The sequence below is a fragment of the Pseudophryne corroboree genome, chromosome 2 (assembly GCF_028390025.1).
Source record: "Pseudophryne corroboree isolate aPseCor3 chromosome 2, aPseCor3.hap2, whole genome shotgun sequence".
Taxonomy (NCBI): Eukaryota; Metazoa; Chordata; class Amphibia; order Anura; family Myobatrachidae; genus Pseudophryne; species Pseudophryne corroboree.
The window spans coordinates 927,251,890-927,396,068 of NC_086445.1; the positions used below are offsets into that span (position 1 = coordinate 927,251,890).

At 48.2% G+C, this 144,179-nt stretch overlaps 1 protein-coding gene across 3 annotated transcripts; it reads left to right on the forward strand.

Annotated features, from left to right (window-relative positions):
* The first annotated feature begins 290 nt into the window (after positions 1–290).
* On the forward strand, positions 291–97,195 carry HSF5 (heat shock transcription factor 5). Of its 3 annotated transcripts, XR_010241539.1 has the most exons (7): positions 291–1,470; positions 13,455–13,817; positions 30,553–30,650; positions 32,172–32,543; positions 38,440–38,593; positions 39,458–39,546; positions 96,980–97,067. XR_010241539.1 is itself a non-coding variant. In XM_063956197.1 (6 exons), the coding sequence occupies exons 1-6, from the start codon at positions 963–965 to the stop codon at positions 97,057–97,059; spliced, it is 1,575 nt and encodes a 524-aa protein (XP_063812267.1). In that variant the 5' UTR covers positions 297–962; the 3' UTR covers positions 97,060–97,195. The 3 variants fall into 3 exon arrangements, 2 of the variants coding, with proteins under 2 accessions (XP_063812268.1, XP_063812267.1); XM_063956197.1 differs by lacking the exon at positions 39,458–39,546 and having other exon boundaries at positions 297–1,470; positions 96,980–97,195; XM_063956198.1 differs by lacking the exons at positions 32,172–32,543; positions 39,458–39,546 and having other exon boundaries at positions 292–1,470; positions 96,980–97,195.
* The last annotated feature ends 46,984 nt before the right edge of the window (positions 97,196–144,179 follow it).

Below are 144,179 nucleotides of genomic sequence, written 5' to 3' on the forward strand. Positions count from 1 at the left end.
GATGTATATTATGAAGAGAACAGTAGGTACTGTACTGACAGCATTCACAAATAGGGCCACTTAGAACTTTAGTGTAAAAATCATCTAATAATACTGATATGACTGACATGCTGCAGTGCTGTGACCCCACCATGAGGATCTATCTGTGTGCTTCCCGCCGGCTGTCACGTGACGGGGCTCTTCCACAGCATACTGGCCTGTCCTGTTATACTTTATAACCGTGTCAGACCCCCTGTATACTACTAGCTCGGTGTCATTGTGTAACGCGGGATTGTGCGGCTCCCCAGCTGTATTGGTACTACAAATCCCAGCATGTATTGCCAGCCCATAAATCTACAGAAGCTGGAGAGCCAGAGGTTCCGCGTAATCCCGGCGTGGATTGCCTTCCTGTGGTTGCCGGGGTGGGTGGCGGTTACCGGCGGGACTAGCGCCCCTTCCCCTGCACGTGCGGCGCCTGCTGCCGGCTCGAGGCCCGCGGCAGGATCCGGGGAGTGTGTGGGGGGATGTGTGTGTGTGTGTGTGTAACGGTTCCATTGATCGGTAGGAACGGGGCGTAGCGCAGGGCAGAGAACCCGGGGAGATGAGAGTGGTGGTCGGCTGTAATAAGGCCTGCAGCGGCGGACAGCCTCATTGCTACAGTACATCGCATCACCGTGAGCGATCGCTATACGCACGCTGCGAGGTGCCAGCGATTTGGTTGCGTAGCCTATAAGCAGCACATCATCTAATTAGCATTGGGCACTCTAGATCCATCTGAATTGTATTTTCTCATCACAGGAGGCGATACATATGATATAGTACAGTCAGATCCATTGGGAGGCATGGTACAGTGCATATTGCAAAAATTAAATAATACTTTAGAGATCTAGCAGGTTCCAAACATTATCTGTGTGCAGACAGCAGGAGTCAGAGCCTGTTCCCTCTCATTGTAACTATCCTGCAGCTTATCTATCTCTCATCTCATGGATGTAGCAGAGTCTCTTATGTCTACACCCATCAACCCCAATAATTTCCCGGCCAAGCTGTGGCACTTAGTGAATAGCCCTCACTACCAGTCCATCTGCTGGGACTCCAGCGGAGAAGGGGTCATCGTTGATAAACCTTTATTCGAGTCTGAGCTGCTGCGCCCTTCAGACCCAACAAACGAGGCCAGTGACTGGTTTAAGACTACCAACTTCAGCAGCTTTATCCGCCAGCTCAATCTCTACGGCTTCAGGAAAGTGGTGCCGGTATCCGCGGAGAGCCCCAACTCCCGTCATCCGGGAGGGGACATTGGAGCCGGAGATGGCCACCTCCATCATTTCTACAGCGCTTACTTCCGCAAGGAACACCCAGAACTACTGGTCAATTTGAAGAGAATGACCAGCTCTAACAAAGCCAAAATGGCTGCTGGCCTCAAAGTCAACTCAAGACTGCCAAACCGCTTCCAACGACTGCTTACCGACTCATTGGTAGACCAGAGTAATATTGGTAAGTTTGGATAAGGGTGTCACTTGCTTAACATGAGACAGTGAAATTACTGATGTAAAAAATAATAAACATTTGCCAGTCATCAAGACTTTCGACAAAAAATTGATCTCTGAATTTATTTCTCTGACGTCCTAGTGGATGCTGGGAACTCCGTAAGGACCATGGGGAATAGCGGCTCCGCAGGAGACTGGGCACATCTAAAGAAAGCTTTAGGACTATCTGGTGTGCACTGGCTCCTCCCCCTATGACCCTCCTCCAAGCCTCAGTTAGATTTTTGTGCCCGACCGAGCAGGGTGCAATCTAGGAGCTCTCCTGAGCTTCTTAGAAAAAGTTAGTTTTAGGTTTTTTATTTTCAGTGAGACCTGCTGGCAACAGGCTCACTGCATCGAGGGACTAAGGGGAGAAGAAGCGAACCTGCCTGCTTGCAGCCAGCTTGGGCTTCTTAGGCTACTGGACACCATTAGCTCCAGAGGGACCGAACACAGGCCCAGCCTCGGAGTCCGGTCCCAGAGCCGCGCCGCCGGCCCCCTTACAGAGCCAGAAGCAAGAAGAGGTCCGGAAAATCGGCGGCAGAAGACATCAGTCTTCACCAAGGTAGCGCACAGCACTGCAGCTGTGCGCCATTGCTCCTCATGCACACCACACACTCCGGTCACTGAGGGTGCAGGGCGCTGGGGGGGGGGGGCGCCCTGAGCAGCAATATAAACACCTTGGCTGGCAAAAATACATCACATATAACCCCCAGGGCTATATGGATGTATATTAACCCCTGCCAGATTCCATAAAAATGCGGGAGAAAAGTCTGCGAAAAAGGGGCGGAGCCTATCTCCTCAGCACACTGGCGCCATTTTTCCCTCACAGCTCCGTTGGAGGGAAGCTCCCTGGCTCTCCCCTGCAGTTAATACACTACAGAAAGGGTTAAAAAGAGAGGGGGGGGGGGCACAATTTAGGCGCAGTATACAACATATATGCAGCTATAAGGGAAAACACTTTTTTATAGGTGCTATCCCTGTGATATATAGCGCCCTGGTGTGCGCTGGCATACTCTCCCTCTGTCTCCCCAAAGGGCTTTGTGGGGTCCTGTCCTCTATCAGAGCATTCCCTGTGTGTGTGCTGTGTGTCGGTACGGCTGTGTCGACAGGTATGTGGAGGATAATGAGGTGGAGGCGGAGCGAATGCCTGTAAATATGTTGTCACCCCCTGCGGGGTCGACACCGGTGTGGTTGAACTTATGGAAGGATTACGTGAAAGTGTCAACTCCTTACATAAAAGGCCGACGACACGGAACAGCCGGCTACTCAGCTTGTGCCTGTTCCAGCGTCTCAAATGTCATGGGGGGCTCTAAAATCGCCCGCTACCTCAGATAACAGACACAGATGTCGACACGGATACTGACTCCAGTGTCGACATCGATGAGACTGGTGTACCCTCCAAATAGGTCCACCCGTTACAGGATTGAGACAATGAAAAATGTATTACACATGTATGATTATACCCCAGGTACCACATAAAAGGGTATTGTGTTTGGTGAGAGAAAACTATTAGTAGTTTTTCCTGCATCTGAGAAATTAAATGAGGTGTGTGAGGAAGAGTGGTCTTCCCCCGGTAAGAAATTGATAATTTCTACAACGGTTATTGGCAGCGTACCCTTTCCCGCAGAGGATAGGTCACGCGGGGAAACACCCCATAGGGTAGATACAGCGCTTACACGCTTATCAGAAAAGGTGGCACTACCGTCTTCGGGTACGGCCGCCCTGAAGGAACCTGCTGATAGAAAGCAGGAGGTTACCCTATAAGATATGGTCACACACTAGGGCATTATATTGCGACCAGCCGTTGCTTCGGCATGGATGGGCAGTGCTCCCGCTGCGTGGTCAGATTCCCTGTCGGAAAATAACTATGGATAGGGACAATATTTTGCTGAAAATAGAGCATATAAAAGACGTGGTCTTATACATGCGTGATGCACAGAGGGATATTTGCCGGCTGGCATCAAAAATAAGCGCTAGGTCCATTGCCGCCAGACGGGGGTTATGGACTTGACAATGGTCAGGCGATGCCGACTCAAATCGGCACATGGAAGTTGCCCTATAAGGGGGTAAAACTGTTTGGGGATAGTTTTCAGACCTCGTTTCCACAGCTACTGCTGGGAAATTAATTTTTTTGCCACAGGCTACCCCACAACAAAAGAAAGCACCGTATCATCAAGTACAGTCCTTTCGGCCTCAGAAAAACAAGTGGGCTAGAGGCTCATCCTTTCTGCCGAGAGGCAAAGGTAGAGGAAAAAAGCTGCAACACACAGCTAGTTCCCAAGAGCAGAAGTCCTCCCTGCGTCCGGTAGGTCCACAGCATGGTGCTGGGGCTGCTCAGGCGGACCCGGGTACGGTGGGGGCCCGTCTCAGATATTTCAGCGGACAGTGGGCTCTCTCACATGGATCCCTGGGTCCTTCAAGTAGTATCTCAGGGGTACAGGCTGGAGTTCGAGACGTTCTTCCCCCCGCCGTTTCCTAAAATCTGCCTTACCGGCACCTCCCTCTGCCAGGGAGACGGTGTTGGTGGATATTCAACACTATAATCACAACAAGTGATTGTCAAGGTGCCTCTCCTTCAGCAAGGAAGGGGTTACTATTCCACAGTGGTTGTGGTACCGCAACGGTTCGGTGAGACCCATCTTGAAATTAAAATACTTGAACTTTTATATCAGAAGATTCAAGTTCAAGATGGAATCACTCAGGGCGCTTATTACAAGCCTGGACGAGGGGGATTACAGGGTCTCCCTGGACATCAAGGATGCGTACCTGCATGTCCCCATTCCCCCCCCCCTCACCAGGAGTACCTCAGATATGTGGTACAGGACTGTCACTATCAGTTCCAGACGCGGCCGTTGGAGTTGTCCACGGCACCGAAGGTCTTTACCTAGGTAATGGCCGAAGTGATGATACTCCTTCGCAAGAAGGAAGTTTTTATTATCCCGTACTTGGACGATCTCCTGATAAAGGCGAGGTCCAAAGAACAGTTGGTAGTGGAGGTAGCACTCTCTCGGGAAGTGCTACAACAGCACGACTGGATTCTCAATATTCCAAAGACACAGCTGGTCCCGACGACACGTCTTCTGTTCCTGGGAATGTTTCTGAACGCAGACCAGAAAAGAGTGTTTCTTCCAGTGGAAAAAGCCGAGGAGTTGTCATCTCTAGTCAGAGACATCCTAAAACCAGGACAGGTGTCGGTACATCAATGCACACGAGTCCTGGGAAAAATGGTAGCTTCGTACGAAGCATAATTCCATTCGGAAGACTCCACGCAAGGACGTTCCAGTGGGACCTGTGGGACTAATGGTCCGGGTCCCATGTACAGATACAACAGCGGATAACCCTGTCAGCAAGAAACAGGGTGTAGCTGCTGTGGTGGCTGCAGAGGGCTCATCTACTAGTGGGCCGCAGATTCGGAATACAGGACTGGGTCCTGGTGACCACGGATGCCAGCCTTCGGGGCTGGGGTGCAGTCACACAGGGAAGAAATTTCCAAGGTGATTTCGCTTCACATAAATATTCTGCAGCTAAGGGCCATTTACAATGCCCTAAGACAAGCAAGGCCCCTGCTTCAGAACCAGCCGATACTGATCCAATCAGACGACATCACGGCGGTCGCCCATGTACACAGACAGGGCGGCACAAGAAGCAGGATGGCGATGGCAGAAGCCACAAGGATTCTCCGATGGGCGACCTACACCCAGGAGAATGGGGACGTCATCCAGAAGTTTTCCAAATGCGGGTAAACCGTTGGGAATGACCACGGGTGGACATGATGGCGTCCCGCCTCAACAAGAAGTTGAAAAGATATTGCGCCAGGTCAAGGGACCCTCAGGCGATCGCTGGGGACGCTCTAGTGACACCGTGGGTGTACCAGTCGGTTTATGTGTCTCCTCCTCTACCTCTCATACCCAAGGTACTGAGAATAATAAGAAGGCGAGGAGTGAAAACCATACTCGGGGTTCCGGATTGGCCATGAAGAGCTTGGTACCCGGAACTTCAAGAGATGCTGGCAGAGGACCCTTGGCCTCTGCCGCTCAGACAAGACCTGCTGCAGCAGGGACCCTGTCTGTTCCAAGACTTACCGCGGCTGCGTTTGACGGCATGGCGGTAGAACACCGGATCCTAAAGGAAAAGGGTATTCCGAAGGAAGTCATCCCTACCCTGATCATAGCCAGGAAGGATGTCACCGCAAGACATTATCGCCGCGTTTGGCGAAAATTTATTGCTTGGTGGGAGGCCATGAAGGCCCCGACGGAGGAATTTCAACTATGTCGATTCCTGCACTTCCTGCAAGCAGGTGTGACGTTTGGGCCTCAAATTGGGGTCCATCAAGGTCCAGATTTCGGCTCTGTCGATTTTCTTCCAGAAAGAACTGGCTTCACTGCCTGAAGTTCAGACTTTGGTTAAAGGAGTACTACATATTCAGCCTCCTTTTGCGCCTCCTGTGGCACTTTTTGGATCTCAACGTGGTGTTGGATTTCCTAATGTCGCATTGGTTGAGCCACTTAAAACCATGGAGCTAAAGTATCTCGCGTGGAAAGTGGTCATGCTGTTGGCCTTGGCCTTGGCCAGGCGTGTGTCAGAATTGGCGGCTTTGTCATGTAAAAGGCCTTATCTGATTTTCTGTATGGATAGGGCAGAGTTGAGGACTCGTCCTCAGTTTCTCCCGAAGGTGGTCTCAGGTTTTCACTTGAACCAACCTATTGTGGTGCCTGCGGCTGCTGGGGACTTGGAGGATTCCAAGTTGCTGGACGTAGTCAGAGCCCTGTAAATTTTATTTTTCCAGGACGGCTGGAGTCAGGAAAACTGACTCGCTGTTTATCCTGATGGCACCCAACAAGCTGGGTGCTCCTGCTTCTAAGCAGTCTATTGCGCGCTGGATTTGTAGCACTATTCAGCTGGCGCATTCTGCGGTAGGATTACCGCAGCCTAAATCAATAAAAGCCCATTCCACAAGGACGGTGGGCTCATCTTGGGCGGCTGCCCGAGGGGTCTCTGCTTTACAACTTTGCCGAGAAGCAACTTGGTCAGGGGCAAACACGTTTGCAAAATTCTACGAATTTGATACCCTGGCTGAGGAGGACCTGGAGTTCTCTCATTCGGTGCTGCAGAGTTATCCGCACTCTCCCGCCCGTTTGGGAGCTTTGGTATAATCCCCATGGTCCTTACGGAGTTCCCAGCATCCACTAGGACGTCAGAGAAAATAAGAATTTACTTACCGATAATTCTATTTCTCGTAGTCCGTAGTGGATGCTGGGCGCCCGTCCCAAGTGCGGATTGTCTGCAATACTTGTACATAGTTATTGTTAACAAATCGGGTTCTTGTTGTGAGCCATCTATTCAGAGGCTCCTCTGTTATCATGCTGTTAACTGGGTTTCATATCACAAGTTGTACGGTGTGATTGGTGTGGCTGGTATGAGTCTTACCCGGGATTCAAAATCTTTCCTTATTGTGTACGCTCGTCCGGGCACAGTATCCTAACTGAGGCTTGGAGGAGGGTCATAGGGGGAGGAGCCAGTGCACACCAGATAGTCCTAAAGCTTTCTTTAGATGTGCCCAGTCTCCTGCGGAGCCGCTATTCCCCATGGTCCTTACGGAGTTCCCAGCATCCACTACGGACTACGAGAAATAGAATTATCGGTAAGTAAATTCTTATTTTTTGTAACATTTGCACAATGCGATTACATTGAATATAATCAGACTAATGGCCAGATATATCTACCTGGATTTAAAGAAAGCACAATAGTTCAATAGAATCAAGAGCAGTTATGATGCCAGGTCAGCGGTGCCATATACAAAGCTGACAAATGGGTCAATCCTAGGAGCAAAGAAGTGCACATATCAGCTGCATATACAGTATGTCATATATTGCGCATTATAATACATATCAATATGGGGCGGTAAACTAAAGTGCATGATTTAGGGCCAATTTGGGGTTCTGTTGTCAGTGTTCCAATGTTGGTACATCATGGGCATCGCCTGTAATTCACCCCTAATTGAACTGACCCCAAAGAGTGCGTGTGTCTGCCCATCCCGTGTTTCTAGGGTTAAAATAACATCCTTCATTGTACTGTGCGATAATGTTGGTTCTTATAAACTAGCTACAAATGCATACTTTCTAAGAAGGTTTCTCCTGACTGACTCCTCTAGTCACATAAACCTACTTTCTCTTACGTCCTAGAGGATGCTGGGGTCCATATTAGTACCATTGGGTATAGACGGGTCCACCAGGAGCCATTGGCACTTTAAGAGTTTAATAGTGTGGGCTGGCTTCTCCCTCTATGCCCCTCCTACCAGACTCAGTTTAGAAAATCTGCCCGGAGAAGCCGGTGACAGCTAGGGGAGCTCTACAGAGTTCTCTTGGTAAAGAGTATTTTTCTTCCTTTTCAGGTTTTTTTTTTTATTTTACAGGGAGGCTGTTGGCGACAGCCTCCCTGCAGCGTGGGACTGGGGGGAAGGAGCAGGGTCCGCCCCGCGGGGTCTTGAGCCACAGCTCCCGCTGACTGGACGCTGGCTCCAGAGGGGTCTGATCGCGCTCCGCCGCAGGGGAACGCTCGCCCCAGAAGCCAGCCGCCACCCCCTCAGGAGCTGAAGAGTGGCGAGTTAGTCACTGTCCCCCCTTGCAAGCGGGGGGACAGTGTGACGAGGGCGGCTTCAGGGTCAGGAGCGCGGTCTTACCCGCGCTTCTGGAAGGCTCAGCGGTACCTTGGTGCGGCGCCAGGAGGGAGTGCCCTGGGCCAGCTGGTCGTTTCAGGCATGTCGGGGTCTGCGGATCCAGGTCAGCACAATCCTCCGGGCCAGTATAATCCTCATGTGAGCGGGAAGACAGCGCCATTGAAGGGGGCGGAGCTTCTCCTCAGAGCGGACCCAGCAGCGTTCAGCGCCATTTTTCCTGCCAGCAGTCACGGTTCACTGGATCCAGGTCCCTCCATAGCTTTCTCCAGCAGTCTGTACGGTACCAGGTGGCTGTAGAAGGGAGGGGAGGCTGCTTAAAGGCTGTGTCACCTATAAAGGGACACAGTCAGCGCTGGGAAGGGACTCCCTTTACCTGAAAAGCGCTGTGTGTGGGTTGGCTCCAATCTCTGTGTCTCTCTGCCATTTTTGGGGGGGAAACTCTGTCTACATAATACCCTGTGTGTTTGTGGGGTGTTTGAGTGTGTGGGACAACATGTCTAGGGACACTGTTTCATATGCTGCAGATGATTTGTCTTCCCAGGAAGACTCCACTCCATGTAATCAGGATTGCACTGTTTTAGCGCAGATCCCTGCTAGAGAGCCAGAATGGTTAGTCTTTCTGAGGGGGACTATTGCTCAGATATCTGATAGAGTTGCTAGGACTGAGCATGCCACTCAGGTCCTTCAGTCCTCTATGGTGGTATGGTCTGATTCTGCCTCCTCGGGGTCCCCTGCGGTACATTCTCATAAACGTGCGCTTGCAATTTTGCAGGATGACACGGACTCCGACTCTGATGCTGCAGACGGTGATGGGAATGTGTTGAGGGGGACGGCATCACTTGCCAAGGGGGTGCAGTTGATGATTGAGGCTGTTAGGGATGTTTTAAACATTTCGGACACAGCTCCGGAACAGGTGGAGGAGGCCTTCTTTGCGAAGCCCCCCTCACCTTCCCGGCATCCAAAGAATTGAATGCTATCTTTGAAAAGGCATGGGAAACTCCGTAAAAGAAATTCCAGATTCCCAAGAGGGTCTTGGTGGCTTTTCCCTTTCCAGAGGAAGATAGGAAGAGATGGGAGTCCCCGCCGATAGTCGACGCCTCTGTATCCAGGCTGTCCAAGCAGGTGGTATTACCGGTCCCGGGATCTACCGCGTTAAAGGACCCGGCAGATCGCAAGGTGGATGCTACGCTAAAATCCATTTACACGGCTTCAGGGGCTATATTGCGGCCTACTATAGCCTGTGCTTGGTTTGCTAAAGCTATTGCCAGGTGGTCAATCACTCTGCAGGAGGAATCGACTACGCTGGACAAAGGTGACTTTGATTTATTTTTACGTAATATTCAGGATTCTGCAGGGTTCCTGGTGGATTCCATGAAGGACCTGGGTTCCATGGCTGCAGGGATCTCCTCCATGTCCGTCTCGGCTCGCAGAGGTCTCTAGCTGCGCAACTGGTCTGCGGACGTGGAATCCAGGAATGGTGTGGAGGGCCTACCATACAAAGGTCAGGCTCTTTTTGGGGAGGCGCTGGATGCGTGGATTGCCAAGGCTACCACGGGTAAGTCTCCTTTTCTCCCCTCAGCTGCACCGGCTACGAAGAAGCCACTTACACCAGCCACGTCACAGTCCTTTCGGGCCGCGAGGTCTAGAAAGAACAAGCCTTCGAACACCTTCTTCAGAGGTGGTCGTGCCAAGGGAAAGAAACCTGCTCCCGCAGGCTCCCAAGCCCATAAGCCCGCTTCTGATACCCCTAAGTCCTCCGCATGATGGTGAACAGCTATACCTGGAAGAAGGTCAGGTGGGGGCAAGACTCCGGCAGTTCAGCCATGTCTGGGTGTCATCTGGCCTGGACCCCTGGGTCCTGGATATAGTGTCCAGGGGGTACAGACTGGAGTTTCAAGATCCCCCACCTCACCGTTTCTTCAAGTCAGGCTTGCCAGCTCTGCTGGCGGACAGAACAATTCTTCTGGAGGCCATCAGAAAATTGATGGTGTCAGAGGTCATTGTTCCAGTTCCACCTCAGCAGTGGAACAAGGGTTATTATTTGAACCTTTTTGTGGTACCAAAACCGGATGTTTCGGTACGGCCTATTCTAAACTTAAAGTCTTTGAACCCTTATCTCAGGGAGTTCAAATTCAAGATGGAATCTCTGAGAGCTGTCATCTCAGGACTCATGGAGGGGGAGTTCCTGGTGTCGCTGGACATCAAGGATGCTTACCTCCACATTCCCATTTGGTCGCCACATCAGGCATATCTCCGGTTTGCACTGTTGGACGATCACTATCAGTTTCAGGCGCTGCCGTTTGGCCTCTCCACAGCACGAAGGATCTTCACCAAGGTGATGGCGGGGATGATGGTTCTCCTCCGCAAGCAAGGGGTAAACATAATTCCATATCTGGACGACCTCCTGATCAAGGCGTCATCCAGGGAGAGGTTGTTGCGATCCATCGCGCTCACGACACAGCTGCTCAGGAAGCACGGTTGGATCCTGAACCTTCCAAAGTCTCATCTGGAGCCGACAAGAAGGCTGTCTTTCCTGGGAATGATCCTCGACACGGAAGTGCAGAGGGTTTTTCTCCCGGTGGAGAAGGCATTGGTGATTCAAGCAATGGTCCGGGATGTCTTAAAACCTACCCGGGTATCGGTTCATCAATGCATTCATCTTCTAGGGAAGATGGTTGCCGTCTACGAGGCTCTGCAGTACGGCAGGTTTCATGCTCGACATTTTCAGCTGGACCTATTGGACCAGTGGTCGGGCTCTCACCTACACATGCACAAGAGGATACGCCTGTCTCCGAAAGCCAGGATTTCACTCCTCTGGTGGCTACAGCTTCCGCACCTTATGGAAGGCCGAAGGTTCGGAATTCAAGACTGGATCCTTTTAACCACAGATGCAAGTCTAAGAGGTTGGGGAGCAGTCGCTCTGGGGGAAACCTTTCAAGGAAGGTGGTTGAATCAAGAATCCCTTCTCCCAATAAACATCCCGGAGCTAAGGGCTGTGTACAACACCCTTCTGCAAGCAGCACACCTTCTACAGGATCAGGCTGTTCAGGTGCAGTCGGACAACGTGACCACGGTGGCCTACATAAACCGACAAGGCGGAACGAAGAGCAGGGCTGCCATGTCAGAGGTGTCAAGAATCCTCCTCTGGGCAGAAAGACACGCGGTGGCGATGTCGGCAGTCTTCATTCCGGGAGTAGACGACTGGGAAGCAGACTTCCTCAGCCGCCACGATCTCCATCCGGAAGTAACCGGTTGGTGGGGGGTTCCTCACATAGACATGATGGCCTCCCGCCTCAACAAGAAGCTGGGGAGGTACTGTTCCAGGTCAAGAGACCCACAGGCAGTGGCGGAGGACGCACTGGTAACACCGTGGGTGTTCAAGTCAGTGTATGTGTTCCCTCCAGTTCCTCTGATACCAAAGGTTCTTCAGCTGGTGAGAAGAACAAAGGTTCTGGCAATCCTCATTGCTCCGGACTGGCCAAGGTGGGCTTGGTATGCGGATCTGCTGGATCTTCTGTTAGAGGATCCAAGGCCCTTACCCCTTCTGGATGATCTGCTACTGCAGGGGCCTTTCGCTTATCAAGACTTACCACGGCTACGTTTGACGGCATGGCGTTTGAACACCAGATCTTAGCTCGGAAAGGTATCCCGAGTGAGGTTATTCCTACCCTAATACAGGATACAAAGGGGGTAACGTCTAAACATTACCATCGTATTTGGAAAAAATATGTTTCTTGCTGTGAATCCAAGAAATTTCCTGCGGTGGAGTTTCAACTTGGACGTTTGCTCCCTTTCCTGCAAGCAGGTGTGGATATGGGCCTGAGATTGGACTCCATCAAGGTCCAAATCTCTGCTTTGTCCATCTTCTTCCAAAACAATTGGCTGTCCTCCCTGAGGTTCAGACCTTTTTGAAAGGGGTTCTGCACATCCAGCCTCCCTTTGTGGCGCCGACGGCTCCCTGGGATCTGGACGTGGTGCTGCAGTTCCTGCAATCTGCTTGGTTTGAGCCTCTGCTGGAGGCTGACATCAAGTTTCTCACGTGGAAGGCGGTCACTTTGTTGGCCTTAGCTTCTGCTCGACGCGTGTCGGAATTGGGGGCTTTATCCTGGAAGAGTCCCTATCTGCTCTTCCATGAAGATAGGGCGGAACTTAGGACTCGTCCACAGTTCCTGCCTAAGGTTGTATTGGCTTTCCATGTCAACCAGCCTATTGTGGTGCCAGTGGCTACTGATTCCTCAATTGCTTCAAAGGCCTTGGATGTTGTGAGGGCGTTGAAGATTTATGTGAAGAGGACAGCTCGTCATCAAAAGACTGACTCCTTGTTTGTCCTCTATGATCCCAAGAAAATTGGGTGCCCTTCTTCTAAGCAGTCGATTTCACGCTGGATCAGGTTCACCATCCAGCATGCATATTCTACGGCAGGATTGCCGTGTCCAAAATCTGTAAAGGCCCATTCTCGTAAAGTGGGCTCTTCCTGGGCGGCTGCCCGGGGTGTCTCGGCTGTACAACTTTGCCGAGCTGCTACTTTGTCTGGGTCGAACATGTTTGACAAGTTTTACAAGTTCGATACTTTGGCCTCTGATGACCTCAAGTTTGGTCAAGCAGTGTTGCAGGAGCCTCCGCGCTCTCCCTCCCGTACTGGGAGCTCTGGTACATCCCCATGGTACTAATATGGACCCCAGCATCCTCTAGGACGTAAGAGAAAATAGGATTTTAATTACCTGAACGGTAAATCCTTTTCTCGTAGTCCGTAGAGGATGCTGGGCGCCCACCCAGTGCTTCGTTTTCCTGCATTGGTTTTTATAGTTCAGTACTGCCTGGTTCCTAGGTAAGTTCTGCGTTATTTACTGTTTCAGCTGTTGCTGAGTTGTTCTGGCATGTTGGCCGGATTTGCCTGTTGTGTGAGCTGGTATGAATCTCGCCACTATCTGTAATTCCTTCTCTCGAAGTATGTCGTTTCCTTGGGCACAGTTTCTAGACTGAGTCTAGTAGGAGGGGCATAGAGGGAGGAGCCAGCCCACACTATTAAACTCTTAAAGTGCCAATGGCTCCTGGTGGACCCGTCTATACCCCATGGTACTAATATGGACCCCAGCATCCTCTACGGACTACGAGAAAAGGATTTACCGTTCAGGTAATTAAAATCCTATTTTCATAGATAGCATGTGACAATTTTTATTCTACTCTACATTCTGAGCTGGTATGGAAAGCAAGTGATTTATTGTAGGATAAGACAACGGAATGATTTCAGATTTGTCTTTTTTTCTCACGTATAGGTCCAATGAGCATTGAACAGGATCACCGTATTTTTAGACGTGACAGTCATTCACCATACTTTTATGGTAGTCCAGCATCATGCAGTCATATTGGATTTCCTTTAAAAGAGCTAGATCGTACTCCAACCCCTCCAAGGCAATGGCCAAGCTCTATTGGTATGCTCCAAGGACAGTTAGACTCGCAGTCATCTTTCCCGGGAAATAACATCATATTCCCTGTCCTGCAACGTTTCCCAACAGATGTCAAGTACACACTGTCAGCCGTTCCTACTTCAAGTCACTCTGCCATGTCAGGTGCATTGCAGCAATATGGTAGCTATGTCCCACCCACAGCACAGTACTCACACCCATACTATCCAACAGGTGAGTTCTTACTAGACAAACTAAAATAGGATTGGGCTCTGTTGTTCTATGGTTGTTGGCAAGAATATATACAACACACACACAACAAACTGCTTTTCTCAAGATATAGGTTAGGAGAACATGTGATCTGAACCTGTGTTAGTAGTAAGTGATAAATCAGCAGTGTCTCTTCCCTAAAGTTAAACTGTTCTGTAATGTTTTGTGTGAGAGAACTTACTGGTAGATTTTTTTTTTCTTTTTGTTTTAATGAATCTGAAGGTGCAGCATGAAAGTATGAAATCAGGGATCAGTATGAAATCCCGACTGACTGGATCCCTGGTGGTTGAAATACCGACGCCGGAATCTCGAGCACAGCATGTCCCCTCGTGGGCTCGCTGCGCTCGCCACGCTTCGGGCCTGGGGGCGCTTTTTGGTCGCCACAAGGTTCTATTCCCCCTTGGATGGTGGTGTGGACCACCACCCATGAGGGGTTTTTCGACATCTCAATGGCTGTCGGGATTTCGACCACCGGGATCCTGACAGTCGGGACTATAACTTCATACCCCTTAATCGCCTAATGCAGTGCTAGACTGTGCTGTGGGATTTCATCCAAAAGGAGATGGACCCCGTTTTATCCCATTCCTTCCCCAAACTAGGGTCAACTCTTTGACATCCCCAACCCCTGGAGCCAAAAACATCCCTTAGGTGGTTTTCCTCAGGCTTCCCTCTGCCACAAGGCTCGATATTACTCCTTTCTCTCAGAGGACAGACAAAGCTTCTCCCAGGGAACAAATTCTTCCACTTCCAACAGAAGAAGGGTAGAATCTGATAGCTTGGGGAGAGGGCAGCCCATGCTGGTCAGCACCAAACCCCATCACAACATGTGATACAATACAAAGAAAACACTATAAAACTGAATACGTAAGGTGTAGTGCAAAAATGTGCAATAAATAAGTAGTGCAGTAAGCTCCAGCCTTTCAGCCAAAAATATAAAAATTGTCCTTTCCCTGGACAGGAGGCAAGAACAACGGAAAAATAGTCCAGTCTAAAATATGAAAGTGCAAGAGAGAGCATAAAGGAAGTTTGCATGTCAAAAAAATCATAGTAGTCATAATAACGACATTCAGAATGGACATGGACAAAAATATTGACTAGAAAAATGTTAGTTTTACACTGAAAATGCTATGTCGACACCCCTAACATATTTATCTAACCACCAGTGAAAGCCCTAAAATAATGCATGCTGTCCCTGAGTATGCTTATACATTTAATGTTGTTTATATTTTAAAATTGCTCTTAAGTTACAAATGATATAATGTAACTGCACACCTTTTTATAACATAGCTCTGTTCACATAGAAAGATCCAAACGTTACAGGAAAGGGATACAATTCCAAAACATTTCTAGGTGTGTAAGTAGAATAGTCAGTGATTTAAATCAGATTCTATTTGTGTTCCACAGAGGAAATATGAAAAGTACAGTAAAGGCTCGTACACAAGATGAGACTCGGGCTATGCCCGATTCTCACTATGCGATAGGGACTGTGGTCGGTATCACAAGCCTAGATGACTGTGCTTGCAATACTGGCTCTGTGCGATTTTGGCTGTCAATTTTGACTATACTTTTATACTAGAAAATTGACTTGCCTGCACAGTCTATCTAGGCTTGCGATACCGACCTCACGGGACCGCGCATCGGGATCGCATCGGGATCGCAAGGTGACGTTCACCTTGCGATCTGTACAAACTTTCCTTGCGATTTTGACAATATAGTCAAAATCGCAAGCAAATATCTCACCATGTGCCCACACCTTCACAAGCAGTATTTCCCTTTGTAAAGCTGAATTGTAAATAAATGACTGTAAAACAAAAGCATAGACACCAATCACTGTAAATATGAAAGACGTGAGATTTTTATTATGTGCATCAAGAAGGTTGCTTTATTCAGGTGCAGGATATCAACAGACGGGATTTTATCAAAATATACATTTATTATTTATATATATTTCTGCTGCGGGGTACTTACTGTTGTTAAATCTCTTTCTGCGAGGTACACTGGGCTCCACAAGGATTGACGTTGATGGTGTAGAGTAGGATCTTGATCCGAGACACCAACAGGCTCAAGGCTTTTGACTGTTCCCAAGATGCACGTCGCCGCCTCCTCTATAACCCCGCCTCCATGCCAGTGAGCTCAGTTATAAGTTGGTGCCTTGCAGTATGCATGCACTTTACAGGTGGCTGCCTTAAGCAGCATTTTTCAAAGTTATTTTAAAGACTGAACAGGAGAATCTGTTTGAAGACTTCAAGGGCTGCTGCTAGTAAAGTCTTAGAGACTTTCCAGCGTGCAGCTCCATCACCCCCAGCGGCGCTGTATACTCTCGCGCCGGGGTTGCCGGGTCACTGCAGCGGAGATGAAGGCTTCTTCCTAACTGTGAGTCACACACACGCCGCCGTCTCCAGGTTCGCGGGGCCGCAGACAAGGGGGAGGTAAGGGGCTCCTGTGCCGCACTTTACCGTGATCCAGCGTGGTCGTAGGAGGTGGGCTGCGTGCGCGCTGGCGTGGGCACTGATTACTGGGCAGCTTGCTCCACTAGCCACCAGGGTATTAATGTGGGCACAGGTCGGGGATTTAGTACAATTCCCCCGTTTTGTGTTCTGCCCGCACACCCGGTGGGGATGCCAGCAGGGGGAGCAGACCGAACCTGAGGCCCCTACCCCCAGCCCCAGGGCGCCATTTCTACAATGTTCCCGCCCTGGAGCTGTTTCCTTCTCCTTCACTCCTGGTCAGCGGTCATTACAGATTGAGCATTGCTGTTCCTGGGATTGCTGGGGCAAATCCTCCTAGTGGAACCGCCTGACTGCCAGTGCTGTGCTTCCTACAGGACACTTGAGTATTCTACCTGTCACTGGGACTGTGTTAGTTAAGAAAGAGTGGGTTGTGTGGTACAAACACCCTGTGATAAACATCCAGTGCTTACTGTGTTTGTTATATCTATAGTTATCACATACAGCCATAATGAGTATTACTTTGTATTGCTAGTCCAGTGCAGTTTATGGTACATAATTTCTGCATGGTACACTTGTGACTATATATGTGTGTGCATGTAGCCGCTGTGTGGTTGCCTTATTGCAGGGTATTTTACTCAGCGTGCTATTCCTATATTGCTATACCTGTGGGGGCCAAGTGTTTCAGGTTTTTTTTCTATTTTCAATGTAGGATTATATCGCAAGATATACTGTTGGGGTATTTTTGCTTGTGATTTATAGTCGCCATATATTCTATATCTATTGAACCTCTGGTCTGTGCCGTCTGAGAGTTCTTGCTAGATATAGTGCTGCTACACCTTGTACCGGGTTGCCCATTATTGTGCACATAGTTATGTCTGCTACACGTGGTAATGATGTTGGGGCCTCTCCCACACTGTGTGGTAGCAAGGCCACTGACGCAATGGAGGATAATTTAGCAGCTGAGAGTTCAGGTTCAGGGGGTTCATTACCCCCCAGTGGGTTAGTAGCACTTGGCGCATCACAGGATCCGCCTTTGGCTACATGCTCAACATTGCTAAGTACGCTTGTGACTAAAGGGCGGATCAGCTTTTCACTCAGCTGCAACATTTGAACTGATCTATGACTAAATCTAAGTCTCACTCCCACCCGCCTAAGACTAAGTCGTCTTCTAAAAGGGCCATTACCTCCTCCCAATCCACGGCTTTAACCGACGCGTCCTCTGAGGAGGACGGTGCATATACTGACCCCGCTGACACTGACGCTGATGTTTCAGATGGGTAAGGGAAGTCATCCGTGGATGTCGCGGATTTGATTGAGGCGATTCGGCTCATTCTTCAAGTGTTTGATGATTCTGAGCCTGAAACTGTCTCCAAGAAACCGGATCGGTTTAAGCGTAAGAAGGTGGTTAAACAGGTTTTCTCTGACGTCCTAAGTGGATGCTGGGGACTCCGTCAGGACCATGGGGAATAGCGGCTCCGCAGGAGACAGGGCACAAAAGTAAAAGCTTTAGGATCAGGTGGTGTGCACTGGCTCCTCCCCCTATGACCCTCCTCCAAGCCCCAGTTAGGTTTTTGTGCCCGGCCGAGAAGGGTGCAATCTAGGTGGCTCTCCTAAAGAGCTGCTTAGAGTAAAAGTTTTGTTAGGTTTTTTATTTTCAGTGAGTCCTGCTGGCAACAGGCTCACTGCAACGAGGGACTTAGGGGAGAAGAAGTGAACTCACCTGCGTGCAGGATGGATTGGCTTCTTAGGCTACTGGACACTAGCTCCAGAGGGACGATCACAGGTACAGCCTGGATGGGTCACCGGAGCCTCAGTCTTCATGAGGTAGCGCACAGCACTGCAGCTGTGCGCCATTGCTCTCAGCACACTTCACACCAACGGTCACTGAGGGTGCAGGGCGCTTGGGGGGGCGCCCTGGGCAGCAATGAAAGTACCTATGCTGGCTAAAAATACATCACATATAGCCCCTGGGGCTATATGGATGTATTTAACCCCTGCCAGGTTGTCAGAAAAACGGGAGAAGAAGCCCGCCGAAAAGGGGGCGGGGCCTATTCTCCTCAGCACACAGCGCCATTTTCCTACACAGCTCCGCTGCTAGGAAGGCTCCCAGGCTCTCCCCTGCACTGCACTACAGAAACAGGGTTAAAACAGAGAGGGGGGGCACTTATTTGGCGATATTATTATATATTAAGATGCTATAAGGGAAAACACTTATATAAGGTTGTCCCTGTATAATATAGCGTTTTGGTGTGTGCTGGCAAACTCTCCCTCTGTCTCCCCAAAGGGCTAGTGGGGTCCTGTCCTCTATCAGAGCATTCCCTGTGTGTGTGCTGTGTGTCGGTACGTGTGTGTCGACATGTATGAGGACGATGTTGGTGAGGAGGCGGAGCAATTGCCTGTAATGGTGATGTCACTCTCTAGGGAGTCGACACCGGAATGGATGGCTTATTTAGGGAATTACGTGATAATGTCAACACGCTGCAAGGTCGGTTGACGACATGAGACGGCCGGCAAACCAATTAGTACCTGTCCAGGCGTCTCAAACACCGTCAGGGGCTTTAAAACGCCCATTTACCTCAGTCGGTCGACACAGACACAGACACGGACACTGACTCCAGTGTCGACGGTGAAGAAACAAACGTATTTTCCATTTGGGCCACACGTTACATGTTAAGGGCAATGAAGGAGGTGTTACATATTTCTGATACTACAAGTACCACAAAAGAGGGTATTATGTGGGGTGTGAAAAAAGTACCTGTAGTTTTTCCTGAATCAGATAAATTAAATGAAGTGTGTGATGATGCGTGGGTTTCCCCCGATAGAAAATTATTGGCGTTATACCCTTTCCCGCCAGAAGTTAGGGCGCGTTGGGAAACACCCCTTAGGGTGGATAAGGCGCTCACACGCTTATCAAAACAAGTGGCGTTACCGTCTCCAGATACGGCCGCCCTCAAGGAGCCAGCTGATAGGAGGCTGGAAAATATCCTAAAAAGTATATACACACATACTGGTGTTATACTGCAACCAGCGATCGCCTCAGCCTGGATGTGCAGCGCTGGGGTGGCTTGGTCGGATTCCCTGACTGAAAATATTGATACCCTTGACAGGGACAGTATTTTATTGACTATAGAGCATTTAAAGGATGCATTTCTATATATGCGAGATGCACAGAGGGATATTTGCACTCTGGCATCAAGAGTAAGTGCGATGTCCATATCTGCCAGAAGATGTTTATGGACACGACAGTGGTCAGGTGATGCAGATTCCAAACGGCACATGGAAGTATTGCCGTATAAAGGGGAGGAGTTATTTGGGGTCGGTCCATCGGACCTGGTGTCCACGGCAACAGCTGGAAAATCCACCTTTTTTACCCCAAGTCACATCTCAGCAGAAAAAGACACCGTCTTTTCAGCCTCAGTCCTTTCGTCCCCATAAGGGCAAGCAGGCAAAAGGCCAGTCATATCTGCCCAGGGATAGAGGAAAGGGAAGAAGACTGCAGCAGGCAGCCCATTCCCAGGAACAGAAGCCCTCCACCGCTTTTGCCAAGTCCTCAGCATGACGCTGGGGCCGTACAAGCGGACTCAGGTGCGGTGGGGGGTCGTCTCAAGAGTTTCAGCGCGCAGTGGGCTCACTCGCAAGTGGACCCCTGGATCCTACAAGTAGTATCCCAGGGGTACAGATTGGAAATTCGAGACGTCTCCCCCTCGCAGGTTCCTGAAGTCTGCTTTACCAACGTCTCCCTCCGACAGGGAGGCAGTATTGGAAACAATTCACAAGCTGTATTCCCAGCAGGTGATAATCAAAGTACCCCTCCTACAACAAGGAAAGGGGTATTATTCCACACTATATTGTGGTACTGAAGCCAGACGGCTCGGTGAGACCTATTCTAAATCTGAAATATTTGAACACTTACATACAAAGGTTCAAATCAAGATGGAGTCACTCAGAGCAGTGATAGCGAACCAGGAAGAAGGGGACTATATGGTGTCCCTGGACATCAAGGATGCTTACCTCCATGTCCCAATTTGCCCTTCTCACCAAGGGTACCTCAGGTTCGTGGTACAAAACTGTCACTATCAGTTTCAGACGCTGCCGTTTGGATTGTCCACGGCACCCCGGGTCTTTACCAAGGTAATGGCCGAAATGATGATTCTTCTTTAAAGAAAAGGCGTCTTAATTATCCCTTACTTGGACGATCTCCTAAATAAGGGCAAGGTCCAGAGAACAGTTGGAGGTCGGAGTAGCACTATCTCAAGTAGTTCTACGACAGCACGGGTGGATTCTAAATATTCCAAAATCGCAGCTGTCTCCGACGACACGTCTGCTGTTCCTAGGGATGATTCTGGACACAGTCCAGAAAAAGGTGTTTCTCCCGGAGGAGAAAGCCAGGGAGTTATCCGAGCTAGTCAGGAACCTCCTAAAACCAGGAAAAGTGTCAGTGCATCATTGCACAAGGGTCCTGGGAAAAATGGTGGCTTCTTACGAAGCGATTCCATTCGGCAGATTTCACGCAAGAACTTTTCAGTGGGATCTGCTGGAAAAATGGTCCGGATCGCATCTTCAGATGCATCAGCGGATAACCCTGTCTCCAAGGACAAGGGTGTCTCTTCTGTGGTGGCTGCAGAGTGCTCATCTACTAAAGGGCCACAGATTCGGCATTCAGGACTGGGTCCTGGTGACCACGGATGCCAGCCTGAAAGGCTGGGGAGCAGTCACACAAGGAAAAAATTTCCAGGGAGTGTGATCAAGTCTGGAGACTTCTCTCCACATAAATATACTGGAGCTAAGAGCAATTTACAATGCTCTAAGCTTAGCAAGACCTCTGCTTCAAGGTCAGCCGGTATTGATCCAGTGGGACAACATCACGGCAGTCGCCCACGTAAACAGACAGGGCGGCACAAGAAGCAGGAGGGCAATGGCAGAAACTGCAAGGATTCTTCGCTGGGCGGAAAATCATGTGATAGCACTGTCAGCAGTGTTCATTCCGGGAGTGGACAACTGGGAAGCAGACTTCCTCAGCACGACCTCCACCCGGGAGAGTGGGGACTTCATCGGGAAGTCTTCCACATGATTGTGAACCGTTGGGAAAGACCAAAGGTGGACATGATGGCGTCCCGCCTGAACAAAAAACTGGACAGGTATTGCGCCAGGTCAAGAGACCCTCAGGCAATAGCTGTGGACGTTCTGGTAACACCGTGGGTGTACCAGTCGGTGTATGTGTTCCCTCCTCTGCTTCTCATACCTAAGGTACTGAGAATTATAAGACGTAGAGGAGTAAGAACTATACTCGTGGCTCCGGATTGGCTAAGAAGGACTTGGTACCCGGAACTTCAAGAGATGCTCACAGAGGACTCATGGCCTCTGGCGCTAAGAAGGGACTTGCTTCAGCAAGTACCATGTCTGTTCCAAGACTTACCGCGGCTGCGTTTGACGGCATGGCGGTTGAACGCCGGATCCTAAGGGAAAAAGGCATTCCGGAAGAGGTCATTCCTACCCTGGTCAAAGCCAGGAAGGAGGTGACCGCACAACATTATCACCACATGTGGCGAAAATATGTTGCGTGGTGTGAGGCCAGGAAGGCCCCACGAAGAAACTTCAACTCGGTCGATTCCTGCATTTCCTGCAAACAGGAGTGTCTATGGGCCTCAAATTGGGGTCCATTAAGGTTCAAATTTCGGCCCTGTCGATTTCCTTCCAGAAAGAATTGGCTTCAGTTCCTGAAGTCCAGAAGTTTGTCAAGGGAGTACTGCATATACAACCCCCTTTTGTGCCTCCAGTGGCACTGTGGGATCTCAACGTAGTTCTGGGATTCCTCAAATCACATTGGTTTAAACCGCTCAAATCTGTGGATTTGAAATATCTCACATGGAAAGTGACCATGATGTTGGCCCTGGCCTCGGCCAGGCGAGTGTCAGAATTGGCGGCTTTGTCTCACAAAAGCCCATATCTGATTGTCCATTCGGACAGGGCAGAGCTGCGGACTCGTCCCCAGTTTCTCCCTAAGGTGGTGTCAGCGTTTCACCTGAACCAGCTTATTGTGGTACCTGCGGCTACTAGGGACTTGGAGGACTCCAAGTTGCTAGATGTTGTCAGGGCCCTGAAAATATAGGTTTCCAGGACGGCTGGAGTCAGGAAAACTGACTTGCTGTTATCCTGTATGCACCCAACAAACTGGGTGCTCTTGCTTCTAAGCAGACGATTGCTAGTTGGATGTGTAGTACAATTCAGCTTGCACATTCTGTGGCAGGCCTGCCACAGCCAAAATATGTAAATGCCCATTCCACAAGGAAGGTGGGCTCATCTTGGGCGGCTGCCCGAGGGGTCTCGGCTTTACAACTTTGCCGAGCTGCTACTTGGTCAGGGGCACACCCTGGCTAAGGAGGACCTGGAGTTCTCTCACTCGGTGCTGCAGAGTCATCCGCACTCTCCCGCCCGTTTGGGAGCTTTGGTATAATCCCCATGGTCCTGACGGAGTCCCCAGCATCCACTTAGGACGTCAGAGAAAATAAGAATTTACTTACCGATAATTCTATTTCTCGTAGTCCGTAGTGGATGCTGGGCGCCCATCCCAAGTGCGGATTGTCTGCAATACTTGTACATAGTTATTGTTACAAAAATCGGGTTATTATTGTTGTGAGCCATCTTTTCAGAGGCTCCGCTGTTATCATGCTGTTAACTGGGTTCAGATCACAGGTTGTACAGTGTGATTGGTGTGGCTGGTATGAGTCTTACCCGGGATTCAAAATCCTTCCTTATTGTGTACGCTCGTCCGGGCACAGTATCCTAACTGAGGCTTGGAGGAGGGTCATAGGGGGAGGAGCCAGTGCACACCACCTGATCCTAAAGCTTTTACTTTTGTGCCCTGTCTCCTGCGGAGCCGCTATTCCCCATGGTCCTGACGGAGTCCCCAGCATCCACTACGGACTACGAGAAATAGAATTATCGGTAAGTAAATTCTTATTTTACCCTACTCTAAACACCTGGTTGACATACGTCAGGAATCCTGGGAAAACCTGGGGATAAAGTTTACACCGAATAAGAGACTGTTGGCTCGCTATCCTCTCTCTGCGGAAGTATGTAAAAATTGGGTTAACCCCACCGCCTGTAGATTCTAATGTGGCGCTTATGGTTGTTTCCTCTGCTCTGCCAGTAACTACCGTCACCTCTCTGAAGGAACCGACAGATAGACGTGTAGAGGGCTGTTTAAAAGCGATTTATACCCTAATGGGGCTGTGCATAGGCCAACAATTGCAGCGACTTGGGCTGCTGAAGCTGTTGAAGCGTGGGCTCAGGAACTCGAAGCGGAACTGTCTTCCGACGGTCTGAGCATGCTCGACAATGTCTCTCGTATATTGCCACGGCTTCTCTGTACCTTAAGGAGGCGGACTCCGATGCCGGGGTGCTCGCGGCCAAGGCTGCTACTGCGTCTGTCTTGGTCAGACGAATCCTTTGGTTGAGATCCTGGTCGGTGGATTTGGATTCCAAGAAAACCCTGGAGGTGCTTCCTTTCAAAGGAGACATTCTCTTTGGAGAAGACCTAAATAAGATTGTGGCTGATCTGGCTACGGCTAAAACAGCTTGCCTACCTAGTACGGCTCCTTCCACACAGAAGGGTAAAAAGTACTTTCCCTCGGCCCTTTCGTCCTTCAGGTAAAGCAAAAGGTCAGGCATACCCAAAGCAAGCTCGTGCTTCCAGACCAAACAAGCCCAGACCAAAGTGTGCCTGGGCTGCCCGTCAGCCAGCTTCCAAAACTGACAAGCCTGCCGCATGACGGGGCGGGCCTCCCTCTGGGGGATCCCAAGGTGGGGGTCCAACTTCTAGGTTTTGCCCAGGAATGGTTGAAGACCACTTCAGATGCCTGGGCGAGGGAAGTCGTCGCTCGAGGTTACGCCATACCCTTCAAGAATCGTCCCCTGCAGCGGTTTTGCCTGACAGATGTGCCTCTGGATCCGGCAAAAGCAAACACGTTGCACTCAGCGGTACATTTCCTCCTGGTCACAGGAGTGGGGGTACAGGTGCCTCTGGCTCAGAGAGGCAAGGGGTACTGTTCAACGCTGTTTCTAGTCCCGAAACCGAACGGGTCCTCACGGCTCATTCTCAATCTGAAGTCCTTGAACAAGCATGTGCGGGTCTCCAAGTTTCGTATGGAAACTCTGCGCTCTATTGTTCTGGCCATGGAGCCTGGGGACTATATGGTCTCCCTGGACATACAGAATGCCTACCTGCATATTCCTATTGCAGTTTCTCATCAACAGTACTTGCGGTTTGCGGTGGGCAACCTTCATTACCAATTTCGGGCGTTACCCTTTGGTTTGACAATGGCTCCCTGAGTTTTCACCAAAGTAATGGCGGTCATGATGGCTACACTCCTCCGTCAAGGGGTCAGGATCCTACCGCACTTGGACGATTTGTTGATCCTGGCAAATTCCCCAGAACTTCTCCTGTGTCATCTCAATCTGAAGGTCCAGTGCATGACAGCCCACTGGTGGCTGATCAACTGGAAGAAATCCTCCTTGGTTCCTGCTCGGAGCATGCTACACCTGGAAGCGTTATTGTACACTCACAGCCAACAGTTGTTCCTGTCTCAGGAGAAAGTCCTGAAGCTTCAGGACAGGATTCGATGCTTCCTATCTTGTCCGCGAGTGTCGATACATTTGGCAATGCAAGTGCTGGGTCTCATGGTGGCGGCTTTCAACATGGTGGAGTCTGCTCAGTTCCACTCTCGCCCTCTGCAGAAGTTAATTCTGACCAAGTAGGACGGCCTGCCTCACCGGATAAGCTCTCACATGATCTCATTATCTCCGGAGGTCCGCCTGTTACTGAGCTGGTGGCTACAGGACCTTCAATTGAGCAGGGGCCGTCCGTTCTGGATATCCGACTGAGTCCTCCTGACAATGGATGCCAGTCTGAGGGGTTGGGGCGCGGTGTTGGAACAACACTCTTTTCAGGCTTGGTGGACCAAGGAGAAGGCTCTACTCCCGATAAATATTCTGGAACTGCGGGCAGTGTTCAATGCGTTGACACTGGCCCAGCATCTCATACAGAACAGACCTGTTCAGGTGCAATCGGACAACGCCACCACGGTGGCGTACATAACTCATCAGGGCGGCACTCGAAGCCGCATGGCAATGAGGGAAGTATCAAGGATTCTTTAGTGGGCAGAATATCAGCAGTGTTCATTCCGGGCGTTCTGAACTGGGAGGCGGACTATCTCAGTCATCAGGACGTGCACGCCAGAGAATGGAGCCTACATCCAGAGGTGTTTCAACTTCTCGTGGACAAGTGTGGCCTCCCAGATGTGGACCTGATGGCGCCTCGACACAATCACAAGGTTCCGGTCTTCGGAGCAAGGACAAGGGATCCTCAAGCAGCGTTCGTGGATGCTCTGTCAATCCCATGGAACTTTTGGCTGCCGTACGTGTTTGCTCCGGTGTCACTCCTGCCTCGAGTAATTCGGAAGTTCAAGCAAGAAGGAGGAAACCCAAGCCGGCTTCTGCTCGGATTTACCATAGGGTCTGGCATGCTTATTTTACTTGGTGTGCGTCTTACAATCATGACGTTTTCAAGTTTAGTACAGCCAAACTATTGGCCTTTCTACAACAGGGCCTAGACTTAGGCTTGCGTCTGGCCTCCGTCAAGGTTCACATCTCTGCCTTGTCGGTTTGGTTTCAGAGAAAAATTGCTACCCTACTTGATGTCCATACATTCACTCAGGGTGTGTTGCAGATTCAGCCTCCTTATGTGCCGCCTGTGGCCCCTTGGGACTTGTCGGTGGTTTTGGAGGCCTTGCATGTGTCTCTGTTTGAGCCTCTTGCCTCTGCTGACCTTAAGTGGCTTTCCATTAAGGTTCTCTTCTTGCTGGCTATTGCTTCAGCTAGAAGGGTCTCGGACTTGGGTGCATTATCCTATAAGTCTCCCTATTTGATTATTCACCGTGAGCGGGCGGTTCTTAGAACATGGCCAGGTTATTTACCTAAGGTGGTATCTTCCTTCCACCTTAACCAGGAGATTGTGGTTCCGGCCTTTAATTCTCCTGAGTTGTCTCCCAAAGAGCAGTCTTTGGATGTGGTACGGGCTCTCTGTATATATGTAAAGAGAACTTCCTCAGTTAGGAAATCTGATTCTCTTTTTGTGTTGTTTGGTTTTCACAAACGTGGCTGGCCTACTTCCAATCAGACTCTGGCCAGATGGATTAGAATGGTGATTGCACATGCTTATGTACAGGCTGGTCGTCCAGCTCCTGCTACCATTAAGGCCCATTCTACCCGGTCGGTTGGACCTTCTTGGGCGGCCCACCGTGGTGCGACCCTTGAACAATTGTGCAAGGCGGCTACGTGGTCCTCAGGGAACACGTTTATTAGGTTCTATGCCTTCGATACCGCCGCTTCCCAGGATGCTTCCTTTGGATGCCGGGTTCTTGTGCCCGCTACAGTGTGTCCCCTGCCGTAAGGAACTGCTTTAGGACATCCCCAATGTGGAGACCAGTGTACCCCGCAGCAGAAAACGAGATTTATGGTAAGAACTTACCATTGTTAAATCTCTTTCTGCGAGGTACACTGGGCACCACAACGCGCCCACCCTGACGCACTTAGCTTCTTTGGGTTGGTATTGGCATAGCCGCTGACACCCTCTCCTGCAGTGAGTGTGTGGTGTGTTTGGCTACGAGCGGTTGTTGTCTCTGGTACCTGCTACTGCATTGGGCTGGTTAACAAAACTGAGCTCACTGGCATGGAGGCGGAGTTATAGAGGAGGCGGCGCTGTGCATCTTGGAAACAGTCAAAAGCTTTGAGCCTGTTGGTGCCTCGGATCAAGATCCTACTCTACACCCTCAATGTGAAACCTTGTGGAGCCCAGTGTACCTCACAGAAAGAGATTTAACAACAGTAAGTTCTTACCATAAATCTTGTGTTTTATATATATATATATATACAATATATATATATATATATATATATATATATATTATGTACATGTATTGTCTTGAAGTACTATATACACAGTATATTTTTGTGTTTTAATCAGTACTATATGCCTAACCTATAGGACATTTGAGGCACCTTGTGCTATGTCACCACCCATAGAAATGCTAGGTTATCAAAGTGCACTGACCTGTACAATAATGGCCCTCATTCCGAGTTGATCGGTCGCAAGGCGAATTTAGCAGAGTTACACACGCTAAGCCGCCGCCTACTGGGAGTGTATCTTAGCATCTTAAAATTGCGACCGATGTATTCGCAATATTGCGAGCACAAACTACTTAGCAGTTTTAGAGTAGCTCCAGACTTACTCTGCCTGTGCGATCAGTTCAGTGCTTGTCGTTCCTGGTTTGACGTCACAAACACACCCAGCGTTCGCCCAACCACTCCCCCGTTTCTCCGGCCACTCCTGCGTTTTTTCCGGAAACGGTAGCGTTTTCAGCCACACGCCCATAAAACGCAGTGTTTCCGCCCAGTAACACCCATTTCCTGTCAATCACATTACGTTCGCCGGAGCGATGAGAAAGCCGTGAGTAAAAATACTTTCTTCATAGCAAAGATACTTGGCGCAGTCGCAGTGCGAATATTGCGCATGCGCACTAAGCGGAATTTCACTGCGATGCGATGAAAAATACAGAGCGAACGACTCGGAATGAGGGCCAATATTCTTTAAGATTTTTTAGATTAGATTGTATGGTTTTAGATCTTGTGTATACCGTATTACTAATAACTTTAAGGTTTTCTTTGACTATAGCAGTATTGCTTGTACATATCATTGCCCAGAATATGGTTTCCTTCACAGAGGTTTTGCTTGTTTGATTACCTTCTTTAACCTTTCTGCTATTACAGTACTAATATGGTCAAACCACAGGTAACTGGGAGGAGAAGGTGTTTCCCATTGCAATCCGTAAGATCCTTGCTTTCAGTTTCTTAAGTGTGTTATGGGCCCTACTCACTTGGCGATGTGCCGCCGAGGTGCCCGGCGGCCGATGCGGCCGACGAGCGACCCGGCGGCGGGGAGGCAGTGACGGGGGGAGTGAAGTTTCTTCACTCCCCCCGTCACCCGGCTGCATTGAAGTGCAGGCAAATATGGACGAGATCGTCCATATTGGCCTGCATGCACAGCCGACGGGAGACCAGCGATGAACGAGCGCGGGGACGCGCATCGTTCATCGCTTAAGTCTCCACACTGAAAGATATGAACGAGTTCTCGTTCATTTATGAACGAGATCGTTCATATCTTTCAGAATATCGCCAAGTGTGTAGGGCCTATTAGTAATGTGAGTGATGATTGGTGACTGGGTAAAGCCTCCTTTGTTTCCTGTTACCTGTAAAACAGTTCTTATAAGTATAATGCATAAATGGAACAGTATCATAAGACACATTATTTCATTTTATATTTATGTTAACCAGCCTTAAAAGCCAATTTAAATATTATCAGTGCAGCAAACGTTAATGCATTTTCATACATATCTATGGCCATTCAGCATATTATAAACATTCAAAGGTTTAGACCAACCTATAGCAAATCTGCATTAGAATATTCTCAGTGCTTGGCCATCCTATAGCTAATAAGATTGTTAAAATGTTCTCAGGTCAGCTCGCACTTCACAGATAAATTTAAATACATTTGCAATAGAAAAAGCAGTCGCAAAATTTGTCTAAATTACTGTAATATTATATGGTTTGGGTAAGGAATCCCGGCAGTCAGAATACCGACAGCGGGATCCCGACGGTCAAAATTCCGATGAGTGGCGGTAAGTATTTTCCAGCCTATTCTTAATTCTACCCTAACCATAACCAACCCCTCCCTCAACCTAACCCTAACCTCCTCCTTCCTCAACCTAACCCTAACCTCCTCCCGTATCTTAACCCTAACCTCCCCCTTCCACAGCCTAACACTACCCACGTCCTCCCATAGCCCAACCCTAATCCCCCCACCAGCACCACACCCTAACCCTTCTAGTACTTACCTTCAGGTTCCTTCAGGATTGCGACCATCAAAATCCCTCTGTCTGTATTCTGACTGGTGGGATCCTGACCATATTCTGTATTATATGTGTTTGTGGTTTACCAGTGAATATTGTCAGTCTTAGAGGAAGATGTTTCAAACCTTCTAAATAACAGGTTTAGGTGTTGCCCATAATAACCAATGAGCTTCTACCTATTGTTTTATAGAATTTACTTGATAAATAATAGCTAGAAGCTGCTTATTGGTTGGTATGTACAATTTTGCCACTTTAGAAGGTTTGATATATGTCCCCCTTAGAATGTTGACGAGATAAGTCTTCATGAATATTTTATACTTTCCCAGCAAGAATGCTGTCACTTGGGGATACTGGACGAATTAGGAGTTTTTCCGTAGTAGGTCACTGTTTTACACACATTTATTTGTAGATAGAGCATCTTGCTCTTTGTAAATGTTAAAACAGATATATATGGGCCCCCTTCTATTACTTAGGATCCAACCCATCAGTTGCCTGGCATGTGCTCAAGATAAAATGAGCGGCGTAATGTATACGGATAAAATGAGCGGCGTAATGTATACATGTAGGATGTGCTTGATTCAGCTTGAGAGTTACTCAGAATATAGCATCATTCTCTGATTCCAATGGCTAGCTCCCTACATCGTAGCTTCCTTGCATAGTGAGCATGACAAAGTATGCCGCATGGGACCAGCGTAAAGCTGTATGCTGCTAACTCTAAAACCAAGTCAAGGCACTTGTTTACAGTGCAAAAACTTTGTTCTGTGATCTCTCCTGATTGGAGGGAAAATAGCAACAGTAAAAAAAAATGACTTGCAAAAGAATGTATCCAGAAAGTAAGAGGTCCTATAATGAGTTCTAAGTGGCTGCCATTTGTTCACCAAATCTCATTACATGAATCTCAGACTAATGCTGTGTACACACTACCCGATAAGTGGCGCAGATCCGATAAAGGCATCTATCCGACAGAGCGATTATCGGATCAGTGTGCAGCCATACACAGTGAGCAATTTCTTGCTTAGTATGTACTATCTTCAGCAGGGTCAGGAAGGAAAAAGCTTGTGCATAACACGCTATCGTGACCTAACTATCTGACCATTGCAAGAGCATCTGAAGCTGTAATTGGCTGACACTCCCGCTTAGATACTGCCCACTTATCGGACAGTGTGTACCCAGCTTTGCTTTCAAATGTTTTTTTCACAAAAACGTATATATTTAGAGGTCCCCGAATTTAATATATTAGATTGGGTCAGTTGTCTACAGCTCATTTATGTTATTTTTACCTAGCTGTCCTCCCGTGCTGCACATCACAAGCTCACATGGAATGTTTGGTCAGCTGCTCCGGTTCTGCTTTGCCCTCATACCAGCATTGTAGCTATTTTCAGGTTAGTACAATTTAAGGGGGGTACACACAGGGAGGTGTGTGCTGAGTGATCTATCACAGACCGCTTAGCACACATCTCTCCCCCCGCTCAGCACACAGCGAGATCGAACACAAGTGAGCAATGTACTAGATTGTGCCGGCATGTAGACCAGTGTAGTACCGGCGATAGCGCCGCGCGGGGCCGCACATAGCTATCGCTATGGGGCATACAATTGCATACACATTAACAGCATATATGCAAAAACGAAGAACATCGAGGTTAAGGGTAGGCCTATGGCTATGGAGACTGGACACAACAGTAGCGATGCAGGCACCATGTTTTTGCACATACAAGCTTGAGGCTGATGGCAAATACCCTCAAAAATGGCAAGCCTGCGTTTTTGCAACCAATACCCATTAACACCTTAAAATGGTCACTTCCTGTCAATCACTTTGCCATGAAATCCTCATTGCGAGCAGAGTCGCAGCGGCACCTTGACTCATGCGCAGTGCGATCGCAGCACATGCGTGGTCTGTTGATAATCACTCACTTTCGTAAACATCAGCCATAGTGTCCAAAATCTATTAGACCACAGGTTCTCAAACTCGGTCCTCGGGGGCCCACACAGTGCATGTTTTGCAGGTCTCCTCACAAAATCACAAGTGAAATAATTAGCTTCACCTGTGGACCTTTTAAAATGGGGCAGTGAGTAATTAATACACCTGTGCACTTGCTGGGTTACCTGCAAAACATGCACTGTGTGGGGTCCTGAGGACCGAGTTTGAGAACCCCTGTATTAGACCTTTGGTTCAGAACCCCTGGGATATGCCCTTAATGATTAATTAGGGACTAAGACGTTTTTAATTAGCTTCATTTTGCTAACAATGCCATTTTTGGGGTGATATTCTGCAAAGTGCTGAATAGTGGGTTTATTGATATGGGTCAGGTATATGGGGGTGTTGTATTGATGGTACAGCTGTTTTTAGGCTTGCATGCGGGAGTTAAAGGTGTTTTTTTAACATTTTTTTTTTAAAAAGTGGCTTAAATGACACAAACATTATTTGTGTTTATATGATACACACCTGCTTACTATCATTTTTTATGTGTTATTTAGGCAAAAATCAGCCATTTGACACCTTTTAAGAGCCCCCATTACTTGCTTTTTGCCACTGATATACTGTTTATCCAATGTTAGTTTGCACTTTTTGCGGTAAAGACTTCTCCATTTTACCACACACTTAGCGCAGCTAATATGGAAAATTACAATGCAACATCGGTCTTACAATTGAATTGTGCAGTAATTTATAGCACACATAGCTGTGCTAAGTAGAATTACAGCGGGTTAGGGACGTTAATTCAAGCCGGGGTCAACATAGATTTTATTGAGGCTATATATGAGAATTAACGATACTGCCAAGTCATTTACATGTAGACAACTGCAATATGGAATGGAAGGGTTTATTATCCACTTCATTTTTACATTTTATCATAGTTTTATGGTGTAATACAGGTAAGCAGTATTCTCTTTATTATTTTGTGTAGAGCCCTCCTCCAATGCAGTCTTCCTTCCCTATGGAGGTGTTCCTTCGAAACTGGCCATCTAGTGATTCCGATGAGTCCAAAAAAGAAGAGATGAATTTGGAGTCTGTTTTTCAGTTTGTGGATGAGCTGCAATCTTCCCCCCTACTGGAAATGGTGAAGCTAGATGCTGAAGAAGATCAAATACAGTCATCGCCTTTACAAAATCAGAGTGCAACAGTGACACTTTTCCCAGAGAACGATGACAGTTCTAGTGGTCAGACTAATCACTTGGAATCCTTGGAGCCTGTAAATACGGGTCTTACCCCCTATGACTTGGGGTCCAACCAGTCCATTGCTTGCCATGTGCCCCAAGCTTCAAACAATCCCACTGCAGTAAGTAACATGTTTCCTCCTGTCATCTATACTGGCCTGAAAAATAAATACATTATGTGAACTTTAGAAAAAAAATATTTCTCATACGTCCTAGAGGATGCTGGGGTCACATCAAGAACCATGGGGTATAGACGGGATCCGCAGTAGACATGGGCACTTTAAGACTTTCAAAGGGTGTGAACTGGCTCCTCCCTCTGCGCCCCTCCTCCAGACTCCAGTTTAGAATCTGTGCCCAGGCAGATTGGATGCACTCTGAGGAGCTCAACTCAGTTTCTCTGAAAAGACTTTATGTTAGGTTTTTTATTTTCAGGGAGCACTGCTGGCAACAGTCTCTCTGCTTCGTGGGACTTAGGTGAGAGAAGTCAGACCTACTTCTGTGAGTTTCAAGGCACTGCTTCTTTGGCTACAGGACACCACTAGCTCCTGAGGGTTTGATCACCAGGTACGCCTAGGGTCTCATTCCCAGAGCCGGCTGTCACCCCCATTGCAGAGCCAGATGTCAGAAGACAGGTGAGTAGAAGAAGAAAAGAAGACTTCAGTGACGGCTTTGAGGTACTGCACAGCGATCGCACTGCGCGCCATGCTCCCACACACAGCGGCATTACAGGGTGCGGGGGGGGGCGCCCTGGGCAGCATATTAAACCTCTAGAACTAACTGGCAAGAGTGGACATAGTGCCAAGGCATTGTCTGGACCCCCGCCAGTATAAAAAATTTATTTAAAAAGAGCGGGTCTGAAGCGCGCCATTATGGGGGCGGAGCTTAGCCCTCACAGCACACAGCCCGGCGCCATTTTCTCTACACAAGGCTGCAGAGACGCTGGTCCTTCCCCACGCTGCTGCATAAGTATCAAGGTGAAAAACGTGTGGGGAGGGGGGGGGGCATAGTTATTTTGGTGCATTATATGTACATTATATAAGCGCTGCAGGTCTGGGGCATTTTCTGTGGTGTTTCAGACCGGGATTGAGCGCTGGGGTGTGAGATGGCAATAACTCCCTCTGTGTCTCTCTGACAGGCTTTACTGTGGGTCTGTCCCCTATAGGCCCAGTGTGTCTGCGTATGTTGGGTGCACGTGTGTCGGCATGTCTGAGGCGGAGTGCTCTTCCCAGGAGGAGACTGTATTAGGGACACAAACAGCTGTGGGAGTGACCCTGTCGGCACCGCCGACACCTGATTGGGTGAATGTTTTGAGTTCTTTGAATGCTAATGTGGCTTTGATAAATAAGAGATTGGATAAATCTGAGTCTCAGAACCAGGCATGGAAGAAATCCGTAGAGGATGTATTGTTTCAAGTCCAGACCCCCTCGGGGTCACAAAAGCGTTCATTTGCCCAACTGGCAGACACGGATACCGACACGGACACTGACTCAAGTGTCGACTATAGTGAGGCCAGATTAGATCCAAAACTGGCAAAGAGCATTCAGTACATGATTGTGGCAATAAAAGACGTATTACATATCACTAAGGACCCTACTGTTCCTGATACTAGGGTCTGTATGTATAAAGGAAAGAAACCTGAGGTAACGTTTCCTCCCTCTCATGAACTGAACACACTTTGTGAAAAGGTTTGGGAAAATCCTGACAAAAAGTTTCAGATTCCCAAAAGTGGTGTATCCGTTTCCCTCTGGGGATAGGGAAAAATGGGAGTCACCCCCCATTGTGGGCAAAGCTTTATTACGGCTGTCCAAAAAGGTGGCTCTTCCGTCCCCTGACATGGCAGCCCTAAAGGATCCTGCGGATCGTAGGCAGGAAAATACAGTGAAATCCATCTATGTCACCACGGGTACGCTACTCAGACCAGCCATTGCATCTGCGTGGGTGAGTAGTGCTATCGAAAAATGGGCAGATAACTTGTCATCTGAAATAGATACCCTGGATAGGGATAGCATTCTTTTGACACTGGGTTATATGAGGGACGCTGCAGTCTACCTAAAGGAAACTGCGAGGGATATTGGCCTCTTGGGATCAAGGGCCAATGCCATGGCAGTCTCAGCTAGGAGAGCATTATAGATTCATCAATGGAATGCTGATGCTGACTCTAAGAAAGCTATGGAGTCTCTACCGTATAAAGGTGGTGTATTGTTTGGTGACGGCCTCGCTGACTTGGTATCGACGGCTACCGCGGGTAAGTCATCATTTTTACCTTATGTGCCTGTACCACAAAAGAAAGCACACCATTATCAGATGCAGTCCTTTCGGCGCAGTAAATACAGAAAGGGCCGAGGGTCTTCCTTCCTTGCTACTAGAGGAAAGGGAAGGGGTTAACGATCACCGGCCGTGGCCGGTTTACAGGAGCAGAAGACCTCTCTGGCTTCTGCCAAATCCACCGCATGACGCTGGGGCTCCTCTGGGAGTCCGCACCGGTGGGGGCACGTCTCAAGCTCTTCAGTCAGTTCTGGGCTCGTTTGGCCCTGGACCCATGGGTTTTAGAAATAGTGTCCCAGGGGTACAGACTGTAGTTTCAAGACGTTCCCCCTCACCGGTTTTTCAAATCGGCCTTACTAGCATCTCTTCCGGACAGGGAGGTGGTATGCACAGCAATACAAAAATTGTGTCACAATCAAGTCATTGTCAAGGTTCCCCCGTCACAACAGGGAGAAGGCTTTTATTCCAGCCTGTTCGTGGTCCCGAAGCCTGACTGCTCAGTCAGACCAATCCTGAACCTCAAATCCCTCAATTTCTACCTAAAAAAATTCAAATTCAAGATGGAAATTCTCCGGGGAGTGATCTCCAGTCTGGAGGAGGGGGATTTTATTGTGTCGGTAGACATAAAGGATGCCTACTTACATGTTCCCATTTATCCTCCACATCAGGCTTACCTGAGGTTTGCGGTTCAGGATTGTCATTACCAATTTCAGACGTTGCCGTTTGGTCTGTCCACAGCTCCGAGGGTTTTCACCAAAGTAATGGCCGAAATGATGGTTCTCCTGTGCAAGCAAGGAGTCACAATTATCCCGTACTTGGACGATCTCCTGATAAAGGCGAGATCTAGGGACCAATTACTGCAGAACATTACGCTCTCCCTGACAATTCTGCAGCAACATGGTTGGCTCCTAAACTGGCCAAAATCACAGTTGGTTCCGACGAGACGGCTGTCGTTTTTGGGAATGATTCTGGACACAGAATTACAGAGAGTTTTTCTTCCAGGGGAAAAGGCTCTGGAAATTCAGAACCTAGTCAAACAAATTCTGAAACCAGCAAGAGTATCGATCCATCAATGCACTCGGTTGCTAGGGAAGATAGTGGCGGCCTACGAGGCCATTCAGTTTGGCAGGTTCCATGCCAGAGTGTTTCAGTGGGACCTGTTGGACAAGTGGTCCGGGTCCCATCTGCACATGCACCGAAAGATAATCCTTTCTTCCAAGACCAGAATCTCACTCCTGTGGTGGCTGCACAGCTCTCACCTCCTAGAGAGACGCAGGTTCGGGATCCAGGACTGGATCCTAGTGACCACGGATGCGAGTCTCCGAGGCTGGGGAGCAGTCACGCAGGGGGAAAGCTTCCAGGGAAGATGGTCAAGCCAGGAAATTTGTCTACACATAAACGTTCTGGAGTTAAGGGCCATTTACAATGGCCTTCTAGAAGCGGAACATCTTCTTCGATATCGGCCCGTCTTGATTCAGTCGGACAACATAACAGCAATAGCGTACATAAACCACCAGGGCGGAACAAAGAGCAGAGCGGCAATGGCAGAGGCCACAAAGGTTCTCCGCTGGGCGGAAAGGCATGCAAGCGCTCTGTCAGCGATCTTCATTCCAGGAGTAGACAACTGGGAAGCAGACTTCCTCAGCAGACACGATCTCCATCCAGGAGAGTGGGGTCTTCATCAAGAGGTCTTTGCAGAAGTGATAAGTCTTTGGGGAATCCCTCAAATAGACATGATGGCGTCTCGCCTCAACAAGAAACTTCAGAGATATTGTTCCAGGTCGAGAGACCCTCAAGCAATAGCAGTGGACGCCCTGGTGACACCATGGGTGTTTCAGTGGGTGTATGTGTTTCCTCCGCTTCCACTCATTCCAAAAGTGATAAAGATCATAAGAAGAACAAAGGTTCAAGCAATCCTCATTGTTTCAGACTGGCCAAGGAGGGCTTGGTATCCAGATCTTCAGGAATTACTCATAGGAGATCCCTGGCCTCTTCCTCTGAGGGAGGATCTGTTACAGCAGGGGCCGTGCGTGTTTCAAGACTTACCGCAACTTCATTTGACGGCTTGGCGGTTGAACGCCGCATCCTAGCCCGTAAGGGTGTTCCCAAGGAAGTCATCCCCACTCTTATTCAGGCCAGAAAAGGAGTAACGTCTAAACATTACCACCGTATTTGGAGAAAATAAGTGTCTTGGTGTGAATCCAGGAAGGCTCCTACGGAAGAATTTCAGTTAGGACGTTTTCTCCATTTTCTACAAGCTGGTGTGGATGCAGGCCTAAAGTTGGGCTCAATTAAAGTTCAAATTTCAGCCTTATCGGTTTTCTTCCAAAAACAATTAGCCTCCCTTCCAGAAGTTCAGACTTTCGTGAAAGGCGTGTTGCGCATCCAACCTCCCTTTGTGCCCCCAGTGGCACCGTGGGATCTTAACGTGGTGTTGCAGTTCCTGCAATCTCATTGGTTTGAACCTTTACAGAAGGTAGAGTTGAAATTCCTCACTTGGAAAGTGGTCATGCTGTTGTCCTTGGCATCCGCAAGGCGGGTGTCTGAATTAGCGGCCTTGACTCACAAGAGCCCTTATTTGATCTTCCATGAAGATAGAGCAGAGTTGAGGACTCGTCAGCAATTTCTGCCTATAGTGGTTTCGTCGTTCTACTTGAACCAACCTATTGTGGTACCAGTGGCTGCTGACTCCTTGCTGGAATCAAAGTTTCTCGATGTAGTCAGAGCTTTGAAAATTTATGTCGCCAGAACGGCTCAGTTTAGGAAAACGGAGGCTCTGTTTGTCCTGTATGCTCACAACAAGATTGGGGCTCATGCTTCCAAGCAGACTATTGCGCGCTATATCTGTCATACGATTCAGCAGGCTCATTCTACGGCTGGATTGCCGTTACCGAATCGGTGAAGGCCCATTTTACCAGAAAGGTGGGCTCGTCCTGGGCGGCTGCCCGGGGGGTCTCGGCATTACAACTTTGCCGAACGGCTACGTGGTCGGGATCAAACACCTTTGCGAAGTTCTACAAGTTTGATACCTGGCTGATGAGGACCTCATGTTTGGTCAATCGGTGCTGCAGAGTCATCCGCACTCTCCCGCCCATTCTAGAGCTTTGGTATAACCCCATGTTTCTTGATGTGACCCCAGCATCCTCTAGGACGTATGAGAAAATAGGATTTTAATACCTACCGGTAAATCATTTTCTCTTAGTCCGTAGAGGATGCTGGGCGCCCGTCCCAGTGCGTACTGTATCTGCAGTTTTTTGTTACGTTTCAATACATGTTGTGTTACGTTTTTGGTCAGCTGACGTTGTTCATGCCGTTGACTTGCGTTATGTTGAATGTCATGTTGTACGGCATGCTTGAGGTGTGAGCTGGTATGTATCTCACCTTAGTTTAACAATAAATCCTTTTCCTCTAAAAGTCCGTCTCCCTGGGCACAGTTCCTATAACTGGAGTCTCGAGGAGGGGCATAGAGGGAGGAGCCAGTTCACACCCTTTGAAAGTCTTAAAGTGCCCATGTCTCCTGCGGATCCCGTCTATACCCCATGGTTCTTGATGTGACCCCAGCATCCTCTACGGACTAAGAGAAAAGAATTTACCGGTAGGTATTAAAATCCTATTATTTCTCTCAAACTTTTTAAACTGTAGAAAAAACTTTATTTGTTTCAGGCATATGTTGATGACATATCTGTTTGCAAAACTCTTTATCATTTCTGTCTCATATTCTAAGATAATGGGGATTTTTTTTGCAATCTGTAGGATGACATGGATACTTCCTCCAATGTATCAGATAAAACCCTGGCTATTGAGCAAATGAAATTGCTAGTTTCTGATGTTCCTTCTGTGACTAAATTAGTGCAACAGGAAGACTTGGCAGAAACAAGAGGAGTGTCAAAAGTGAACAAGCCTTCCGGTAAATATAAATGTTTGTCAATGACACAAGTATCTATCTATCTATCTATCTATCTATCTATCTATCTATCTATCTATCTATCTATCTATCTATCTATCTATCTATCTATCTATGAAATAATATTATGCGCTCTTATTGTAAGTCTACTGTTCTATTGCTTATTTTTCTCTTACATCCTAGAGGATGCTGGGGACTCCGTAAGGACCATGGGGTATAGACGGGCTCCGCAGGAGATAGGGCACCTAAAAAAGAACTTTGACTATGGGTGTGCACTGGCTCCTCCCTCTATGCCCCTCCTCCAGACCTCAGTTAGATCTTGTGCCCAGAGGAGAATGGGTGCACTGCAGAGAGCTCTCCAGAGTTTTCTGTGGAAAAAGAATTTTGTTAGGTTTTTTATTTTCAGGGAGTCCTGTTGGCAACAGGCTCCCTGCATCGTGGGACCAAGGAGAGAGAAGCAGAGCTGGCTTGTCAAGTTGGGCTCTGTTTCTAAGGCTACTGGACACCATTAGCTCCAGAGGGAGTCGGAACACAGGTCTCACCTGGGGTTCGTCCCGGAGCCGCGCCGCCGTCCTCCTCACAGATGCCGAAGATAGAAGCCGGGTGAGTATGAGAAGGCAGAAGACATCATAGGCGGCAGAAGACATCAGATCTTCATGAGCACCATTGCTCCCATTCACACACACAGAGCAGCACTGAAGGGTGCAGGGCGCAGGGGGGGCGCCCTGGGCAGCAATAAACCTCACATTTGGGCACTGACAAGGTAGATTAGGCTGCTGGGCAGTAATTCTACGATCCCCCGCCATTTTCTATAAAAAAATCACCGGTACCGATCCCCAGCACTAACCAGCGCCATTTTCTCCACAGAAGCTGCATGAGGAAAACGCTGGCTCCCTGGTCTCTCCCCTGCTGAACATTCAGGCTGGAAAAAAGAGGAGGGGGGCATTTTGAGCGCAGTGAGTGGGAATCTGGTCATTTTATATATATATAAAAGCGCTATCTGGTCATATTTTTCCAGTGTTATTAAGCGCTGGTGTGTGCTGGCATACTCTCTCTCTCTGTCTCTCCTAAGGGCCTGGTTGGGGTTTTGTCCCCTTATAGGTTAATCCCTGTGTGTGTGGGGTGTCGGTATGTGGTGTCGACATGTCTGAAGCGGAAGGCTTTTCCAAGAAGGAGGTGGAGCAAATGAGTGGTGTGTCCCCGTCGGTTGTGCCGACTCCAGATTGGATGGACATGTGGCATACTTTGAATGCAAGTGTGGCATCTTTACATAAAAGGCTTGATAAGGCTGATTTAGGGGGGCATCAGGGGGTCAATCCTCAGATTGGACCGACTCACAGGGCCCGTCGGGGTCTCATAAGCGTCCCTTAACACAAGACACTACTACCGACACGGATTCTGATTCCAGTGTCGACTATGACGAAGTAAAATTGCACCCTAGCGTGACTAAAACCATTCAGTGTATGGCAATAAGGGATGTGTTGCATATTGTGGATGAACCCTCTGTCCCCAACACAAGGGTACACATGTTTAAGGAAAAGAAACATTATTAACTTTCCCACATCTCATGAATTAAATGAATTCTTTGGAAAAGCTTGGGAGACTCCGGATAAGAGACCGCAGATCCCCAAAAGAATTTATATGGCATACCCTTTCCCTAAGCAGGACAGGGAGATTTGGGAATCACCCCCCACTGTGGACAAAGCCCTGACGCGCTTGTCCAAGAAAGTGGCGCTACCGTCTCCTGACACAGCAGCCCTTAAGGACCCTGCAGATCGCAGGCAAGAAACTACCTTAAAGTGTATTTCTCTAACGTCCTAGTGGATGCTGGGGACTCCGTAAGGACCATGGGGAATAGACGGGCTCCGCAGGAGACAGGGCACTTTAAGAAAGAATTAGGAATACTGGTGTGCACTGGCTCCTCCCTCTATGTCCCTCCTCCAGACCTCAGTTAGAATCTGTGCCCGGACGAGCTGGGTGCACTTTAGTGAGCTCTCCTGAGCTTGCTAATAAGAAAGTATTTTGTTAGGATTTTTTATTTTCAGAGAGATCTGCTGGCAACAGGCTCTCTGCTACGTGGGACTGAGGGGAGAGAAGCAGACCTACTAACTGCGGATAGGTCATGCTTCTTAGGCTACTGGACACCATTAGCTCCAGAGGAATCGAACACAGGAACGCACCCTTGGTCGTCCGATCCCGGAGCCGCGCCGCCGCCCCCCTCGCCGAGCCAGAAGCCGGCGTGTGAAGCAAGAAGACGTCAAAAGCGGCGGCAGAAGACTCCAGTCTTCATATGAGGTAGCGCACAGCACTGTGCGCCATTGCTCCCACATTACACCCACACACTCCGGTCACTAGGGTGCAGGGCGCAGGGGGGGGCGCCCTGGGCAGCAATTAGAGACCTCTTGGCAAAGTGGGCATATATACAGTTGGGCACTGTATATATGCATGAGCCCCCGCCATTATTTTACACAAAATCGCGGGACAGAAGCCCACTGCTGAGGGGGCGGGGCTTCTTCCTCAGCACTCACCAGCGCCATTTTCTCTCCACAGCTCCGCTGAGAGGAAGCTCCCCAGGCTCTCCCCTGCAGAAGCACGATAGAAGAGGGTGAAAAGAGAGGGGGGGCACATAAATTTGGCGTAAAAACAATATATACAGCAGCTACTGGGTTAACACTACGTTACTGTGTGATTCCTGGGTCATATAGCGCTGGGGTGTGTGCTGGCATACTCTCTCTCTGTCTCTCCAAAGGGCCTTGTGGGGGAACTGTCTTCAAATAGAGCATCCCCTGTGTGTGTGGTGTGTCGGTACGTGTGTGTCGACATGTCTGAGGTAAAAGGCTCCCCTAAGGAGGAGATGGAGCTAATATTTGTGTGAGAGGGTGTCTCCGTCGACAATGCCGACACCTGTTTGGATATGTGTAAGTGCTAAGGTGAATTTATTGCTCAAAAGATTAGAGAACAGACAGGAAATCTACCCATGTCTGTCCCTATGGCGCAGAGACCTTGAGAGTCTCACAATGCTCACTATCCAAAATAATAGACACTGATATCGACACGGAGTTTGACTCCAGTGTCGACTACGATAATGCAAAGTTACAGCCAAAATGGCAGAAAAGTAATCAATATATGATTATTGTAATAAAGATGATTTGCATATCACTGATGACTCATCTGTCCCTGACACAAGGGTACACATTTTAAGGGGAAGAAAGCTGAGGTAAATTTCCCTCCTCTCATGAGGAAAAAGAGCGGGAATCTCCAGACAAGAGACTGCAGCTTCCCACAAAGAATTCTCAGGCAGTATCCTTTCCCCACTAGGGCCAGGATGTGATGGGAATCTTCCCCTAGGGTGTCACGTTTGCCCAAAAGGTAGCCCTAGCTATTCTCAGGGATCCTGCAGATAGCGTGCACATTTTGGTACACTATTCAGACCGGCGATTGTGTCGGCATAGGTTTATAGCGCTGTGGCGGCGTGGACAGGTACCTTATCAGCAGAAATTGAGACCCTAGTATGTATATATATATATATATGTGTATATATATATATATATATATATATATATTAAAGATGCTGTCTTAAGAGATATATATCATAAAACATGCCCATAGAGACATGAGTATACTGGGTCCCAGAGGCAAAGCTATGTCGATTTCTGCTTGACGTATCCTGTAGAATATGCAATGGACAGATGATGCCAACTTAAGTGGCATATGGAAGGCTGAGGATTGTGTGGAGAAAGGTTCTCGGACTTGGTCTCCACAGCTATAGCTGGTAATTCTGATTTCTCTGACGTCCTAGTGGATGCTGGGAACTCCGTAAGGACCATGGGGAATAGACGGGCTCCGCAGGAGACTGGGCACTCTAAAAAAAGATTAGGTACTATCTGGTGTGCACTGGCTCCTCCCTCTATGCCCCTCCTCCAGACCTCAGTTAGAATCTGTGCCCGGCCAGAGCTGGGTGCTCCTAGTGGGCTCTCCTGAGCTTACTAGAAAAGAAAGTATTTTTAGGTTTTTTATTTTCAGTGAGTTTCTGCTGGCAACAGACTCACTGCTACGTGGGACTAAGGGGAGAGAAGCAAACCTACCTGCTTGCAGCTAGCTTGTGCTTCTTAGGCTACTGGACACCATTAGCTCCAGAGGGTTCGAACACAGGCACCTGTCCTCGATCGTCCGTTCCCGGAGCCGTGCCGCCTTCCCCGGAGCAGAGCCAGAAGAACAGAAGCTGGAAGACGTCAAAATCGGCGGCTGAAGACTCCTGTCTTCATTAAGGTAGCGCACAGCACCGCAGCTGTGCGCCATTGCTCCCAGCACACTTACACACTCTGGTCACTGTAGGGTGCAGGGCGCTGGGGGGGGGGGGGGGGGGGCGCCCTGGGCTGCAATTGAGATACCTTTGGCACAAAATCATACATATATACAGTCTAGCACTGTATATATGTAAAAACCCCCGCCATTATTATACACTGAAAGCGGGACAGAAGCCCGCCACTGAGGAGGCGGGGCCTTCTTCCTCAGCACACCAGCGCCATTTTCCCTTCACAGCTCCGCTGGAAGCACGCTCCCCAGGCTCTCCCCTGCAGTATCCAGGTACAAGACGGGTTAAAAAGAAAGGGGGGGGCACATAAATTTAGGCGCAAATCGATACAGACAAGCAGCTATTGGGAAAATCACTTATTAGCAGTGTAAATCCCTGTGTTATATAGCGCTGTGGTGTGTGCTGGCATACTCTCTCTCTCTGTCTCCCCAAAGGACTTTGTGGGGTCCTGTCTTCAGTCTGAGCATTCCCTGTGTGTGTGCGGTGTGTCGGTACGGCTGGGTCGACATGTTTGATGAGGAAGGTTACGTGGATGCGGAGCTAGGGCAGATAAGTGTGGTATCGCCCCCGTCGGGGCCGACACCAGATTGGATGGATATGTGAAAGGTCTTAAATGACAATGTAAACTCCTTACATAAAAGGTTTGATGACGCTGCAGCCTTGGGACAGCCGGGGTCTCAGCCCGCCCCTGCCCAGGCGACTCAGAAACCGTCTGGGGCTCATAAACGCCCTCTAGCTCAGATGGTTGACACTGATGCTGACACGGAATCCGACTCCAGTGTCGACGATGATGAGGCACATTTACAGTCTAAAATGACTAAGGCCATCCGATACATGATTTTCTCTAACGTCCTAGTGGATGCTGGGGACTCCGTCAGGACCATGGGGAATAGCGGGCTCCGCAGGAGACAGGGCACATCTAAAAAGCTTTTTAGGTCACATGGTGTGTACTGGCTCCTCCCCCTATGACCCTCCTCCAAGCCTCAGTTAGGTTTTTGTGCCCGTCCGAGAGGGTGCAATCTAGGTGGCTCTCTTAAAGAGCTAGTTAGAAAAGTTTTTTTTTAGGTTTCTAATCAGTGTCTCCTGCTGGCGACAGGAGCACTGCAACGAGGGACTTAGGGGAGAGACTTGCAACTCACCTGCCTGCAGGAGGATTGAAGTCTTAGGCTACTGGACACTGAGCTCCAGAGGGAGTCGGAACACAGGTCAGCCTGGGGTTCGTCCCGGAGCCGCGCCGCCGATCCCCCTTACAGACGCTGAAGAACGGCAGAACGGAGGTCCGGAAACAGGCGGCAGAAGACTTCAGTCTTCATAGAGGTAGCGCACAGCACTGCAGCTGTGCGCCATTGTTGCTACACGGCTCACGGATCTCGGTCACGGAGGGTGCAGGGCGCTGCTGGGGGCGCCCTGGGCAGCAATATAGAGTACCTTAGAGGCAAATAAATACATCACATATAGCCATTAAGGCTATATGTATGTATTTAACCCAGGCCAGTTTTCCTAATAACCGGGAGAAAAGCCCGCCGTGAAAGGGGCGGAGCTTATTCTCCTCAGCACTCAGCGCCATTTTCCTGACCAGCTCCGCTGGTGAGGAAGGCTCCCACTCTCCCCTGCACTACAGAAACAGGGTTAAAGAGAAGGGGGGCATAAATTGGCGATATAATTATATATTAAGAGCCCATATATAGAAACAACACCTTCTAGGGTTGTTATATACATTATGGCGCTTTTGGTGTGTGCTGGCAAACTCTCCCTCTGTCTCCCCAAAGGGCTAGTGGGTCCTGTCCTCTATCAGAGCATTCCCTGTATGTGTGTGCTGTAGGTCGGTACGTGTGTGTCGACATGTATGAGGAAAATGTTGGTGAGGAGACGGAGAAAATTGCCTGTAATGGTGATGTCACTCTCTAGGGAGTCGACACCAGAATGGATGGCTTACTTATGGAATTACGTGATAATGTCAACACGCTGCAAGCCGGTTGACGACATGAGACAGCCGGCGGACAAATTAGTATCGGTCCAGGCGTCTCAGACACCGTCAGGGGCTTGTAAAAACGCCCATTTACATCAGTCGGTCGACAGACACTGACACGGACACTGACCCCAGTGTCGACGGTGAAGAAACAAACGTATTTTTCCTTTAGGGCCACAAGTTACATGTTAAGGGCAATGAAGGAGGTGTTACGTATTTCTGATACCACAAGTACCACAAATAAGGGTATTTTGTAGGGTGGGAAAAAACTACTTGTAGTTTTGCCTAAATCAGATAAATTAAATGAAGTGTGTGATGATACGTGGGGTTCCTCCGACAGAAAGTTATGGGCGGTATACCCTTTTTCCCGCCAGTAGTAAGGGCGAGTTGGAAAACACACCTTAGGGTGGACAAGGCGCTCACACGCTTATAAAAAACATGGCGTTACCGTTTCCAGATACGGCCGCCCTCAAGGAGCCAGCTGATAGGAAGCTGGAAAATATCATAACAGTATATACACACATACTGGTGTTATACTACGACCAGCAATCGCCTCAGCCTGGATGTGCAGCGCTGAGGGGGCTTGGTCGGATTTCCTGACTGAAAATTTTGATACCCTTGACAGGGACAGGATTTTATTGTCTATAGAGCATTTTAAGGATGCATTTCTATATATGTGTGATGCGCAGAGGCATATTTGCATTCTGGCATCAAGAGTAAATGTGATGTACATATCTGCCAGACGAAGACACGACAGTGGTCAGGTGAGGCAGATTCCAGACGGCATATGGAAGTATTGCCGTATAAAGGGGCGGTCCATTGGACCTGGTGGCTATGGCAACAGCTGAAAAATCCACCTTTTGTTACCCCGAGTCACATATTGGCAGAAAAGGACACAGTCTTTTCAGTCTCAGTCCTTTCGTCCCCATACGGGCAGGCGGGCGAAGGCCAGTCATATCTGCCCAGGGGGAGAGGAAAGGGAAGAAGACTGCAGCAAGCAGCTCATTCCCAGGAGCAGAAGCTCCTCACGGCTTCTGCCAAGTCCGCAGCATAACGCTGGGGCCGTACAAGCGGACTCAGGTGCGGTAGGGGGTCATCTCAAGAGTTTCAGCAACACTCGCAAGGGAACTCCGGGATCCCAGGTGTACATTGGAAATTCGAGACGTCTCCCCCTCACACAATTCACAGGCTGTATTCCCAGCAGGTGATAATCAAAGTACCCTTCTTACAACAAGGAAGGGGGTAGTATTCCACACTATATTGTGGTACTGAAGCCAACCGGCTCGGTGAGATCTGAAATATTTGAACACTTACATACAAGCGTTCAAATCAAGATGGAGTCACTCGGAGCAGTGATAGCGAACCAGGAAGAAGGGGACGATATGATGTCACTGGATATCAGGGACGTTTACCTACAGGTCCAAATTTGCCCTTCTCACCAAGGTGACAATGCTAAATTCCCTTGTCGTATAAACAACCCTTTATGAAGCTAAGAACACTGTACGCTGTTTACTTAAGAAGTACCGTAATGGTACGCTAGTTGCGTAACGATCGCTCAGCCGTAGGCGAGACGCTCAAGCGTCACGTTCGCTCACGGCCCAGCGATCACAGGACACGTTATTGGCTATGACTAGAGTAATGATTCGCTATGGCGTAGCGGACGCTCGAGACCACGAGGAGATCACCAGCGGCGCAGACGCTCACAACGCTATACCTTTATGTCTAAACCTTATACCAATGAAATACACGGAATACCTTAATGTGAATACAGGGTGTAAGTGCAACCTTGTGTAACCTGACTAACTACAAAGCTGCTTGAGCGTCACCGACGCTCAAGTGAACACTTAACACTATAGAAAATACACAGATACTGGTTTAGGTTCCAAAGCCTATTAACTGTATTATATCTAGTATACTTGTAAAAAGGGGATAACAGTACAAATGATACACTACAATATAACAGAGACTTCCTAACCACAGAACTAAACAATACTATCTAATACAATACAATACTAGTCTAGGGGAGATACGAGAGAGAGAGAGAAGGGAAAGAGAGAGAGGGAGACGGAGAGAGATGAGAGAAATTGGCTCACAGAAAGACAATGATAACGGAGAGAAACTTACGCACAAGGGTAAACGATCGCATGCGCCTGGACATCCAGCACCCGATTTTCAGCAATGAGAACCGTTGAAGAGTGAGAGCTGGATGTGGTCGGCCTGCCTATTTATGCCCCACACACAATGCAATCCTACAGTCCCTACAATCCCATTGTCCATTGGACGTCGGAATTCGGCCCTGCATCATAACAAAAGGTCATAGGTTGATTCATACAGGTGGGCTGTGACGATTTCAAACAGCTCAGGTGGGTGGGGAACTAGGTTTCCCGCCGCATACCTGAGTATGAGTAAATAGTAGAAATGGACATAAACTTCTTATGTCCATAACTATTCGCACGAGCGATTAATACGCTCCAAACCAACACCGGAATATTGCTAATTAAATACTCTTCCGATGGGTACCAAACACTGCTGTATGATTCCTGTTAGACCCTTCGTACGATACAAAGAGGGATTCCTTAGCTCAGGGACCTTCTATATTAACCAAACTTTCAGAAACTATCAAAGGGACCATGATCTATAAACTACATTAATTGTGAAAATATGTAACGAATGAGTCGCACGCTACGACTACATAAACTCTACCGTAAATACGCATACCGCGCCTGCGAGTGCACGCTATTGCGGGTATGCGCCTTCACGGGAGAGCGTACGCATGCGCAGCACGGACCAGTGTGCGGTGCAAATATGGCAACGTGCATAGAGACATTTTTCTGACTTTGACAGTCCACCCTTTGGCAGTCAATAATAACTGCCACAAAACATTTAAGGAGAAAAATGCAAGTCAGGGGTTAATTGATTTCCATGGTTGGGTAAGGGAGGAGAGAGGAGAAGGTGTGAAGAGGGTATGACCTAGTGAGATAGCAGAAGCATGTGTGTATGAATCCATGTTTGGGGGGTCATGTATCATCGTGCCGTACGTGTTGTACATCAAGCTTCGAGGTATTGCGAAGTATACATTTGAATTCCTTCTTATCCTGTGGTACAGGTCTGTGGATGGGCTGTCAAACTTTACCGAGCTCTTTTCGGATTTTGAACAAAATGGGGAGCACATTTTAGTTGATGATACATGAATGGGGGAGGTATGTGGTTGCTGATATCTGTGCCTGTATTCCCTATCGTCTATGTGTGTCATTACCTGAGGGTTGTAGAGATGAAGATAAAGAACACTTATGAAAAATGCAATGATATTCTATGTCAGGGAAATGTACATCTGTCGTCGAAGTTGTGTTCGGTATCTGTTGAGAGTCGTCTTCTTTGCGCTGTATTGCTCCTTGGGCATGAGCAAATAGCTTTGTCTGAGCCATTAGATTTACAAAAAAAGTTGGGCTAGCGTGAGTTTAAAAGTACTAGGGAAACTGGGGATCCATGGCAAAGTTCATCAAGTGTCCATATTTAAAGTTGTCAAATCTTCTTCTTTGGTCAATCCGTTGTCTGTATACATCTCGTCTCGTCAGCTTCCTCGTCCAAGGGGGTCTTTGTATCTTGGAGAAAAGCAGAAAAAACAGGTGAAAGAAACGGACCGTATAATCGCATTTTCATCACATCCTGGTTTCTATCATTGGGTCATAAATCAAATCCAGGTTAATTACGGTTTCCTCACTCCTCAAGCTCATCACTTTTGTACTTTGTTTGCACCTCATTAAAGCCTGCCCGCATCTAAATATCAATCCAATCGATATAACGACACCCAAGATACATAGTAGAAACTTTCCAACATCCATTATGACTCCTTGAGCCCAGTCCCCCAAACCGGAGAACCAATTTCGCGGGTTCAACCATGACACCCAACCAGTCAGCTCATTACCTACAGCAGCAAGGGTGAGATTGTGTTTTCGACGAAATTCCCACTTCAATTGGAGAATATCATCCATCTTTTGGTCTATGACCTCTACCGGATCCTCGGTGCTATTTGTGATATACGTGCAACACTTTATGCCGTACTGTGTTGCCAATGTAACACAATATCCGCCTGTTACTGCTGTAAGATAATTAAGAACCATCCTATGCTGAACTAGTTCTGTTTTGTAAGCTTGAAGTTCTCTTCCAGTGTATCTAAACGTGTCATCATACATTTCAGTGATATTATCTAACAAATTGGCGAGTGCGGAAATGTATCTATAATTCATCACTCCCCGAGCGGTACGAGTGAAATCTAACGCTACCAGGACCTGAATCCCGGTGGATTCATGGATAAGATCAGAGGCCGGATGCTCTAACCTTTCTGACAGTTGTCTTTTAACTCGGTGCTCGTAATGAGTGTGAGTATAAGGAGCTTGGGCACCACGGTGTATGTCCTTCATTTTGTCATGTGTTACAGTCATCACTTCAGGCAATACTTTTCCAATATAACACAATCCTTCAGAGTTTGGGGCAAGCCACTTGTACATATGCATCATCGGGGAGAACATATGGGACGGAGAAGGACATGACCATGTTACAAATCTTCCAGGTGAAATCTCCTGACCCTAATTCTTCCATCTGCCTAATGCACGTATCAGTTTGTACGATATGTGCACAGTATCCTGGTGATACCTCTCCAACTCTAGTAATCCTATTTCCTAAGGTATATCGATACCGAAAAGATTTTCCTCTACTGGCTATGTGGCGTACCAGCTCTGTATCTGTAGGCATTCTATCTGCTCTGTGTGAAAAGGTCATGGTAAGGTTGCTCCATGACACTTCCCAATTTCCCGGTTTTCTGGGATTGGAGATATTGAAACATAAGAGGGACCTATCCACATGGTATTGGTGGAGCTTCAAACTAGGAGGGCTGGAGATATTAAACCTCCGGTCCACCGGTCTCCCACCACTTAGCTCAAGTACCTCCCCTAACGTTAAAGGAAATGGTACTAGCCCTGATTTGCTGTGACCCTGAGGTACTTGAGAGCATACCCAACAATCTGTTTGGTTTAACACGTTACCCACTAAGGAGTGATAGTCACTCAATGGATGCCGGTCTATATGGATATTAAAACTAGATTGGCATTTCTTTATGCATCCATCTTCAACCAGATTATCACAGAGCCTACAGATACAATTTTCTTCAGCTAACAATCCATCACAATTTCTTCTATCGGATCGTTTTCTGATACTCGCCTTTGCTTGTTGGTTTGGTTGATCTTGGAAAACTACGCCTCCATCATCATAATCGGAACCCATTCCAGAACCTCTCTCGACCTCTATGGTACTCTCGCCGGAACAGACTGCTCTGGTCAACATCATGGTTAACATCAAAATCCGGATCACAGTCTCTTGGGGCAAGTCCATCTTTGAGGAGGAAATAGAGAAGAATGAGAAGGGGGAAAAAGAAATTTCAAGGAAGAGGGGATGGGAAGTGGGGAAAAACAATAAAAGGGAGAAGGGAGTCGACAACTGCTTTCGGTCTTCAAGGCTCAGGTGCCGCCTCAGTCCTCCTGGAACAGACACTCCAGTGATACAACCTCTACCGTCTGTTCCTTATCACGGGACTTCTCTGGATCAGCAACCTTTTTGCAGTGGGATGAATGGACCCAAGTCTCTCTCTCAGCCACCTTCAATGCTGTGGTGCTAGTCAATAAGACCTGGTATGGTCCTTCCCATCTATCAATAAGACAACCTGAGCGTAGAAAATTTCGTATCATTACATAATCCCCAGGTTCAATGTCATGACAATTACTATCTGGTAAATCAGGAATCATCAACTTCAGATTATCATTTTGATTCCTCAACTGCTTACTCATGTTAATCAAGTACTTTACAGTTACTTCATTGTTACATTTCAAATCATCCTGAGGGTTAATCATGACATGCGGTTGTCGACCAAACAAGATTTCAAAAGGAGACAGATTAAGAGGGGACCTGGGAGTGGTTCTGATGCTATACAAAACAATGGGTAAAGCTTCTGGCCACGTCAATCCTGTCTCTGCCATTACTTTACTCAATTTATTTTTAATAGTGCTGTTCACTCTTTCGACCTTCGCGCTCGCCTGTGGACGGTACGGAGTGTGCAGCTTGCTATCAATTCCCATCAACTTACACATTCCTTGAAAGACATCACCTGTAAAATGGGTACCCCTATCACTTTCAATGATTCTAGGGATACCATATCTACATACAAATTCCTGCACAATTTTCTTAGCTGTAAACATAGCGGTATTTGTAGCTGCTGGGAAAGCTTCGACCCAATTCGAGAAAACATCTATACAAACAAGTACATATTTCAAATTTCGACATGGGGGTAATTGAATGAAGTCAATTTGTATTACCTGGAAAGGGCCGCCGGCAGGTGGGATATGGGATGGTTCTGTAGGTATTGCTTTTCCAATATTCTTTCTCAGACAGGTAAGGCATGACATTGCTCTTTTACTCGCATGAGAGGAGAATCCTGGGGCGCACCAGTATGCTCTTACCAATTTGCACATCCCCTCCTTGCCTAGATGAGTCAGCCCGTGAGCTGCTTCAGCCAGACATGGAAGGTATGCCCTGGGGGCCACTGGTTTACCATGTCCATCCGTCCAGAGCCCTGAGGACTCCTGGCCATATCCCTTTGCCTTCCAGACTGCTCTTTCCTGTGTGGAACACAAATTCTGCATCTCACACAACTTTTGTGTGTTGATGGTATTAAATACCATCAGTTGTGTGGTGTCTGTCTGTATGGGGGTAGCAGCTGCAAGCTTTGCGGCTTCGTCTGCTCGGCTGTTACCAAGGGATACTGGGTCTTGGCTATATGTATGTGCTTTACATTTGATAACAGCCACTCTGTCGGGTTCCTGTATCGCTGTTAGAAGCCTTTTTATGTGAGCTGCATGCGCTATCGGTGTACCAGCCGCCGTCATGAAATTTCTGAGCCGCCATAGGGCTCCGAAATCATGTACTACCCCGAAGGCGTATCTAGAATCGGTGTAGATATTGGCTGACTTACCCTTAGCCAATTCACATGCTCTGGTTAGGGCGACCAGTTCAGCAACCTGGGCTGAGTGAGGTGGGCCTAACGGTTCCGCTTCTATGGTGTCTTGGTCATCTACGACTGCGTACCCAGTACACAAGTCTCCCGAGTCTGACTGTCTATGACAACTACCGTCCGTGTAGAACGTTAGTTCTGCATCTTCCAGTGGGTTGTCACTGATGTCAGGCCTTGCGGTAAAATTTTGGGTCAAATATTCCATACAATCATGTGTATCTCCCTTTGCATTAAATCCTCCTTCCCCATCACTCTCACCTTCCACCCTTTGTGTCTGACCAGGCACACCTGGGAGAAAAGTTGCAGGATTTAATGCGCTGCATCTCCTTATGGTGATGTTTACTGGGGCCATTAATGCCAATTCCCATCTTGTAAACCTTGCTGATGAGACGTGTCTGGTTTGGGCAGAATTCAATAAGGCAGATACCGCATGCGGTGTATGGATTGTGAGGTTGTGGCCTAGCACGACATCTTCGCTTTTCGTCACTAGCAATGCTATCGCCGCAACGCTACGCAAGCATGTGGGGAGGGATCGCGCTACCGTGTCTAGCTGGGCGCTGTAGTATGCGACTGGCCTGCTGGCGTCACCGTGTTTTTGGGTTAGTACACCTGCTGCGCACCCAGCACTTTCTGTTCCGTATAGTTCAAAGGGTTTCCCATAGTCTGGCATACCTAGTGCTGGTGCCTGCGTTAGGCACTGTTTGAGTCTCTCAAATGCTGTTTCGGATTCGTCTGTATGCGAAATCCGGTCAGGTTTGTTTGAAGAGACCATTTCCTGCAAAGGTAACGCCAATATGGAAAACCCTGGGATCCAGTTACGGCAATACCCACACATTCCTAAAAACGTCCTGATCTGTTGCTGGGTTTGTGGCAGTGTCATGTCTCTAATGGCTTGGATTCTATCAGCGGTCAGGTGTCTCAGTCCTTGTGTTAGACAGTGTCCCAAATATTTTACCTTAGTTTGGCATAATTGTAACTTGTCTTTGGAAACCTTGTGACCTGTGTCTGAAAGATGAAACAGGAGCTGTTTCGTATCCTTCAGAGATGCTTCCAGTGAATCTGAACACAGTAATAAATCGTCCACATACTGTATCAATACTGATCCACTGTCTGGTTGGAAAGACTGTAAACAATCATGCAAAGCCTGAGAAAATATACTTGGACTATCTATGAAACCTTGGGGTAGCCGAGTCCACGTGTATTGGACTCCTCTGTATGTGAATGCAAACAAATATTGGCTGTCAGGGTGCAGAGGTACCGAAAAGAAAGCGGAGCAGAGGTCAATAACAGTGAAAAATTTGGCAGTGGGAGGAATTTGCATTAGGATGACAGCTGGATTAGGCACTACGGGGAACTGACTTTCAACTATTTTGTTAATCCCCCTTAGATCCTGCACTAGCCTGTAACCCCTCCCCCCACTCTTTTTAACAGGGAAGATGGGACTATTGGCTGTGCTGGACGTTCTTACCAGAATGCCCTGTTGCAGCAAGCGTTCTATTACTGGGAAAACTCCTAACTCCACCTCTGGCTTCAGAGGATACTGTGGGATTTTTGGAGCTATCCTACCATCTTTTACTTGTACAACTACTGGAGCTACGTTTGCCATTAATCCAGTGTCCTGTCCATCTTTTGTCCAAAGTGACTCTGGTATCTGAGATGTCATCTCTTCTACTTGGGATGGATTCCTATTTGTCATAATGGAATGTGACATTAATTTTGATGGGGAGTCTAACATGTCTCGTACCTCCTGAGCGTGATTCTCAGGAATGTCCAAGAATACACCTTCAGGAGTACAATAAATGACGCAACCCATTTTACATAGTAAGTCTCTCCCCAGGAGATTAGTTGGTGCCGATGCAGCCAGCAAAAAGGAATGCTTGGTATGCAAAGGCCCTATTGTAATCTCGGCTGGTTTGCTAACAGGGTAGTGCTGGACTACTCCTGTTACTCCCATGGCTGGAATTGTCCTACCAGTGGTTCTCATGCCCACTGTCGAATTTATCACTGACTTGGCCGCCCCTGTGTCTACAAGAAAGTTTAAAGTTTTACCAGCTACATTGATTGCAATCTCTGGTTCGCTTCCAAGACTGGCAATCAATTTAACTGGCTGCAGATTACAGGTGTGGCCACACCCCTATTGGGTATGCTGACCTCCCTGAATCCCATTGGCAGCAACTACTTGTGGGGGAGTTAGCTGGGAACTACCAGAGGCCTGCCAGTCTCTGTTCGGGGGATATCTTTTTGTTTCCCCTGTATGTGGCTCAAAACTCCGCCTCTGTGGACCCTGCTCCCAATGTCGTGTGTTGTGTTGTTGTCTAGGGGGTTGAAAAGATCTTTGTACATTCTTTGTTCTACATTCTCGTGCAAAGTGTCCCGGTCTGTTACAAGAAAAACATGTTATTACACTTGCCTTACCCACAGGATTCGGTGGTACATACGCAGGCTGCCTTGTGGTCAGCGCCTGTATACTTACGGACATCAACTTATCACTTTGCGACTCCCTGTGTCTAGTGATGTTTTTGTCGTGATCAACAGCAGCCTCTCTCAAGGTGGACACTGACAGACCTCGCCAACATGGTTGTGTGGTCTGTACCCTAGCTTTTAATGTTTCTTTCAAACCATCCATCAGTACAGATACTGCTACTTCTCGATGGTTTGGGTTGGTCTTAATGTCTTCTATACCAGTGTATTTTGCCATTTCTGATAGTGCCCGGTGGAAATATTCTGCTGCCGTTTCGGACTCCTTTTGCTTAATGGAAAATATTTTATTCCATTTAACAACGGCTGGGAAATACTCCTTTAGCTGTAAATTTATCCTTTTTACATTATCCTGGTCGTACACATCTGTAAGCGGTACATCTTTATCTAGTCCACAATCAGCCAAGAATTTAACTGAGTCGACATTGGAAGGTAAGCAAGCTCTTAGCACTATCTGCCAATCCTTATTATTGGGCTCTAAAGTGTTTCCTAGATCCCTGATGTATTTTTGGCTTGCCACTAAATCTTTTCTGGGGTCTGGGAATTCAGACACTATGGTCCTCAATTCCATTCTAGTGAACGGGCAATACATGGCAATGTTCCTGACGGGTGTGGCTCCTGATGCATCTGTTTTCCCATTGGGAACTACTATCACCTTTACAGGAGCAATTCTAACAGCCTCATTCTGCGTAGATTCTACAACTTGTGGTACAATTGTTTCAGTGTAATGCATGGTGCCGTACTTACCCGTTGACACGACCTCACCTATCCCTCCGCTAGGGGCCTTAACTAATCTCGTGGGTGGTGCAGTTCCTACTGTGGTTTCTGATATGGTGGCCGCTAGAGAGAGCGCTGAAATTGTTGCCGAATCTTCTTCTTGATCACACTCCTGAGGAAGGTTCAAAACAGGGTACATCTTGCACGGGTTAATACTTGCATGAGTTATTTGGTTAACATCATTAACATTTACAGGGTTACTAAGAGTTTGTGTTTTACAACCCAGTGCGTTTCTCTCCGTAATCAGCTTCTCTCCTGCAATGTATGGTGGAGGTGGAGCTGTGGCTATCAGCTTCCTGACTGCCCCAGATCCCGCCGCCAGAGCCAAACCTCTCTGTATCTCACCTTCCTGGTGCCATAACTGTAAGTAATCATGATGCTGAATTCGTCTCTTTGTTGATTTTACGAGACATATCCTCCTCCTTAAATTTTGTAACACGTCTGGACTGAAGCTACCTATTCTTGGGAATTTGTCCCTGTCTTGTACAGTCATTCTCTCCCATTCATCACATAAAGATTCGGTGTGACTTCCATATTTTTCACACATTACATATCGTGCCGACCCAACTGGTCGGTTCACAGAATCAACCTGAACCAGGGTTGATCGCCCCCTACCTGAGCAACTGGCCCCCATAGTCTGCAGGTGTTGCTTAGTCCTCCTTGGATTTCTGTATCAAGGTTTTCAGCAAGCCTTTACAGACAACCAAATTACTCCACAGTAGGCCGGCGGTGGCGGTTTACCGAGTACCCCACTCACTCGCCCACCTCGACCAATACGACCTGATCACACCGATATGGTGCTGGCGTACTCGATACAGGGCCCCTATGGAACCTTCAGTTTACTGGAACATATGAGGGTTACCCGCAGGACACTTACTCTTTCCAGTAAAGGTGGGGTTGTTAGATAGTTCCTGAGTGACCAGCGAACTTCCCTTCCAAAAATAAAAAATTACACAAATCACGTCAGAATGTACAGATAGCGTTTGTGACCACTTTACTCTAATGGTATTAGGTCAGATTACTAACTACTGCACACAATTACGTGTGGTCCAATCGTTCAGTACATAAGCACTACTTGTTATGTACTGAAAGATCAATGGAATCGATGTTTCCGGCCGCGATTCCTTCAGCAAGAGCTTATGGCCTATATGGGTTCTGCACCAACACCCCAGGCGTTGTGCCACTGGACTTTTATAGCGGACCTCTTTAGTACCTTACGACCTCCTGGTCTGTTACCTTCTGTTAATGACCTCCTGGTCTTGTTACCTTATGGTCCGCTATACTCTAATGCTCAAATATTATTTAACCAGGGATGCCTCCCTAGCCACCGTATATGTCACTTACACGTGTGTCCCTTGACGAGTACCCGACTTTCCTTTTGGTTCCACCTTAAAGTTATATAAACTTTTGTATACAAAACCACACTCACTCAACACATGTACACTTTTGTTTCTATATCTATTTCTGCGCAGAAATTGTCTTCAGTCCAACAGTGTTACTAATTAGGAGCAGGATCTGTTAAACTAAATTTCAGATTTTCCAAAAATAGATTTGCGTTATTTACCGCGTCGCGTTATTTACCGCTGTGCGTTACTTATCGCCTTTGCGCTAATTATCGCTTTGCGCTAATTCAACTTTTCGTGACTTGAGCTACGTGGGCGTAACCAGACGCTACGTTGCGTAATGTACGCTGCGTGCGTCTGCCGTTTGGATTGCGTACGCAAGTCTTTTGTTAGGGACACGTGTACGCAAAACAAAGATCCACTGTAACACAATTTCTACCTTTATCACTGTAGATGATCCCTGATCATCTACCGCACACCATACTGACTGTCTTATCTCCCAGACAAGCCGTGTGTTGGTCTATACTTTAACTATTACCTCTACTATGGAATAACAGCAAATCTCTTTTTGCACTTTCTATCAACTATAAAACTTGGCAAACAGGAATAGTGATATACGAAATTTGAAAAAGAAATGCAGATAAATGTATGTGTGCGTGTATACGCAAGACAGAAGAGAAATAAAACAGTTTTAAAAGACACAAGCGTTTTGTTCTTACTTCCGGTTCCCGGATTCCTTCAGCACTCTTTATCTAAGCGAAGCAGACGCTTATCCAATCAGCACTGCAAGGAATATGATCCCGCCCTTTGCTGATGGATAATGTCTGCTGATCTACCTAGTGCAGATATGAGAAGGATAGGACGAGTCCCCAATTGACAATGCTAAATTCCCTTGTCGTATAAACAACCCTTTATGAAGCTAAGAACACTGTACGCTGTTTACTTAAGAAGTACCGTAATGGTACGCTAGTTGCGTAACGATCGCTCAGCCGTAGGCGAGACGCTCAAGCGTCACGTTCGCTCACGGCCCAGCGATCACAGGACACGTTATTGGCTATGACTAGAGTAATGATTCGCTATGGCGTAGCGGACGCTCGAGACCACGAGGAGATCACCAGCGGCGCAGACGCTCACAACGCTATACCTTTATGTCTAAACCTTATACCAATGAAATACACGGAATACCTTAATGTGAATACAGGGTGTAAGTGCAACCTTGTGTAACCTGACTAACTACAAAGCTGCTTGAGCGTCACCGACGCTCAAGTGAACACTTAACACTATAGAAAATACACAGATACTGGTTTAGGTTCCAAAGCCTATTAACTGTATTATATCTAGTATACTTGTAAAAAGGGGATAACAGTACAAATGATACACTACAATATAACAGAGACTTCCTAACCACAGAACTAAACAATACTATCTAATACAATACAATACTAGTCTAGGGGAGATACGAGAGAGAGAGAGAAGGGAAAGAGAGAGAGGGAGACGGAGAGAGATGAGAGAAATTGGCTCACAGAAAGACAATGATAACGGAGAGAAACTTACGCACAAGGGTAAACGATCGCATGCGCCTGGACATCCAGCACCCGATTTTCAGCAATGAGAACCGTTGAAGAGTGAGAGCTGGATGTGGTCGGCCTGCCTATTTATGCCCCACACACAATGCAATCCTACAGTCCCTACAATCCCATTGTCCATTGGACGTCGGAATTCGGCCCTGCATCATAACAAAAGGTCATAGGTTGATTCATACAGGTGGGCTGTGACGATTTCAAACAGCTCAGGTGGGTGGGGAACTAGGTTTCCCGCCGCATACCTGAGTATGAGTAAATAGTAGAAATGGACATAAACTTCTTATGTCCATAACTATTCGCACGAGCGATTAATACGCTCCAAACCAACACCGGAATATTGCTAATTAAATACTCTTCCGATGGGTACCAAACACTGCTGTATGATTCCTGTTAGACCCTTCGTACGATACAAAGAGGGATTCCTTAGCTCAGGGACCTTCTATATTAACCAAACTTTCAGAAACTATCAAAGGGACCATGATCTATAAACTACATTAATTGTGAAAATATGTAACGAATGAGTCGCACGCTACGACTACATAAACTCTACCGTAAATACGCATACCGCGCCTGCGAGTGCACGCTATTGCGAGTATGCGCCTTCACGGGAGAGCGTACGCATGCGCAGCACGGACCAGTGTGCGGTGCAAATATGGCAACGTGCATAGAGACATTTTTCTGACTTTGACAAAGGGTACTTCAGGTTCCTGGTACAGAACTGTCACTATCAGTTCAGACGCTGCCGTTTGGATTGTCCACGGCGCCCCGGGTCTTTACCAAGGTAATGGCCGGAATGAGGATTTTTCTTAAAAGAAACATGGACGCTTTCCTGATAAGGGCAAGGTCCAGAGAACAGTTGGAGGTCGGAGTAGCACTATCTTAAGTAGTTCTACGACAGCACGAGTGGATTCTAAATATTCCAAAATCGCAGCTTTTTCCGACGACACGTCTACTGTTCCTAGGGAAGATTCTGGACACAGTCCAGAAAAACGTGTTTCTCCCAGTGGAGAAAACCAGGGAGTTATCCGAGCTAATCGGGATCCTCCTAAAACCAGGAAAAGTGTCAGTGCATCATTGCACAAGAGTCCTGGTAAAAATGGTGGCTTATTACGAAGCAATTCCATTCGGCAGATTTTCCGCAAGAACTCTTCAGTGGGATCTGCTGGACAAATGGTCCGGATCGCATCCTCAGATGCATCAGCGGATAACCCTATATCCAAGGAAAAGGGGTCTCTCCTGTGGTGATTACAGAGTGCTCATCTTCTAGAGGGCCGCAGATTCGGCATTCAGGATTGGATGCCGGTGACCACGGAGGCCAGCCTGAGAGGCTGGGGAACAGTCACACAAGGAAAAAATTTCCAGGGAAGTGTGATTAAGTCTGGAGAATTCTCTCCGCATAAATAAGCTTAGAGCAAATTTATAATGCTCTAAACTTAGCTAGACCTCTGCTTCAAGGTCAGCCGGTATTGATCCAGTGGGATAACATCACGGCAGTCGCCCACGTAAACAGAAGGGCGGCACAAGAAGCAGGAGGGCAGTGAAAACTGCAAGGATTTTTCGCTAGGCGGAAAATCATGTGATAGCACTGTCAGCAGTGTTCTTTCCGGGAGTGGACGACTGGGAAGCAGACTTCCTCTGCAGGCATGACCTCCACCCGGGAGAGTGGAAACTTCATAGGGAAGTTTTTCAACATGATTGTGGACCGTTGGCAAAGACCAAAGGTGGACATGATGGCGTCCCGCCCGAACAAAAAACGGGACAGGTATTCCGCCAGGTCATGAGACCTTCAGGCGATAGCTGCGGATGTTCTGGTAACACCGTGGGTGTACCAGTCTGTGTATGTGTTCCCTCCTCTGTTTCTCATAACCAGGGTATTGAGAATTATAAGACATAGAGGTGTATGAACTATACTAGTGGCTCTGGATTGGCCAAGAGGGACTTGGTACCCGGAACTTCAAGAAATGCTCACAGAGGACTAAGGGCCTGGGGAGCTAAGAAGGGACTTGATTCAGCAAGTACCATGTCTATTCCAAGACTTACCGCGGCTGCGTTTGACGGCATGGCGGTTGAATGCCGGATCCTGAGGGGAAAAGGCATTCCATAAGAGGTCATACCTACCCTGGTCAAAGCCAGGAAGGAGGTGACCGCACAACGTCATCACCACATGTGGTGAAAATATGTTGCGTGGGTGAGGCCAGGAAGGCTCCACGACGGAAATTCAACTAGGTCGATTTCTACACTTCCTGAAAACAGGAGTGTTTTGGACCTCAAATTGGGGTTCATTAACATTTAAATTTCGGCCCTGTAGATTTTCTTCCAGAAAGAATTGACTTCAGTTCCTGAAGTCCAGATTGTAAAGGATGTATTGCATATACAGTTTTTTTGTGCCCCTAGGGGCACCGTGAGATCTCAACATAGTGTTGGGATTTCTTAAAATCATATTGGTTTGAACCGCTCAAATCTGTGGATTTGAAATATCTCACATGGAAAGTGACCATGCTGTTGACAAATATCTCACATGGGAAGTGACCATGTTGTTAGCCCTGGCCTCGGCCAGGCGATTGTCAGAATGGGCGGCTTTGTCTTACAAAAGCCCATATTAAAATTTTCCATTTGAACAGGACAGAACTGGGACTCGTCTCCAGTTTCTTCATAAAGGGGTGTCAGCGTTTTCACCTGAACGGCTACTAGGGACTTGGAGGACTCCAAGTTACTAGACGTGGTCAGGGCCCTAAAAATATATATATATATATATATAGTTAGGACGGCTGGAGTCAGAAAGTCTGACTTGCTGTTTATACTGTATACACCCAACAAGCTGGGTGCTCATGCTTCTAAGCAGTCTATTGCACGCTGGATTTGTAGTACAATTCAGCTTGCACATTCTGTGGCAGGCCTGCCACAGACGAAATATGTGGATGCCCATTCCACAAGGAAGGTGGGCTCATCCTGGGCGGCTGCCCGAGGAGTCTCGGCATTACAACTTTGCCGAGCAGCTACGTGGTCAGGGGAGAACACGTTTGTAAAATTTTACAAATTTTGATACTCTGGCTAAGGAGGACCTGGAGTTCTCTCATTCGGTGCTGCAGAGTCATCCGCACTCTCCCGCCCGTTTGGGAGCTTTGGTATAATCCCCATGGTCCTGACGGAGTCCCCAGCATCCACTAGGACGTTAGAGAAAATAAGAATTTACTTACCGATAATTCTATTTCTCGTAGTCCGTAGTGGATGCTGGGCGCCCATCCCAAGTGCGGATTGTCTGCAATGCTTGTACATAGTTATTGTTACAAAAATCGGGTTATTACTATTGTTGTGAGCCATCTTTTCGGAGGCTACTTCGTTTTGTTATCATACTGTTAACTGGGTTCAGATCACAAGTTGTACGGTGTGATTGGTGTGGCTGGTATGAGTCTTACCCGGGATTCAAGATCCTTCCTTATTGTGTACGCTCGTCCGGGCACAGTACCTAACTGAGGCTTGGAGGAGGGTCATAGGGGGAGGAGCCAGTACACACCATGTGACCTAAAAAGCTTTTTAGATGTGCCCTGTCTCCTGCGGAGCCCGCTATTCCCCATGGTCCTGACGGAGTCCCCAGCATCCACTACGGACTACGAGAAATAGAATTATCGGTAAGTAAATTCTTATTATTGCAATGAAAGATGTATTACACATTTCTGAGAGTAACCCGGTTAATACCAAAAGGGTTTATATGTTTGGGGAGAAAAAGCAGCCAGTGACTTTTCCCCAATCTGATGAATTAAATGAATTGTGTGAAGAAGCGTGGAGTTCCCCTGATAAGAAACTAGTGATTTCTAAGAGGTTACTGATGGCGTACCTTTTCCCGCCAACGGACAGGTTACGTTGGGAAACATCCCCTAGGGTGGACAAGGCCCTGACACGCTTATCTAAAAAGGTGGCCCTGCCGTCTCAGGATACGGCCGCCCTAAAGGAGCCTGCGGATAGAAAGCAGGAAGCTATCCTGAAGTCGGTGTATACACACTCTGGTACTCTACTGAGACCTGCTATTGCTTCAGCCTGGATGTGTAGTGCTGTAGCAGCGTGGACAGATACTCTGTTAGACGACATAGATTCCCTCGACAGAGATACTGTTTTGCTAACCCTGGGCCATATCAAAGACGTCGTCTTATATATGCGAGATGCTCAGAGGGACATTTGCCTGCTGGGATCTAGAATTAATGCTATGTCCATTTCTGCCAGGAGGGTCTTATGGACTCGGCAATGGACAGGAGATGCTGATTCTAAAAAACACATGGAGGTTTTGCCTTATAAGGGTGAGGAATTGTTTGGGGACGGTCTGTCGGACCTCGTGTCTACAGCGACAGCTGGAAAGTCCACTTTCTTGCCTCAGGTTTCCTCACAGCCTAAGAAAGCACCGTATTATCAAATGCAGTCCTTTCGTTCCCAAAAAGGCAAGAGGGTCAGGGGTGCATCCTTTCTTGCCAGAGGCAGGGGTAGAGGTAAGAAGCTTGTCACAACTGAGGGCTGATGCTGACCAGGGGGAAGCCTCAGTTGTAGGGGCTGAGGTATATGTGTACCTGGGAGGCAGTACAGGGTTCTTGGACATACAGGGTACCTGTAGAACAAATGCCCGAAGGCGTGACCAAGACAACGAAGGAAAGTTCAAAGGTTTTATTAAACACAGTTCAGAGGAATACCGATGACTTGGTACTGGTAATAGGAAACAGTTCAGAGGAATACCGATGATAGAAAACCGATGGAGACTTGGGATCGATGGCGGAACACCGATGGAGACTTGGGATCGATGGCGGAACACCGATGGAGACTTGGGATCGATGGTGGAACACCGATGGAGACTTGGGATCGATGGTGGAACACCGATGGAGACTTGGGATCGATGGTGGAACACCGATGGAGACTTGGGATCGATGGCGGAACACCGATGGAGACTTGGGATCGATGGTGGAACACCGATGGTTACTGGCAGGGCAGAGCACTGCTGGAAGCTGGTGTCGGTAACTGCCAGTCACAGGATGCAATGATGAGACACTGCAGAGTCAGGCTGTACTGCAGAGAAAGTCCATGGGAGGACTGCACACTAGAATCACTGAAGACAATTGAAGCACTGACCTCTTTCCACCCCAGGAACAGGATATTTCTCTGACGTCCTAGTGGATGCTGGGAACTCCGTAAGGACCATGGGGATTAGCGGCTCCGCAGGAGACTGGGCACAAAAGTAAAGCTTTAGGACTACCTGGTGTGCACTGGCTCCTCCCCCCATGACCCTCCTCCAAGCCTCAGTTAGATTTTTGTGCCCGGCCGAGAAGGGTGCACACTAGGGGCTCTCCTGAGCTTCTTAGTGAAAGTTTAGTTTTAGGTTTTTTATTTTCAGTGAGACCTGCTGGCAACAGGCTCACTGCATCGAGGGACTAAGGGGAGAAGAAGCGAACTCACCTACGTGCAGAGTGGATTGGGCTTCTTAGGCTACTGGACACCATTAGCTCCAGAGGGACCTAACACAGGCCCAGCCTCGGAGCTCGGTCCCAGAGCCGCGCCGCCGGCCCCCTTACAGAGCCAGAAGCAAGAAGAGGTCCGGAAAAATTGGCGGCAGAAGACATCCTGTCTTCACCAAGGTAGCGCACAGCACTGCAGCTGTGCGCCATTGTTCCTCAGCACACTTCACACTTCGGTCACTGAGGGTGCAGGGCGCTAGGGGGGGGCGCCCTGAGCAGCAATAAAAACACCTTGGCTGGCGAAAATACATCACATATAGCCCCCAGGGCTATATGGATGAATTTTAACCCCTGCCAGATTCCACAGAAAAACGGGAGAAAAGGCCGCCGAGAAGGGGGCGGAGCCTATCTCCTCAGCACACTGGCGCCATTTTCTCTCACAGCTCCGTTGGAGGGAAGCTCCCTGGCTCTCCCCTGCAGTTACTACACTACAGAAAGGGGTTAAAAAAGAGAGGGGGGCACTAATTAGGCGCAGTATAACAATACAGCAGCTATAAGGGGAAAAACACTTATATAAGGTTATCCCTGTATATATATATATATAGCGCTCTGGTGTGTGCTGGCATACTCTCCCTCTGTCTCCCCAAAGGGCTAGTGGGGTCCTGTCCTCTATCAGAGCATTCCCTGTGTGTGTGCTGTGTGTCGGTACGTTGTGTCGACATGTATGAGGAGGAAAATGAGGTGGAGGCGGAGCAATTGCCTGTAACAGAGATGTCACCCCCTAGGGAGTCGACACCTGAGTGGATGAGCTTATGGAAGGAATTATGTGACAGTGTCAGCTCTTTACAAAAGATTGATGACATGAGACAGCCGGCGACTCAGCCTGTGCCTGTCCAGGTGTCTCAAAAGCCATCTGGGGCTCTAAAACGCCCGTTACCGCAGATGGCAGATACAGACGCCGACACGGATACTGACTCCAGTGTCGACGATTAAGAGACGAATGTGACTTCCAGTAGGGCCACACGTTACATGATTGAGGCTATGGAAAATGTTTTTACACATTTCTGATAATACCAGTACCACTAAAAAGGGTATTAGGTTGGGTGAGAAAAAACTGCCTGTAGTTTTTCCTGCATCTGAGGAATTAAATGAAGTGTGTGATGATGCGTGGGTTTTCCCCGATAAAAACTGTTAATTCCTAAAAAAGTTATTAGCATCATACCCCTTCCCGCCAGAGGATAGGGCACGTTGGGAAACACCCCTTAGGGTGAATAAAGCGCTCACACGCTTGTCTAAACAGGTGGCACTACCGTCCCCGGATACGGCCGCCCTTAAGGAACCTGCTGACAGAAAGCAGTAAAATATCCTAAAATGTATATACACTCACACGGGTGTGATACTGCGACCAGCAATCGCCTCAGCCTGGATGTGCAGTGCTGGGGTGGCTTGGTCGGATTCCCTGACTGACAATATTGATACTCTAGATAGGGACAGTATATTACTAACTATAGAGCATTTAAAAGATGCATTTCTATATATACGTGATGCACAGAGGGATATTTGCCGACTGGCATCAAGAGTAAGTGCGCTGTCCATTTCTGCCAGAAGAGGGTTATGGACAAGACAGTGGTCAGGTGATGATGATTCCAAAAGGCATATGGAAGTATCGCCTTATAAAAGGGAGGAGTTATTTGGGGTAGGTCTAACAGACCTGGTGGCCACTGGAAACAGCCAATTCCCAGGAACAAAAGCCCTCTCCCGCCTCCGCAAAGTCCTCAGCATGACGCTGGGGCTTTACAAGCGGTCTCAGGCACGGTGGGGGCCCGTCTCAAGAAATTCGAGACGTCTCCCCCTCGCCGTTTCATAAAGTCTGCTTTACCGACGTCTCCCTCAGACAGGGAGACAGTATTGCAAGCCATTCACAGGCTGTATTCCCAGCAGGTGATAATCAAGGTACCCCTCCTGCAACAGGGAAAGGGGTACTATTCCACACTATTTGTGGTACCGAAGCCGGACGGCTCGGTGAGACCATTTTTAAATTTAAAATCCTTGAACACTTACATACAAAGGTTCAAATTCAAGATGGAGTCACTCAGAGCAGTGATTGCAAACCTGGAAGAAGGGGACTATATGGTCTCTCTGGACATCAAAGATGCTTACCTACATGTCCCAATTTACCCTTCTCACCAAGGGTACCTTAGGTTTGTGGTACAGAACTGTCACTATCAGTTTCAGACGCTGCCGTTTGGATTGTCCACGGCACCCAGGGTCTTTACCAAGGTAATGGCCGAAATGATGATACTCCTTCGAAGGAAGGGAGTTTTAGTTATCCCTTACTTGGACGATCTCCTGATAAGGGCAAGATCCAGGGAACAGTTGGAAGTCGGGGTAGCACTATCTCAGATAGTGCTGCGCCAGCACGGTTGGATTCTCAATATTCCAAAATCACAGCTGATCCCGACGACACGACTTCTTTTCCTAGGGATGATCCTGGACACAGTCCAGAAAAAGGTGTTTCTCCCGGAGGAGAAAGCCAGGGAGTTATCCGAACTAGTCAGAAACCTCCTAAAACCAGGCCAGGTGTCAGTGCATCAGTGCACAAGGGTCCTGGGAAAAATGGTGGCTTCCTATGAAGCAATTCCATTCGGCAGATTCCACGCAAGAACTTTCCAGTGGGACCTGCTGGACAAATGGTCCGGATCGCATCTTCCGATGCATCAGCGGATAACCCTGTCACCAAAGACAAGGGTGTCTCTCCTGTGGTGGTTGCAGAGGGCTCATCTTCTAGAGGGCCGCAGATTCGGCATTCAGGACTGGGTCCTGGTGACCACGAATGCCAGCCTGAGAGGCTGGGGAGCAGTCACACAGGGAAAAAATTTCCAGGGCTTGTGGTCAAGCCTGGAGACATCACTTCACATAAATATTTGGAGCTAAGGGCCATTTACAATGCCCTAAGCCAAGCAAGACCTCTGCTTCAAGGTCAGCCGGTGCTGATCCAGTCGGACAATATCATGGCAGTCGCCCACGTAAACAGACAGGGCGGCACAAGAAGCAGGAGGGCAATGGCAGAAGCTGCAAGGATTTTTCGCTGGGCGGAAAATCATGTGATAGCACTGTCAGCAGTGTTCATTCCGGGAGTGGACAACTGGGAAGCAGACGACCTCCACCCGGAAGAGTGGGGACTTCACCCAGAAGTCTTCCACATGATTGTAAACCATTGGGAAAAGCCAAAGGTGGACATGATGGCGTCCCGCCTAAACAAAAAATTGGACAGGTATTGCGCCAGGTCAAGGGACCCTCAGGCAATAGCTGTGGACGCTCTGGTAACACCGTGGGTGTACCAGTCAGTGTATGTGTTCCCTCCTCTTCCTCTCATACCAAAAAGTACTGAGAATTATAAGACGGAGGGAAGTAAGAACTATACTCGTGGCTCCGGATTGGCCAAGAAGGACTTGGTACCCGGAACTTCAAGAGATGCTCACGGAGGACCCGTGGCCTCTACCTCTAAGAAGGGACCTGCTCCAGCAAGGACCCTGTCTATTCCAAGACTTACCGCGGCTGCGTTTGACGGCAGGGCGGTTGAACGCCGGATCCTGAAGGAAAAAGGCATTCCGGATGAAGTCATCCCTACCCTGGTCAAGCCAGGAAGGATGTAACCGCAAAGCATTATCACCGCATTTGGCGAAAATATGTGGCGTGGTGCGAGGCCAGTAAGGCCCCGATGGAGGAATTTCAACTAGGTCGATTCCTGCATTTCCTGTAAACAGGAGTGTCTATGGGCCTAAAATTGGGGTCCAATAAGTTTCAAATTTCGGCCCTGTCAATTTTCTTCCAGAAAGAACTAGCTTCACTACCTGAAGTTCAGACGTCTGTAAAAGGGGTACTGCATATACAGCCTCTTTTTGTGCCTCCAGTGGCACTTTGGGATCTCAATGTAGTTTTGGGGTTCCTAAAGTCACATTGGTTTGGACCACTTGAATCTGTGGAGTTAAAATATCTCACATGGAAAGTGGTCATGTTGTTGGCCCTGGCCTCGGCCAGGCACGTGTCAGAATTGGGGGCTTTATCCTGTAAAAGCCCTTATCTGATCTTCCATTCAGACAGGGCGGAATTGAGGACTCGTCCTCATTTTCTCCCTAAGGTGGTTTCAGTGTTTCATCTGAACCAACCTATTTTGGTACCTACGGCTACTAGTGACTTGGAGGACTCCAAGTTGTTGGACGTAGTCAGGGCCTTGAAAATATATGTTTCCAGGACGGCTGGAGTCAGGAAATCTGACTCGCTGTTATCCTGTATGCACCCAACAAGCTGGGTGCTCCTGCTTCTAAGCAGACTATTGCTCGTTGGATTTGTAGTACAATTCAGCTTGCACATTCTGTGGCAGGCCTGCCACAGCCAAAATCTGTAAAAGCCCATTCCACAAGGAAGGTGGGCTCATCTTGGGCGGCTGCCCGAGGGGTCTCGGCGTTACAACTTTGCCGAGCAGCTACTTGGTCAGGGGCAAACACGTTTGCTAAATTCTACAAATTTGATACCCTGGTTGAGGAGGACCTGGAGTTCTCTCATTCGGTGCTGCAGAGTTATCCGCACTCTCCCGCCCGTTTAGGAGCTTTGGTATAATCCCCATGGTCCTTACGGAGTTCCCAGCATCCACTAGGACGTCAGAGAAAATAAGAATTTACTTACCGATAATTCTATTTCTCATAGTCCGTAGTGGATGCTGGGCGCCCATCCCAAGTGCGGATTGTCTGCAATACTTGTACATAGTTATTGTTACAAAAATCGGGTTATTATTGTTGTGAGCCATCTTTTCAGAGGCTCCTCTATTATCATGCTGTTAACTGGGTTCAGATCACAGGTTGTACGGTGTGATTGGTGTGGCTGGTATGAGTCTTACCCGGGATTCAAAATCCTTCCTTATTGTGTACGCTCGTCCGGGCACAGTATCCTAACTGAGGCTTGGAGGAGGGTCATGGGGGGAGGAGCCAGTGCACACCAGGTAGTCCTAAAGCTTTACTATTGTGCCCAGTCTCCTGCGGAGCCGCTAATCCCCATGGTCCTTACGGAGTTCCCAGCATCCACTACGGACTATGAGAAATAGAATTATCGGTAAGTAAATTCTTATTTTATACCTGCTGGGAGGCAGGGATTGGCTGGCTGATTAACCAGAGACCAGAGTGCAGCTGCTGTGTAATCAGGATGAGAGCAGAGTGCAGCTGATAGGCTGAAAGGTATCATGTGATTAGGAAAACATAGATGCGCCCATGGTAGCTTTTGGAGGGAAAGATTGTTTGTAGCTTGAATGTGAGCTTTAACCATGAAGCTGCCAGAATCACAGTAAAGAGATTTGAGACAATGAGATGCAGCGTGCTGCATGCAGACAGTGCAGATGGAATCCAGGCTTGGAACACTGGGACAGTCTCAGGAGGCATTTGGAAGGTAAATACTGATAAGGAATTACCTGGATCGTGACAAAGCTGCACCATGCAGCCAGTTCCCAGGAACAAAAGTCCTCCCTGCTTCCACTAAGTCCACCGCATGACGTTGGGGCTCCACAGGCGGAGCCAGGTGCGGTGGGGGCGCGTCTCCGAAACTTCAGCAGCCAGTGGGTTCGCTCACAGGTGGATCTCTGGGCTATACAAATTGTATCTCAGGGATACAAACTGGAATTCGAAGCGACTCCCCCCCCCCGCCGTTACCTCAAATCAGCCTTGCCAGCTTCCCCCATAGAAAGGGAGTTAGTGCTGGCGGCAATTCACAAGCTGTACCTCCAGCAAGTGATTGTCAGGGTTCCCCTCCTTCAACAGGAAAGGGGTTACTATTCCACAATGTTTGTGGTACCGAAACCGGACGGTTCGGTGAGACCCATTCTGAATTTAAAGTCCTTGAACACTTATATAAAGAAATTCAAGTTCAAAATGGAATCGCTCAGAGCGGTGATTGCAAGCCTGGAAGAGGGGGATTTTATGGTGTCGCTGGACATCAAAGATGCTTACTTGCATGTCCCCATTTACCCACCTCACCAGGAGTACCTCAGATTTGTGGTACAGGACTGTCATTACCAATTCCAGACGTTGCCGTTTGGCCTGTCCACGGCACCGAGAATATTTACCAAGGTAATGGCCGAAATGATGATACTCCTTCGGCAGAAGGGAGTTATAATTATCCCGTACTTGGACGATCTCCTCATAAAGGCGAGGTCCAGGGAGCAGTTGTTGATCAGCGTAACACTCTCTCAGGAAGTGTTACTACAGCACGGTTGGATTTTGAATGTTCCAAAGTCGCAGCTGATTCCTACGACGCGTCTGCTTTTCCTGGGCATGATTCTGGACACAGAACAGAAGAAGGTGTTTCTCCCGGTGGAGAAGGCCCAGGAATTAGCATCTCTGGTCAGGGACCTCCTGAAACCAAAACAGGTATCGGTGCATCACTGCACGCGAGTCCTGGGAAAGATGGTGGCTTCATACGAAGCCGTTCCCTTCGGCAGGTTCCATGCGAGGATCTTTCAGTGGGATCTGTTGGACAAGTGGTCCGGATCGCATCTTCAGATGCATCGGCTGATCACCCTGTCCCCAAGGGCCAGGGTGTCTCTTCTGTGGTGGCTGCAGAGTGCTCACCTTCTCGAGGGCCGCAGGTTCGGCATACAGGACTGGGTCCTGGTGACCACGGATGCAAGCCTCCGAGGGTGGGGGGCAGTCACTCAGGGAAGAAACTTCCAAGGGCTGTGGTCAAGTCTGGAGACTTCTCTACACATAAATATACTGGAACTGAGGGCCATTTACAACACCCTGAGTCAAGCAGAGCCTTTGCTTCAAAACCGGCCAGTGCTGATTCAGTCAGACAACATCACGGCGGTCGCCCATGTAAACCGCTAGGGCGGCACAAGAAGCAGGATGGCAATGGCGGAAGCCACAAGGATTCTTCGATGGGCGGAGAATCACGTGCAAGCACTATCAGCAGTGTTCATTCCGGGAGTGGACAACTGGGAAGCAGACTTCCTCAGCAGACACGACCTCCACCCGGGAGAGTGGGGACTTCATCAAGAAGTTTTCCAACTGATTGCAAACCGATGGGAACTGCCACAGGTGGACATGATGGCGTCCCGCCTCAACAAAAAGCTAAAACGTTATTGCGCCAGGTCAAGGGACCCTCAGGCGGTAGCTGTGGACGCCCTAGTGACACCGTGGGTGTACCAGTCGGTATATGTGTTTCCTCCTCTTCCTCTCATACCAAAGGTGCTGAGAATAGTAAGAAAGAGAGGAATAAGAACAATACTCATTGTTCCGGACTGGCCAAGAAGGACTTGGTACCCGGAACTGCAAGAAATGCGCACAGAGGACCCATGGCCTCTGCCTCTCAGACAGGACTTGTTGCAACAAGGGCCCTGTCTGTTCCAAGACTTACCGCGGCTGCGTTTGACGGCATGGCGGTTGAACGCCGGATCCTAGCGGAAAAAGGCATTCCAGATGAAGTTATTCCTACGCTGATAAAAGCTAGGAAAGATGTGACAGCAAAACATTATCACCGTATATGGCGGAAGTATGTTGCTTGGTGTGAGGCCAGGAAGGCCCCTACGGAGGAATTCCAGCTGGGTCGATTCCTGCACTTCCTACAGTCAGGGGTGACTATGGGCCTAAAATTGGGGTCCATAAAGGTCCAGATTTCGGCCCTCTCCATTTTCTTTCAAAGAGAACTGGCTTCACTGCCTGAGGTTCAGACTTTTGTAAAGGGGAGTGCTGCATATCCAGCCCCCTTTTGTGCCACCAGTGGCACCCTGGGATCTTAACGTTGTGTTGGATTTCCTGAAATCACACTGGTTTGAGCCACTTAAAACCGTGGAACTAAAATATCTCACGTGGAAAGTGGTCATGCTGTTGGCCTTGGCATCGGCTAGGCGGGTGTCGGAATTGGCGGCTTTGTCATGTAAAAGCCCATATCTGATCTTCCATATGGACATGGCAGAATTGAGGACTCGTCCCCAATTTCTCCCAAAGGTGGTGTCATCGTTTCATTTGAACCAACCTATTGTGGTGCCTGCGGCTACTAGGGACTTGGGGGACTCCAAGTTGCTGGACGTAGTCAGGGCTTTGAAGATATATGTTTCCAGAACGGCTGGAGTCAGGAATACTGACTCGCTGTTTATCTTGCATGCACCCAACAAGCTGGGTGCTCCTGCTTCAAAGCAAACTATTGCTCGCTGGATCTGTAGCACGATTCAGCAGGCTCATTCTGCGGCTGGATTGCCGCATCCAAAATCGGTAAAAGCCCATTCCACGAGGAAGGTGGGCTCTTCTTGGGCGGCTGCCCGAGGGGTCTCGGCATTACAGCTTTGCCGAGCTGCTACTTGGTCGGGTTCAAACACATTTGCAAAGTTCTACAAGTTTGATACCCTGGCTGAGGAGGACCTTGTGTTTGCTCATTCGGTGCTGCAGAGTCATCCGCACTCTCCCGCCCGTTTGGGAGCTTTGGTATAATCCCCATGGTCCTTACGGAGTTCCCAGCATCCACTAGGTTGTCAGAGAAAATAAGAATTTACTCACCGGTAATTCTATTTCTCGTAGTCCGTAGTGGATGCTGGGCGCCCGTCCCAAGTGCGGACTCTCTGCAATACGTGTATATAGTTATTGCTTAACTAAGGGTTATTGTTATGAGCCATCCGTTTAGTGAGGCTCAGTTGTTGTTCATACTGTTAACTGGGTAAGGTTATCACAAGTTGTACGGTGTGATTGGTGTGGCTGGTATGAGTCTTACCCTGGATTCAAAATTTCCTTTCCTTGTAATGTCAGCTCTTCCGGGCACAGTTTCCCTAACTGAGGTCTGGAGGAGGGGCATAGAGGGAGGAGCCAGTGCACACCAGATAGTACCTAATCTTTTTTTAGAGTGCCCAGTCTCCTGCGGAGCCCGTCTATTCCCCATGGTCCTTACGGAGTACCCAGCATCCACTACGGACTACGAGAAATAGAATTACCGGTGAGTAATTTCTTATTATTTTGCCTATTCCTGCACAGCTTAGGAAAGCACGTCATTATCAAATGCAGCCTTTCGAACAAAGAAACAAGAAAGTCCGAGGTGCGTCCTTTCTTGCCAGAGGCGGGGGCAGAGGAAACCAGCTGCACAACACAGCTAGTTCCCAGGAACAGAAGTCTTTCCCGGCCTCTACGAAAATCCACCGCAGGTCGCTGGGGCTCCACAGGCGGAGCTAGGCCCGGTGGGGGCACGCTTTCGTAAGTTCAGCCACAAGTGGGTTCACTCCCTGTTAGATCCCTGGGCAATAGATATTGTGTCTCAGGGATACAAGCTGGACTTTGAGAAGATGCCTCCTCACTGACGTCCCTGCCGGCTCCCCCCCCCTCCCCACCCCCCCGAGAGGGAAACAGGGTTAACTGCAATTCACAAATTGTATCTTCAACAGGTGGTGGTCAAGATTCCCCTCCTTCAACAAGGAGGGGGTTATTATTCGACCATGTTGTAGTCCCGAAACCAGATGGTTCGGTCAGACCCATATTGAATTAAAATCCCTGAACATATACTTGAAAAGTTCAAGTTCAAGATGGAATCGCTCAGAGCGGTCATTGCAAGGGAGGGGAATTTTATGGTGTCTCTGGACATAAAGGATGCTTACCTTCATGTACCAGTTTATCCACCTCATCAGGAGTACCTCAGATTTGTGGTACAGGATTGTCATTACCAATTCCAGACGTTGCCGTTTGGTCTGTCCACGGCACCGAGAGTATTTACCAAGGTAATGGCAGTAATGATGGTACTCCTGCGAAAGCAAGGAGTCACAATTATCCCATACTTGGACGATCTCCTCATAAAGGCGAGGTCCAGAGAGCAGTTGCTGATTAGTGTAGCACGCTCTCGGGAAGTGTTACAACAGCACGGCTGGATTCTGAATATTCCAAAGTCGCAGCTGATTCCTACGACGCGTCTGCCCTTCCTGGGCATGATTCTGGACGCAGACCAGAAGAAGGTTTTTCTCCCGACGGAGAAGGTTCAGGAACTCATGACACTGGTCAGTGACCTCTTAAAACCAAAACAGGTGTCGGACATCACTGCACGAGAGTCCTGGGAAAGATGGTGGCGTCATACGAGGCCATTCCCTTCGGCAGGTTCCATGCGAGGACCTTTTCAATGGGATCTGTTGGACAAGTGGTCCGGATCGCATCTACAGATGCATCGGCTGATCACACTATCCCCCAGGGCCAGGGTGTCTCTTCTGTGGTGGCTGCAGAGTACTCACCTTCTCGAGGGCCGCAGGTTCGGCATTCAGGACTGGGTCCTGGTGACCACGGATGCAAGCCTCCGAGGGTGGGGGGCAGTCACTCAGGGAAGAAGTTTCCAAGGGCTGTGGTCAAGTCAGGAGACTTGCCTTCACATCAATATCCTGGAACTAAGGGCCATATACAACGCCCTAAGTCAAGCGGAGACCCTGCTTCGCAACCAATCGGTGCTGATTCAATCAGACAACATCACCGCAGTGGCTCATGTAAACCGCCAAGGCGGCACAAGGAGCAGGGTGGCGATGGCGGAAGCCACCAGAATTCTTCGATGGGCGGAGAATCACGTACGAGCACTGTCAACAGTGTTCATACCGGGAGTGGACAACTGGGAAGCAGACTTCCTCAGCAGGCACGACCTCCACCCGGGAGAGTGGGGACTTCATCAAGAAGTCTTTGCGCAGATTGTAGGTCGGTGGGAACTGCCACAGGTGGATATGATGGCATCCCGACTCAACAAAAAGCTACAGAGGTATTGCGCCAGGTCAAGAGACCTTCAGGCGATAGCTGTAGACGCACTGGTGACACCGTGGGTGTTCCAGTCGGTTTATGTGTTTCCTCCTCTTCCTCTCATACCCAAGGTGCTGAGAATCATAAGAAAAAGAGGAGTGAGAACAATACTCATTGTTCCGGATTGGCCAAGAAGGACTTGGTATCCAGAGCTGCAAGAAATGCTCACAGAGGACCCATGGCCTCTGCCTCTAAGGCAGGATCTGTTGCAGCAGGGACCTTGTCTGTTCCAAGACTTACCGCGGCTGCGTTTGACGGCATGGCGGTTGAACGCCGGATCCTAGTAGAAAAAGGGATTCCGGATGAGGTTATTCCTACGCTAATAAAGGCTAGGAAGGACGTGACGGCTAAACATTATCACCGTATACGGTGAAAATATGTTGCTTGGTGTGAGGCCAGGAATGCCCCTACAGAGGAATTCCAGCTGGGCCGTTTCCTTCACTTCCTACAGTCGGGAGTGACTTTGGGCCTAAAATTGGGGTCCATTAAGGTCCAGATTTCGGCCCTATCCATTTTCTTTCAAAAAGATCTAGCTTCTCTAACTGAAGTTCAGATGTCTGTAAAGGGAGGGCTGCATATTCAGTCCCCGTTTGTGCCTCCAGTGGCACCTTGGGATCTTTACGTGGTGTTGAGTTTCCTGAAATCACACTGGTTTGAGCCACTTAAAACCGTGGAGTTAAAATATCTCACGTGGACGGTGGTCATGCTATTAGCCTTGGCTTCGGCTAGGCGTGTGTTAGAATTGGTGGCTTTGTCACATAAAAGCCCCTATTTGGTTTTCCATATGGACAGGGCAGAATTGCGGACTCGTCCGCAATTTCTGCCAAATGTGGTGTCATCTTTTCATATGAACCAGCCTATTGTGGTGCCTGTGGCTACTCGTGACTTGGAGGATTCCGAGTTACTGGATGTAGTCAGGGCTTTGAAGATTTATGTAGCCAGAACAGCTAGAGTCAGGAAAACTGAGTCGCTGTTTATCCTGTATGCATCCAACAAGCTGGGTGCTCCTGCTTCAAAGCAAACTATTGCTCGCTGGATCTGTAACACGATTCAGCAGGCTCATTCTGCGGCTGGATTGCCGCTTCCAAAATCAGTAAAAGCCCACTCCACAAGGAAGGTGGGCTCTTCTTGGGCGGCTGCCTGAGGGATCTTGGCATTACAGCTTTGCCGAGCGGCTACTTGGTCAGGTTCAAACACTTTTGCAAAGTTCTATAAGTTTGATACCCTGGCTGAGGAGGACCTTGTGTTTGCTCATTCGGTGCTGCAGAGTCATCCGCACTCTCCCGCCCGTTTGGGAGCTTTGGTATAATCCCCATGGTCCTTACGGAGTCCCCAGCATCCACTAGGACGTCAGAGAAAATAAGATTTTACTTACCGGTAAATCTATTTCTCGTAGTCCGTAGTGGATGCTGGGCGCCCGTTCCAAGTGCTGACTTCTTCTGCAATACTTGTACATAGTTATTGCTTAAATAAGGGCTATGTTATGGTTGCATCAGGGTTATCTGATGCTCTGTTGTTATTCATACTGTTAACTGGGTAAGTTGGTGTGGCTGGTATGAGTCTTACCCTGGATTCCAAAATCCTTTCCTTGTACTGTCAGCTCTTCCGGGCACAGTTTCCTTAACTGAGGTCTGGAGGAGGGACATAGAGGGAGGAGCCAGTGCACACCAGTATTCCTAATTCTTTCTTAAAGTGCCCTGTCTCCTGCGGAGCCCGTCTATTCCCCATGGTCATTACGGAGTCCCCAGCATCCACTACATACTACGAGAAATAGATTTACCGGTAAGTAAAATCTTATTTTATTCTCATACGGGTGCTGTGCTAAGACCGACAATTGCGTCGGCATGGGTGTGTAGCGCAATTGCAGCTTGGACAGATGAGCTGACAGATCAATTTGATAATATGGATAAGGATACTATATTCCTAACTCTAGCCCATATTAAAGACACAGTCTTATTTATGAGGGATGCTCAAAGGGACATTGGATTGCTAGCTTCTAGGGCCAATGCCATGTCTGTCTCAGCGAGAAGATCCTTATGGACTCGCCAATGGACGGGTGATGCGGATTCCAAGAAACATATGGAAGTACTACCCTACAAGGGTGATGTATTGTTTGGGGATGGGCTGACGGACTTGGTTTCCACAGCCACAGCAGGTAAATCAAATTTTTTACCATATATTCCCCAACAGCAAAAGAAAGTAACACCCTATCAGATGCAGTCCTTTCGGTCGCACAAGTCCAAAAGAGGTCGGGGATCCTCTTTCCTCACCAGAGGTAAGGGCAGAGGCAAGAGAGCACCTGCTTCGGCAGGTGCCCAGGAACCAAAGTCCTCCCCGGCTGCTCCAAAACCCACAGCATGACGCTGGGGCTCCCCTGAGGGAGTCCGCACCGGTGGGGGCACGTCTTCGACTTTTCAGTCAGGCCTGGGTCAGTTCGGACCTGAATCCCTGGGTGTTGGAAATAGTTTCCCAGGGTTACAAATTGGAATTCGAGGAGGTGCCCCCGCGCCGATTTTTCAAATCGGCCCTACCAGCTTCCACATCGGAAAGGGATGTAGTGTTAGCTGCAATTCAAACGCTGTGTATACAGCAAGTGATAATCAAGGTTCCCCTGCACCAGCAGGGAAGAGGTTACTATTCAATCCTATTTGTGGTCCCGAAACCGGACGGTTCGGTTAGACCTATTTTGAATCTGAAATCCCTAAACCTGTACATAAGAAGATTCAAATTCAAAATGGAATCTCTCAGAGCGATAATAGCCAACATGGAGGAGGGGGAGCTTATGGTGTCTATGGACATAAAGGATGCGTACCTTCATGTCCCCATATATGCCCCCCATCAGGAATACCTGAGATTCGCTGTACAGGATTGTCATTACCAATTTCAGATGTTGCCGTTTGGACTCTCCACGGCCCCGAGGATTTTCACCAAGATAATGGCGGAAATGATGGTGGTCCTGCGCAAGCATGGAGTCACAATTATCCCATACTTGGACGATCTCCTGATAAAAGCGAGATCAAGGGAGAAATTGCTGAACAGTGTGGCGCTCTCGTTGAGAGTGCTCCAGCAACACGGTTGGATTCTAAATCTACCAAAGCCACAGTTGATTCCGACAACTCGACTACCGTTCCTAGGTATGATACTGGATACGGAACAAATTAAGGTCTTCCTCCCAATAGAGAAAGCCCAAGACATACAGAACATGGTCAGAGACCTGCTAAAACCGAAAAGGGTGTCAGTTCACCAATGCACTCTAGTTCTGGGGAAAATGGTGGCGGCCTACGAGGCCATTCCCTTCGGCAGGTTCCATGCAAGGACTTTTCAATGGGACCTTCTGGACAAGTGGTCCGGGTCCCATCTGCACTTACATCGGAAAATAACTCTGTCCCCAGGGACCAGAGTGTCCCTCCTGTGGTGGTTGCAAAGTGCTCACCTCCTGGAGGGTCGCAGGTTCGGAATTCAGGATTGGATCCTGGTTACCACGGACGCGAGCCTCCAAGGATCGGGAGCGGTCACACAGGGAAAACATTTTCAGGGTCTTTGGTCAGACCAGGAGTCCTGTCTACACATCAATGTGTTGGAACTCACGGCCATTTACAACGGCCTTCGACAAGCGGAGAGTTTTCTTCGAAACCTACCGGTTCTGATTCAATCAGACAATGTCACAGCAGTGGCTCATGTGAACCGCCAAGGCGGGACAAAAAGCAGAGTCGCGATGGCGGAAGCCACAAGAATCCTTCGCTGGGCGGAAAATCATGTAAGCGCTCTGTCAGCTGTCTTCATTCCGGGAGTGGACAACTGGGAAGCAGACTTCCTCAGCAGACACTATCTCCATCCAGGAGAGTGGGGACTTCATCAAGAAGTCTTTGCAGACGTAGCACGTCTTTGGGGAACTCCTCAAATAGACATGATGGCGTCACGCCTCAACAAAAAACTTCAGAGGTACTGCGCCAGGTCTCGGGACCCTCAAGCAATAGCAGTGGACGCTCTGGTAACACCGTGGGTGTTCAAATCGGTCTACGTGTTTCCTCCTCTTCCTCTCATCACAAAAGTGTTGAGGATCATAAGACGAAGAAGAGTACGAACGATACTCGTTGTCCCAGACTGGCCTCGAAGGGCCTGGTACTCGGATCTACAAGAGATGCTCACAGGAGATCCCTGGCCTCTTCCTCTGAGGGAAGACCTGTTGCAGCAGGGGCCCTGTGTATTTCAAGACTTACCGCGGTTACGTTTGACGGCATGGCGGTTGAACGCCGAATCCTAGCGAAAAAGGGGATTCCGGAAGAGGTCATCCCTATGTTAATAAAGGCTAGGAAGGAGGTGACGATAAAACATTATCACCGTATCTGGCGAAAGTATGTGTCTTGGTGTGAGACCAAGAATGCACCTACGGAAGATTTTCATCTGGGTCGTCTTCTCCACTTCCTACAGACAGGAGTGGATATGGGCCTGAAATTAGGCTCTGTTAAGGTACAGATTTCGGCCCTCTCGATTTTCTTTCAGAAGGAATTGGCTTCTCTTCCAGAAGTCCAGACGTTTGTAAAGGGAGTGCTGCACATCCAGCCCCCTTTTGTGCCTCCAGTGGCACCATGGGACCTGAACGTGGTGTTGCAGTTCCTAAAATCACACTGGTTTGAACCGCTTAACAAGGTTGAGTTGAAATTTCTTACCTGGAAGGTGGTCATGTTGTTGGCCTTAGCATCAGCAAGGCGAGTGTCAGAATTGGCGGCTTTGTCACACAAGAGCCCCTACTTAATTTTTCATGTGGATCGAGCTGAATTGAGGACACGTCCGCAATTTTTGCCTAAAGTGGTTTCTTCGTTCCATATGAATCAACCTATTGTGGTGCCTGTGGCTACAAGTGACCTGGAGGATTCCAGATCCCTGGACGTAGTCAGGGCCTTAAAAAATTTATGTAGCCAGGACGGCTAGAATTAGGAAAACAGAGGCTCTGTTTATCCTGTATGCGGCCAATAAGTTTGGCGCTCCTGCTTCGAAGCAGACTATTGCTCGCTGGATCTGTAATACGATTCAGCAGGCTCACTCTACGGCTGGATTGCCGGTACCAAATTCGGTTAAGGCCCATTCCACTAGGAAGGTGGGCTCTTCTTGGGCGGCTGCCCGAGGCGTCTCGGCTTTACAACTTTGCCGAGCGGCGACTTGGTCGGGGTCAAACACTTTTGCTAAATTCTACAAGTTTGATACCCTGGCTGATGAGGACCTAGCGTTTGCTCAGTCGGTGCTGCAGAGTCATACGCACTCTCCCGCCCGATTGGATGCTTTGGTATAAACCCCATGGTCCTTACGGAGTCCCCAGCATCCTCTAGGACGTAAGAGAAAATAAGATTTAAACCTACCGGTAAATCTATTTCTCCTAGTCCGTAGAGGATGCTGGGCGCCCGTCCCAGTGCGGAAACTCTGCAAGACTTGTATATAGTTGTTGCTTACATAAGGGTTATGTTACAGTTGACATCGGTCTTGGACCGTTACTGTAGTTTGTTCCTACTGTTAACTGGTTATGTATGTTTCAGGTTACATGGTATGATTGGTGTGGGCTGGTATGAATCTTGCCCTTGGATTGCTAAATCCTGCCTTGTATTGTCCATCTCCTCTGGGCACAGTTCTCTAACTGAGGTCTGGAGGAGGGGCATAGAGGGAGGAGCCAGTGCACACCCATAGTCAAAGTTCTTTTTTAGGTGCCCTATCTCCTGCGGAGCCCTTCTATACCCCATGGTCCTTACGGAGTCCCCAGCATCCTCTACGGACTAGGAGAAATAGATTTACCGGTAGGTTTAAAATCTTATTATATCAGTTAGTTTGTTCTATATCAGTTAGTTTAGCATTATTTCTCTAACGTCCTAGTGGATGCTGGGGACTCCGTAAGGACCATGGGGAATAGACGGGCTCGGCAGGAGACATGGGCACTTTAAGAAAGAATTTAGATTCTGGTGTGCTCTGGCTCCTCCCTCTATGTCCCTCCTCCAGACCTCAGTTTGAATCTGTGCCCGGACGAGCTGGGTGCTGTTCAGTGAGCTCTCCTGAGCTTGCTGTAAGAAAGTATTTTGTTAGGTTTTTTATTTTCAGGGAGCTCTGCTGGCAACAGACTCCCTGCATCGTGGGACTGAGGGGAGAGAAGCAGCCCTACTCTCTGAAGCTAGGTCCTGCTTCTTAGGCTACTGGACATCATTATCCAGAGGGATCGTACACAGGATCTCACCCTCGTCGTCCGATCCCAGAGCCGCGCTGCCGTCCCCCTCGCAGAGCCGGAAGACAGAAGCCGGGTGAGTATGAGAAGCAAGAAGACTTCGAAATCGGCAGCAGAAGACTCCGTTCTTCACATGAGGTAACGCACAGCACTGCAGCTGTGCGCCATTGCTCCAAACACACCTCACATACTCCGGTCACTGTAAAGGTGCAGTGCGCAGGGGGGAGGGGGGGGGGGGGCGCCCTGGGCAGCATATGGACCTCTTTTGGCAAAAGTACACATATATACAGTTGGGCACTGTATATATGTATGAGCCCCTGCCAAGAAAATGTATATTTAAGCGGGACAGAAGCCCGCCGTCGAGGGGGCGGGGCTTCTTCCTCAGCACTCACCAGCGCCATGTTTTTTCTCCACAGCACCGCTGAGAGGAAGCTCCCCAGCCTCTCCCCTGCAGATACACGGTAGAAGAGGGTAAAAAGAGAGGGGGGGCACATAATTAGGCGCAAAAATCAATATAAACAGCAGCTACTGGGTTAACATTAAGTTACTGTGTTATTCCTGGGTTAATAGCGCTGGGGTGTGTGCTGGCATACTCTCTCTCTGTCTCTCCAAAGGGCCTTGTGGGGGAATTGTCTTCAGATGAGCATTCCCTGAGTGTGTGGTGTGTTGGTACGTGTGTGTCGACATGTCTGAGGTAAAAGGCTCCCCTAAGGAGGAGATGGAGCAAATGTGTGTGTGAGGGGTGTCTCCGTCGACAACGCCGACACCTGTTTGGATATGTGTAATTAAGTGCTAAGGTGAATTTATTGCACAAAAGATTAGAGAACAGAGGGAATCTACCCATGTCTGTCCCTATGTCGCAGAGACCTTCAGAGTCTCTCAATGCTCACTATCCCAAAATAATAGACACTGATATCGACACGGAGTCTGACTCCAGTGTCAACTACGATAATGCAAAGTTACAGCCAAAATGGCAAGAAAAGTATTCAATATATGATTATTGTAATAAAAGATGATTTGTATATCACTGATGACTCATCTGTCCCTGACACAAGGGTACACATGTTTAAGAGGAAGAAAGCTGAGGTAAATTTCCCTCCTCTCATGAAGAAAAAGAGCGGGAATCTCCAGGCAAGATACTGCAGTTTCCCACAAAGAATTCTCAGGGAGTATCCTTTCCCTACTAGGGCCAGGATACGATGGGAATCTTCCCCTAGGGTGTCACGTTTGCCCGAAAGGTAGCCCTGACTTAGCAGCTATCCTCAGGGATCCTGCAGATAGCGTGCACATTCTGGTACACTACTCAGACCAGCGATTGTGTCGGCATGGGTTTATAGCGCTGTAGCAGCGTGGACAGGTACCTTATCAGCAGAGATTGAGACCCTAGTATGTATATATATATATATATATATATATATATATATATGTATATATATATAGATTATGTATTAAAGATGCTGTCTTAAGATATATATATATAAAACATGCCCAAAGAGATATTAGTCTACTGGGTTCTAGAGTCAACGCTATGTCGATTTCTGCTTGACGTGTCCTGTAGAATATGCAATGGACAGGTGATGCCGACTTAAGAGGCATATGGAAGGCTGAGGATTGTGTGGAGAAGGGATCTCGGACCTGGTCTCCACAGCTATAGCTGGTAATTCTGATCTTTTGCCTTATATTCCTGCACAGCCTAGGAAAGCACGACATTATCAAATGCAGCCTTTCGATCACATAGAAACAAGAAAGTCCGAGGTGCGTCCTTTCTTGCCAGAGGCAGGGGCAGAGGAAAGAAGCTGCACAACACAGCTAGTTCCCAGGAACAGAAGTCCTCCCCGGCCTCTACAAAATCCACCGCATGTCGCTGGGGCTCCACAGGCGGAGCTAGGCCCGGTGGGGGCACGTCTTCGTAATCTCAGCCACAAGTGGGTTCACTCCCTGTTGGATCCCTGGGCAATAGATTAGTGTTTAAATGTTACAGCTCTTTTGTGAAAAATGAAGGAGATGGGAATTGGTGGTTTTAATGATAGTCCAGTATCCGCCTTAGAGCTTCCAAGATTACTGTCCCTATTTCTCCCTACCTTCAGTGCCGGGTTGAATGGTAATTTTAGCTGTTCAGCCTGAGCGGCTGTGGTGAGCGCAATTAGCGGCTGCGGCTGGCGGCTCCCGTCTTGTAATAGCTCCGGCTCCGGCTCACACTCCTCCGTGTGGCTCACGGCTTTTTTGAGTGCTGGCGTTCTGACCACTTTAGATTACTCCTCCCGATCTCCTGCTGTATCCGTACCCAACGCGTTTCGGGCTATGCACCCTTTTACTAGGAGGAGTAATCTAAAGTAGCAGCAGAAATGTCCTCCTGGCTTTTGGTAGCTATTGGGGCTTTTGCTCTCAAACATCAGCAGATATGGGCCCTCATTCCGAGTTGTTCGCTCGGTATTTTTCATCGCATCGCAGTGAAATTCCGCTTAGTGCGCATGCGCAATATTCGCACTGCGACTGCGCCAAGTATCTTTGCTATGAAGATAGTATTTTTACTCACGGCTTTTTCATCGCTCCGGCGATCGTAATGTGATTGACAGGAAATGGGTGTTACTGGGCGGAAACAGGCCGTTTTATGGGAGTGTGGCTGAAAACGCTACCGTTTCCGGAAAAAACGCAGGAGTGGCCGGAGAAACGGGGGAGTGGTTGGGCGAACGCTGGGTGTGTTTGTGACGTCAAACCAGGAACGACAAGCACTGAACTGATCGCACAGGCAGAGTAAGTCTGGAGCTACTCTAAAACTGCTAAGTAGTTTGTGAGCGCAATATTGCGAATACATCGGTCGCAATTTTAAGATGCTAAGATACACTCCCAGTAGGCGGCGGCTTAGCGTGTGTAACTCTGCTACATTCGCATTGCGACCGATCAACTCGGAATGAGGGCCATGGTGTCCAGTCTGCTGAGTGGCAGCTGATGGACAGCTGGCTGGGAAGCGGGCTGTTCTGTCTGCAGGTGGTGGTGGTGAGGGGAACAGTAAGAAGAGCGGATAGCTATGGTGAGAGAGGAGCCGGACTGTGGGGGAGATGTACTAAGCCCTGGAGAGAGGTAAAGTACCAGCCAATTGGCTGCTAACTGCCATGCCAGCCAATAACTGCCATGTTACATGCTGTGTTCAAAAAATGACAGGAGCTGACTGGTTGGTAGTTTATCTCTCTCCACTTTATCACTGTCCAAGGCTTAAGGGGTTATTCAGAGATGAACGCCTGATTGCTGCGTTTGCAGCCAGATTTGCGTTCATCTCTGCACATGCTGAGGGCCGCCCAGCACAGGGCAAGGCCGCCTAACATGTGAAATGCCGCCTCCTGATGTGTCAGCAATTTAATTGCTGTCGCATCGGAACAAAGGTTGACCCCTGGCAGCGTATTGACTATAAGACCATCCGGGTATAAAGTAATAAAGATATTTCTGCAGCAGGGTACACTGTGTTCCACAGGGAAAACATTGGGTGTAGAGTGGATCTTGGTCCCGAGGCACCAACAAGCTAAAGCTTTAGGCTGTCCCAGTATGCATTGGGGCCTCCTCTGTAACCCCGCCTCCAAGCACTGTGAACTCAGTTTTTCAGTTGGTGCTGCAGCAGCAGGTCACCATAAGAGGAGAGCTGCACTGGGCAGCCCTAAAAAGCTTTTTCTGACAGAAAATTTATTCAAAACTGGGCTGTCAGCGCTGTATGTCATGATGACACTTCAGCGCTGTCGCATACTCCCTCGGCCTATTTCCGGGTACTTGCGGCGGAGACTCTCCGGCTTTAGACACACGGTCGCAGACGCTCTCCTAGTTCGCATGGCGGCTACGGGGAGGAGGTAAGAGGGTCCCCCAAGCAGGACCCGCCATTAAATTGCGTTCCGATCACATGTCTAGGGAGACGGACTGCGATGCTGGCGTGGACACTGTCACTGAGCAGGGACCCCACTTCCGCCAGGGCATAGGCGTAGAGGTCAGGTGCACTAACGCTACTGTTAATAAGGCTCCATAGTACCGGCGGTGAGGCCCAGCATAGGGGAGTCAACGCTTGACCTGTAGCCCCTCCCCGGTCCAGGGCGACATCTACTGCAGATTTTCCCGCCCTGGAGCTTCCTCACACTCTCCCTCACTCCTTGACTGAGATGCTGGGTGCCATCTTAGGTATAGCTGCGACTGATCTCCGGGACTGCAGGGCGAGGTCTCCCTTGTAAAGCTGCCTATATACAGCGCTGTGACTTTACAAACACTTGAGTATTCTACATGTCTTTATACAGACATCGTTAGTTAAGAAAAAGTGTACCGATTACAGAATATATTGTACGAGTATTCTGATATATACCTCCGGTCTAGGACAGTGCTGTGTTTTGTGTTTTATATATATATATATATATATATACATACATACACATACATACATACATACATACATACATACATATATTAGGTCAGTGCAGTTTTTTTGTAATATATTAATTTTCTCTGACGTCCTAAGTGGATGCTGGGGACTCCGTCAGGACCATGGGGATTAGCGGCTCCGCAGGAGACAGGGCACAAAACTAAAGCTTTAGGATCAGGTGGTGTGTACTGGCTCCTCCCCCTATGACCCTCCTCCAAGCCTCAGTTAGGTTTTTGTGCCCGTCCGAGCAGGGTGCAATCTAGGTGGCTCTCTTAAGGAGCTGCTTAGAAAAAGTTTTTAGGTTTCTTATTTTCAGTGAGTCCTGCTGGCAACAGGCTCACTGCATCGAGGGACTTAGGGGAGAGAAGTTCAACTCACCTGCGTGCAGGATGGATTGGCTTCTTAGGCTACTGGACACCATTAGCTCCAGAGGGAGTCGGAACACAGGTCTCACCCTGGGGTTCGTCCCGGAGCCGCGCCGCCGACCCCCCTTGCAGATGCTGAAGATTGAAGGTCCAGAAACCGGCGGCAGAAGGCTTTTCAGTCTTCATGAAGGTAGCGCACAGCACTGCAGCTGTGCGCCATTGTTGTCACACACTTCACACCAACGGTCACGGAGGGTGCAGGGCGTTGCTGGGGGCGCCCTGGGCAGCAATGTATAATACCTTATTCTGGCTAAAAATACATCACATATAGCCCCTGGAGGCTATATGGATGTATTTAACCCCTGCCAGGTCTCAGAAAAACGGGAGAAGAAGCCCGCCGAAAAGGGGGCGGGGCCTATTCTCCTCAGCACACAGCGCCATTTTCCCTCACAGAAAGGCTGGTGGGAAGGCTCCCAGGCTCTCCCCTGCACTGCACTACAGAAACAGGGTTAAAACAGAGAGGGGGGGCACTTATTTGGCGATATGTATATATATATTAAAATGCTATAAGGGAAAAACACTTATATAAAGGTTGTCCCTGTATAATATAGCGTTTTTGGTGTGTGCTGGCAAACTCTCCCTCTGTCTCCCCAAAGGGCTAGTGGGGTCCTGTCCTCTATCAGAGCATTCCCTGTGTGTGTGCTGTGTGTCGGTACTTGTGTGTCGACATGTATGAGGACGATGTTGGTGAGGAGGCGGAGCAATTGCCGGTAATGGTGATGTCACTCTCTAGGGAGTCGACACCGGAATGGATGGCTTATTTAAGGAATTACGTGATAATGTCAACACGCTGCAAGGTCGGTTGACGACATGAGACGGCCGGCAAACCAATTAGTACCTGTCCAGGCGTCTAAAACACCGTCAGGGGCGTTAAAACGTCCTTTTACCTCAGTCGGTCGACACAGACACGGACACTGACTCCAGTGTCGACGGTGAAGAAACAAACGTATTTTCCTTTAGGGCCACACGTTACTTGTTAAGGGCAATGAAGGAGATGTTACATATTTCTGATACTACAAGTACCACAAAAAAGGGTATTATGTGGAGTGTGAAAAAACTACATGTGGTTTTTCCTGAATCAGATAAATTAAATGAAGTGTGTGATGATGCGTGGGTTTCCCCCGATAGAAAATTATTGGCGTTATACCCTTTCCCGCCAGAAGTTATGGCGCGTTGGGAAACACACCTTAGGGTGGATAAGGCGCTCACACGCTTATAAAAACAAGTGGCGTTACCGTCTCCAGATACGGACGCCCTCAAGGAGCCAACTGATAGGAGGTTGGAAAATATCCTAAAAAGTATATACACACATACTGGTGTTATACTGCGACCAGCGATCGCCTCAGCCTGGATGGGCAGCGCTGGGGTGGCTTGGTCGGATTCCCTGACTGGAAATATTGATACCCTTGACAGGGACAGTATTTTATTGACTATAGAGCATTTAAAAGATGCATTTCTATATATGCGAAACTCTGGCATCAAGAGTAAGGGCGATGTCCAAATCTGCCAGACGATGTTTCTGGACACGACAGTGGTCAGGTGATGCAGATTCCAAACGGCACATGGAAGTATTGCCGTATAAAGGGGAGGAGTTATTTGGGGTCGGTCCATCGGACCTGGTGGCCACGGCAACAGCTAGAAAATCCACCTTTTTTACCCCAAGTCACATCTCAGCAGAAAAAGACATAGTCTTTTCAGCCTCAGTCCTTTCGTCCCCATAATATCTGCCCAGGGATAGAGGTGAGGGAAGAAGACTGCAGCAGGCAGCCCATTCCCAGGAACAGAAGCCTTCCACCGCTTCTGCCAAGTCCTCAGCATGACGCTGGGGCCGTACAAACAGGTGCGGTGGGGGGTCGTCTCAAGAGTTTCAGCACGCAGTGGGCTCACTCGCAAGTGGACCCCTGGATCCTACAAGTAGTATCCCAGGGGTACAGATTGGAAATTCGAGACGTCTCCCCCTCGCAGGTTCCTGAAGTTTGCTTTACCAACGTCTACCTCCGACAGGGAGGCAGTATTGGAAACAATTCACAAGCTGTATTCCCAGCAGGTGATAATCAAAGTACCCCTCCTACAACAAGTAAAGGGGTATTATTCCACACTATATTGTGGTACTGAAGCCAGATGGCTCGGTGAGACCTATTCTAAATGGAGTCACTCAGAGCAGTGATAGCGAACCAGGAAGAAGGGGACTATATGGTGTCCCTGGACATCAAGGATGCTTACCTCCATGTCCAAATTTGCCCTTCTCACAAAGGGTACCTCAGGTTCGTGGTAAGACGCTGCCGTTTGAATTGTCCACGGCACCCCGGGTCTTTACCAAGGTAATGGCCGAAATGATGATTCTTCTTCAAAGAAAAGGCGTCTTAATTATCCCTTACTTGGACGATCTCCTGATAAGGGTAAGGTCCAGAGAACAGTTGGAGGTCGGAGTAGCACTATCTCAAGTAGTTCTACGACAGCACGGGTGGATTCTAAATATTCCAAAATCGCAGCTGTCTCCGACGACATGTCTGCTGTCCCTAGGGATGATTCTGGACACAGTCCAGAAAAAGGTGTTTCTCCCGGAGGAGAAAGCCAGGGAGTTATCCGAGCTAGTCAGGAACCTCCAAAAACCAGGAAAAGTGTCAGTGCATCATTGCACAAGGGTCCTGGGAAAAATGGTGGCTTCTTACGAAGCGATTCCATTCGGCAGATTTCACGCAAGAACTTTTCAGTGGGATCTGCTGGACAAATGGTCCGGATCGCATCTTCAGATGCATCAGCGGATAACCCTGTCTCCAAGGACAAGGGTGTCTCTTCTGTGGTGGCTGCAGAGTGCTCATCTACTAAAGTGCCACAGTTATGCATTCAGGACTGGGTCCTGGTGACCACGGATTCCAGCTTGAAAGGCTGGGGAGCAGTCACACAGGGAAAAAATTTCCAGGGAGTGTGATCAAGTCTGGGGACTTCTCTCCGCATAAATATACTGGAGCTAAGAGCAATTTACAATGCTCTAAGCTTAGCAAGACCTCTGCTTCAAGGTCAGCCGGTATTGATCCAGTGGGACAACATCACGGCAGTCGCCCACGTAAACAGACAGGGCGGCACAAGAAGCAGGAGGACAATGGCAGAAACTGCAAGGATTCTTCGCTGGGCGGAAAATCATGTGATAGCACTGTCAGCAGTTTTCATTCCGGGAGTGGACAACTGGGAAGCAGACTTCCTCAGCACGACCTCCACCCGGGAGAGTGGGGACTTCATCGAGAAGTTATTTCCACATGATTGTGCACCGTTGGGAAAGACCAAAGGTGGACATGATGGCGTCCCGCCTGAACAAAAAACTGGACAGGTATTGCGCCAGGTCAAGAGACCCTCAGGAAATAGCTGTGGACGTTCTGGTAACACCATGGGTGTACCAGTCGGTGTATGTGTTCCCTCCTCTGCTTCTCATACCAAAGGTACTGAGAATTATAAGACGTAGAGGAGTAAGAGCTATACTCGTGGCTCCGGATGGGCCAAGAAGGACTTGGTACCCGGAACTTCATGAGATGCTCACAGAGGACTCAGGGCCTCTGCCGATAAGAAGGGACTTGCTTCAGCAAGTACCATGTCTGTTGCAAGACTTACCGCGGGTGCGTTTGACGGCATGGCGGTTGAACGCCGGATCCTAAGGGAAAAAAGGCATTCCGGAAGAGGTCATTCCTACCCTGGTCAAAGCCAGGAAGGAGGTGACCGCACAACATTATCACCACATGTGGCGAAAATATGTTGCGTGGTGTGAGGCCAGGAAGGCCCCACGAAGAAATTTCAACTCGGTCGATTCCTGCATTTCCTGCAAACAGAAGTGTCTATGGGCCTCAAATTGGGGTCCATTAAGGTTCAAATTTCTGCCCTGTCGATTTTCTTCCAGAAAGAATTGGCTTCAGTTCCTGAAGTCCAGAAATTTGACAAGGGAGTACTGCATATACAACCCCCTTTTGTGCCTCCAGTGGCACTGTGGGATCTCAACGTAGTCCTGGGATTCCTCAAATCACGTTGGTTTAAACCGCTCAAATCTGTGGATTTGAAATATCTCACATGGAAAGTGACCATGATGTTGGCCCTGGCCTCGGCCAGGCGAGTGTCAGAATTGGCGGCTTTGTCTCACAAAAGCCCATATCTGATTGTCCATTCGGACAGGGCAGAGCTGCGGACTCGTCCCCAGTTTCTCCCTAAGGTGGTGTCAGCGTTTCATCTGAACCAGCTTATTGTGGTACCTGCGGCTACTAGAGACTTGGAGGACTCCAAGTTGCTAGATGTTGTCAGGGCCCTGAAAATATAGATTTCCAGGACGGCTGGAGTCAGGAAAACTGACTTGCTGTTATCCTGTATGCACCCAAAAAACTGGGTGCTCTTGCTTCTAAGCAGACGATTGCTAGTTGAATGTGTAGTACAATTCAGCTTGCACATTCTGTGGCAGGACTGCCACAGCCAAAATATATAAATGCCCATTCCACAAGGAAGGTGGGCTCATCTTGGGCGACTGCCCGAGGGGTCTCGGCTTTACAACTTTGCCGAGCTGCTACTTGGTCAGGGGCACACCCTGGCTGAGGAGGACCTGGAGTTCTCTCACTCGGTGCTGCAGAGTCATCCGCACTCTCCCGCCCGTTTGGGAGCTTTGGTATAATCCCCATGGTCCTGACGGAGTCCCCAGCATCCACTTAGGACGTCAGAGAAAATAAGATTTTACTTACCGATAAATCTATTTCTCGTAGTCCGTAGTGGATGCTGGGCGCCCATCCCAAGTGCGGATTGTCTGCAATACTTGTACATAGTTATTGTTACAAAAAAATCGGGTTGTTATTGTTGTGAGCCGTCTGTTCAGAGGCTCCTACGTTTGTCATACTGTTAACTGGGTTTAGATCACAAGTTATACGGTGTGATTGGTGTGGCTGGTATGAGTCTTACCCGGGATTCAATATCCTTCCTTATTGTGTACGCTCGTCCGGGCACAGTATCCTAACTGAGGCTTGGAGGAGGGTCATAGGGGGAGGAGCCAGTACACACCACCTGATCCTAAAGCTTTAGTTTTGTGCCCTGTCTCCTGCGGAGCCGCTAATCCCCATGGTCCTGACGGAGTCCCCAGCATCCACTACGGACTACGAGAAATAGATTTATCGGTAAGTAAAATCTTATTATCTGCATTGCTAATGTGACTGTGTGCCTGTATCTGCTGTGAGGTTTCACTTTCAGTGTTTTATTCTGTACCCTAAGGGACTAGGTGCGTCAGGGTCGTTTATATAGTGCGTCACAGTATTTACCTATTATGTGTATTCTACTGTGTACTCAGTCACATAATACTGGATTTATCGCAGGTGTTCTGTACTGGGGACTCAGTCACATACTGTCGGATTTATTCGCAGGTATTATACTCTGTCTGGCTGCATCTTACTAAACCGCTCTGTGTTGCATTTGTGTACATGGTCTTACAAGAAGAGCAGTAAGTCTGTGGACGCACTTGCATCATGCACCATGGATTTACCAGAGGGGGAAGCTGTGTATGATGGTCTGTGTACTATGTGCCATACACCCCCTAGTCAGTCTGCGGCTCCTGTAACCAATCAAGAGCCACCTTGGGCCGCGTTCTTATTCCTACTGGGTACTCTAGTGGAACACCTAACGCCCCCTATGGGACCACTTGTACCATTACAGCCACAAATAGTCCCTATGGTCAATCCGCCTTCGGCAGACAACCTATTAAACCAGTTGCAGCAATCGACTCATTCATTGGTCAAACAAAAATCTACCCCAGGTCAATCCCTTGTCTCTGGGGCATCTAAGCGGGCTGCTTCCTCCTCACAATCCACAAATCTCTCTGATGTTTCATCTGAAGAGGAGGGGGAACATACTGTCCTGTCAGACACTGAATCAGGCGTTTCTTACGAGGATTCTACATTACAAGTTGACGTCCCTGCTCTAGTGGTTGTTATTAAGCAAATCCTACAAATCACTGATGATGAGGATTCCACTACTGTCACCAAGAAAACTGACGTGTTTAAATGGCAGAAGGTGGCTAAAAATCTATTACCCCATTCTGACCATTTGGTAGACATCCGGCAGGAACCCTGGTCTAATCCAGGGGAAAAAATCCTCGCCAGCTTTGCACCACGGTCATCTCTTCGGATCCACTAAAGGCGCAAACTCTGCAGCAGGTTGGGAGTACCCTCCTGGATACAGAAGTGGTAATGCCGGTACCTTTGTCCCAAAGGGGCAGTGGTTACTATTCGACCCTGTTTCTAGTCCCGAAACCCAATGGGTCATTCCGGCCTATACTCAACCTCAAATCACTAAACAAGTTTGGGAGAGTGTTCAAGTTCCGTATGGAGACGATGCCCTCAACTGTGCTGGCGATGGAACCCGGAGCATGCGTACCTGCGTATACCTATTGCCAAGTCACATCAGCAGTATCTGCGGATTGCTATTGGCAACCTACACTATCAGTTCCGGGCTCTGCCATTTGGACTAGCTATGGCTCCTTGGATCTTCACCAAGGTCATGGCCGTAATGACGGCACATCTCCGTTGCCAGGGAGTCAGGATCCTGCCGTATCTGGATGACTTGCTGATCCTGGTAAGCTCCCACAATGTCCTCCTCAGTCATCTACAACTGACGGTAAGCTTCCTACAAGCCCACGGGTGGCTCATCAATTGGAAGAAATCCTCGCTGGTCCCAGCTCAGATCATAGTGTACCTGGGGGCACTCCTGGACACAAACACAGTCAACGTTTGCTCCTGTCTCCGGAGAAAGTCCTGAAGCTTCAGGACAGGATAAGATGCTTCCTCTGTCGCCCCAAAGTGTCGATACACTTGGCGATGCAAGTACTTGGCTTGATGGTGTCGGCATTCAACATGGTAGAGTACGCCCAATTCATTCCCGCCCTCTGCAGAGGTTAATCCTTTCCAAGTGGGACGGCCTACCTCATCGGATCAGATCTCATATGATTACCTTGACTCCGGAGTTTCGTCAGTCGCTGACCTGGTAGCTCCAGGACCAGCAATTGAGCAGAGGCCGTCCCTTCTGGATGCCCGATTGGGTTCTGCTGATGACGGATGCCAGTCTGCGAGGACTGGGTGCGGTGTTGGAGCAACACTCTTTCCAGGGTCGGTGGACCAAGGAGGAGTCCCTCCTCCCGAGAAACATTCTGGAACTGCGGGCGGTGTTCAATGTGTTAACTCTCACCCTGCCTCTGGTACAGAACAGGCCTGTTCAAGTACAGTCAGACAACACCACCACGGTGGCATACATCAACCATCAAGGCAGCACTTGAAGCCACATGGCAATGTTGGAAGTGTCAAAAATCTTTCAATGGGCAGAACGCCATCTGCCAGCAAGTGTTCATTCCGGGGGGTCCTAAACTGGGAAGCGGACTTCCTCAGTCGCCAGGACGTACACGCCGGAGAGTGGAGTCTTCATCCGGAAGTCTTTTAACTCCTAGTGGACACGTGGGGCCTACCAGATGTAGACCTGATGGCGTCACACCACAGTCACAAAGTTCCGGTCTTCGGATCAAGGACCAGGGATCCTCAAGCAGCATTAGTGGATGCACTAGCCATTCAATGGAACTCTCGGCTGCCTTAAGTGTTCCCTCCAGTGTCACTCCTGCTCAGGGTCCTGCGGAAGTTCAAGCAAGAAGGAGGAATACTACTTCTAGTCGCTGCGGCGTGGCCCAGACAGCATTGGTTCTCAGACCTGCACGGTCTATCGACAGAGCGTCCCCTTCTACTTCCTCAACAACCGGACCTCCTCGTACAGGGCCCTTGTCTCTCTCCAGACTTGGCCAGACTCGCTTTGACGGCGTGGCTCTTGAAGCATCACTCCTGAGGGCAAAAGGATTCTCTGAGGCGGTCATTCAAACTGTGTTGTAAGCCGACGTCTTCCTGGATATATTATAGGGTCTGGAATTCTTACTTCACCTGGTGTGCTGATAAGAACTATGATGTGTAAAGATTCAAAACATTCAGAATCTTGGCTTTCCTGCAACAAGGCTTGGATTTAGGCCTTAGTCTGGCCTCCCTCAAGGTTCACATATCTCCCTTGTCGGTGTGGTTTCAGAAAAAAATTGCGTCTATAACTGACGTTCATACATTCACTCAGGGTGTGTTACGGATTCAGCCTCCCTAAGTCCCTCCTGTGGCTCCATGGGATCTGTCTACTGGTGTCTTTTCACCTTAACCAAGAGATTGTGGTTCCGGCCTTCATCTCTTCTGACTTGTCCCCCAAAGAACGGTCTTTGGATGTGTGTAAGAGCTTTCCGTATATATGTGGAGAGGACTGCCTCTATCAGGAGGTCATATACCCTTTTTGTACTGTTTGGTTTCCACAAACGTGGCTGGCCAGCAAATAAGCAAACCTTGGCCAGATGGATTGGAATGGTGATTGCACAAGCCTATGTGCAGGATGGACTCCCAGCTCCTGCTGCTATTAAAACCCATTCTACACGGTCTGTAGGACCTTCTTGGGCGGCCCGCCGTGGCGCGTCCGCAGAACAAATGTGCAAGGCGGCTACGTGGTGCTCAGTGAACACATTCATTAGGTTCTATGCCTTTGATACTTCCGCCTTCCAGGATGCTTCCTTTGGACGCCGGGTTCTCATACCCGCGAAGGTGCGTCCCCTCCCTTGAGGAACTGCTTTAGGACATCACCCGATGTTTTCCCTGTGGAACACTGTGTACCCTGCTGCAGAAAAGGAGAGTTATGGTAGACTTACCATGGTTAACTCTCTTTCTGCGAGGTACCCTGGGTTCCACAGGGCGCCCACCCTGATGCACCTAGCTTCTATGGGTTTGTATGGCATTAGCCGCTGGTCCCTTCTCCTGTCGTGAAAATGTGGTTCTATATGACTAACATCTGCCTTCTTTCTTACCTGCTCCTACATTGGATTGGATAATGAAACTGAGCTCACAGTGCCTGGAGGCGGGGTTACAGAGGAGGCCCCAATGCATCCTGGGACAGCCTAAAGCTTTAGGCTGTTGGTGCCTCTGGATCAAGATCCACTCTACACCCCGATGTTTTGCTGTGGAACCCAGTGTGCCTCGCAGAAAGAGAGTTAACCTTGGTAAGTCTACCATAACACTCCTTTAAAATTAATATAAGAAACCTGTGACCCCATGTGAAGAATTGTAGCACATTATCTCACAAGGCATCACGACTTCAGAGCATCCAATGGTCTTTGTTTTATATTCTTTTGTTGGTCAAGTTTCTGTTTTAGTTATCCTAAGCAAGGCCATTTTCTGTCATTTTGTACTAATTTTGGGGCCCATTTATCATTAATATTCAATGCGATCTGCAATATTAGTGCCCAGGTTTGCATTACAGTATGCGATTACATCGACAGGATGCATCAAGAAGCACCTGCAGGGACACCGGCTCCAAAAAGAGCTCATCCCTGCAATGTGTTCAGTGAGCTGCCAGGCTGACCACACAGGTGTGGATCATTAGATCGACAGTGTCTAGGTCGACAATGTTAGGTCAAGCACTATAGGTCGACAGTCACTAGGTCGACAGGGTTGGAAGGTCTACGGTTTCTAGGTCGACATGTGCTAGGTCGACATGAGTTTTTTTTTGTGTCAAGTTCTTCGTAGAGTGACCGGGAACCCCAGTTAGTGCACCGTGTCGCTTCGCTTGCCATGCTTCGGGCAAGGTGCCTCGCTCCGCTACTGCTTCGCTCAGCACAGATTACCGTTCCAATCGTAGTCCACGTGGATAGTTAAGTATGAAAAAGTAAATAAAAAGATTTTTTTTTTTAAAAACTCATGTCGACCTTTTGACCTGTCGACCTAGCACATATCGACCTAGAAACTCTGTCGACCTTCCAACCCTGTCGACCTAGTGACTGTCGACCTATAGTGGTCGACCTAAACATTGTCGACCTAGACAGTATCGATCTTCAGTCCGGATCCCGACCACACGTGCACAGAAGCCATTTCCGTGGAGGGTTCCCGAAGAACCCTTAGGAATTTCAAATGTGTTGAGTAGTCCATAGGCTACAACAGGCTGGTAGCTGCGGAGGTTCTGCAAACCATTCCGTATATTGATAAATCTAGCAGCATCACATTCCCCCCAGCCGGCACCACCCAGCATGCAAGCATACATCGACTGTCAGTGTTCCGTAATGGGTACTGCCTGCCTGAGAGGAGATCCACGTGGGCAGACATACCTGCCTGAGCTCCTCCGTCAGAAAACAGAGAAAACAAATATCGGTTAGCTGTGCAGGGGCGGAACTGTGGGAGGCAGTGGAGTCAGCTGCCGCCGGGCTCCTGACCTCAAGGGGGCACTTCTCCTCCACTGTCTCCCGCTGACAATCGCTTGCTGCTACTTTTTTTAAATTATTTTTGCAGACAGAGGGGCTGTGTCAGTGACACGGAAGCTGCCTCCTTTATATACAGAGAGCTGGCACTGGCTGCAGCTAGGGGGAGCTCCAGAGCACAGCTTCTCCCGAGCCCTTCCAGTTAAGCAAGCCAGCTGAGTGAAGCTCTCTGTTCCTCCGTCAGGCTGATGATAGCCAAAAGGTAGGCACCGGCAGCACTGGTCTCAAGCTGCACTGTGGGGGGGGGGGGGAGGGGAGGTATAGTTGGGGGTGCCGGGGGGGATTTAATAAATGTTGGAAGCAATGTGTTTTGTGTGTGCATGTTTTAAGTGAGGTGTGTGTGTGTGTGTTTTTAAGGAAAGTTGTGTGTTCAAGTAAAAGAGGCATGTGTGTGTGTGTAAGTGAGAGGCATGTGTGTGAGAGGCATGTGTAAGTGAGAGGTGTGTGTGTGTGTGTGTGTGTGTGTGTGTGTGTGTAAGTGAGAAGCATGTGTGTGTGTGTGTAAGTGAGAGGTGTGTGTGTGTGTGTGTGTGTGTGTGTGTGTGTAAGTGAGAGGCATGTGTGTGTTTAAGTGAAAGCGGCGTGTGTGTTTTTAAGTGAAGGAGGCATATGTGTGAGTGAAAGAGGCATGTGTGTGTTTGAGTGAAAGGCGTTTGTGTGTTAAAGTGAAAGCGGCGTGTGTGTATGTTTAAGTGAAAGAGGCGTGTGTGCTTTTAAGTGAATGAGGTGTTTGTGTGTTTTTTATATATATCGGCACACCGCTGTGCCAAAGCATCTCCATGGAGACCCGTTGGCGGGTGAGGGAGCACTGTAGGTGTACTGTAAAGGTATTCTGATGTCTGTTTTATTGTAATGACTGACTGGGAGTGCCGTCCACTTTCTATGTGTATCTATATTACTATTGGGAAAGGTACCTGAGCACGCTACTACTGTTTACCCTGAGTGCCAGATAGTTACATGTGGAATGTGTGTGTATATGTAGGGGGGCACCAACATTTATCATGCCTCCGGGCGACTAGGACGAACTTACGCCACTGTAGCTGTGCCAATATATCGGTGTGCAGGGGAGTATCTCAGGTATTCAGACACCCTACCCTGCATGCGCGTGTGAAAGTGTGGAATAATATTTGCTAATTAATCGCCATCCACAAGGACAGATATAATTAGATTATCACAAGGACAGGTAGAATTATATTATGTATATGAAAGACGTCTGTACCTACTGATGTATTGGATTCCAACAACAATTTTCAGAGCAGTTAAACAACACAACTAATGTTTTTGTGTCTTCGCAGATCTCAGTCTCCTAGTAGATGTAGTATGCAGACAGGGGCAATTCACAAAGGAAGAAGAGTTAGGAGAGAGTAAGACATGAAGCCGTACTGTACTGTTACCTACAGTATAAGACAGTTAAAGTTGTAATTGATTTGAATTGCGTTTCTGGGACATGTGTTTGCTTTGGTTTTTTTCCTCCTCGTTCAAGTATTCATAGAAATAAACTGTACAACATATTTTTCTACTATTGTAGTTCTAATGACACAGGGTCAAAATACAAATATTGTAAATTAGTAGTATCAAGAACATATTTTATTCAATTACTAGTTGACATTAATAATTAAATTAACGTAAATTATTGTTTTTATTATATCTAAGGTATTTTTATATTTTTATTTATCTGTATTCTTCAAAAAACATAGCTTTTGCATGGTATATTAACGTTACATGTTATACAGTAGGTAATGCTATATCTCAATATTTACATAGCTGGAGTATTTCCTAAAATATAAACGCTGAATCAACTGTTTCAGTGTGTGAACTGATCTGATCTGTAGTAGTTTATCAATAGAACATTAATATACAATACTACATACTTTGCTTACATTAGCTATACTGGCTACCACACTGTCAATATAGGAATTCGATTAATATACCGGTTGTCGGGATCCTGACGTTCAGGAGACTGACACTGAATCCCGAAAACCGGTGAAATGCCGCCGACCGGAATCCCGACAAACGCAGGGTATTTCCACTTGGTTGGTGGGTCCACACTACCAGCGGAGTTGGAATATAACCTGTGGTGAGCGAAGCGAGCCACCAGGCCCAAAGCGCGAGGGGACCTGCCGCCTTGTTGCCGGGATTCCGACAGACAGGATGCCGCTGTCGGTATAGTGACAGCCGGGATCCCGCCTGCCGGTAAATCTTATGTATTCTAAAAATAAACTGTTAGGTTAATTGGCTACTGAGTAGGGAATATAGAATGTAGGCTCCACTAGGGCAATGGGCGCTATATAAATTACTAGTAATAATAAATACTACAGCATTGGTATCACGTCTGGAATGGTGATGTTGGCATTTGCAAGAGGGAGTAATGTTCTTCATAGTATTTGGGCTCCCCAACTTTTGTTAATATGGCCTTCATAGTCTTACAGGTAGAGTTCTAAAGCTTCTAAAAATGAAAAGTGGTGGTGTTGCCCATAGCAACCGATTAGATTATGCCTATAATTTACTAGGATGCAACAGAGGAATGATAGCTAGACTCTGATGGGTTACTATGGTTAGCACCACCACTTTTCATTTTTTGACGCTTTAGTAAATTATCCCATAGTCCGTCTCCAGTTTCACGCCATTATTAGAATATAGTAATCTGGTTCTTCAGTCACTGCGCACGGATTAGTCACAGAATGGTCCGTGTACATCAATGTGGGTGCCATTTTCTTTACAGGGCTGCTTAGTAGTCCTAGACTGGTCCTGCAACCAAGACCTAAGGGCCTGATTCAGAGATGGACACAGGTCACATTTCTGCTGCGTCTTTGGAGAGAAAAAGACGCCTCCTGGCGGCATCAGTCCTAAAACGCAGCATTGAATCATCTGCAAGACCATCGCCCATCGGAGTAACCCTGAGGTTACTCATATTGGCCCTCACAGCTCTGTAGACTAGGCCAGAAACACAGACCCGAGCCTTGGCACTCCATGTTTTCAGGAACGTTGCCAAGCTATGCCCAAACCCAGCCTCCAACAGCCATAGCCTATCACGAGGCTGCAGCTCAGGGGGGCTATGCGTGCCACAATGCTGGACCCGTTCTGCGTCGTGGCACACATCAGCAATATACGTAAACCATCAGGTACTGTATGCATACATCTCTGCATTAAGCTCTGCCTGGCAAAAATAGGAAACACAATACAACACAAATTTGTGTAAAGTGCTTAAAGATATACATGCTTATGGACAGTACAACATACTTTCTCTGACGTCCTAGTGGATGCTGGGACTCCGTAAGGACCATGGGGAATAGCGGCTCCGCAGGAGACAGGGCACAAGAATAAAAGCTTTAGGATCAGGTGGTGTGCACTGGCTCCTCCCCCTATGACCCTCCTCCAAGCCTCAGTTAGATTTTTGTGCCCGAACGAGAAGGGTGCAGGCTAGGTGGCTCTCCTGAGCTGCTTAGAATAAAAGTTTAATTTAGGTTTTTTATTTTCAGTGAGTCCTGCTGGCAACAGGCTCACTGCATCGTGGGACTAAGGGGAGAAGAAGCGAACTCACCTGCGTGCAGAGTGGATTGGGCTTCTTAGGCTACTGGACATTAGCTCCAGAGGGACGATCACAGGTACAGCCTGGATGGGTCACCGGAGCCGCGCCGCCGTCCCCCTTACAGAGCCAGAAGAGACGAAGAGGTCCGGTGAAATCGGCGGCAGAAGACAATCCTGTCTTCAGACTAAGGTAGCGCACAGCACCGCAGCTGTGCGCCATTGCTCTCAGCACACTTCACACTCCGGTCACTGAGGGTGCAGGGCGCTGGGGGGGGAGCGCCCTGAGACGCAATATAAATGATAAGACCTTAGGTGGCAAAAGAATACATCACATATAGCTCCTGGGCTATATGGATGTATTTTCTCTAACGTCCTAAGTGGATGCTGGGGACTCCGTCAGGACCATGGGGTTTAGCGGCTCCGCAGGAGACAGGGCACAATAATAAAAGCTTTAGGATCAGGTGGTGTGCACTGGCTCCTCCCCCTATGACCCTCCTCCAAGCCTCAGTTAGATTTTTGTGCCCGGCCGAGAAGGGTGCAATCTAGGTGGCTCTCCTGAGCTGCTTAGAATAAAAGTTTAAGTTAGGTTTTTTATTTTCAGTGAGTCCTGCTGGCAACAGGCTTACTGCTACGAGGGACTTAGGGGAGAGAAGTAAACTCACCTGCGTGCAGGATGGATTTGCTTCTTAGGCTACTGGACACCATTAGCTCCAGAGGGAGTCGGAACACAGGTCTCACCCTGGGGTTCGTCCCGGAGCCGTGCCGCCGACCCCCCTTGCAGATGCCGAAGTTGAAGAGGTCCAGAGGTCCAGAAACAGGCGGCAGAAGACTTTCAGTCTTCATAAGGTAGCGCACAGCACTGCAGCTGTGCGCCATTGTTGTCAGCACACTTCATACCAGCGGTCACTGAGGGTGCAGGGCGCTGGGGGGGGCGCCCTGGGCAGCAATGTATTATACCTTTTTTATGGCTAAAATACATCACATATAGCCCTTGAGGCTATATGGATGTATTTAACCCCTGCCAGATCTCACAAACTCCGGGAGAAGAGCCCACCGTTTTAGGGGGCGGGGCCTATTCTCCTCAGCACACGGCGCCATTTTCCTGCTCAGCTCTGCTGTGAGGAAGGCTCCCAGGCTCTCCCCTGCACTGCACTACAGAAACAGGGTTAAAACAGAGAGGGGGGGCACTTATTTGGCGATATGATTACATATGTGAAAATGCTATAAGGGAAAACACTTGTATAAGGGGTTGTCCCTGTATAATTATAGCGTTTTTGGTGTGTGCTGGCAAACTCTCCCTCTGTCTCCCCAAAGGGCTAGTGGGGTCCTGTCCTCTATCAGAGCATTCCCTGTGTGTGTGCTGTGTGTCGGTACGTGTGTGTCGACATGTAGGAGGACGATGTTGGTGAGGAGGCGGAGCAAATTGCCTGTATTGGTGATGTCACTCTCTAGGGAGTCGACACCGGAATGGATGGCTTATTTAGGAATTACGTGATAATGTCAACACGATGCAAGGTCGGTTGACGACATGAGACGGCCGGCAAACAAATTAGTACCTGTCCAGGCGTCTCAGACACCGTCAGGGGCTTGTAAAAACGCCCATTTACCTCAGTTGGTCGACACAGACACGGACACTGACTTCAGTGTCGACGGTGAAGAAACAAACGTATTTTCCTTTAGGGCCACACGTTACATGTTAAGGGCAATGAAGGAGGTGTTACATATTTCTGATACTACAAGTACCACAAATAAGGGTATTATGTAGGGTGGGAATAATCTACTTGTAGTTTTTCCTGAATCAGATAAATTAAAGTGTGTGATGATACGTGGGTTTCCTCCGATAGAAAATTATTGGAGGTATACCCTTTCCCGCCAGAAGTGAGGGCGAGTTGGGAAACACACCTTAGGGTGGATAAGGCGCTCACACGCTTATAAAAACAAGTGGCGTTACCGTCTCCAGATACGGCCGCCCTCAAAGAGCCAGCTGATAGGAAGCTGAAAAATATCCTAAAAAGTATATACACACATACTGGTGTTATACTACGACCAGCAATCGCCTCAGCCTGGATGTGCAGCGCTGGGGGGGCTTGGTCGGATTTCCTGACTGAAAATATTGATACCCTTGACAGGAACAATATTTTATTGACTATAGAGCATTTTAAGGATGCATTTCTATATATGCGAGATGCGCAGAGGGATATTTGCATTCTGGCATCAAGAGTAGATGTGATGTCCATATCTGCCAGACGATGTTTATAGACACGACAGTGGTCAGGTGATGCAGATTCCAGACGGCACATGGAAGTATTGCCGTATAAAGGGGCGGTCCATCGGACCTGGTGGCCATGGCAACAGCTGGAAAATCCACTTTTGTTACCCCAAGTCACATCTCAGCAGAAAAGGACACAGTCTTTTCAGTCTCAGTCCTTTCGTACCCATAAAGGCAGGCGGGCAAAAGGCCAGTCATATCTGCCCAGGGTTAGAGGAAAGGGAAGAAGACTGCAGCAGGCAGCCCATTCCCAGGAACAGAAGTCCTCCACAGCTTCTGCCAAGTCCGCAGCATGATGCTGGGGCCATACAAGCGGACTCAGGTGCGGTGGGGGGTCATCTCAAGAGTTTCAGCACGCAGTGGGCTCACTCGCAAGTGGACTCCTGGATCCTACACGTAGTATCCCAGGTGTACATTGGAAATTCGAGACGTCTTCCCCTCACAAGTTCCTGAAGTCTGCTTTACCAACGTCTCCCTCCGACAGGGAGGCAGTATTGGGAAAAAATTCACAGGCTGTATACCCAGCAGGTGATAATCAAAGTACCCCTCCTACAACAAGGGAAGGGGTATTATTCCACACTATATTGTGGTACTGAAGCCAAACGGCTCGGTGAGATCTAAAAGATTTGAACAATTACATACAAGGGTTCAAATCAAGATGGAGTCACTCAGAGCAGTGATAGCGAACCAGGACGATATGGTGTCACTGGATATCAGGGACGCTTACCTACATGTCCAAATTTTGCCCTTCTCACCAAGGGTATCTCAGGTTCGTGGTACAGAACTGTCACTATCAGTTCAGAAGCTGCCGTTTGGATTGTCCACGGCACCCCGGGTCTTTACCATGGTAATGGCCGAAATGATGATTCTTCCTAAAAGAAATATGGACGCTTTCCTGATAAGGGCAAGGTCCAGAGAACAGTTGGCGGTCGGAGTAGCACTATCTCAAGTAGTTCTACGACAGCACGAGTGGTTTCTAAATATTCCAAAATCGCAGCTTTTTCCGACGACACGTCTAATGTTCCTAGGAATGATTCTGGACACAGTCCAGAAAAGGATGTTTTCTCCCGGAGAAGAAGGCCAGGGAGTTATCCGAGCTAGTCAGGAACCTCCTAAAACCAGGAAAAGTATCAGTGCATCATTGCACAAGGGTCCTGTGAAAAATGGTGGTTTCTTACAAAGCGATCCCATTCGGTAGATTTCACGCAAGAACCTTTCAGTGGAATCTGCTGGGAAAATGGTCCGGATCGCATCTTCAGATGCATCAGCGGATAACCCTGTCTCCAAGGACAAGGGTGTTTTCTTCTGCGGTGGCTGCAGAGTGCTCATCTATGAAAGGGCCGCAGATTCGACATTCAGGACTGGGTCCTGGTGACCACGGATGCCAGCCTGAGTGGCTGGGGAGCAGTCACACAAGGAAAAAATTTCCAGGGAGTGTGATCAAGTCTGGAGACTTCTCTCCACATAAATATACTGGAGCTAAGGGCAATTTACAAGGCTCTAAGCTTAGCAAGACCTCTGCTTCAAGGTCAGCCGGTATTGATCCAGTGGGACAACATCACGGCAGTCGCCCACGTAAACAGACAGGGCGGCACATGAAGCAGGAGGGAAATGGCAGAAACTGCAAGGATTCTTCGCTGGGCGAAAAATCATGTGATAACACTCTCAGCAGTGTTAATTCAGTGAGTGGAAAACTGGGAAGCAGACTTCCTCAGCAGGCATAACCTCCACCCGGGAGAGTGGGGACTTCAGCGGGAAGTCTTCCACATGATGGTAAACCGTTGGGAAAAACCAAAGGTGGACATGATGGCGTCCCGCCTGAACAAAAAACTAGACAAATATTGCGCCAGGTCAAGGGACCCTCAGGCAATAGTGGTGGACGCTCTGGTAACACTGTGGGTGTACCAGTCAGGGTATGTGTTCCCTCCTATGCATCTCATACCAAAAGTACTGAGAATCATAAGAAGGAGATGAGTAAGAACGATACTCGTGGTTCCGGATGGGTCAAGAAGGACTTGGTACCCGGAACTTCAAGAGATGCTCACGGAAGAACCGTGGCCTCTACCTTTAAGAAAGGACCTGCTCCAGCAGGGGCCTTGTCTGTTCCAAGACTTACCGCGGCTGCGTTTGACGGCATGGCAGTTGAACGCCGGATCCTGAAAGGGCATTCCAGATGAAGTCATCCCTACCCTGGTCGAAGCCAGGAAGGATGTAACCGCAAAACATTTTCACCGCATTTGGCGAAAATATGTTGCGTGGTGTGAGGCCAAGAAGGTCCCTACAGAGGAATTCCAACTGGGTCGTTTCCTACATTTCCTGAAAACAGGGCTGTCTATGGACCTAAAATTAGGGTCCATTAAGGTTCAAATTTCGACCCTGTCGAATTTCTTCCAGAAAGAACTGGCTTCAGTGCCTGAAGTTCAGACGTTTGTAAAAGGGGTACTGCATATACAGCCTCCTTTTGTGCCCCCAGTGGCACCTTGGGATCTCAATGTTGTTTTGAGTTTCCTAAAGTCACATTGGTTTGATCCACTCACCACTGTGGAATTAAAATATTTCACATGGAAGGTGAAGATTCTATTAGCCCTGGCTTCAGCCAGGCGTGTGTCAGAATGGGCGGCTTTATCATATAAAAGCCCTTACTTAATTTTTCATTCTGACAGGGCAGAATTGAGGACTCATCCTCAATTTCTCCTTAAGGTGTTTTCTGTTTTTCACATGAACCAACCTATTGTGGTACCTGCGGCTACTAGGGACTTGGAGGACTCCAAGTTACTTGACGTTGTCAGGGCCCTGAAAATATATGTTTCCAGGACGACTGGAGTCAGAAAATCTGACTCGCTGTTTAGCCTGTATGCACCCAACAAGATGGGTGTTCCTGCTTCTAAGTAGACGATTGCTCGCTGGATTTGTAGTACAATTCAGCTTGCACATTCTGTGGCAGGCTTACCACAGCCAAAATCAGTAAAAGCCCATTCCACAAGGAAGTGGGCTCATCTTGGGCGGCTGCCCGAGGGGTCTCGGCTTTACAGCTTTGCCGAGCTGCTACTTGGTCAGGGGCACACCCTGACTGAGGAGGACCTGGAGTTCTCTCATTCGGTGCTGCAGAGTCATCCGCACTCTCCCGCCCGTTTGGGAGCTTTGGTATAATCCCCATGGTCCTGACGGAGTCCCCAGCATCCACTTAGGACGTTAGAGAAAATAAGAATTTACTTACCGATAATTCTATTTCTCGTAGTCCGTAGTGGATGCTGGGCGCCCATCCCAAGTGCGGATTGTCTGCAATACTTGTACATAGTTATTGTTACAAAAATCGGGTTATTCTTGTTGTGAGCCATCTTTTCAGAGGCTCCTTCGTTGTTATCATACTGTTAACTGGGTTCAGATCACAGGTTGTACGGTGTGATTGGTGTGGCTGGTATGAGTCTTACCCGGGATTCAATATCCTTCCTTATTATGCACGCTCGTCCGGGCACAGTATCCTAACTGAGGCTTGGAGGAGGGTCATAGGGGGAGGAGCCAGTGCACACCACCTGATCCTAAAGCTTTTATTATTGTGCCCTGTCTCCTGCGGAGCCGCTAAACCCCATGGTCCTGACGGAGTCCCCAGCATCCACTACGGACTACGAGAAATAGAATTATCGGTAAGTAAATTCTTATTTTAACCCCTGCCATTTTTACACAAAAGAGCGGGAGATAAGGACGTCGTGAAGGGGCGGAGCCTATCTCCTCAGCACACAAGCGCCATTTTCCCTCACAGTTCCGCTGGAAGGACGGCTCCCTGACTCTCCCCTGCAGTCCTGCTTCAGAATCAGGGTAAAAAAGGGAAGGGGGGGCACTATTGGCAGCAAATGACAATATAAACAGCAGCTATAAGGGAATAACACTTATATAAGGTTATCCCTGTATATATATATAGCGCTGGGTGTGTGCTGGCAGACTCTCCCTCTGTCTCTCCAAAGGGCTCGTGGGGTCCTGTCCTCTATCAGAGCATTCCCGGTGTGTGTGCTGTGTGTCGGTACGTGTGTGTCGACATGTATGAGGAGGAAAATGATGTGGAGGCGGAGCAATTGCCTGCGTTAGTGATGTCACCCCCTAGGGAGTCGACACCTGACTGGATGATCGTATTTAAACAATTAAGTGATAATGTCAGCACTTTGCAAAAAACTGTTGACGACATGAGACAGCCGGCAAATCAATTAGTGCCTGTCCAGGCGTCTCAGACACCGTCAGGGGCCCTAAAACGCCCGTTACCTCAGTGGGTCGACACAGACCCAGACACAGATACTGAGTCTAGTGTCGACGGTGATGAGTCGAACGTAATGTCCAGTAGGGCCACACGTTACATGATCACGGCAATGAAGGAGGCATTGCACATTTCTAACACTACAAATACCACTAAGAAGGGTATTATGTGGGGGGTGAAAAAACTACCAATAGTTTTTCCTGAGTCAGATGAATTGAATGAGGTGTGTGATAAAGCGTGGGTTTCTCCCGACAAAAAACTGCTAATTTCTATTAAATTATTGGCACTATATCCTTTCCCATCAGAGGTTAGGACACGTTGGGAAACACCCCCTAGGGTAGATAAGGCGCTCACACGTTTATCTAAACAAGTAGCGTTACCGTCTCCTGATACGGCCACCCTCAAAGAACCAGCTGATAGAAGGCTGGAAAATATCCTAAAAAGTATATACACACATACTGGTGTTATACTGCGACCAGCAATCGCTTCAGCCTGGATGTGCAGTGCTGGAGTCGCGTGGTCGGATTCCCTGACTGAAAATATTGATACCCTGGATAGGGACAATATATTGTTAACTATAGAGCATTTGAAGGATGCATTACTATATATGCGTGATGCACAGAGGGATATTTGCACCCTGGCATCAAGAGTAAGTGCTATGTCCATCTCTGCCAGAAGAACGTTATGGACGCGTCAGTGGTCAGGGGATGCGGATTCCAAACGACATATGGAAGTATTGCCGTATAAAGGGGAGGAGTTATTTGGGGCTGGTCTTTCGGACCTGGTGGCCACGGCAACGGCTGGAAAGTCCACCTTCTTACCCCAGGTCACTTCACATCAGCAGAAAAATACACCGTCTTTTCAAACTCAGTCCTTTCGTTCCCATAAATACAAGCGAGCAAAAGGCCACTCTTTTCTGCCCCGGGGCAGAGGAAGGGGAAAAAGACTGCACCATGCAGCCGCTTCCCAGGAGCAGAAGCCTTCCCCTGCTTCTGCCAAGTCTTCAGCATGACGCTGGGGCTTTACAAGCAGACTCAGACTTGGTGGGGGCCCGTCTCAAGAATTTCAACGCGCAGTGGGCTCACTCGCAAGTGGATCCCTGGATTCTACAGGTAGTATCGCAGGGGTACAAACTGGAATTCGAGGCGTTTCCCCCTCGCCGGTTCCTGAAGTCTGCTCTGCCAAAGTCTCCCTCCGACAGGGAGGCAGTTCTGGAAGCCATTCACAAGCTGTATTCCCAGCAGGTGATAATCAAGGTACCCCTCCTACAACAGGGAAAGGGGTATTATTCCACGCTGTTTGTGGTACCGAAGCCGGACGGCTCGGTGAGACCAATTTTAAATCTGAAATCCTTGAACACTTACATAAAAAGGTTCAAATTCAAGATGGAGTCACTCAGAGCGGTGATAGCGAACCTGGAAGAAGGGGACTATATGGTGTCTCTGGACATCAAAGATGCTTATCTCCACGTCCCAATCTACCCTTCTCACCAAGGGTATCTCAGGTTTGTAGTACAAGACTGTCATTATCAGTTTCAGACGCTGCCGTTTGGGTTGTCCACGGCACCTCGGGTCTTTACCAAGGTAATGGCCGAAATGATGATTCTTCTTCGAAGAAAAGGCATCTTAATTATCCCTTACTTGGACGATCTCCTGATAAGGGCAAGGTCAAGGGAACAGTTAGAAGTCGGAGTAGCACTATCTCAGGTAGTGTTACGTCAGCACGGGTGGATCCTAAATATTCCAAAATCGCAGCTGATTCCAACGACACGTCTTCTGTTCCTAGGAATGATTCTGGACACACTCCAGAAGAAGGTGTTTCTCCCGGAGGAGAAGGCCAAGGAGTTATCCGAGCTAGTCAGGAACCTCCTAAAACCAGGCCAGGTGTCAGTGCATCAGTGCACGAGGGTCCTGGGAAAAATGGTGGCTTCTTACGAAGCAATTCCATTCGGAAGATTCCATGCAAGAACGTTTCAGTGGGATCTACTGGACAAATGGTCCGGATCGCATCTTCAGATGCATCAGCGGATAACCCTGTCACCAAGGACAAGGGTGTCCCTCCTGTGGTGGTTGCAGAGTGCTCATCTTCTAGAGGGCCGCAGATTCGGCATTCAGGATTGGATCCTGGTGACCACGGATGCAAGCCTGAGAGGCTGGGGAGCAGTCACACAGGGAAGAAACTTCCAGGGCTTGTGGTCAAGCATGGAAACATCTCTTCATATAAACATTCTGGAACTACGGGCCATTTACAGTGCCCTAAGTCAAGCGAAACCCCTGCTTCAGGGTCAGGCGGTATTGATCCAATCGGACAACATCACGTCAGTCGCCCACGTAAACAGACAGGGCGGCACGAGAAGCAGGAGGGCAATGGCAGAAGCTGCAAGGATTCTTCGCTGGGCGGAAAATCATGTGATAGCACTGTCAGCAGTGTTCATTCCGGGAGTGGACAACTGGGAAGCAGACTTCCTCAGCAGACACGACCTTCACCCGGGGGAGTGGGGACTTCATCAAGGTGGACATGATGGCGTCCCGTCTAAACAAAAAACTAGACAGATATTGCGCCAGGTCAAGGGACCCTCAGGCAATAGCGGTGGACGCTCTGGTAACACCGTGGGTGTACCAGTCAGTGTATGTGTTCCCTCCTCTGCCTCTCATACCAAAAGTACTGAGAATCATAAGAAGAAGAGGAGTAAGAACTATACTCGTGGTTCCGGATTGGCCGAGAAGGACTTGGTATCCGGAACTTCAGGAGATGCTCACGGACGAACCATGGCCTCTACCTCTAAGAAAGGACCTGCTCCAGCAGGGGCCTTGTCTGTTCCAAGACTTACCGCGGCTGCGTTGACGGCATGGCGGTTGAACGCCGGATCCTGAAGGAAAAAGGCATTCCGGATGAAGTCATCCCTACCCTGGTCAAGGCCAGGAAGGATGTAACCGCAAAACATTATCACCGCATTTGGCGAAAATATGTTGCGTGGTGTGAGGCCAGGAAGGCCCCTACAGAGGAATTTCAACTGGGTCGTTTCCTCCATTTGCTGCAAACAGGACTGTCTATGGGCCTAAAATTAGGGTCCATTAAGGTTCAAATTTCGGCCCTGTCGATTTTCTTCCAAAAAGAACTGGCTTCAGTACCTGAAGTTCAGACATTTGTAAAAGGGGTACTGCATATACAGCCTCCTTTTGTGCCCCCAGTGGCACCTTGGGATCTCAATGTTGTGTTGAGTTTCCTAAAGTCACATTGGTTTGAACCACTCACCACTGTGGACTTGAAATATCTCACATGGAAGGTGACGATGCTGTTAGCCCTGGCTTCAGCCAGGCGTGTGTCAGAATTGGCGGCTTTATCATATAAAAGCCCTTACTTAATATTTAATTCTGACAGGGCAGAATTGAGGACTCGTCCTCAATTTCTACCTAAGGTGGTTTCTGCATTTCACATGAACCAACCTATTGTGGTACCTGCGGCTACTAAGGACTTGGAGGACTCCAAGTTGCTTGACGTGGTCAGGGCCCTGAAAATATATGTTTCCAGGACGGCTGGAGTCAGAAAATCTGACTCGCTGTTTATCCTGTATGCACCCAACAAATTGGGTGCTCCTGCTTCTAAGTAGACGATTGCTCGTTGGATTTGTAGTACAATTCAGCTTGCACATTCGGTGGCAGGCCTGCCACAGCCAAAATCGGTAAAAGCCCATTCCACAAGGAAAGTGGGTTCATCTTGGGCGGCTGCCCGAGGGGTCTCGGCTTTACAACTTTGCCGAGCAGCTACTTGGTCAGGGGCAAACACGTTTGCTAAATTCTACAAATTTGATACCCTGGCTGAGGAGGATCTGGAGTTCTCTCATTCGGTGCTGCAGAGTCATCCGCACTCTCCCGCCCGTTTGGGAGCTTTGGTATAATCCCCATGGTCCTTACGGAGTCCCAGCATCCACTAGGACGTCAGAGAAAATAAGATTTTACTTACCGATAAATCTATTTCTCGTAGTCCGTAGTGGATGCTGGGCGCCCATCCCAAGTGCGGATTGTCTGCAATACTTGTATATAGTTATTGTTACAAAAATTCGGGTTATTATTGTTGGGAGCCATCTTTTCAGAGGCTCTTTTTCGTTCTATCATACTGTTCACTGGGTTCAGATCACGAGTTGTACGGTGTGATTGGTGTGGCTGGTATGAGTCTTACCCGGGATTCAATATCCTTCCTTATTATGTACGCTCGTCCGGGCACAGTATTCTAACTGAGGCTTGGAGGAGAGTCATAGGGGGAGGAGCCAGTGCACACCACCTGATCCTAAAGCTTTTATTCTTGTGCCCTGTCTCCTGCAGAGCCGCTATTCCCCATGGTCCTTACGGAGTCCCAGCATCCACTACGGACTACGAGAAATAGATTTATCGGTAAGTAAAATCTTATTTTTTCATTAGAAACCATTTGTATATGAAATAATTAACAAAGCCAATATTAATTAATTCATACCTCCCAACATCTAGAGGGTTCAAAATGGGACTCCAGGCGTGGCGAAGAAAGGGGACGTGGCCTATTGAAAAGGGGGCGTGGCTTCATGTGAATGAGGCTATCGTGAGCCACGCCTCCCATTTCTTGACATTGGGGTCACGGCCAGCGCTATCAGCTGCTGGCCATGCCCCCAGTCCCTCTGGCTCATTGGAATTGCACAGCGTCTATTCAACGCTGCTCTGCTGGCAGCGATGATAGGGAGCCACACAACTGCCCCCTCCCCATCGCGGTACACTGCGGCCCGCGGGAGGGACAGCGGGACAAACCCCAAAAAACGGGAGTGTTCCGCGAAAATCGGGACAGTTGGGAGGTATGATTAATTTACATTGTAAAAAGTAGATTACACATATATGGACTTAGTGTTTGACTGCTGCTATGGAACACATTAACAACACCAGGTGTGAGTCAATACAGCATCAGTGTCTCAAAGTCTCATGATTACATTTATATGTTGTCTCTAGGAAGTCTCATCCATAAACTAAAGTGGGGGTTATTGTTATCCCAAATTATAGACGAAATGAGTCGGAAAAGTAAGGAAGACAGATCACACTAAGCATGCCTGGGCTGGTTGATTTGTTAACATTTCCAAAAAAGCTTTTTCATGTAGCAATACGCTGTGTTGATTCACCGTTCCCCTTATCAGAGGAACATCTGCAGTAGTTAAACAGAAGGGAAAGCTGATTCTTTCACAATGGTCATCACATTCATATACCTAGCCATCATACTGTATAATTGCAACCACACAATGCAGAGAGTTCTAGGGCTTTACAGCTATAAATACAAGTTTGTTATTCTAGTATATGTACTATGGCGTCACTACCAAATTAGAAAACATTTGCATTCATCAATACACATTAATATAAATAACAACTTGCTAGAATGTTTAAGTTCAATTTGAAGCCGTCTCCAAACCCTAGTTCCAGTTTCCTGGTTTACCAACCTGGCGAATACCCAATGGCATCTGCAGTATAATCAGTTCCGGCAGGCTGGTAGGAAAATCTGCAGGACTTGTAGACTAATGCTTTTTTTCTGAAGCCTTATATAGAGCAAGAACAGGACTGAAGAATAATTGATAATATAGTAAGTAGTGGCATATCTATAATGGATGCAGTGTGGCCCTCATTCAGATGTGGTTGGAAGTGCTGATGGAGATTTCCTGGCCTGGTAGCTCCTGCGGCGGTTGGCTTGTGCAACCCCGTGGGTCATGCAGCTGGCCGGTGGTGTCGTAGATGATCCAGTACGGCTTAATAGGACACTTAATGCTGCATTACCATATTAGTGCTATAGCTACTGCATTCAAGTAAGCAGCAGTGATAGCAACTCCAGCCACACCTGAATTAGGGCCTATGGAGGTCATTCCGAGTTGATCACTCGCTAGCAGTTTTTAGCAGCCGTGTAAACGCTATGCCGCCGCTCACTGGGAGTGTATTTTAGCTTAGCAGAAGTGTGAACGGTTGTATCGCAGAGCGGCTACAAACATTTTTTGTGTAGTTTCAGAGTAGCTCAAAACCTACTCAGCGCTTGCGATCACTGCAGACTATTCAGTTCCGGATTTGAAGTCACAAAACCGCCCAGTGTTCGCCCAGCCACGCCTGTGTTTTTCCGCACACTCCCTGAAAATGGTCAGTTGCCACCCAGAAACGCCCACTTCATGCCAATCACTCTGCGGCAAGCAGTGCGACTGAAATGCATCGCTAGACCCTGTGCGAAACGACATCGTTTCGTTGTGCCCGTATGTCGCACGTGCGCATTGCGCCGCATGCGCAGAACTGCCGATTTTTAGCCTGATCGCTGGGCTGCAAACAAATTCAGCTAGCGATCAACTCGGAATGACCCCCTATATGCGCTACATATGAGCAGACTGAGTCCAGATGGGCCGACAAGGCACACCCGGCACACTTGTTCTTCAATACATACTCTCTGAAATCCCTTTTCGCAAGTGGCTGCGCTGCACAAATCACCGGGAAAATGGTGCTGCAGCCATTTTCCCATTGTTTTGTGAATGCACAGCATTAAAACCACCATTAAAAAATGGCCTCCATACCATTTATTCCAGAGACCTGCATAGTGGACTGGAAATGGACTAAGGGGCTGATTTGGGAGTGAAGCAAAAATAACTTTGCACTTTGGTAAAACCATGTTGTACTCAGGGGCGCACATCTAGAGAGGAGAAGGTCCGTGCCCAGACTCTATCTGGGCCACCTCCTCTTTAGCCGGCAGTGCCGTAGCTCTGGGCACTAGGGGACCAAACAAGTTGTGGGAGTGAAAGTTAAAGCCAGGAACATTCTCTACAAAACTAAAAAAAAAAAACATGTTTCTAGGATAAACCGTTCTAATTTCATAGCGGAAAACCCTCGATTTTTTTAGAAAAATAGCTGTTTTTTTATAATTTGGGGCTGTTGAGGCTGGTCTTAACATTATCCGATTGAGCTGAAACTTTGACAATCTAATTTCTCTAACGTCCTAGTGGATGCTGGGGACTCCGTAAGGACCATGGGGAATAGACGGGCTCCGCAGGAAACAGGGCACTTTAAGAAAGGATTGCACGCGAGTCCTGGGAAAGATGGTGGCATCATACGAGGCCATTCCCTTCGGCAGGTTCCATGCGAGGACCTTTCAATGGGATCTGTTGGACAAGTGGTCCGGATCACATCTACAAATGCATCGGCTGATCACCCTGTCCCCCAGGGCCAGGGTGTCTCTCCTGTGGTGGCTGCAGAGTGCTCACCTTCTCGAGGGCCGCAGATTCGGCATTCAGGACTGGGTCCTGGTGACCACGGATGCAAGCCTCCGAGGGTGGGGAGCAGTCACACAGGGAAGAAATTTCCAAGGTCTGTGGTCAAGTCAGGAGACTTGCCTTCACATCAACATCCTGGAACTAAGGGCCATATACAACGCCCTACGTCAAGCGGAGACCCTGCTTCGCGACCGATCGGTGCTGATTGAGTCAGACAACATCACCGCAGTGGCTTATGTAAACCGCCAAGGCGGCACAAGGAGCAGGGTGGCGATGGCGGAAGCCACCAGAATTCTTCGCTGGGCGGAGAATCACGTAAGAGCACTGTCAGCAGTGTTCATTCCGGGAGTGGACAACTGGAAAGCAGACTTCCTCAGCAGGCACGACCTCCACCCGGGGGGAGTGGGGACTTCATCAAGAAGTCTTCACGCTGATTGCAAGTCGGTGGGAACTGCCACAAGTAGACATGATGGCATCCCGCCTCAACAAAAAGCTACAGAGGTATTGCGCCAGGTCAAGAGACCCTCAGGCGATAGCTGTAGACGCACTAGTGACACCGTGGGTGTTCCAGTCGGTCTATGTATTTCCTCCTCTTCCTCTCATACCCAAGGTGCTGAGAATCATAAGAAGAAGAGGAGTGAGAACAATACTCATTGTTCCGGATTGGCCAAGAAGGACTTGGTATCTAGAGCTGCAAGTAATGCTCACAGAGGACCCATGGCCTCTGCCTCTAAGACAGGACTTGTTGCAACAGGGGCCCTGTCTGTTCCAAGACTTACCGCGGCTGCGTTTGACGGCATGGCGGTTGAACGCCGGATCCTAGCAGAAAAAGGCATTCCGGATGAGGTTATTCCTACGCTGATAAAGGCTAGGAAGGACGTGACGGCTAAACATTATCACCGTATATGGCGAAAATATGTTGCTTGGTGTGAGGACAGGAATGCCCCTACGGAGGAATTCCAGCTGGGCCGTTTCCTTCACTTCCTACAGTCGGGAGTGACTTTGGGCCTAAAATTGGGTTCCATTAAGGTCCAGATTTCGGCCCTATCCATTTTCTTTCAAAAAGAACTGGCTTCTCTTCCTGAAGTTCAGACGTTTGTAAAAGGAGTGCTGCATATTTTGTGCCTCCAGTGGCACCTTGGGATCTTAACGTGGTGTTGAGTTTCCTGAAGTCACACTGGTTTGAGCCACTTAAAACCGTGGAGTTAAAATTTCTCACGTGGAAGGTGGTCATGCTATTAGCCTTGGCTTCAGCTAGGCGTGTGTCAGAATTAGCGGCTTTGTCACATAAAAGCCCCTATCTGGTTTTCCATATGGACAGGGCAGAATTGCGGACCCGTCCACAATTTCTGCCGAAAGTGGTGTCATCTTTTCATATGAACCAACCTATTGTGGTGCCTGTGGCTACTCGTGACTTGGAGGATTCCGAGTTACTAGATGTGGTCAGGGCTTTGAAGGTTTATGTAGCCAGAACGGCTAGAGTCAGGAAAACTGAGTCGCTGTTTATCCTGTATGCATCCAACAAGCTGGGTGCTCCTGCTTCAAAGCAAACTATTGCTCGCTGGATCTGTAACACGATTCAGCAGGCTCATTCTGCGGCTGGATTGCCGCTGCCAAAATCAGTAAAAGCCCATTCCACAAGGAAGGTGGGCTCTTCTTGGGCGGCTGCCCGAGGGGTCTCGGCATTACAGCTTTGCCGAGCAGCTACTTGGTCAGGTTCAAACACTTTTGCAAAGTTCTATAAGTTTGATACCCTGGCTGAGGAGGACCTTGTGTTTGCTCATTCGGTGCTGCAGAGTCATCCGCACTCTCCCGCCCGTTTGGGAGCTTTGGTATAATCCCCATGGTCCTTACGGAGTCCCCAGCATCCACTAGGACGTTAGAGAAAATAAGATTTTACTTACCGGTAAATCTATTTCTCGTAGTCCGTAGTGGATGCTGGGCGCCCGTCCCAAGTGCGGACTTCTTCTGCAATGTTGTATATAGTTATTGCTTACATAAGGGTTATGTTATGGTTGCATCAGGGTTGATCTGATGCTCTATTGTTGTTCATACTGTTAACTGGGTAAGTTTATCACAAGTTATACGGTGTGATTGGTGTGGCTGGTATGAGTCTTGCCCTGGATTCCAAAATCCTTTCCTTGTACTGTCAGCTCTTCCGGGCACAGTTTCTTTAACTGAGGTCTGGAGGAGGGACATAGAGGGAGGAGCCAGAGCACACCAGTATCCAAATTATTTCTTAAAGTGCCCTGTCTCCTGCGGAGCCCGTCTATTCCCCATGGTCCTTACGGAGTCCCCAGCATCCACTACGGACTACGAGAAATAGATTTACCGGTAAGTAAAATCTTATTTTTACACCAATTGGCAACTTTTTAGTTGTTCCCAAAAAAAATATTTCCCCCTATGTCTTGCAACCACCCTAGTGTGCTGCAATGACAGCAGCTAACGGGCTGAACTGTTGTTTTAGACACAGGTCTGGTAGCCCCCTGGTTCATTTTGACGGTGAGCTCCTCCACTGTAGCGTTTCATATCAATGGTACGTGGTGCTCCGTCGTTTTCATGTCGGTTATTCGCAGTGGTGCCATTTCTCCAGTCATAGTACACCGTCACCAAAGCAGCACGCAAACACTTCACACACTGTGCTGTGTCAGACATACTGCCACCCCTGGCCCAAAAGCTAATAATCATCCCTTTTTGCAACTCTAATAAATGGTCCCTTTTGCCCATGAGAACGAGTGATATGTATGTAGGCGGTCTATCGCACACCTTATATACCCACCAAGCCAGCGCACAACACGTGACGTACTTCATGGGCTACGCGCTGCCGACATCAAATGTAGGAGGTGGTCATAATAATGTGACTCGATCGTGTATATGTCCGTCACCGGTATAACCTTATATACAAACCTTTGGATCTCACTAAGGGAGGAATTCAATTAGATGCTGGGGAGATTCGCCTGACATTGCCGCGCTTTCCAGTGGCAGGGATCTCTTTCAAAAGTGCCCACTGCCCCTTAGGTAAATTCGGCATTTGGTCGACCAGGCAAAGAGAGCAAATTGAGGTGCCTTAGCCAGGGTTCAAATGCTGCGGCAACGGCTAATTCGCCCCCTTCACATCTAATTGAATTCCCCTTAATACTCTGCTCCATCTATCTCACTCCACTACAATTCAGTGTTAAACCACGCGGTTTTCAATAACTTGGAAAGTAGTAACTTGTACAGTAAAATTGTTTCTTTTTGTTGCCATTCAGTCTTATAATTCACTGATCAGTGATTTTGTCATCCTCTAAGCTGCGCAGTTATGGGAATTCCTTTATATAGCATAAAGCTGTCTAACTATATTTTGTACCATTGCCTATATTTCTTATCATCCTTCACTTCTGCTGCTTATATTTTCAGCGCGTTAAGAAATATCCTGACCTATCTTCAATATTACCCCTACGCTATTCCATACATTTACTGCATCCTCCTTAGGATATTGGGGGTCATTCCGAGTTGATCGCACCAAGCAAGTTTTTGCTGCTGGTGCGATCAACTAATCTCCGCCTATGGGGGAGTGTATTTTAGCATAGCAGGGCTGCGATCGCTTGTGCTGCCCTGCTATGCTAAAAAAGTGTCACGTAGGACAAGACTAGCCCTGCAGTTACTTACCCTGTGCGACGATCTCAGCGATGATGGTGCCGGCTTTGATGTCAGACATCCGCCTGCGTTTTCCTTACCACTTCCCGAAAAACAGCCGGCAACAGACAGGTGACGCCCCGGAACGCCTTCCTTCTGTCAGTCTTCTTGCGGTCGCCGCCGCGACCGCTTTCTTCATTTCCAGCGTCTTTGCCCGGCGACCCCTATCGCCGGGCAACGCCGCGCATGCGCATTCAAGAAACGTTCGCACCGCAGCGAAGAACCGCTGTGTGCGGACGGGTCGGAATGACCCACATTGTCCTTCACAGCTTTTAGTTACAGCATTTGGTTATATCTATCTAATTGGATTTACTCAACCCCCGTAAGTGATTTATGATATAGCACTCATCCCTTTATAAGGTAAGTGAGGCAGGTGTAAAATGACCATTACAGTAGATGGAGTTCAACAAATCTTGCTCTTTCAACCTCAGTTTAGATTTGGCTGCCATAAAACCAGTGCACATTTCGTTGTTACGCTTGATCATAGCTATAAAGATTTCTGAGGGTCTAAAAAGAAGTAACCAATCAGCACATTTTATGTGCATAAAACAAAAGTTTGGAGTTTCTTACTAGGCGCAATACGAAGCAGCCACACTGCTGATCTAAGTGATACACCAATCACTTTACACAATGTGAACAATAGAAATTCGATCAGACAGAAACGGCGCTAGGTATAGGAAGAAAAATATCTACTCCCCTGTTTAAATGATTTCCTTGTTATCTTCACAGGTGAGGGTTCGATAACATGAAAGAGAAAACAAGTACAAGAAAATAGTGTAATCCTGTTACAATATTCCACAGTATTTCAACAAATCTTGATAGATTCCTGGAGCTCTACCACCACCATTCCTATATATATTATTACCGGGGTTGCCCCCTGCACAAAACACTCACAATCGAGTGCTGGTTTAATAAGCTTAAAAGTGGTATATTCCTGTGATGATATTCCACAATATTTCAGTACTTCTTAACAAGTTTCTGGAATTATCCCACCACCTGTGTAAACTGTTTTTGGGGTTGCCCCCTTACACAGAACACTCACAAAAAAAAGCTTTTTAAAGGCCTTTCATTATATATTTCCTTGATTGAAATCACCATACAGGTAGATATATCGGGGTTCCCCCCTCTACAGTCGACTCACTGTGGTCCACTTGTTTTGATTGCGTATAATATACACTTCGGGCGTCCTTCTCATTAGGGAGGAAAAAATGTCTCACCGCTTTTCCGGACAGGTACACCATGGAAAGAAGAAGTCCCACTGACGCGTTTCGATCCTGTAGATCCTTGAAAAAGATCCTCTACAGGATCGAAACGCGTCGGTGGGACTTCTTCTTTCCATGGTGTACCTGTCCGGAAAAGCGGTGAGACATTTTTTCCTCCTTTGGATCCATTTAACATCTAGGGAAATAAGTCTCTCCTGACTGGACACAAAGAGTCACCTTTTTATGTAAATTTTAATTGTTTTATGGATTGTCTTGTATGTTTTGGAGACTATTCCAACATTGTGGAATAAAATTTGTCATTTTTATACAATCTGGTGGTGATCGCCCTCTTTAAAAAACGGAGTTGATGTGGAACTAATGAGGAGGACGCCCGAAGTGTATATTATACGCAATCAAAACAAGTGGACCACAGTGAGTCGAATGTAGAGGGGGGAACCCCGATATATCTACCTGTATGGTGATTTCAATCAAGGAAATATATAATGAAAGGCCTTTAAAAAGCTTTTTTGTGAGTGTTCTGTGTAAGGGGGCAACCCCAAAAACAGTTTACACAGGTGGTGGGATAATTCCAGAAACTTGTCAAGGAGTACTGAAATATTGTGGAATATCATCACAGGAATATACCACTTTTAAGCTTATTAAACCAGCACTCGATTGTGAGTGTTTTGTGCAGGGGGCAACCCCGGTAATAATATATATAGGAATGGTGGTGGTAGAGCTCCAGGAATCTATCAAGATTTGTTGAAATACTGTGGAATATTGTAACAGGATTACACTATTTTCTTGTACTTGTTTTCTCTTTCATGTTATCGAACCCTCACCTGTGAAGATAACAAGGAACTCATTTGAACAGGGGAGTAGATATTTTTCTTCCTATACCTAGCGCCGTTTCTGTCTGATCGAATTTCTATTGTTCACATTTTATGTGCAGTAGAATTAGCCAATCGTTGGACAATTGTATGATTGACAATGGCTCATACATATAATTTTAGCAGGTCATCAAATTGCCATGTAATTAAATACTGTATATGTAGCAAACTACATTTGTCCAGTAGTTTAGGTACGATGCTAATAAACTTCATTGCATATTGGCAAATCACAATGTGGGTGTACATCTTTATCTTTTCTGCTGCGGGGTACACTGGGCTCCACAAGGAATAGACATAGGGGTGTAGAGTAGGATCTTGATCCGAGGCATCAACAGGCTGAAAAGCTTTGACTGTTCCCAGAATGCATAGCACCGCCTCCTCTATAACCCCGCCTCCCTGCACAGGAGCTCAGTTTTGTAGTTGGTGCCGCAGATAGCAGGCACATAACAGAGGGGCTGCTCCAGGCAGCCCTAAGTAGAGCTTTTTTTAAGAAAAAGTGAAGACTACAAGGGCAGCAGCGGTGTGTAAATGTCAGAGACATTCACTGCTGCAGCTCCAGCTCTCCCCAGCGGCGCTGTACACTCCCGAGCCCTGGTTGCCGGGTAACTACAACAGGAGGCTCTGGTTTTCTTCATGGTCAGGCACACACGACGGGGGCTCTCCTGGATCGCGTGGCCGCGCTTCGGGAGGTGGTAGGTGGGTCCCGCTTGCGGGACCCGTACTTTATCGCAATCCGGCGCGGTCAGTGGGAGGCGGGCCGCGCACGCTGGCGGTGGACACTGTGGCAGTACAGGCGATCCCACTAGATCACCAGGACATGGGCGCAGGTCAGGTTTTCTCTCTAAACCATTTTAATAGCAGCCCACAGTACCCGGTGGTTTTGCCAGCAGGGGGATAAGGCTTAGACCTGAAGCCCCTCCCCCAGCCCCAGGGCGCCATTTCCCGCCCTGGAGCTGCATATCTGTCTCTCCCTCACTCTCTGTCAGTGTCTGGGCGCAATTTCTCTCAGCTTCACTGTTCCTGGGACTGCTTGGGCAAATCCTCCTGTGTAAAGCCGCCTGGTTGTCAGTGCTGTGACTTTACATGACACTTAAGTATTCTACCTCCTTTTAGACAGTGTTAGTTAAGAAAGAGTGCATTTAGTCAGGGTTTTCTAGTACAATTACCCCTGTGATATACATCCAGTTCTTACTGTGCAGTGTTATATCTATTGACTACATAGCTATATATATATATATAAGCTAGTCCAGTGCAGTATTATTGTAATAACCTCTGTGTGTGCATAAGCTAGCTGAGTGGTGTCCATTTCGTGTATCTCACTCAACTTGCTATCCCTATATTCTATAACCTGAGGGGGCTTGGTGTGTCTGGTTTTATATTATATAGGATTTTCACACAAGATATATTTAATACGTATTTTTCTCTGTGATTTTAGTCACCATATCTCTCCTTTATCTCTGCTAGTGCTGATTACACTGCGCAGGGGTTTGGGTAAGAGGTATTGTGCTGCTGCCAATTGTACTGTGTTACCTGATACTGCAAGTTACATCATGTCTGCTTCTGAGGGTAACGGTTCTGCCGGTGTTGCTGAAGCCACAGATCCCTATGCGGAGAATATAGCAGCTGTGGGCTCTGGTTCTGGAGGCTCCTTGCCCCCCAGTGGGACTGTGGCAATGGAGGTACTTAATGACCCACCGTGGGCCGCTTTTTCCACACTTCTACATACGCTAGTTAATAAACTAACACCCCCTATGGGACCCCCTATGCCGGTACAACCGTATGTGGTCCCTGCAGCTAACCCGCCGTGGGCGGACGACTTATCTGCTCAATTGAAGAAGTTGGGCAGTCCCTGACTACTAAAATGTCTGACCCTCACTTGCCCAAGCCCAAGGGGTCCTCTAAGTGAGCTCTTATCTTCTCGCAATCCACTGCTGTCACTGACACCTCATCTGATGAAGACGGAACTTACACTGACCCCACAGATTCTGACACAGATACTGCTTATGGGGAGGGTAGTTCACATGTGGATGTTCCTGATCTTTTGGAGGCTATTAAGTTGATTTTACAGATTACGGATGATCCCGAGCCATCCGTCCCTCCTAAGAAACCAGATAGGTTCAAGCGTCAGAAGGTGGTTAAACAAGTTTTACCTCACTCTGACCACCTAGTGGATATACGTCAGGAACCCTGGGAAAACCCGGGTAAGAAGTTTGTGCCTCAAAAGAAGATGCTGGCTCACTATCCCCTCGCGCCAGAGCTGTCTAAAAATTGGGAAACGCCTCCTCCAGTAGACTCACATGTGGCTAGGATGGTGGTTTCCTCAGCTCTACCTGTCACTACCGTCACGTCTCTAAAAGAGCCTACGGATAAACGTGTGGAGGGTTGTCTGAAAGCGATTTACACCCTCACGGGTGCTGCACAAAGGCCCACTATTGCAGCAACATGGACAGCAGAGGCAATTGAAGCATGGGCCTTGGAGTTAGAAGCTGAAATCTCTTCTGACCATGCTAGACAATGCTTGTCATATATTGTCACAGCTTCTCGCTATATTAAAGAGGCGGCTTCTGATGCCGGTATCCTAGCAGCCAAGGCCTCTACTACGTCAGTCCTGGCTCGCCAGATATTGTGGCTGAGATCCTGGTCTGTGGATCTGGACTCTAGAAAAACTCTGGAGGTACTCCCTTTCAAGGGAGATATTCTGTTTGGGGAGGACTTGAATAAGATAGTGGCTGACTTGGCTACTGCCAAAACTGCCTGTCTGCCAAGTACCACTCCTTCTGTGTCGAAGGCTAAAGGTACTTCCTTTCGCCCCTTTCGTCCTTCAGGTAAAACAAAAGGTCAGGCGTACAACAAGCAGACTTGCACTTCCAAGCCTGGTAAGCCAAAGCCCAAAAGAGCCTGGGCGGCCCTTCAGCCAGCTTCCAAGACCGATAAGACTGCCGCATGACGGGGCGGGCCTCCCTCTGGGGGATCCCAGGGTGGGGGGCCGGCTTATGGGGTATACCCAGGAATGGTTGAAGACCACTTCAGATGCCTGGGTACGGGAAGTCGTCACTCGAGGTTACGCCATAGCCTTCATAAACCGACCCCCTCATCGATTTTGCCGGACAGACGTCCCGTTGGACCAGACAAAGGCAAACACTCTACATTCGGTGGTACAGACCCTCCTGGATACAGGAGTCGTAGTACAGGTGCCTCTTGCGCAGAGGCCGGGGGTACTATTCTCCGCTGTTTCTAGTCCCGAAACCGAATGGGTCCTCCTGGCCCATTCTCAACCTCAAGGCATTGAACAGGTTTGTGAAGGTTTCCAAGTTCCGTATGGAAACCCTTCGCTCTATAGTTCTTGCCTTGGAACCTGGGGACTACATGGTCTCCCTGGATATACAGGATGCTTACCTGAATATTCCTAGAGCAGCGTCACATCAGCAATACCTGAGGTTTGCGATTGGCAACCTCCATTACCAGTTTCGGGCGTTACCTTTTGGTTTAACTACGGCTCCGCGAGTCTTCACCAAGGTCATGGCGGTGATGACGGTGGTACTCCGCCGTCAAGGGGTCAGGATACTGCCGTATCTGGACGACTTGTTAATCCTGGCAAATTACCCTGAACTTCTCCTACGTCATCTGGATATGACGGTCCGGTTTCTACAAGCCCACGGGTGGCTCATAAACTGGAAGAAATCCTCCCTGGACCCTGCTCAGAGCATGGTGCACCTGGGAGCGCTATTGGACACTCACAACCAGAGGTTGTTCTTGTCTCAGGAGAAAGTCCTGAAGCTTCAGGACAGGATTCGTTGCTTCCTTTCTCGACCGCAAGTGTCGATACATTCGGCAATGCAGGTGCTGGGCCTCATGGTCTCAGCATTCGACATGGTGGAGTATGCTCAATTCCATTCTCGCCCCCTCCAGAGGCTAATTCTAGCCAAGTGGGACGGCCTGCCTCACCGGATAAGGTCTCACATGATCTCATTGACTCCGGAGGTCCGTCTGTCGCTGCACTGGTGGCTCCAGGACCAACGATTGTGCAGGGGCCGTCCCTTCTGGATATCCGACTGGGTCCTGTTGACGACAGATGCCATTCTCAGTGGTTGGGGAGCGGTGCTGGAGCAACACTCCCTTCAGGGTTGGTGGACCAAGGAGGAGTCCCTCCTCTCAATCAACATTCTGGAGTTGCGGGCGGTCTTCAATGCATTGAACCTAGCCCAGCATTTAATTCAGAACCGTCCTGTTCAAGTACAGTCGGACAACGCCACCACAGTGGCTTACATAAATCATCAAGGCGGCACTCGAAGCCGTTTGGCAATGAAGGAAGTCTCACGGATTCTACGTTGGGCAGAACGCCATCTACCGGCCATATCGGCAATATTCATTCCGGGAGTCCTGAATTGGGAAGCGGACTTTCTCAGTCGTCAGGACGTACATGCTGGCGAGTGGGGACTCCATCCAGAAGTGTTTCAACTCCTAGTGGAAAAGTGGGGCCTTCCAGACGTAGATCTGATGGCGTCTCGACACAATCACAAGGTTCCGGTCTTCGGAGCAAGGACAAGGGATCCTCAAGCAGTATTCGTGGATGCGCTGGCGGTACCGTGGAGGTTTCGGCTGCCGTACGTGTTCCCTCCGGTGTCACTCCTGCCCAGGGTAATTCAGAAGTTCAAGCAAGAAAAAGGAATTCTGCTTCTCATAGCTCCAGAGTGGTCTGGACGGCGCTGGTTCTCAGACCTGCAAGGCCTATCGTCAGAGCGTCCAATTCTACTTCCACAATGCCCAGACCTCCTCGTTCAGGGCCCCTGTGTCTACCAGGACCTAGCCCGGCTGTCTTTGACGGCATGGCTCTTGAAGCTTCTGTCTTAAGGGCTAAAGGGTTTTCTGAGGCGGTCATTCAAACTATGTTGCGGGCCCGGAAACCGGCTTTGGCTCGGATTTACTATAGGGTCTGGCATTCTTACTGTGTTTGGTGCGCATCTAACGATTATGAAGTTTAGTACAGCCAAGTTGTTGGCTTTTCTTCAGCAGGGCCTGGACTTAGGCCTGCGTCTGGCTTCCCTCAAGGTTCAAATATCTGCCTTGTCGGTGTGGTTTCAGAGAAAAATTGCGACCTTACCTGATGTGCATACCTTTACTCAGGGCGTGTTGCGTATCCAACCTCCCTGTGGCTCCTTGGGACTTGTCGGTGGTTTTGGAGGCGTTACAAGAGTCTCCGTTTGAACCTCTTGGTTCAGCTGACCTTAAGTAGCTTTCCCTTAAGGTGGTGTTTCTGCTGGCTATTGCTTCAGCTAGAAGAGTGTCGGATTTGGGTGCCTTGCCCTGTAGTTCCCCATATCTGATATTTCACCGTGACCGGGCGGTTCTTAGGAATCGTCCCGGATATTTACCTAAGGTGGATTCTTCGTTCCACCTTAACCAGGAGATTGTGGTTCCGGCACTTGTTTCTCCTTATCTGTCTCCCAAAGAGCGGTCTTTGGATGTGGTACGGGCTCTCCGTATCTATGTGAAGAGAACTGCTTCTATTAGGAAATCTGATTCTCTCTTTGTGCTGTTTGGATTTCACAAACAGGGCTGGCCTGCTCACAAGCAAACTTTGGCCAGATGGATTAGAATGGTGATTGCACATGCTTATGTGAGGGCTGGTCTGTCAGCTCCTGCTCACATTACGGCCCATTCTACTCGGTCTGTTGGACCTTCTTGGGCGGACCGCCGTGGTGCGACCCTTGAACAATTGTGCAAGGCGGCTACGTGGTCCTCTGTGAACACAAGACAATAAACAAACTAGCGCTTCCCTGCGCTGGGCGTGTTACAGCTGCAAATATGAATATATTCCGGAGTTATCAACCGGAAATCAACAATGTCACAGTATAAAAAATTATATCATATGCGCTTCAACACTAGATGGATATAAAAGTAATGTTTCAGACCGGTTTGTTTGCCAATGTCCCAAAGTTCGTGGTTGCAGTCTCAATGGATTTTCTCCATAAAATGGTACATGTGGAAAGAAAACAAAACAAAGATCTCCAATGTATAGTACAGGTTGAGTATCCCATATCCAAAATGCTTGGGACCAGAAGTATTTTGGATATCGGATTTTTCCGTATTATAGAATAATTGCATACCATAATGAGATATCATGGCGATGGGACCTAAGTCTAAGCACAGAATGCATTTATGTTTCATATACACCTTATACACACAGCCTGAAGGTAATTTTAGCCAATATTTTTAATAACTTTGTGTATTGAACAAAGTTTGTGTACATTGAGCCATCAGAAAACAAATGTTTCAGTATCAGTCTCAAAAAATACTGTATTTCGGAATATTCCGTATTTCGGAATATTTGGATATGGGATACTCAACCTGTAGTTCCTTTCAAATATATGAGCAATGGTGCGGTGGGACTATGGGGTATTAAGTATAACAGTAAGGTGTGTGTATTCTAGCGCGGTCTAAAGTGTCAACCCAATCTCACTCCTCTTGTGATTCGCCCAGCCACAAATCACACACAATCAAGATAAATGTAAGGGTTTGTTGAGGGGAAATCAAAGGCGATACTTGAAACCAAAAAATAAAATACAAAATTATAAAATAAATCAATATACGTCACATAGAGTCCCAATGACCTGATGTTAATGTTGATTTTTTTTCTCTTATCCAATGTCTATGATGAATCTTTTCTTATTGGTTCAGACCGACGTGGAGTACATAGGAAACAAAAATGAAAGAGGTGCATACAATGTGTAGCGATGTTTGTTATGATAATAACATAAAATAGTCCCAGTGACTTCTCCAACGGAAAGGAAAATCTGTAGGGTGTGGATCTTGATAGATGAGAAAGGGACAGTTCCTTACCACCTTTTCATATAAAGGTAAACGTACCCAAACTCACTTAAGAGAATATATCACCATACATATCAAGGTATCTTTATAATTTCTGAGAAGAAAACAGCAAAAGAAGTCGAAAATTCGTTCAATTGAACGTACCACACTCACGTTCTTGGAGTGCGGGTATCCTCATGTAAAGGTATCTTTAGAATGGATGTACGTAAGGCCTTCTCTTATGCTCAGATGCAATGGCTGTGCAGTAGGGAGACCCCTGTGTGCCCACAGTGGTTGTCCTGATCCAGCACGTGTTTCACCCAGCAGCAGGCTTCTTCACAGACACTGTCCGTTCCTTTGTGTCTTTATGTAGTATTATGGGACCACCCGGAAAGTGTCCTTGTCCGAAAACACAGAATGCTTACTTTCTTACTTACTTAAAAATGCTTGAATGAACTCCTATAAATGTTTCTTTTAAATTCCCAAAGGTACCCCACTTCACTCGATAACTTGCTTTATGGGTGTTTCTCCAGAAAATGGTATGTAAAGAAGAAAAAAGAAAATTCCAATGTGTAGTGGTTCTCTTGAACCATGTACTATAGATAAATGGGGTATATGGATTCTAATATAGCCCTTCTTCCTCTGTGGCTTAAGGCAATATTCAGGGACCACCTGAAATGTGTGATAAGTCACAGGTACAAGATGCTTACTTTTTGCTTATATCAACATAGGTAGGTAAACATGTATAAAGGTATCTTTCAAACTTGTATAAAACACACTATTTCTTGAGCTTACACGTATGCTTACTTGAAGTGTGCAGGGTGTATTCATATAGCGGTTTCTTTCAATCACCTCCGTATGATATCTCCACCAAAAAGAGCCGTTTTTGTGGTAAAAAACGGATTTTTATTGTATACAAAATACAAAATATAAAATAAATATAAAACAAAAACACTAAAAATGAGAACGAGGATCACTCTATATCGGCAGATGTAGTAATCCCAATAGAAGGTAAGAAACACAAATCGGGCCCAAATGTTCTCACCAATTCTGCTGGGTGCCACGGAGATAAAGGTTACCAAGTTCTCACAAAAAGCATGTCACCAACGCGTTTCGACTACTCTGGTCTTCCTCAGGGTGATGTAGGTGGTGGGATCCCAGAGCAATCTATTTAAGCTCTGGCCAGTCCCACCCCTTTTACAATAACAAGTGGAGAAGCTGATTACACTGCCTTAGTTGTAGATATATAACAACCATATTGTACAAATAATGGTGTTTCTGGTGCAAAGGAAGTATAAGATACTGAAATAAACTTGTAATATACTTTAAAACAACCTAAATAAGTTAATTTCCCGTTAATACGGGTTGTCATGGAGACCAAAACTTCAACCAATAGGGAAACTCCAGTGTATAAAAACACTAGAGGTGGCTGCAGGTTCTCTAGTGGAAAGAAGGTCCGTGGAACGCACATTCCGGGTTTTGCGTTTCAAACACCGGAAATGGGTAATGCAATGGTTTCAGGAGTTGGCTATGTGGAGGTTCTGAATACAGTTATTGCTATGTAATATAATGATCAGATATTCCTGTAGCAGCACGTGCCCCCATTTAATCAGTGTGCATAGTGAAGTTCCAAGCTATTGTAATACCTGCTGCTTCTGTCACATATACAGAAGGCTGTCTGTCTCTCATTGCAGTGTGACTGAAAGTCTATGGGGTATATGCAATTGCGGTCGAATTCCCGAAATTGTCGAATTTCGGGTCATTTTCGACCAAAAAAAAAATTTGCCTATGCAATTCAGTGCTTTCCGACCAAAAAACGGACTTTCAAAATTCGACTTTTTGAAATTCGAATTTTTGCAAATTCGACTTTTCTGCAATGATACAAGTGCTGCAATTCGACCAAAGCAGATTCAATTCAAGTTTGGAAATTCGACAGCAGTGCTTTTAGACAGCAAATTCGTCATTTTCAATCCGCCACACTTTGGAGGGTGAAAACAAATAAAAAAATTTTAAACATGTTTTTTTTGGTGTTTTTTTGGGGGGGAATAGCAGATCTATTTATATTAGAAGGGATTAGGTACTTTTTTTTTTTTTTTTGGAGGCACAAATATTATTTATATATTTTTTAAAATATTATTTTTTTTTATTATTTTTTTTATTGCTGGAACGGTAAAATCCTAAAAAAAAATGGCGTGGGGTCCCCCCTCCAAAGCATAACCAGCCTCGGGCTCTTCGAGCTGGTCCTGGTTCTAAAAATGCGGGGGGAAAATTGACAGGGGATCCCCCGTATTTTTAAAACCAGCACCGGGCTCTGCGCCTGGTGCTGGTGCCAAAAATACGGGGGACAAAAAGAGTAGGGGTCCCCCGTATTTTTAACACCAGCATCGGGCTCCACTAGCTGGACAGATAATGCCACAGCCGGGGGTCACTTTTATGCCATGCCCTGCGGCCGTGGCATTAACTACCCAACTAGTCACCCCTGGCCGGGGTACCCTGGGGGAGTGGGGACCCCTTCAATCAAGGGGTCCCCCCCAGCCACCCAAGGGCCAGGGGTGAAGCCCGAGGCTGTCCCCCCCCATCCAATGGGCTGCGGATGGGGGGGCTGATAGCCTTTTGTGATCATGAAAAGAATATTGTTTTTTCCAGCAGTACTACAAGTCCCAGCAAGCCTCCCCCGCAAGCTGGTACTTGGAGAACCACAAGTACCAGCATGCGGGAGAAAAACGGGCCCGCTGGTACCTGTAGTACTACTGGAAAAAAAATACCCAAATAAAAACAGGACACACACACCGTGAAAGTAAAACTTTATTTCATACGTCGACACACACATACTTACCTATGTTCACACGCCGACATCGGTCCTCTTCTCCATGTAGAATCCAGGGGTACCTGAAAATAAAAGATCAATATACTCACCTCAACCAGGCTCCAGAGATAAATCCACGTACTTGGAGAAAAAAACAAACCGGACAACCGACCACACGGACTGAAAGGGGTCCCATGCTGACAGATGAGACCCCTATCCCCGAATGCAGAGAGACCTGTCAGTGACAGCTGTCACAGAAAGGTCTCTAAAGCCAATCAGGAAGCGCAACTTCGTTGCGCTCATCTGATTGGCTCTGCGCGTCTGAGCAGACAGCGCATCGCACAGCCCAGTCCATTATATTCAATGGTGGGAACTTAGCGGCTAGCGGTGAGGTCACCCGCCGGTCAGCGGCTGACCGGCGGGTGACCCCCCCGCTAGCCGCTAAGTTCCCACCATTGAAACTAATGGAGCGGCTTTGCGATGCGCTGTCACAGCACAGACAGCGCACAGCCAATCAGATGAGCGCCACGGAAGTAGCGCTTCCTGATTGGCTGAAGGGACTTCAGTGACAGGAGTCACGTGATGTCCCGGGATTCGGGAGAAAGGGGTCTGATGTGAAAGCATGGGACCCCTTTCTTAGTCCGGTATGGATCGGTGTTCGTTTTTTTGTTTTGCCAAGTACGTGGATTATCTCTGGACCTGGATGTACCTCTGGACGCTGGAAGGTGAGTATAATTTTTTCACAGGTACCTCGGATCGTCGGAGACCGTGGCAGTCGGCGTGTCAACATAGGTAAGTATGTGTGTGTCGGTAGTGTGTAATAAAGTTTTACTATCAAGGTGTGTGTGTACTGTTTTTATTTGGGTATTTTTTTTCCAGTAGTACTACAGGTACCAGCGGGCCCGTTTTTCTCCCGCATGCTGGTACTTGTGGTTCTCCAAGTACCAGCTTGCGGGGGAGGCTTGCTGGGACTTGTAGTACTACTGGAAAAAACAATATCTTTTTATTATCACAAAAGGCTATCAGCCCCCCCATCCGCAGCCCATTGGATGGGGGGGGACAGCCTCGGGTTTCACCCCTGGCCCCTGGATGGCTGGGGGGGGGACCCCTTGATTGTAGGGGTCCCCACTCCCCCAGGGTACCCCGGCCAGGGGTGACTAGTTGGATATTTAATGCCACGGCCGCAGGGCACGGCATAAAAGTGACCCCCGGCTGTGGCATTATCTGTCCAGCTAGTGGAGCCCGATGCTGGTGTTAAAAATACGGGGGACCCCTACTCTTTTTGTCCCCCGTATTTTTGGCACCAGCACCAGGCGCAGAGCCCGGTGCTGGTTTTAAAAATACGGGGGATCCCTGCCCAATTTTTCCCCTGCATTTTTAGAACCAGGACCAGCTCGAAGAGCCCGAGGCTGGTTATGCTTTGGAGGGGGGACCCCACGCCATTTTTTTTTCCGTTTTTTTCCCGTTTTTTAAAATCGCGGCAAAATCCGCCAAATCGGCCGATTTTCGCCCGCGATTCTGGCGAATCCGTTTTTCATTGAATATGGTGAATTCCGGAAGCCACCTTCCGGAATTCACCTGTCGAATTAAGTCGAATTAAAAAACGGCGAAAAATTGCCGCGATTCGCCGTGAATTGCATATACCCCTATGTGATGTAATCATGAAGCTGCAAAAAGAGTGGAGAAGTGAGCCAGTGGAGAAGTTGCCCATAGCAACCTATCAGCTGCTACGTATAATTTTATAGAATGCACTTTATAAATGTTATCTCAACACTGATTGGTTGCCATGGGCATGTCCTCTACTGGCTCACTTTTCCACTCTTTTCATTGCTTCATGAATTGACCCTATGGCCTAGTAACAAGTGAGGACCTAGTGAAAAGCGATATGACTTATGTTTCACATTTAAAATACACTAGTACATGCAGTTTATTAACCTGATTGCCTGTAAAGATCATGGATTAAAGTGAACCGGCGCGGAGAGGAACTGTGTTCCGTCAGTTCCATTTGGAGACTAAACCAGTTCCGCCTCCTCCAGCCCACCTAACCCAGTATTGTCAGCCTGGCATCGCGGGAAGATGCCGGGCACCTGTTGATATTTTGCTTAGCAAATGGCACCCTGCTCCTTCCCCACAGTGGCATCCGAAGGAAGGAGTTCACTCCTGAAGGCCGGTTTCCCGCTCTCGCAGTGTGCACTGTGGGAGAGATGTCAGGGGGCATTTCTACTGGGGGCCCTTCAAGTGGGGGCACAACTAATGGGGGCATTACCACCGAGGGCACTACTACAGTGGACATTACTACTGGGAGCACTACTAACGGGGGCATTGCATAGGGGGCACTGCATATGGGACATCACTCCTGGGGGCATAAGAGGCACCACTACTATGGGCTTTGCATAAAGGTCACTACCACTGTGGGCATTGCATAAGGGGCACTACCACTACAGTGGGCATTGCATAAGAGGCACTACTTCTGTGGGCATTAGGTGTATTAGTGGCACTACTACTGTGGGCATTGTGTATAAGGGCCACTACTGTATGTCATGACATGAATAATGGACACTACTACTGTATGGTGTAATGTGAATAAGATTGTGCTACTGTGCGGCGTAATTTGAATTGGTGATTCTATAAATATCCGCAGTCATTTATTTAATAAGAGCCGGGGAGGGGAGAGTTCCACCACCGCACTGGTATAGATGACATACAATTCTGCTATAAGACAGCTACAGTACTCATACAAAAAAAATTTGCAAGACCCTGGTCTAAACTGCGCATGCGTATGCACCACAATGCACAGGCACGTCGCATGAGTACAAAGCGGATTGCCACTCAGCGATGGGTTTGTGCGAAGGATCCATTCGCACGGGCGTTCGCAAGGAGAGTGACAGGTAGAAGGCGTTTGTGGGTGGCAATGACCATTATCTGGTAGTGTTTGGAAAAACGCAGGCGTTTTCAAGCGTTTGCAGGGAGGGTTCCTGACGTCAATTCCGGTCCCGGACAGGCTGAAGTGTTCGCAGCAGCTTAGTAAGTCCTGGGCTACTCAGAGACTGCACAAAATCAGTGTGTACAGCTCTGCTACATATGCATTCGCACACTTGCACAGCTAAAATACACTCCCCTGTGGGTGGTGACTATCTGATCGCAGCAGTGCAAAAATCGCTTGCTAGCGAATAGGTCTGAATTACCCCCATTGTTTACTAAAATCCAGATCCTGGAAACATTTCGGTTTTGGTTGATGTGTTACAAGGTAAGGACAGCAATCCCCACAGGGAAGGACAGCAATCCCCACAACAGTGCAGCATTTGTGCCTTTGACTTCCTTTGATGTGGAACAAATCTATTCTCCTTGCAAACTCATTTGAAGTGACATAGTATACGTTAACACCTGAAAACTTGTGGAAAATGTGGTGTTATATTGTAACATGAAGTACAAGTGACCAATATTGTTGGTTAATAACGAGTTTTATGGTAAGAACTTACCCTTGTTAAAACTCTTTCTGCGAGGTACACTGGGCTCCACAAGTCTGGACAATGGGGTGTAGAGTAGGATCTTGATCCGAGGCACCAACAGGCTCAAAGCTTTGACTGTTCCCAGAATGCACAGCGCCACCTCCTATATCACCCCGCCTCCCAGCACAGGAGCTCAGTTTAGTTAACCAGCCCAATGCAGTAGCAGGAAAAGAGACGACAACGGTTAGTAGCCACATACACCACACTCTCACGACAAGAGAAGTGTCAGCGGCTAATGCCATATCAACCCAAAGAAGCTAAGTGCGTCAGGGTGGGCGCCTTGTGGAGCCCAGTGTACCTCGCAGAAAGAGTTTTAACAAGGGTAAGTTCTTACCATAAAACTCGTTTTCTGCTGCGGGGTACACTGGGCTCCACAAGTCTGGACAATGGGGATGTCCTAAAGCAGTTCCTTATGGGAGGGGATGCACTGTAGCGGGCACAAGAACCCGGCATCCAAAGGAAGCATCCTGGGAAGCGGCAGTATCGAAGGCATAGAACCTTATGAACGTGTTCCCGGAGGACCTCGTAGCCGCCTTGCACAATTGATCAAGGGTCGCACCACGTTGGGCCGCCCAAGAAGGTCCAACAGACCGAGTAGAATGGGCCGTAATGTGAACAGGAGCTGACAGACCAGCCTTCACATAAGCATGCGCAATCACCATTCTAATCCACCTGGCCAGGGTCTGCTTGTGAGCAGGCCAGCCACGTTTGTGAAATCCAAACAAAACAAAGAGAGAATCAGACTTTCGAATAGAAGCAGTTCTCTTCACATAGATACGGAGAGCCCGTACCACATCCAAAGACTGCTCTTTGGGAGACAAATCAGGAGAGACAAAAGCTGGAACCACAATCTCCTGATTAAGGTGGAACGAAGAAACCACCTTAGGTAAATATCCGGGACGAGTCCTAAGAACCGCCCGGTCACGGTGAAAAATCAGATATGAGGAACTACAAGACAAGGCACCCAAATCCGACACTCTCCTAGCAGAGGCAATAGCCAGCAAGAACACCACCTTAAGAGAAAGCCACTTAAGGTCAGCTGAACCAAGAGGTTCAAATGGAGGCTCCTGCAACGCCTCCAAAACCACCGACAAGTCCCAAGGAGCCACAGGCCTCCATAGGGAGGTTGGATACGCAACACACCCTGAGTGAAAGTGTGAACATTAGGTAAAGTCGCAATTTTTCTCTGAAACCACACCAACAAGGCAGAAATATGAACCTTGAGGAAGCCAGACGCAGGCCTAAATCTAGGCCCTGCTGTAGAAAAGCCAAAAGTTTGGCTGTACTAAACTTGGATGCGTCATAATGGTTAGATGCGCACCAAACAAAGTAGGAATGCCAGACCCGATGGTAAATCCGAGCAGAGGCCGGTTTCCGGGCCCGCAACATAGTTTTAATGACCTCTTCAGAAAAACCCTTAGCTCTTAAGACGGAAGCTTCAAGAGCCACACCGTCAAAGACAGCCGGGCTAGGTCCTGGTAGACACAGGGGCCCTGAACGAGGAGGTCTGGGCGTTGTGGAAGTAGAAGTGGACGCTCTGACGATAGTCCTTGCAGGTCTGAGAAGCAGTGCCGTCTGGGCCACGCCGGAGCTATGAGAAGCAGATTTCCTTTTTCTTGCTTGAACTTCCGAATTACCCTAGGCAGGAGTGACACCGGAGGGAACACGTACGGCAGCCGAAACCTCCACGTCACTGCCAGCGCATCCACGAATGCTGCTTGAGGATCCCTTGTCCTTGCTCCGAAGACCGGAACCTTGTGATTGTGTCGAGACGCCATCAGATCCACATCTGGAAGACCCCACATTTCCACGAGGAGTTGAAACACTTCTGGATGGAAGCCCCACTCGCCGGCATGCATGTCCTGACGACTGAGAAAGTCCACTTCCCAATTCAGGACTCCTGGTATGAATATTGCCGATATTGCCGGTAGATGGCGTTCTGCCCAACGTAGAATCCATGAGGCTTCCTTCATTGCCAAACGGCTTCGAGTGCCGCCTTGATGATTTATGTAAGCCATTGTGGTGGCGTTATCCGACTGTACTTGAACAGGACGGTTCTGAATCAAATGCTGGGCTAGGTTCAACGCATTGAAGACCGCCCGCAATTTCAGAATGTTGATCGAGAGGAGAGATTTCGCCTTGGTCCACCGACCCTGCAAGGAGTGCTGCTCCAGCACCGCGCCCCAACCTTTTAGACTGGCATCTGTCGTCAACAGGACCCAGTTGGATATCCAGAAGGGACGGCCTCTGCACAATTGTCGGTCCTGGAGCCACCAGAGCAGCGACAGACGGACCTCCGAAGTCAAAGAGATCATTTGAGACCTGATCCGGTGAGGCAGGCCGTCCCACTTGGCTAGAATCAGCTTCTGGAGGGGGCAAGAATGGAATTGAGCATACTCCACCATGTCGAATGCTGATACCATGAGGCCCAGCACCTGCATTGCCGAATGTATCGACACTTGCGGACGAGAAAGGAAGCAACGAATCCTGTCCTGAAGTTTCAGGACTTTCTCCTGAGACCAGAACAACCTCTGGTTGTGAGTGTCCAACAGCGCTCCCAGATGCACCATGCTCTGAGCAGGGACCAGGGAGGATTTCTTCCAGTTGATAAGCCACCCGTGGGCTTGTAGAAACCGGACCGTCATATCCAGATGACGTAGGAGAAGATCTGGGGAATTTGCCAGGATTAACAAGTCGTCCAGATACGGCAGTATCCTGACCCCTTGACGGCGGAGTACCACCGTCATCACCGCCATAACGTTGGTGAAGACTCGCGGAGCCATTGTTAAACCAAAAGGTAACGCCCGAAACTGGTAATGGAGGTTGCCAATAGCGAACCTCAGGTATTGTTGATGTGACACTGCTATAGGAATATGCAGGTAAGCATCCTGTATGTCCAGGCAGACCATGTAGTCCCCAGGTTCCAAGGCCAGAACTATAGAGCGAAGGGTTTCCATACGGAACTTGGAAACCTTCACAAACTTGTATAGTGCCTTGAGGTTGAGAATGGGCCGGGAAGACCCATTCGGTTTCGGGACTAGAAACAGCGGAGAATAGTACCCCCGGCCCCTCTGAGCAAGAGGCACCTGTACTACGACTCCTGTATCCAGGAGGGTCTGTACCAACGAATGCAGTGTTTGCCTTTGTCTGGTCCGACGGGACGTCTGTCTGGCAAAATCGATGAGGGGGTCGGTTTTTGAAGGCTATGGCGTAACCTCGAGTGACGACTTCCCGTACCCAGGCATCTGAAGTGGTCTTCAACCATTCCTGGGTATACCCTAGAAGCCGGCCCCCCACCCTGGGATCCCCCAGGGGGAGGCCCGCCCCGTCATGCGGCAGGCTTATCGGTCTTGGCTGCTGGCTGACGGGCAGCCCAGGCTCTTTTGGGCTTCGGCTTACCAGGTTTGGAAGTGCGGGCCTGCTTATGGTATGCCTGACCTTTTGCTTTACCTGAAGAACGAAAGGGGCGAAAGGACGTGCCTTTGGCCTTCGACACAGAAGGAGCTGTATTAGGCAGACAGGCAGTTTTGGCAGTAGCCAAGTCAGCCACTATCTTATTTAAGTCCTCCCCAAACAGAATATCCCCCTTGAAAGGCAGTACCTCCAGGGTTTTTCTAGAGTCCAGATCCACAGACCAGGATCTCAGCCACAATATCCTGCGAGCAAGGACTGACGTAGTAGAGGCCTTGGTTGCTAGGATACCGGCATCAGAAGCCGCTTCTTTAATATAGTGAGAAGCTGTGACAATATATGACAAGCATTGTCTAGCATGGTCAGAGGAGATTTCATCTTCTAACTCCAAGGCCCATGCTTCAATAGCCTCTGCCGCCCATGTAGCTGCAATAGTAGGCCTTTGTGCAGCACCCGTGAGGGTGTAAATCGCTTTTAGACAACCCTCGACACGTTTATCCGTAGGCTCTTTTTTAGACAGGTAGTGACAGGTAGAGCTGAGGAAACCACCATCCTAGCCACATGTGAGTCTACTGGAGGAGGCGTTTCCCAATTCTTAGACAGCTCTGGCGCGAGGGGATAGCGGGCCAGCATCTTCTTTTGAGGCACAAACTTCGTACCCGGGCTTTGCCAGGGTTCCTGACGTATATCCACTAGGTGGTCAGAGTGAGGTAAAACTTGTTTAATCACCTTCTGACGCTTGAACCTATCTGGTTTCTCAGGAGGAACGGATGGCTCGGGATCATCCGTAATTTGCAGATTTAACTTAATAGCCTCCAAAAGATCAGGAACATCCACATGTGAACTACCCTCCCCATCAGCCGTATCTGAGTCAGAACCTGTGGGGTCAGTGTATGTGCTGTCTTCATCAGATGAGGTGTCAGTGACAGCAGTGGATTGTGAGGAGACGAGCGCTCGCTTAGAGGACCTCTTGGACTTAGGCGAGCGATGGTCAGACTTTTTAGTAGTCAGGGACTGGTTCAACTTCTTTCATTGAGCAGATAAATCGTCCGCCCACGGCGGGTTAGCTGCAGGGACCACATACGGTTGTACCGGCATTGGGGGTCCCGTAGGGGGTGTTAGTTTATGAACTAGCGTATGCAGAAGCGTGGAAAAAGCGGCCCACGGAGGGTCAGTATGTGCCTCCGTTGCCACAGTCCCACTGGGGGGCAAGGAGCCCCCAGAACCAGAGCCCACAGAACCAGAGCCCACAGCTGCTATATTCTCCCCATATGTGCCTGTGGCTTCAGCAACACCAGCAGTGTGTTCCACCCCAGAACCGTTACCCTCAGAAGCAGACATGATATAACTTGCAGTATGAGGTAACACAGTACAAGCCCCCTCAGGTTATAGAATATAGGGATAGCAAGTTGAGTGAAAGACACGAGATGGACACCACTCAGCTATCAATGCACACACAAATAGTCACAGTTTGTACAATGCAGAGGTTATTACAGACAATAATACTGCACTGGACTAGCTTACACAGCTATATAGTCAATAGATATAACAGTACACAGTAAGAAACTGGATGTATATCACAGGGTAATTGTACTATAAACCCCTGACTAAATGCACTCTTTCTAACACTGACTAAAAAGGCAGGTAGAATACTTAAGTGTCATGTAAAGGCACAGCACTGACAACCAGGCGGCTTTACATAGGAGGATTTGCCCAAGCAGTCCCAGGAACAGTGAGCTGAGGAGTAATGGCGCCGCAGACACTGACAGGGAGTGAGGAAAAGACAGAGATGCAGCTCCAGGGTGGGAACACTTGCTGGAAATGGCGCCCTGGGGCTGGGGGAGGGGCTTCAGGTCTAAGCCTTATCCCCCTTGCTGGCAAAACCACTGAGTACTGTGGGCGATATTAAAATCGATTTTAAGAGAAAACCTGACCTGCGCCCATGCCCTGGTGATCTAGTGGGATCTAGTGGGATCGCCTGTATCCACAGTGTCCACCGCTAGCGTGCGCGGCCCGCCTCCCACTGACCGCGCCGGATCGCGATAAAGCGCGGCCACGCGATCCTGGAGAGCCCCAGCCGTGTGTGTCTAACATGAAGAAAACCGGAGCCTCCGCTGTAGGTACCCGGCAACCAGGGCTCGGGAGTGTACAGCGCCGCTGGGGAGAGCTGGAGCTGCAGCAGTGAATGTCACAAGACATTTACCACCGCTGCTGCCCTTGTAGTCTTCACTTTTTACCTCATAAAAAGCTTTTCTTAGGGCTGCCTGGAGCAGCCCCTCTGTTAAGTGCCTGCTTACTGCAGCACCAACTGACAAACTGAGCTCCTGTGCTGGGAGGCGGGGTGATATAGGAGGCGGCGCTGTGCATTCTGGGAACAGTCAAAGCTTTGAGCCTGTTGGTGCCTCGGATCAAGATCCTACTCTACACCCCATTGTCCAGACTTGTGGAGCCCAGTGTACCCCGCAGCAGAAATTTAGTTTTTTTTATAACAACAAATTGTTTCTACAGTTCCCCCAATCATTATTTTTTTGTTAACAGTTTCTTATATAGCGCAGCAAATTCTGTTGCGCTTTACAACTGGACACAATGAGAAGACAAAACTGGGTAATAACAATCAGTCATAGAGGTAGGAGGGCCCTGCTCGCAAGCTTACAATCTATCATCCTTGATATGTACATTATTTAAAAATATAAAACAGATTTAATTACATATTTGAATCAGTTTGTAAGTAATTGTACCTCAAATATAGGTAAAATAATAGGGTCAGTAAATTATTTATTTCCATTTTTTGTATCATACTTTGGCCATTCTCTTTCCATATTCTTATAATTTGGGCTGCATATTGCACACATATTTTAGGCAATATTTTTTTGTATGACTTCCTATGCACTCTCATCACACACACACACACACACACACACACACACACACACACACACACACACACACACTCAGTGAAGGTTTTTGTTACTATGTACTGAAACCAGTGATGCCATTTAATTGATTGAATTATGAGAATTAGCTGGTAAACTGGTGCCGACACACAATGGAAGCATACCATTCATACTTAACACTCTTGACCTCACTGAGAGTTAGGGGCAAATACAGCTAGAGGTACAGTAGCAAATTTGTATCCGGACACCAATGTTCTGATGCAAGGTGAGCAAATGTAATATTTATCTTACTGCCTGCTATTGCATATACAGTAGCACATAAATACTTGGTAGCCTTACTTTTACATTGTAGTTTAGGGCACCGGCCGAGGAGTGCTTCCCACTGCCATGTGCTGACCCAACCCTTCAACCAATCCTAAGAGGAGCAGGGCCGCTGGCAGAAGATATGTGGAGAGCTGCCCAGACACTCCGGGGGCGTCCTTTAGATACTTTGAGCAGCACTGAAACTGCACTTATGGATGCAGGCACACTGCAAGCCAGTGCCAACGCACCATTGCATCAATGACTGCTGCATAATTCCATAGTGAGCATTGTCAGGGACGCACAGATAACAGGCAGAGTGGGAGGAGTCGGGGGGAGTGTTCAAGAACCAATAGGCAGATTATTGGTGGAAGATTGCTGAGGTCTGTAAACACTCTCATGCATTGTAGCCGCACACAGACAGGAGCTTAATTCTTATTTAGGATGGCCATTGTTGTGGTCACATCAATGGTGATATTTTAAGTGGCCAGCCTACTATGCAATGGATGACCATTGATGGTTTCACCGAACCGATGGTCATCACCTTTTCTTTGACTGACTAGCCCATGGATCAATCAGAACCTGGAGGCGTGGCTTCATGGGTGTCAGGGGCGGGAATATGCTCTGTGTCCCGACACCTTTGGGGGAAAAAAATATAATAATTTGGTTATGCTGTACCATCAGTGGAGAGAAACCATCTGGTTCTCCCCCATTGACAGTACAAGTATTCTACATCGGCCATAAACTAACGATGATTATGGGGTGGCCATTTTAAGCCATATTAAGGTTCAAGAACTGCTTCTAACTCTTAGTGGCCCATATACCAAAAACATTTTTTTTCCTGAAAACACTGGTTCGAGGGTTAGCCGCAAATATTTAATATCCCCCGAATGTATGTAGGAGGGACTGCAGCAGGCATTTATTTTCCGATACCTGCTGCGATCCCTCCATTCCTGCCAGCAGCCACATCCCCGTAAGTTTCTATGGAAAGCAGTCCAGAGATTGACCTCCGCAGCTACTGGCCTGTTGTAGCCTATAGGTTGCTCACCACATTTGTAGTTCCTGAAGGTTCTCCGGTAACAGCTCATTGAACACATCACAGGGACGGGATATTTTTGGAGCTGGTGTCCCTGCAGGTGCTCCTTAATGCATCACGTCGATGAAATTGCATATTACAATGTGATCCTGGGAGCTAATATCGTGCCCAGATCGCATTGAATATGCGATTTATGGTAAATGGGCCCCAAAAATGGCTGAAAATTGTCTTGCTTAGAACAACTGAAACAGAAAATTTACCAAGAGATGGCCTTGTGCAGTACTTCACATGGGGTCACAGGTTTGAGACCGACTAGGGTATAAAAATAACATATTTCATCTATACTATATAAATATTACAACTTTTCTCATATTTATTTTAATTAATATCTTTATTACTTTATGCCCAAATGGTCTTACTATCAAGTGGACTAATTTAACATGAATTTAACAAACAAAAGACCATAATAAACAATTTCTATAGCAATACTCCTAAATGAGTGCAGATAGTTGTCTGGGCTAATTCACCTCATCACTCCACAAAGGGTCATAACTCGAGCAGGGAGAAGAATAACTTTTTTAGTATTAGTATTTCATGATTTAATATTTCATGTTTTAATATTTTGTTTTCAAAATCTAATCCACCCCTTTTGTATAATCTCCCCCCTCCAAGGTCTGGGGTTTTTTATGTCAGGAAAAAAATGTATCTGGGATCCTGGTTCGAGATCCACCCCCTGCGACTCAAATGGGGGCTGTACTGTCAGACGTGTGCTAGGACTTATCACGCCTCCCAGTCTGAGGCATGCTAATGCTACATGCACTAGAGCTTCCCTTACTTCCAGGTAGGCGTGCCAGGTCTTATCACACTCCCGGGGAGCATTCCGGCCAAAATGGTCGGGGTGGGTCTCGAACCCACAATGCCGGCTTCCCAGTCACTGACACACACATTAAAGGAAGAATGTAAAAGTTAGAAAAATGATTTAAAAAGATTGCTATAAAGGTGACAAAATCACAAACAGAACAACAACAAAAAAGAATCTATAATCAAACACTAATCAAGTCAGTCCACTGCTAGTGTGTAATACATATGCATCATCCCCTGAAGCGTACAGAAAGTATAAAGAATCTTAATTAACCCCTTTCCTCAGGGGAAATTACTAGTGCTTTGAAAATATATGACTTTTCCGTCTGTGCTCACATGATGAAATGTAATAAAACAGGTTGCTTTTACAGGGCCACGTGCAATTATTTGTGTCTTCCAACAATAACCACATTAAACTGTTTTGTTTGATATTTTGCGGTATGGGTTAGGGCTAGTGTGAAACACTTTCAGAACTGTATTAGTATCAACAGGGTTCTATCAGTAGCAGCAGAAGATGGAATTTAGGACCCTATTCAGAAATTTCCAATCCTTTTGCTCACATGCCGGGGGCTGCGCATCGCAGGGCATAAAGATAGGTTTGGATTATCAGGCATAGCAGTCATTTAGAAGCCACCCACTCTGTGATATTACCATAATTCATTATTACTCCCAATATCCCAGTATGAGTGACTATTATAAGCAGAATTGAAAAGTTTGCGATTTAAATCTGTTCAGGAAAACAGTAAATCAGTTTTATGTTCCCCTTTTTTCTTTTCTTTTCTCTTTTTTTAGAAATATATTGCATTCTGTCATGGTGCCAATATCACCACAGCCTTAAAAACAGCGACCGTGGAAGAGAAAATTTAATTAAAAAAAAAAATTACTTTGGAAAAATGACTGACAATGCATCATAAAAACACTTTACAATATACATCATGAATCATACAGTTACATAATTACATAATGATTCTGCTTATATTAAAATTTCACTGGGAGAAATAGGACAGAAGGTGTGCCAAGATTTATTACTATTCTTGTTATGAGTAAGTTCATGTAAGTTTAGGTAGTCTAGGAGAACCACTGAAATGTCTTCAATTAATGAAATTCTAACCTTTATTTGTTTTCTTGTTAAAGAGGGAACAAATAATTTCTCTCTCTCTCTTTTCTTGATTAAAGCACACTACACAGGGGTGATTTTAAGCAACATTTGTAGAGTTTGTAACTGGGCTCAAAAGAGCATTTGAAGCCAATTATTTCCATGTAATTAGAAAGAAAACCTGTTCCATTTATTTATTTATTTATTGTTATAAAAAAAAAAAAAATCAACTGTGGACTTTTTATATACAGTGTTGGCAAATTTAAAGTTTTAGTAAATTATTATTATTAATGTCAGTGTAAAAGGTGGCTCCTTACCTGTCTGACAGGGAGTTCTGCATTATGTCTGAGTCTCCTCCCTGCTCTCCCAGTGATTGATGGTTAACATCACTGGGAGGTGGAGCTTAAGTCCAGTGGCAGTGGGAGGTGGAGCCTAATTCCAGGGGTGGGGTTTAAGTCTCACACAACTACAGGCTGGCTTCTAGGGACTGCATCGGCTGCAGCCCCTAGAAGCCAGATAGGGCTTCCATAATAGCAGGGGAGTGGCTTCCCATGGAAAGCACTCTCTCTGCTATCACAGTCCAGACTGTCTGTCCCAGGGGGAGAAAACACCTCCCCTGGAAACTGCCTGTCTGGCTGCGAGTAGCAGGGAGTGTTTCCAATGGGAAGCCACTGCTAGGCAGTCCCTGTGGGTTGCAGATTTTGCTGGGTGGGGTGGGGGCTGTAAAAATAGGATTTTAGTACCTACCGGTAAATCCTTTTCTCTTAGTCCGTAGAGGATGCTGGGGACTCCAAAAGGACCATGGGGTATAGACGGATCCGCAGGAGCCTGGGTACACTATAAAGACTTAAACTGGGTGTGAACTGGCTCCTCCCTCTATGCCCCTCCTCCAGACCTCAGTTAGAAAACTGTGCCCAGGAGAGATGGACATTTCGAGGAAAGAATTTATTGTTATAAACACGGTGAGTGTCCTACCAGCTCACACCTCAAACACACCGTAGAACGTGGCATTCAGTAGAATACCAGCCCACAGCATGAACAAAACACAGCCATATGCTGAGAGAATATGCAACACAAACCGTGTGTCCACATAAGCAAAAATAAGACCCCGCATGCCATGGCATGAAAAAAACGGTAGCAACCGCCTGACAGAGAAGACACACCACCAGGGTGTAACCAAAAACACTAACTGCAGACACCGTACGTACTGGGACGGGCGCCCAGCATCCTCTACGGATTAAGAGAAAAGGATTTACCGGTAGGTACCAAAATCCTATTTTCTCATACGTCCTAGAGGATGCTGGGGACTCCAAAAGGACCATGGGGTTTATACCAAAGCTCCAAAACGGGCGGGAGAGTGCGGACGACTCTGCAGCACCGAATGAGAAAACAAAAAGGTCCCCAACAATCATGGTATCAAACTCGTAGAGCATAGCAAAAGCGTTTGATCCCGACCAATAATCCGCTCGGCAAAGTTGAACCGCCTAGACTCCTCGGGCATCCGCCCAAGAAGAGCCCATCTTTCCAGTAGAATGGGCTTCCACTGACTTCGGTCACGGCAATCCAAGCATCGAACAACATGCCAAATCGTATCACAGATTCAGCGTGTAACAGACAGCATACTGCAGTCGCCCCAAGCATGTTGGGAGCATACCGGAGAAACAGAGCCTCTATTTCTCCCAACTGAGCCAAATTGGCAACCTAAATATTCAAATCCCCGGTAACACCGAAAGACTTTGAATCAGCTAATGCCGAAGGAACCACCGGCATCAAAAATAGACTGTTTTCTGCGAAACCCAGAAACCACTCTTTGGTAGAACTACAATCTAAGTTCACAAGTCCTCTCTGTCTACCTGGAAGATCAAACAAGGCTCTTGTGAGACAAACCCACCACGTCCGACACCCACCTTACGGACGCCAAAGCCAATAGCATGACCACTTTCCAAGAGAGAAAAAAAAATTAAATTTTTTTTTTTGAAAATAATAAGGCCATACTGCCCCGAAATGGAGCCTAACTGTAGGCCTGCATCCACAATGGCTTGTAAGTATGGATAAGGTCGACCTAGCAGAAAGTCTTCCGTAGAAACCATCCTGGATTCACACCAAGACACAGAAATACGCCAACCATGGCGGAAAGGCTTTGCCGTTACTTCTGTCCTAGCCTGAAACATTGAGGAAACGGCTTCACTGAGAACATCCTTCCGGCTTAGAATATGGCATTCAACCGCCACGCCGTCAGATGCACTCGCGGTAAGTCTTGATACACGCCCTGATCTAGTTGTAACAGTTCCTCACGTAAAGGAAGAGGGCAGGAAACTTCCATGAGCAAATCATGAAAAAACTGGATAGCAAAACCTCCTTGGCTAAATCAGATCCGAGAGAATCGCCTGAACCTATGTTCTTCTTACGTTTATCACCTTCCCAAAAAAATGAAATAGGAGAGGCCACATAGACCGACTAAAAACACCCACGGTGTCACGAGGGTGTCCCTTGCCTGAGGCCTCTCGTTGAAGCGAAACACCAACATGACCAATTGCGACCCTTCACAAAAGTTATCACGTCTGTGAAAACTTCTCGACGATGACTGAATTTTTCCCCGGATGGTGATCGCGTCAGCAGAGGAAATCTATTTCTCCTTCGCCAACCACCGGAACGAATACTACCAGACTTTTTGCCCCACGGCAAAACTGTGCATCTTCTGCCATTGCCGCTTTTC

What these genes read in the sequence shown, in the direction of transcription:
- HSF5 (XM_063956197.1), top strand. Translation starts at nt 963, where the DNA reads ATGGATGTAGCAGAGTCTCTTATGTCTACACCCATCAACCCCAATAAT. An exon ending in AGCATTGTAGCTATTTTCAG is followed by an intron (nt 30,651 to 32,171) that starts GTTAGTACAATT and finishes TATTTTGTGTAG; the next exon opens with AGCCCTCCTCCAATGCAGTC. An exon ending in AAAAGTGAACAAGCCTTCCG is followed by an intron (nt 38,594 to 96,979) that starts GTAAATATAAAT and finishes GTGTCTTCGCAG; the next exon opens with ATCTCAGTCTCCTAGTAGAT.